This window comes from Sorex araneus, chromosome 8 (genome assembly GCF_027595985.1).
Source record: "Sorex araneus isolate mSorAra2 chromosome 8, mSorAra2.pri, whole genome shotgun sequence".
Classification (NCBI taxonomy): Eukaryota; Metazoa; Chordata; class Mammalia; order Eulipotyphla; family Soricidae; genus Sorex; species Sorex araneus.
The window spans coordinates 29,758,073-29,888,730 of record NC_073309.1 but is presented as its reverse complement, the minus strand read 5'-3'; the positions used below and the strand labels follow the sequence as shown (position 1 = coordinate 29,888,730).

Sequence of the window (130,658 nt, the reverse complement as noted above, 5' to 3'; positions counted from 1 at the left end):
TGCAGAGCCAGGAGTGACCCCTGTGCATCGCTGGGTGTGACCCAAAAAGAGAAAAAAAAAAGAAATTGTGTTTTGGGGCTGGAGCGATAGCACAGCGGGTAGGGTGTTTGCCTTGCACGCGGCCAACCCAGGTTCGAATCCCAGCATCCCATATGGTCCCCTGAGCACCGCCAGGAGTAATTCCTGAATGCAGAGCCAGGAGTAACCCCTGTGCATTGCCAGGTGTGACCCAAAAAGCAAAAAAAAAAAAAAAAAGAAATAGTGTTTTGCCCTGTGGGGGCGGGGTGAGACCCTTCCCCGCCCCAAGGGACCCAGCCCGGGCAGCTGAAACCCTCCAGAACTCAACCGCCGCCATGCTCACAGCTGCTCTCCACACACTCGGGTCAAGCCTCACCCGCAAGTGAACCTATTCCTCGACACCTCATACCACACTCCCTACCCCTACTACCGCACCATATTTGATGGGGTTCAAAGTAGGAGGCAACCAATCTTAGAGGGAGTTTTTTTTTCTTTTCTTTCTTCTTTTTTTTTTTTTTACAGATCTAAATATAAAAGCACCCAAGGCTCAACTTCCAACAACAAGTTAGTGATCTCTTATAGAAGAGCTTTAGTGGACCTTGGGTGAAATACAACAATCTTCACTCAAAATATAGGATAGTATATTTTGTAGCATCTTCAGCGGTTTTTCATAACAAACAGTACTGTCACTGTCACTGTCATCTCGTTGCTCAAGTGGGCACCAGTAACATCGCTCATTGTGAGACTTACTGTTACTGTTTTTGGCATATCCAATATGCCACGGGTAGCTTGCCAGGCTCTGCCGTGCGGGCGGGATACTCTCGGTAGCTTGCTGGGCTCTCCAAGAGGGGCGGAGGAATCGAACACAGGTTGGCCTCGTGAAAGGCGAACGCCCTACCACTGTGCTATCGCTCCAGCCCAACAAACAGTACGAAATATATTATTTCAGTTCTGCTTTGGGGCGAGGATTGGGGTTTGGGATGGAAACGTCCGAAATATGGTGATGGGAAGGTGTCATGGTGGTGGGATTGGTGTTTGAATATTAAATGTAATGAAATATTGTGAACTACTTTATAAAATTAAAAAATTATTTTTAAAAATTGTGTTTCAGGGGGCTGGAGAGATAGTACAGCAGGTAGGGCGTTTGCCTTGCACACGGCCGACCCGGGTTTGAATCCCAGCATGCCATATGGTCCCCTGAGCACTGCCAGGGGTGGTTCCTGAGTGCACAGCCAGGAGTAATCCCTGTGCATCGCCAGGTGTGAACCAAAAAGCAAAAATAAATAAATAAATAAAAATAAAAATTGTGTTTTATACACACACATACAATTACTAGTTAAGAAACTGGACAGGGGCTGGAGTTGTAGTATAGTGGCTAGGGTGCTGACCACGTCTCCGGCCAACCCGAGTCCAACATCCTATATACGGTCCCCCAAGCACCGTGAGGAGGGATTCCTGAGCATAGAGCCAGGAGTAATCCCTGAGCATTGCTTGGCATGCGCCCCCCACCCCCCCAAAAAAAAAACTAAAAAAAGCAGCAGCTAGACAGGGATAACGTGACTCACTAGTTTTCAGCTATCCAACTCACAGACACTGTTTAATCATTGAACTTTTATTACGGTTGTGTTTTCAGGTCCAGTTTCAGAACTTTGTCCGAGGTCAATAATCTTGTGTTGCTGTGGTCACAGTCCTCCGTCACTGATCAGCAAGAATGAGAATTTTTGTCTCAAATGTTCTCTGGATCCTGGTGAATTAGCTCTCAGCATTTCTTTCTCTGTTGGCTGGCCGTGGAGGGTAGGGAGAGGGCTTGTGTCTCACCAGTGATTGTGTCTCACTCAGGGACTATTTCTGGCTCTGTGCTCCGGGACCATCTCTACTGGTGCTCAGGCGGTCTTAGTGGTACTGGGGATTGAACCAGGGTTGGCCGTAAACCAGGGTTGGCAAGCAAACCCCTTACCTCTGTACTACCTCTCTTGCCCCTCAGTGCTTCTTCTTCTTCTGGTTTTTTTTTTTTTTTTTTTTTTTTGGTCTTGGGGCCGCAGCCAGCATGCTCAGGGATTACTCCTGGCTCTACACTCAGGAATCACTCCTGGCAGTGCTCAGGGGACCCTGTGAGATGCCGGGGATCGAGTTCGTGTTGGCCCTCCCCGCTGTGCTATCACTCTGGCCCCTTGGTGCTTCTTGAATCTCATATATACTAGTTCCAAATCAGATCAGGGGCTACAAGCTTGAAGCTGTCCCATTAGCATGTTGCCACAGGCTTTACCCAAAAGTCCACTTGGCCACGCATGTGTGGTCTATATGAACTCTATGCAGCTCTCTCTGACTCAATTTTCCTGGCTGTATCATGGGACTTGGCCCTTTCCTCTCATCTAATAATTTAAAAAAAATTAGTTTGGGGCTGGAGCGATAGGACAGCAGGTAGGGCATGTGCCTTGTACATAACCAACCCGGGTTCGATCCCCGGCATCCCATATGGTCCCCCAAGCACCACCAGGAGTCATTCCTGAGTGCAGAACCAGGAGTAACCCCTGAGCATCGCTGGGTGTGACCCAAAAAGAAAAAAAAAAAGAGTGACATGTCAATCTGCAGTTTCCTAAGTTTGCTCTGGATGCTGGGAAGATAGGGTGGTGGGATTCGAGGGAGGCACCCCAGGACTGACCATAGGAGGATGCAGGGGTCGAAAGCAGGAGGGGACCACGGGCAGCTCAGCACCTGGGGCTGGAGCAGAGGGAGGCGAGCGGTAAAAGATGACCCTGAAAGTGACACCGGGAAAGCCTGGGGGTACTCCCAGTCCAGGAGGGAGAGTTTTGTTGGGGACGGGGAGATCACACTTGACTGATCTTGTGAAGCAGAAGGTGACTGAAAACCCAAGCGGACAGAGTGCGGGCTGGCGTCCCCGCGGGGCTGGGGAAACTGCTCAGTGGGAGCTGCGGGAACAGATGCTCGGAGCACGGCCCAGATGGGTGAGCAGCGCCAGGCAGGGCTGTTTTTTGTTTTTAATTAAATCACCGTGAGAGACATAGCTACAAAGTTACATGATTTGGTTTCAGTCATACAACTTTCCAACACCTGTCCCATCACCAGTGCACACCACCAGGTCCCCAGTTTCCCTCCGGCCACCCCCTCCCCAAGCCTGCCTCTACGGCAGACACTTTTCTTTCTCTTTTGGGCATTATGGTTTAGCAGCACCAAACTTAGTCCCTTCTCTCCCTCTCTCCCTCTCTCCCTCTCTCTCTCTCTCTCTCTCTCTCTCTCTCTTTCTCTCTCTCTCCTTTTCTCCCTCTCTCTTTCTCTCTCTCCTCTCCCTCTCTCTTTCTCTCCTTCTCTCCTTCTTTCTCTTTCTCTCTTTTGCTCTTGTGCTCTCTCTCTCCCTTTTTCTCCCCCCTCTCTCCTTGTCTCCCTGTCTCCCTCTCTTCTCTCTTTTGCTCTCATGCTCTCTATCCCTCTCTCTCTCCCTCTCACACATGCTCTTTCCCTGTCTCTCTTCCTCTTTCTCTCCCTATCTCCCTCTCTCTCCCCTCTCTCTTTCCCTCTCTCACACTCTCTCTTTCTCTCTCCATCTCTTCCTCTCTCCCTCCCTCTCTTTCTTGCTCTCATGTTCTCTCCCTCCCTCTATCCCTCTCTTCCTCTCCCTCTCTCCTCTCTCTCTTGCTCTTGCACTCTCTCTCTTTCTCTCTCTCTCTCTCTCTCTCTCTCTCAGGGGCATGGGGGCCTCTCCTGGTGTGACTCGGCCAACTGCACCAGGCAGTCCAATGCCAGGACTTATGCTCCAGCTCAGACCCGGGGTGTCAGGCAGCTTTATTTCTTAGGGTCTTGGTGGTGGAAGTCTGGGACCAGGGTTCCAGCATGGCTGGCTCTGCTCACAACTTCTCCAGGTGACAGACTACAAGTTTCATGATAGCCTCATTAGCCTCACCTGAGAGACAGAGAGAAGCCGGTGTGCTCAGAAGTGTGTGTGTGTGTGTGTGTGTGTGTGTGTGTGTGTGTGTGTGTGTTGATGGTGCCCAGGTTACATGCATGCAGGCACGCACTTTGCCATTGAGCCACACCCCTTACTCAGGAGGACAGTCACCCCACATCGTGGGGTCCCCTGGACTTTGTGTAATCCCCATCACCTCCTCAGTTATCATTTAAGAAGGCATTGAAGGGGGCCGGAGCGATAGCACAGCGGGTAGGGCGTTTGCCTTGCACGCGGCCGACCCGGGTTCGATCCCCGGCATCCCATATGGTCCCCCAAGCACTGCCAGGAGTAATTCCTGAGTGCAAAACCAGGAGTAACCCCTGAGCATCGCTGGGTGTGACCCAAAAAGCAAAAAAAAAAAAAAAAAAAAAAAGAAGGCATTGAAGGTCCAGGAGGCGGCTCAAAGGGCGGGAGCACATGTTTTGTATGAGGAACTCTGAGTTTGATCCCTGGCATTACCTGGTCCCCCACACTGCTGGGAATGACCACCTACACCCAGCCAGGAGCTGCCGCTGAGCACCTTTGGGTGTGACTCAAAAAAACAACAACAGGGAGCTGGAATAAATAGCACAGCGGGTAGAGCATTTGCACAGTCAATAGGGCATTTGTCTTGCACACGACCGACCTGGGTTCGATTCCCAGCATCCCACACGGTCCCCTGAGCACCGCCAGGAGTAATTCCTGAGTGCAGAGCCAGGAGTAACCCCTGTGCATCGCCAGGTGTGACCCAAAAACAAAAGAAAAAAAAAGGTGGGGGAAGGGAGAGGGCGACACACTCAATCCCTAACATTCCTCCTGGCCTCCCCAAATTTATGTTCTCACACGCAAAAACCATGATTTCACCCCAAACCTCCAGGCTTAACTCATTCTGGTAGCAACTCTGAAATCCGAACTTGCATCTGTTTTCCGTTGCAGGTGTGGGTGAAGCCCCAGGAATAGGCTTAGCGAGAGGAGTGTGGAAGAATGGAGGGATGGCAGGTCCCAAGAGCCCAAACCCCAGCAAGGCAAATGCCATGAGGTTTGAAAGCAATTCCCTGGGTTTCATAGGGGGCCCGCTGGACCCACCCTCCTGGTGCTCTGGGTGGGACACTTCCTGGAGCCCTCCTGACAGGGTCCAGCCCAGGGCTCTGCCAGGTCCTGTGTTGGGGATAACCTGCGACTTCAAGGAGCCCATCCGGTCGGTTGCAAACGAGGCAATGAAACTTTGCTGAAACCAAGGAGGCGGTTTTGAAACAGAGGACAATTGCTTTGGGGGTCATTTTCCCCTTGCTTTGAAGAACAGCCAAGATGAGAGTCAAACAGCTCTTTGGTCCCATTCTGTAAAATCCAAAGAGCCTAATGACCTCTGTTGGGTTCACTCCAGTCTCCGTCCCTTTTAGTTCAAACCAGCAGTTTCTTCCTGGGGTTGCTGATTAACTCTGTGCGTGATACTCATGCTAATTTTACTATCAATCTGTCAATTGCTCATACACTTAGTGTATTAAGTCTTTGCAATATTGAGCAATTAAGAACTGTCATAATTGGTCCTGGAGAGACGACATAGTGGGTAGAGCATTTGCCTTGCATGGGGCCAGCCTGGGTTCCCCAGCATCTCATAAGTTCCCCCAAGCACCACCAGAAGTAATTTCTGAGTACAGAGCCAGGAGTGCGCCCTGAGCATTGTTGGGTATCACCCAAAAAGAAATAAAAATTGGTTTTGTGTTTTTTTTTTGCTTTTAGGGTCACACCACACCAGTGATGCACAGGGGTTACTCCTGGCTCTGCACTCAGGAATTACTCCTGGTGGTGCTGGGGGACCATATGGGATGCTGGGAATTGAACCCTGGTTGGCTGCATGCAAGGCAAACACCCTACCTGCTGTGCTATCACTCCAGCCCTGAAATAAAAATTGTTAAGCAAAAAAGGAAGTAGAATGGAAAGATTTGGGGCAATTATTTATTTATTTGCTTATTTTTCTTTTGGGGCCACATCTGGTGATGCTCAGGGGTTAGTCCTGGCTCTGCACTCAGAAATTACTCCTGGTGGTGCTCAGGGGACCATCTGGGATGCCAGGGATTGAACCTGGGTTGGCTGTGTGCAAAGCAAATGCCCTACCCGCTGTACCATCACTTTAACCCCTGCTTAACAATTCTATCTTTAGATCATTTCTTAGGTTCATTTATTTCATCTCATGAGTTACTTTTAGCATCTGGAGGAGCCAAACTTGATCAGACCCTCAATACAAACCCCACTTTTTTTTGGGGGGGAGCAGAGAGTTGAACCCAGAACCTGAATACAAGCCAAAATATGTGCTCTTTTTTTGTTGTTGTTTTGTTTTTTCTTTTTGGGTCACACCTGGCGATGCGGCGATGCACAGAGGTTATTCCTGACTCATGTACTTAGGAATTACCCCTGGCGGTGCTCGGGGGACCATATGGGATGCTGGGAATCGAACCCGGGCCGGCTGTGTGCAAGGCAAACGCCCTACCCTCTGTGCTATTGCTCTAGCCGCAACATGTGCTCCTTTGGAGCGATAGTACAGCAGGGGGGGGGACACTTGCTTTGCACACAACCGACCTGGATTTGATCCCCAGCACCCCATATATATGGTCCTTGAGCACCAGCAGGAGTGACCCTTAAGTCCAGAGCCAAAAATGGAAACAAAGAAACCAAAAAGCACGTGCTCGACTTCTGTGAGCGGTTTCCCTGAGCCTTTCGGCAATGCCAGGGCCTGTCCCTCTCTATCTGGCGTGCTCAGAAGGCCATACGGTGCTAGGGCCAAGCCTCAGACCCTGTCCATGCCAGGCTTCTCCCAGACTTTGGAATTTTTATTTTGTTTTGGGGCCACACCTGACAGTGCTCAGGCCTTCTTCCGGCTCTGTGCTCAGGGCTCACTGCTGGCGCTGCTGGGAGAACCCTATGTGGTGCTCGAGGATCAAACCAGAATCTGCCACAGGCAAGGCCAGGGCCTTTAACCTGTGTATTATCTCTCCGGTTCCCTCTCCTGGGCTTTTGAAAGAAACCAGGTCAGTGTAATGTCCAGTTTTAGGCTGCAGAGGTGGTTCAAAGGACCATTGTACATGTTTTACCTGAGGAAAATCTGGGTTTAATCCCTGGCACCTCATGGTCCCCTGAGCACTGCTGGGAGCACACCCTGAACCCCAAACTGAGGGTCGTCTCTGAGCACTGCTGGCTGTGCTTGTCCCCCACCCTGTAATTAAATGTCTGGTTTTGTTGCTTGGGATTTCTGCCACAAAACAAGAATATAACTCAGGGCCTGAGCAATAGCACAGTGGGTAGGGCATTTGCTTTGCATTCGCCCGACCTGGGTTCTATCCCTGGCATCCTGTGTGGTCCCCTGAGCATCACCAGGAATGATTCCTGAGTGCTGAGCCAGGAGTAACCCCCTGAGCATCAGTGGGTATGACCGAAAAAGCAATATACATATAATATATATATATAAAATGTATATATATATATACATTTTATCTCAGGCTGAGTGTAATAGAGACGTTACTGGTGCCCACTCAAGTAAATCGACGAACAACAGGATGACAGTGACACAGTGATATATATATTATATATATACATTATATATGTATATATATTATACATATACATATACATATATATATATGTATAATGCATTCAGCAAGTGCTTTGTCACTTTGTCACTAGGGTCACCTTTCTTCTAGTTTTTGGTAATGTGCCCCTCATTCCCACCGAGACCTCAGCAGCAGGGCTTTCATCATCTGTATTCCCCACAAGGTGTTCCTATGGGGTCTTCACTAGGAGGTGGGTCTCCCGCGCCCCCCTCTCCACCCCCACCCCCGTCTGTGCACTCTGCACTTCCCTCCCGAGGCCCATACATGGCCAAGCAGGCTTTTGCCTGCCTGTACCTCAACACCCGCTGGGCGTGGCACTGGAGAGATAGAACAGGGATGGAGTCACTTGCCTTGGGCTGAAAAGGCAGTGCTGCTGAGGGTAGAGCTGGCAGCTGACCCCGGTGACATCCCCAACACCACGTGTGATCCCCAGAGCCCTGGGCACAGAGTCAGGAGCAAGCCCTGAGCACTGTGGCCCAAAAGACTAAAAAATAAATAAATAAAGGTACTTGCCTTGCATGCAGCTGACCCTGGGTTAAGCCTATGATCCTTTTTTTTTTTCTATTCCTGGCTCTGCACTCAGGAATTACCCCTGGCAGTGCTCAGGGGACCATATGGGATGCTGGGAATCGAACCTGGATCAGCCACATGCAAAGCAAACGCCCTACCCACTGTGCTATCGCTCCAGCCCCTTAGCCTATGATCCCTTAAGCACCTGCTAGGAGTGACCCCAGAGCATAGAACCAGCGGTAAGCACTCAACCTCTCACGAAAACAAGCAAGCAAACAAGTCCAGTCTCTCTCCATCACCCAGTTCCAAGGCCTTGTCCACATTCTCAGGCACTTGTCACAGCAGCACCGGCATTTCTTAGGTAACTGCGAAGTTTATTTTTCTGGTGTTAGTATCAGGGTGTGTTCTCCTGATAAAAAGGGTCGGAGGTCATACATCTCTCTAGGTAGTCGTATATATAGGTGCGCATATTATTATCTGAGGATCGGTTATATATGCAGTCGGCACATGTGATCGTGGAGACTGTGTCCCCAATCTGCCATCTGCAAGCTGGGATCCTGGGAAAACAATTTAGTCGGAGACTCAAGAGAGTCAAAACTATAAAAATCAAACTAAGGACTAGAGGAGATTGAGATGTCATGGTTTGCTCAGAGAGGCAGGGGGGAGGGGTAAATTCCTTCTTTCTCGGCCTTTTGTTCTATTCAGGACCCAGATTGGGGAAGGCAATTGGTTTTACTGAGTCCACAGATTCAAATGCTAATCTCACCCCCCCCCCCAAACCCACCATCTCACGGACACAGAGGACCCCATGGCCAGTCAAGTTGCTCGTTCAATTAACCACCGTACCATAGCTCTCTACTCCCAGAAGGCTCTGGCTGCCTTTAAAATTATGTGGTGCCTGTCAAGATACTATTCTGGTGTGAGCCTTTGATGTTTAGCAAGAGCTTTTGTTTTTTGGGGAGACCACACTGGCATAGTACTTGGAGAAGAATGCAATGCTAGGGATCTAATAAAACTGGGGCTACTGTAAACAGAGCATGTATTTCAACCTTTTATGCTACCTTCTTGACCGCAAGACTTTGTATTTATTATTTTGGGGATTTGTTTTGGCCCACACCCAGCAGTGCTCAGGGCTTCCTACTGGTTCTGTGCTTTGAGGTCACTTCTGGCAGAGTTTGGGGACCCTATGGGGTGCCAGGGATCTAACCTAGGCTTGCCTATGCTTTATCCCCCTGTACTATCTCTCAGGCCCCTATCATTATTACTTATGTTTTTGTTGTGTTTGTTAATTTGTTTGGGGGCCACACTCAGTGATATTCAGAGGTTACTCCTGGCTCTGAGCTCAGGGATCACTCCTGGCAGTGCTTAGAGGGATGCTGGGGATTGGACGAGCTACCCACCGTACTAGTGCTTTCAGTCCCTCCCTCCTCTCTCTGCCGTCCTCCCTCTTTCTCTTTCCTTTCTCTCTCTCTCTTTCTGTTTCTTTCTCTTTTTCTTCTTTGTTTCTTCCTTTCTCTTTTTCTTCTTTCTCCCTTCCTTTCTCTCTTTCCTTTCTTTCTCTCTCTCTCTCCCTAACTCCCTCCTTCCTTCCTTCTTCCTTCCTTTCTTTCTGTCTCTCTCCTTTCCTTCTTTTTTTTTTTTTTTTGGCTTTTTGAGTCGCACCCAGCAATGCTCAGGAGTTACTCATGGCTCTGCACTCAGGAATTATTCCTGGCAGCGCTCAGGGGACCGTATGGGATGCTGCGAATCAAACCTGGGTTGGCCGTGTGCAAGCCAAATGCCGTACCCACTATACTATCACTCCAGCCCTCCTTTCCTTCCTTTTTCTTCCTTCCTTTTTTTCCTTCTTCCCTCTCCCTCCCTTCCTTCCTTCCTTCCTTCCTTCCTTCCTTCCTTCTTTCTTTCTTTCTTTCTTTCTTTCTTTCTTTCTTTCTTTCTTTCTTTCTTTCTTTCTTTCTCTTTGGGGAAGCTTTGGGGTTACACCTGGAGATGCTCAGGGGTCACTCCTGTCTCTGCACTCAGGAGACCAGATGGGATGCTGTGGATTTACCCTACTGGACTCTCTGGCAGATAGCTTTCTCGCTCTCTCTCTCTTTTCTTTTTCTTTTATTCTTTTTTCTTTTCTTCTTTCTTTCTCCACTCCTGGTGGTGCTTAGGGCTTACTCCTGGATTTTCGTTGCTAGGGATCACTCCTGGCGGTACCAGGTGACCACGTGTAGTACCAGGGACTGAACCAGGGCTGGCCTCTTGCACAGCCTTGTTTTCTGTTCTATCTCTCTGACCCTTTCACAAGCAATTTTCTGTGGGGGCTTAGTAGCTATTAAGCTGTCAACATCTATAACCTATAGATGTAATACTCAAAATGATTTACCTAGAGAACACAAATTTACCTAGAGAACAAAAACTTCTACAGAAGTTTCTAGGTTAGTAGTTGCTCAAACTGAGGTTGGAAATAGAATTCCAGAAGAGGCTTGTTAGACCCTAGAAATATATGGCAGTGGCGCTCAGGGGGGTGGGTAGGAATATTCCCAAATTAATTTGTAGTATAATTTCTGTAAATTTACTAAAAATGATTGTACCTCTTAAAATACATTTTTAACATTTATTTTAATTTATTTTTTGGTTTTCGGTCCACACTAGTAATGCTCAGGGGTTACTCCTGGCTTTGCACTCAGTAATTACTCCTGGCAGTGCTTGGGGGGCCAGGTGGGATGCCGAGGATGAAATCTAGGTCAGCCACTTGCAAGACAAATGCCCTCCCCGCTGGACCATCGCTCTGGCCCACTGGTGACTTTTCTCAGGAAAGCTCTTACACACGTGCACACACCCAGACTCTAAAGACCCCAGAACGGTGTAACACAAGCTTAAATATTTTGCGTCTAACAGAGTCGGGAAGGATGACATTTGACAGTCCGGAGCAGTAGGCAGACTTCCATATTGCCTGTCGTTCCTAAGTCTTATTGGAAAAATACCGGAATCTTTTTGTGCTCATGAAGTAGAAAATCCCCGGAACTGGACTGGGAGCATGGGTCTGGGAGCACCTAGGGTCACGACTTCACTCCGTGGCCACACCTGCTTAGGTGTGACCAAGCTGCTCCATGCCTGCGATCCCCACCCCCCACGGCAAGCCAGCATGTAAGCACCACCCCCAAAGTGGGGGAAGACCCCCTGCGAGTACCCCGACTGAAACAAAACCTCTGGTGAGCACCTGTGTGAGCACCTAGGGGGGGTGTCCCACCCCCTTGGGTCAGCACGGCCAGAACTGGAGTGTTTCGGCTGAGCAGCGCCGGCGGGGAAGACCAAGTACCAAAGATGTGCAGACCCGGGGGAGCACTGCGGCCCGGGAGCAAGCAGCACCAGCTGATGTGCATTCGCTGCTGTGTGCAATCCTGTCATCGCGATAACAATAACAGAGGGAAGGCTGGGAGGGATCCCGCCAGCAAATAAAAACAGGGCAGCTGCAGAGACGACCCTCGCGGGGCGGAGCACACGCTGTGTACGTGGCATCGCAGATTCTCCTCCCCCCTCCCCCCCCTACCTGCTCCCCGCCCCCACACCTGTCTCTGAACACCTTGCTGAGAGTAAAGGACCCCTGGAGCACCACTTGGTGCTGTCCCCCCCAACCAAAATGAAGCCCCAAATCAGCATGCTACAGGGGCTGGGGATGCGATTCAAATGATAGAGCAGAGGCACGTGCCTTGCACGGCAAGGTTCAGGAGCGCATGCCCTCTGCTCCTGGTACTGCTGGGCGCGGCCTGGTGGCCCCTGACACTGCCTGGCATGGCCCCCAAACAATAAAGAAAAATAAAGAGGTTGGAGAGAGAGTACACCAGGTAGGGCACTTGCCTAGCATGTGGATGACCCGGTTTGATTCATGGTACCCATTCTGGTCCCCTGTGTCCTGCCAGGAGAAACTCTTAAGGCAGAGCCAGGAGGAATCCCTGAGCACAACCAGGTGGGGCCACCTCTCCCTCCAAAATAAAAAAGAAAAACCAGTAGGGCTGGAGAGACAATCCAGAGGTTAGGGCGCTTGCCTTGTAAGTGGTTGTAGCCGTGACAGTGGTGTGAATGAATTCAGCAACAGTAGGTGGGGCACCTGAGCACCGAGCCAGGAGTGGTCCCTGCGCACTGCAAAGTGTGCCTCCTCAAATAAATAAAATAAAGTTTAAATTAAAAAACCATCATGGTACATGATGTGCATTGTGTGCCTCCCTGCCCTCCCCCCATCGAAAAGTTAGTCAAGGAGCCCCAAAGCCCAAGATTATTAATGCTGGGAGAAATGCTTTATAATCGAGTGAAGAAAATGGGGTAAGTATTATTCATGGTTTTTGTAAACTCTGTAGTAAAATAATCACTTACTGTAAGATTTAAGTATAATAAAAGTTGATAATACCATAAGGCAGTGTATATTTGCTACCCTCTTCTTCAAATTCAGTTTAATATTTAATATTTAAATTTAATAAATCATTAATGTGATATTTAAATTTACCTGGTTGTGGGCAAGAGAGGTAATACAGTGTGTAGGTTGCTTGCCTTGCACATGGCTGACCCAGGTTCAATCCCTGGCATCCTATGGGCCCCCAAGTCTGCAAGGAGTAACCCGAGCACTGGTGGGTATGGCCCCCGCAAAAATTACAAAGCAAAAATAAATACATCTGCCTGGTTCTTTAGCAATTTACCTTCTTAGTTCTTTGCTCTTTTTTTTTTTTTCATGCTGGGTCACACCTGGCGATGCACAGGGGCTACTCCTGGCTCTGCACTCAGGAATTATTCCTGGCCGTGCTCAGGGGACCATATGGGATGCTGGGAATCGAACCCGGGTGGACCACGTGCAAGGCAAACGCCCTACCCGCTGTGCTATCACTCAGCCCCTGCTCAATATTTTTTTTGGTTTTGTTTTTTGTCTTGTTTTGTTTGGGGGTCATACTGGCCATGCTCAGGGCCTACTCCTGGCTCTTCACTTGGGAATTACTCCTGGTAGTGGGGATCAAACCCGAGTCAGGCATGGGCACATGCAAGGCACACACCTTATCACTATCTCTCCAGCTCCTCTCTGCTCAATTTTTACTCAATAGAATTCTAGTGTTTCTTATAGCTGAGACCATCAACTCAACAACCTCCCTCTCAATTACAAGAATACTCAGATAGAGAATGATGTTATAGAGGAACATATCTGTTTGTGTGTAGGCTGTATTTTTCTGGCACATCAATTTAATGCAGATGGTTTTGTAGAATGTAATAAACGTCCTTTCTTCTAAATAGCCTAACCAAAAGAGTAATCAAAATTGATCACTGAAATCAGTGTAGTCTTTCCCTTTGGACAAAGGATACTTTGACACAAAGCATTACATTCAGGAATTACTCTTGGCGGTGCTCAGGGGACCATATGGGATGCTGGGAATCGAACCCAGTTTGGCCGCATGCAATACAAATGCCCTACCTGCTGTGCTATTGCTCCAACCCCAAAGCACTACATTTTTTTTTCACTTTTTGGGTCACACTTGGTGATGCACAGGGGTTACTCCTGGCTCTGCACTCAGGAATTGCTCCTGGAGGTGCTCAGGGGACCATATGGGATGCTGGGAATTGAACCTGGGTCAGCTGCGTACAAGGCAAACGCCCTACCTGCTGTGCTATCGCTCCAGCATCCAAAGCATTACAATTTTTGTTCAGAAGAGTATATGTAAAATTTCCTACTGTTTTAGTGTAGACGTTCGTTTGGTTGTTTGTTTGGGGGCCACACCCAGTGGGGCCCAGGTCTGGCTCCTGGCTCTGCACTCAGGGATCACTTCTGGCTGTACTCAGGGGACCATATGGGGTATCAGAGATTGAACCTGGGTTGGCTGCATGAAAGGCAAGCTCTCTACTTGCCATACTATTGCTCTAGCCCCTAGAATGAAGTGTTTTTTTTTTTTTTTTTTTGCTTTTTGGTCACACCTGGCGATGCACAGGGGTTACTCCTCGCTCTGCACTCAGGAATCACTCCTGGTGGTGCTCAGGGGACCATATGGGATGCTGGGAATCGAACCTGGGTCAGCCGCCTACAAGGCAAACGCCCTACCTGCTGTGCTATCGCTCCAGCTCCCAAAGCAAACTTCAGAAGGATTACTTTAAGATTCTAAGTCATGGTACACAATCAAACCCTCACTCATGCAGCCCGTCATCTTTCATACAGACAGAGTAAATTCCTGCCTCCGGGCCTCCGCATTTGTTATATCACTACCATAGAGGACATTCCCTGTCAGGGCTCATTCCTCACTTTTAAAGTGTCTCCTTAAATATCACCTCCTCAGTGCAGCCTTCACTGAGTAATCCCTCTAAAAATAGAACATTGCCACTATCCCTTTAGCCTGCTTTTTCTTTCTTTCTTTTTTTTTTTTTTTGTGTGTGTGTGTTTTATTCAGCAATGCTCAGGAGTCACTCCTGGATCTGCATTCCTGGCAGTGCTCAGGGTACCATATGGGATGCTGGGGATTGAACCCAGGTCTTTCGTGTGCAAAGCCTTACTTGCTGTACCATCTCTCTGGTACAGCATTGCCTGCTTTTTCTTAATGGCTCTTACTGCTTGCTTGCTGTCTGACCTTATATGCTTGTCTTACCCACTGGAATGTAAGATCCACAAAGGCAGGGCCCTCAATCATGATTATTCATTGCTCTATCACCAGATTCTGGCACATAATAATTGCTCGACAAGTTTGTTGAATTAATTGGACGGACGGCAATTTGACTTTAAATATTTGCCTCTTTTTGCCTTCCTAACCAGACAGCAAATTCGTGAAAGGCAGCCAAAGGCCCTAGTTGCTTATTTATCTTCTCTGAAGCAATTAGCTCATTCTTCACGGATGAGAAGACATTCCACCAAGATTTACTGAATGAATGCCTTGAGACATGAATGCTTTACAGGACTAACCAGTCAGCATTTCCTGCAGGTAAACAAGAGTGGTAATGTCTTGCCTCTCAGCCCACGCTTCCCAAGCTCTTCTATGTATGGTGCTCACTCATCTGATCATTCTCTCCAAAGCTTCTTAAAGTTTGCCTGGAGAAATGAGCATTCAGATCAAACAAGTGATGATTTCTGGCATGTACTCATTTGGAGCACTTTTTTGTTTTGATCTTAGATTTTTGTTGTTGTTGCTTCACCCAGGCGGTGCTGGGGTGTTGGGTGTGGGGATTGGTTACTCCAGTTCAGGGGACCAAGTCTTGCAGGTTGCAGGATCTAGGAGGCGATCCTGCAAACAGAGCCGCTCCAGCCGCAGCCTGGAAGGACCTGCCTCCCTGGCCCACGATCAGAGGCATTCACTGTGGTTTTGGACATATGAAATACAATGTCTTAATTTTGGGTTTCTGTGCTACTCCTGGCAATAATCAGGGGCTGTTTCTGCTGCTTGAGAATTGCTCCCAGTGGTGTTCCGGTATATGTATATAGTGCCAGGGATTGAACTGGGGTTGGCTACCTGCAACACAAGCACCTTCACCCTTTACGATCTCTCTGGCATAACAAAATTATTCAGAAATACCGAATAAACTGAAAAATAATAAAATAAAATTAAAAAGTCTACATAGGGACCGGGGCGATAGGATAAAGGCTAGGGTAGCTTGCCCATGAAGCTCCACCAGTCACTAATGTCACTTCGAGGGACACTTTCTCTACACCCACCCACCACGTTATTTGAGCCCCCACTCAGCGGTCCTTCCCAGCCCAGGGCTCCTCTGTGCCTTTCAAGCATAAGCTCAGCCCTTAAAGAACGTCTCTGGCCCCGAGGGGGGAAAAAAATTAATAGTGATCTGTTTGTATAGGAAAGAAATAGAATGATGTCTTTGTGCTTATGTCTTCCATATTTAAGACCATTTCCCCTCAGCAAGAACAAACAATTGTTACTTGATAACTAACAAGTGTCAGAATTTGCCCCTCCCCCCACCCTTTCCAGGATATTGAACTCCCAAATGGGGGTCAAAAGCAGGCGAGGGGGGGGTGGACTTGTTACTTCCCACCAACTTGAGGCGTGAGGCACACAGGAAATGTGCTCCTTCTTCACTTTCCTCTTGATGATTTAAAACAGTTAATAACTTGTCTTTTTTATTTTTTAAACCAGACCGCTTAAGAGTTGCCAATAACCATCTTGCAGAAAATCTCTACCGATCCCTCATGTATGGTCTTTCATATCGGCTAAAAAAGGTTCAAGTGTTCATCAAGTTAGTAATTCTGAACCCAAAGGGTTTGCCTAGGTGGCTGGAGCACCTTAGGGTAAAAGAGAGGTTTTTTTTTTTTTTTTTTTTTTTTTATTTTGGGCCACACCCGGCTCTGTGCTCGGGGATCACGCTCCCCGGCAGTCGCCGGCAGCCCAGACCCTGCTCGCACCAGCCTCCTGCGAGCGAGGCAAGAGGAGAGGCAGGCAGGGGGCTCGTCTCTCCCTCTCTCTCCCCAGCCCACCAAGGGTTCTCGAAACGCCGAGCGGCTGGGTGCGTGCGCCTTTCTCCGCGTCTGGCCAACCCGTGCACGTGTGGGTGCGACTGTCTGTGCCCAGCGTGTTCCGAGTGTGTGACGGTGCTTCCGAGCCCCAAAGGCTTCCACGCTCAAGGAAGACGCGTGTCCAGCAGGGGCTCTCCAGGGTCGGGCGGGGGTCGGGGGACAAGGCGGGGGTGGGTGAGGTGGGGTGCAGGGGGTCCTCCAGCGGAGCCCGCAGCTCTCCACCCGGGCGCGCCGGACAGAATGCGTGCAGGCGGGACCCGGCGCCCGGGCTCCGGGGGGGCGGGGTGCTGGAGCGGAGGTCTCCGAAGGGTCCGGGGACCGAAAATCCGGGCGGCGCGGGGCGGGGGAGGGAACGAGCGAGGGGCGGGGCGGCCCCTCCCACAATCCATTCCCCGCGGAGCCGCACGCCGACGCACGTCCGGCCGCGGACCCTGGCTCCGGCCGCGGGGAAACCGAGGCTGGGAGCGTGCGCGCGCGCGTCACCGGCGCCGGGGACGTCCAGGTACGTGCGGCCACCTGGCCGGCCGGCGCGGGGACGGTTGGGAAGGGCGGTTTGCGGAGCCCCCCCCGCCCAGCCCGCGCCCCGGCCTCTGTGACGCACGGTGCGGCCTCCGGGCCTGGGCGGCGCGGCGCGGCGCGGCGCGGCGGGTGGGCGGGGCGAGCCCGGGGCGGGCGGGGCGCGGCGGGTGGGCGGGGCGGACCGGGGGCGGAGCCGAGGCAGGCCCCGCCCCGGCCGAGGACCGAGCCGCTACGGAGCAGGCGCGTCCCGCCGCCGCCGCCGCCGCCGCCGCAGCCGCCGCCGCCGCTCGCCCTTCTCCGGAGCCGCTGCCGCCGCCGCCGCCATTTGCACGGGGACCCTGGTGACAGGGGCTCGGCGGAGGGGCGGAGGGAGGGGGGGAGGGCCCGCGGAACCCCCGAGGGCGGGAGCGACGTCGCCGGCGCCGGCCGGGCTCCCTGCGCGACCGCGCAGCCCGCGGCGGGCCCGGATCGCCGGCAGCAGCGGCGGGAGCAGCGGCAGCGGCAGCAGCAGCGGGCACAGCGGCAGGAGCAGCAGCAGCAGCAGCGGCGGCAGGAGCAGCAGCAGCAGCAGCGGCAGGAGCAGCAGCAGCAGCGGCGGCGGCAGCAGCAGCGGCAGCGGCAGCAGCAGCGGCAGCAGCAGCAGCAGCAGCAGCAGCAGCAGCCGCCGAGGCCGGGCGTGCGCCTGAGGCGCGGCGGCGGCGGCGGCGGCGGCCCTGCGGGCGGCCGGGAGGGGCGGGGGCAGCGGCCGCCGCCGTTTGATGGATCCGAGGATCGCCTGGTTCCAGCCAGAGCAGCTCGGACCGTCCAACAGTCTGTGGATGCAGATCTGGGAGACGACCCAGGGGCTGAGGAACCTCTACTTCAACCACCACTGTCACAGCAGCGGCGGCGCGAGCGGCGGCGGCGGCGGCGGCGGCGGGGGCAGCGGGGGCAGCGGCGGCGGCAGCGGGGGCAGCAGCGGCGGCAGCGGGGGCAGCAGCGGCGGCAGCGGGGGCAGCAGCAGTAGCAGCGGCAGCAGCGGCAGCGGCGGCGGCGGCAGCGGCTCGGCCACCGGCGGCAGCGGGAGCAGCACCGGCAGCGCCGCGCCCGCCCCGGCCCCGGCCCCGGCCCCGGGCCCGGCCGGCATGTACCGCTCCGGGGAGCGCCTGCTGGGCGGCCACGCGCAGCCGGCGGAGCAGCGGGACTTCCTGCCCCTGGAGACGACCAACAACAACAACAACCACCACCAGCCCGCGGCCTGGGCCCGCCGGGCGCCCGCGGGCCCCGCGCCCGCGTCCCCGTCCCCCTCGGCGTCCTCGTCCCCGCACCCGGCGCCCGCCGCGCCCGCCGCGGAGCCCGCGGACCCGGCCTCGGGCAGCAGCAACAAGAGGAAGCGCGACAACAAGGCCAGCACCTACGGACTCAACTACAGCCTGCTGCAGCCCGGCGTGGGGCGGGCCGCGGGGGGCGGCCGGGCCGACGGCGGCGGGGGCGTGTACAGCGGGACCCCGTGGAAGCGGAGGAATTACAACCAGGGAGTCGTGGGGTGAGTGAGTGGTGGCCCCCCCACCCCGGCCTTTGCACACGCGCAGGGGGACTGCAGGGGGAGCCCGGGCGAGGCCACCCCCCAGCCCCCCCCCAGCCACCTGCCTTCCCTTTGCTCCCACTCGGGGGCTGTCCCGAGGGTCCCCTCGTGTGCCCCATCTTCCATGAACGCGCCGCATCCTCCCCTCCGCACCCTTAGTCATCCACACCCTCCCTCCAACCGTTTAGTGTCTCCGGACCCCCGTTTCGATCTTCTCCCCCCACCCCCCAACACTTCCACCCTGCCTTCCCTCCTCCAGCCCGCCCCTCCTCTCTCCCCATCATCACACCCCAAGACATCATTCATTCCCTGAGAGCATTCCCTTGTTAGTGCCTTTCTGATGCTACAGGACCTGGAGGTGCTTTCCTTGCCAAGAATAGAAACATCCAGAAAGCTCCTCCTCCCCCCCCCCACCCCCCTTCCCTCAATCGGGAGCAGGAATCTTGTCAGCCCTGTAAGGCCTTGCCTGCCGTTGACCCTTTGGCCCGTCTTTGTAAAATTTTCACGTTAAAAAAAAAAAATACATAGAGGTATCATTTCCCCTGCGCCCTGATCAGCCAGTGAGTGCCTCCTCTGCCTGGAGAGCAGACTGAGGTGCAGGCGCGGCTAGGCAGGGGGAGACTGGTGAGAGCGCTTCTCCCGGGGGCCCCTGATGGAACTTTCTAGGAGTTCACGGCCCTTGGCCGCAGCTTCTCGCTGTACAGTTGTCATCCTGGCAGAGGCAGCCAGTGCTTTTCATTCTAGGGGGTAGCTTTATGCTAATGAGTGAATGTTGCACCACCAGTGACTTTCAGTTTAAAGTTCAGCTGTTACAAAATGGAATCTTACCTGACCCCTAGTGAATTATGTACATAAACAGGGAATGTTTCCAGTTAGATTTCCCTTCTGGAATAGGTTACTGAGTCTGTCCTTATGTAAAATAAGGCTTAAGGGGAGAGGGCCTCTGTGTGTGTGTGTGTGTGTGTGTGTGTGTGTGTGTGTGTGTGTGTGTGTGTGTGTATGTGTTGTGTACAACTTGGATATGGAGAATTTCCTGTTCCTTTAAATTTCAAAGATCCTGCTTTACATGGGTGAGGGGATGCTTTAGTGAGCAGTTGAAACCATTATTAGTGATTGCTTGTGAAACCTTTTTTTCGATTTGCCCGTTCAGAGCTGCCCTGCTTTAGCAAGCAGATACAGTAGTGTGTTCCTTTGGCAGGTCTGGGTAAAATGAGTCGGTGGGTTCCATCTCCAGTTAGTGGGTTGGGGTTTGTTATATGCTACAGCTGAAATCCCCAACTCCTGTGAAAAATGCAGGAATGTGATTCAGGATTAACACTGGGGTACATATTAAGCCTGCCCTCACTGTTTAGAGGGGGACCTTTTGGGGCTCAAACCTCTGTTGTTAACTTCAAGGGCGCTCTCCATGGTCATCTCGTTATTATAAAAGACTCACGGTTCCACCCTGTGAGCATTTCCCATACCAAGTATAAACCTTTAGTTTGGTGACAGGCAAATCGATTCTGAGTTCTGGTAGTTTCGTGTCACAGGAATACGCTCAGTGTCGTCATGTGATTTAAAACCTGGTAGGCGCTTGGTTTCGTTTTACTGAAGCTTGTTTGCCGTACTTACCTAGCAAACATCCGTCTTAAATTCAGATTTCTGCCCGCTTCTCCCCTTGGCTGGATCAGAAGCTGCCCGCTTCTCTACCTGAGATTCAATGTTGAGGATCATGTAAAAGGTTTACATTGAAACTTAGACCAAAGCAAGATGTTCTGGTTCCTGATTCAAATATTATATTGCCCTCCAAGGGATTAGGAGAGGAATTTCCATTTCCCAGAGGGATTACCGTTTAAAAACGGATTGTAAACCTGTTTGGAAACTGCCTATCACTTCATCAGACTTTCCATTTTTGGGGCTTCTTGATGTTAGCAATCAAAAAAATCTTGCTAAATTCCCAAGACTGTTTTTATTATTGATGGATTTTGTTTTGGGGTCACACCTGACAGTGCTTGGGAGGCTGCCCCCACCTCAGTTGCTTGTGGGTGGTTCCTGGTGGTGCTGGGGCGGCCTGTGCAGTGCCAAGACGGAACCTGGTACAGAGCTCAGTCTATTGGGCTGTTTCTCTGACCCCAAGGGTGATTTTATAAATAGTTTAGATGTTTCAAAAATGATCTTTGGCCCGAGCGATAGTACAGTGACTCTGGTTCAATCCCTGGTATCCTCTGATCCCCCAAGCACCTGCTAGGATTCATTCCTGAGTGCAGAACCAGGAGTAACCCCTGAACGTCGCTGGGTGTGACCCAAAGGGGGGAAAAAAATCTTTGATTTTGATTTATGGATCCCTATTGCTGGACATTTATGTGAGTTCGGCTGTTTTTCAGACAGGTATTTAAAAGTAAGAATTTAGAGAACACCTTCGTGCCATGGTTACTCTGAACTCACAGTAAAACTGTCACCTAACATTTTCTGAGTTCTTCTGGTGGTGGTCTCTGACCTCTGACCCGGCAGTTGATAGAAAGGTTTCCAAAGGCACAGGTACGTGGACTTGAGCTGTGGACACAGACGTCGACATACACTTTCTCTCTCTGTATTCTCAGTGTCAGCCAGACGGTGTGGTTTATTCCCTAGGCTCCAAAATACAGTTGAAAATCCTGGCTTCTGTCTGGCTTCTGTTGTTCAGGTTCTTGATTGTTTTGTTTCGGTTTGTTTTGTTGTTCCTGCTCTGAACTTTGAAGTATGTGCTTCATGCTCTGCTAAGTATCTCACTTAAGTTTAACTTTTTTTTTTTTTTTTTTGCTTTTTGGGTCACACCTGGCGATGCACTGGGGTTACTCCTGGCTCTGCACTCAGGAATTACCCCTGGCGGTGCTCAGGGGACCATATGGGATGCTGGGATTTGAACCCAGGTCGGCCGCGTGCAAGGCAAACGCCCTACCCGCTGTGCTATCTCACCAGCCCCAACTTTTTTCTTATGCATATGTTTTACTTACTAGGTTACTTGTTAGTTAGGATGGGAGTTTTTAAAATACAGAATAAGGTATTTGCATTTTACTCTGAAGTCTTCATAGTCCTCTTTGAAACTTGTCTGGGCCTAGCTCAGCCTTCTTTCCCATATGCCCTCAGGCCTAGGTCATTTATTTGATTTCCTTTCCTTATTTATTTTAAAACAATTTTTTTTTCTTGAAATGTACTTTCAAAACAGAAAGTCCCCAATTGCACAAGGCTGCTGTGTCCCCCTGGGTCATCCCAATGCCTGGGGGACAGTATCACCCACCCTGGGAAACCCTGACTCCAGTCGTAACAGTGAGTGGACAGAGGAGGACAGGAGCTTGATTTCCAGGTGCCAGTGAACTCTCCCCCAGTGTGGCTGGTGACCACTCCTTCGGAGGCCTGAGGCCTGCCTGAGGTCAGGGGCACTTACGGTTTCTGTCCACTTGGCAGCTCTAACTCTCCCCGCACACACGCACGCACGCATGCACGCACGCACACGGCTCCCTGCCCCTACTTCTCACTATCACCTGCCACTGGATTTCTGCCCCCCTCTGCCCATCTTTCTTTCTTTCTTTTTTCTTTTTTTGTTTTTGGGCCACACCTGGGCCGCTCAGGACTTCTGACTCTCCTGGGGGAACCCTACGGGGTGTTGGGGATTGAACCCTGGCCAGCCGGGTGCAAGGCAAGCGGTGTGCTGTCACTCCGGCCCCCTTTCCCATCTTTTTGCTTTATCACTTCCGTGACTTCATTTGGTCTCAGCTTTTCTGTGCCTTAATGTGTTTTTAAAAGTGGCTTCCTTGGGATTCCTTCCCCTCTAAGCCTGGCTGTGGTGTGGGATGCCGTCCACCTGCTCCTTCTGGTGGTTCATGAGAATGAGCCATCAGCCCTTTTCTTTTCAGAGGTTTAATTGGTGATCAACCGCAGGGAAGGGAGAAAGGACAGAAGAAAGCACAGACAACCTAGGGGAGATTCAGAGTTCCCCGTCCTGAGCCCTTGTGTCCAGAAACTTCTTTAGAAGGTGCTTGGGGCTTGTCCAAGCTCAGAAGGATTACTGGGTGATTAACTGCGCTGTCAGCTATGTACATATTTTTTCAAGACTTGAGTGACTGGTTCAGAATTACGTTCTGAACTAGAAACTTGTCTGTAGGACATTAAGAATACCCTGTCAGGGGCTGGAGTGATGATAGCACAGTGGGTAGGGCATTTGCCTTGCATGCGACCGACCTGGGTTCGATTCCTAGCATCCCATATGGTCCCCCGAGCACTGCCAGGAGTAATTCCTGAGTGCATGAGCCAGGAGTTACCCCTGTGCATCGCTGGGTGTGACCCAAAAAAAGCAAAAAAAAAAAGGACCCCATCAGTAAACTTAGGAACTTAGGTTTAAGGAATAATTTCTTGGGGGCTGGGACATGCTTTGTAACTGTGAGGTCCTGTTTTTGACCCCTGCTCTTTGCCCCTGTCCTCCGACTCCACCCCTCGACACCTTTTCCCTCCTCCCTTACTCTGATTCTGGAGCCAGGATAAAATCAGGGTGATGGAAATGTGAATGAGGATTGGGAGGAGAAAAAGGAAAAAGAATGAATGGGTGAGCTACTCTAGGTAAGGATGGAAAGAATCCTGACTCCTTTGGTGGATTTAAAAATTATACCACCGCTGGGAACTTGAATCGAGGGGGAATGTTAGTACTGAGAATAAGAGATCTGCAGGTGTGGAGCATAAGATGTGATCTTTGTGGAACTTCTTAGCAGGGAAGGGAGTTGAAAGTTGTTGTTTTTGTGTTTAGGCCACACCCAGCAGTACTCCAGGCTTACTCCTGGCCCTGTGCTCCGAGATCATTCCTGGGTGGGGCAGGGGCTTGAGAAGATGGGTGTGGGTCAGCTCACCTGCTGTACTGTCTCTCCAGCTCCAGGGCTTAGAGTGCAGGAGCTGAGATGTGGGCGTTTTCCTTCCGTCCGTCCTGTGCTCTGGCACAGTCTGCCCAAGCTGCCGACTCTCCTTCCACGCTGCCAGTCAGTCTGGCTTCTTTCTGCGTGTGTGGGATCCTTGTTCACGCAGGGCCTTCGAAGCCAGTTGAACTTGGGTTGAGTAGAAAGAGTCTAGATGCCCCGTTCCAGGTGCTCGCTGGTTTTATTTCTATGCATTTGTAAATGTAGCCCATGGTTAATTCTTTAGTGAGTGATGGGACCTTCGTGCTTCTTCGCTTTTCTTCCTTTGGGTACTGGAAAATGGTAGATTTTTCTACTGTGAAAATTGTGTGCAGTGTAATTCATATTTGACAATTCCCAGATCTAGTAGCACTGTAGCACTATCGTCCTGTTGCTCATCCATTTGCTTGAGTGGGCACCACTAACGTCTCCATTGTGAGACTTGTTACTGTTTTTGTCATATGCCATGGGTAGCTTGCCAGGCTCTGCCATGCGGGCGGGATACTCTCAGTAGCTTGCCAGGCTCTCCGAGAGGGATGGGGAATTGAACTTGGGTCGGCTGCATGCAAGGCAAACGTCCTACCCGCTGTGCTATCGCTCTAATCCGCTTCCCCAGATCTAGTATACTATTTTTTTTTTTTTTTGCAATGCTATTTATCTTCTATCCAGAAACAGTGGCCAGTGAACACCACCAGTCTAAACCATTGACTAAGTTTCTGGACTCTTTTTCAACCCTCGTTAGAGTTTCAGCTTTGGGAAGACAGAGGGGAACAGTGGGAAGAGTGTACCCTGCGTGTGGCGGGGAAGGATGAGAAGGCACGGGAGGAGGTGGGGGTAGGCTAGTTTGGGCCTTGTGTGCTTGAGGGCCTTCCATCCTCTGGGTAGGACTGGGGAAGGATTGGCGGGAAGAAAAAGCCAGGGCTTCCTTGCTGACGTTGACAGGTCAGAGAAACTTTCAAGTCACTTTCACTTCTTCTCCCAGGGAGGAGAAGCAAACTGTTGTTGATTTCACTTAGCTTTCTCGCTCCCTTCTGGCCAGCTCTACTGGGAATTCTGTGTATCAGTCACTTCAAACAAGTATAGAGTAAGTTTTGGTTATTTATTTTATTTATTTTATTTTTTTAAGATAAGGGGGACGCGGGGCTGGAGCGATAGCACAGCGGCAGGGCGTTCACCTTTCATGCAGTGGACCCGTGTTCGATTCCTCCGTCCCTCTCGGAGAGCCCGGCAAGCTACCGAGAGTATCACGCCCGCACAGCAGAGCCTGGCAAGCTACCCGTGGCATATTGGATATGCCAAAAACAGTAACAGTAAGTCTCACAATGAGAGATGTTACTGGTGCCCGCTTGAACAAATCGATGAGCAACGGGACGAGAGTGACCGTGACAGTGAAGGGGGATGTGTAGGTCGGAGCCACTCCCATCCATGTTCCCTGAGCCACAGCCGTGGTGGGGGCCTCTTGGGGCTCCGAGGTTCAGCACTGTCTCCCCAGGCTCCCTGCGGTGTCAAGGAACTGGGCGGTGCTGGAGCTGGAATCAGGGCCTCTCACATGTCACTCCGCCGCTCCTTGCCGTACCCAGCAAAGGGGGGACAGGCAGGGTCAGTTGGAGAATTGGGGTCCTGTTTGCAGTAGCCGACCTGATGCTCCTCCCAGCCTCTTCTCCGTAGAGCTGGTTGGCCGGTGTAGACCTCCAGTCGAATGTGCTTTCTCCCCCTCAGGATATTTGTTTGGTGATACCATCAAGGCTTCAGAGTCGTTCTTACTTCAAAACAAAGGACACATCATGTTTTAAAGTGACATGAAATAACTTTTTCTTTCTTAAGAATATTAAGGGGCCGGAGTGATAGTATGTGGGTCGGGCATTTGCCTTGCATGCAGCTGGCCTGGTTTTGATCCCCAGCATCGCATATAGTCCCCCCAAGCACTCCCAGAAGTGATTCCTGAGTGCAGAGCCAGGAGTAACCCCTGAGCACTGCAGAGTGTGACATCCCCCCCCCCAAAAAAAAAAAGTTGAGGACAGAGTTGAGCTGGACTTTTTTTTATTAATTTGAACACAATAGGAGGCATTATCTTTTCCATTGTATGAGTGAACTGATGGGAAGAGACTTGGTCTAAGGAATAAGGACTTTGGAATTTATCTAAGCTCAAATTAATGACTTGTTGGGGGGGGGAAATTAATGAGGAGCCACTTGTACATCTTATTCACTTGAACAGTTTTAATTCTGAAAAAAAAAAAAAAAAGAAAGAAAGTTTGATCCTATGCATGAGATTTTATTTAGTACTTGGTACCTGGCCCCAGGAATTGTGACTTGTGTTCTGTAGTCTGCTGAAGTAATTTGAATTGCGTGCAGAAACTCGTTTTCAAACTAGCTGAGCACTTCTATTGGGCTGGAGAGGTAGGGCACTTGCCTTGCGTGTGTCCGATCTGGGTTCGATTCCCGGCATTCCTTATGGTCCCTTGAGCACCACCAGAAGTAATTTCTGAGTGTCGAGCTAGAAGTAACCCCTGAGCACTGCCCTTGTGACCCCCTCAAAGAAAGCCAAAGACGAAAGTGCTCAATGAAATGAAAGCACTCCAGTAGCCTTTGTAACCGTACCCCAAATGCTATGCTAGATGCTTTCTATTTGTATTTTTAGCCTTTTCCTATGTAAGTCCTTCGTCTCATTTATTTTTTACTGATTTTGGAATATAGGTTCACAGAAAATTGTCCCAAAGAAGGTCCGGTGAGATCCATGTTCCCTTCACCTAGTTTGTCGCAGTGGCAGCGTCTTGCATAATGGTGGTTTAATATCAAAAGTAGGAAGTCGGCATTGTTCCGATCCATCGCCGCCTCAGATTTCTCCAGGGCACTTTCTCCTGTTTCGTGTGTGCGTGCGTTTCTTCTCTGTTTTATCATGTGTGATTTGTGTGACGGCTATCACAGCCAAGCGATAGACCTGTACCATTACCTTAGCCGTCCCTCACGCTGTGTCTTATTTGGGGGGGCAGGAGGCTGCACCCAGCTTTGCTCAGGGCTTAGTCCTAGCTCTGCACTCAGGGAACACTCCTGGCGGGCTCAGGGAACCCTACGGGATGTCGGGGATTGAACCTGGGTCAGGCGTATGCAAGGCTAGTGCCTTCCCCATGGTACTACTGCTCCAGCCCTTCATGCTGCATCTTTATTTTCTCTCTCTCTCTCTCTCTCTCTCTCTCTCTCTCTCTCTCACACACACACACACACACACACACACACACACACACACACACATCTGTGATCTCCAGCGAACTGCTAATCAGGTCCTATGTACGTCTGTACTTTCTGTCACTGGAGAGTGTTATATAAATGGAATCATACAGTATGTAACTTTGGCCTTTTCCCTCCTGCCATAACTCCTTTGAGATTTGTCCAGATTGTTGCACGTGCTAATACTTTATTTCTTTTTTTTTTTTTTTTTTTTGCTTTTTGGGTCACACCTGGCGATGCACAGGGGTTACTCCTGGCTCTGCACTCAGGAATTACCCCTGGCCGTGTTCAGGGGACCATATGGGATGCTGGGATTTGAACCCGGGTTGGCCGCGTGCAAGGCAAACGCCCTACCCGCTGTGCTATCTCTCCAGCCCTAATAGTTTATTTCTTATTAAATGTTGAGTAGCAGTCCATTGTGTGGCTACGTAAGAATTGGTTTAGTTTTTGGCTATATTATAAATAAAGCTTTTTATAAAGATTTGTGTACACTTTTAAAACAACACGAAGTCATGATGGAAAGCCAGCCAGCCAGTGGGTTGTGTACACATTGAAATAAAATAAATTTTTGGGAGATGGTGTACCCAGTGGTGCTCAAGGAACACAACTAGTGGGTTCAGGGGACCATATGTGGTGGCAGGGGATCATGAAAACCAAGAACCTTAGTTCCTATATTGCCTTTACTGCCCTTTACATTTTTTTTAATTAAAAACTTTTTATTATTATTATTATTTTTTTAAGCAGTGCTTGGGATTGAACCTAAGGCCTCATATATATAAAACTCTAGCACAGAGCCACACCCCCCGCCTGGTATATACATTTTTACAGGAAAAGTGAGTTTTCATTTCGGGACTGGGGGTGACAAAGATCGGAAAGTGCTGGGTTATAAGGTTCAGTACATACTTTGGTGTTCTGTGACGGTGGTGGCAACTTGATTGGTATTGGGTTGGTGCTTAGAACCAAGTCATGGGGTGCTGGGGCTCTAGCTCAGTGCCTCAGACCTGCATGCGTGTGCTCTGCTGCTCGGGAACAGCCCTGGCATGTTTATTGAGTTTTGTTTTTTTTGATTTGGGGGGGGCATCCCCAGTGATGCTCAGGGGTACCTCCTGGCTCAGAGGATGACACGGGGTGCTGGGGTCGAACCCGGGTTGGCCGTGTGCAAGGCAAGTGCCCTACTTACTGTCTGGCTGCTGTGTTTATATTTAGTTTTATTTATGTTTATTTACTTTTTTTTTTTTTTTTGGTTATGGGGGCCATAGCCAGTGTTGCTCAGGGCTTCCTCCTGACTCCGAGCTCAGGGACCACTCCTGGTGGCACTCGGGGCCATAGAGGATGCCGGGGGTCGGACCCAGCTTGGCCACACGCAGGGCAAGTTCTCTACCCACTGTTCTATCTCTCCAGCCCATCGAGAGCTTCTTTGTTTAAAATATAGTTCCTGGACACTTTCAACAATCTCTAAGTGAAGTTGTAATGTTATTTTTTGCATGGTTTTTGTTGTTGTTGTTGTTGTTCTGTTTTTTGGCCGCCCCAGGTGGTGCATCGGGCTTACCTGTGGCCCTGCAGTCAGAGAACCATCACTCCTGGCAGGTGCGGGGATCCTCATGGCGTGTTGGGGATGTGACCTGGGCTGACCGTGTGCAAGGCACTCACCCTGCCCACTGTGCTGTGGCTCTGGCCCCAGGGAAACTGTAGCAAACCTGTCTTCTTTTCTAAGTGTTTTATCAGAACCGTTTTAATGTCTTTCTTTCCTTTTATCTTCAGAGCACTTTGTAGTGTTTCCTTTGTGTTGCTCCTCTTAGAAACTAGTTGGAGAATAGTATGACATAGACCTGTGTGTTAATTTGTTGCTTTGGGAGCACACCTGGCACCTTGCTCAGGGCTCAGTGTTGGGGACAAAATGGGATGCTGGGAATCAAACCTGGGTTGGCCGCACGCAAAGCCAGCGTCTTACCCTCTGCTATGTGTATATAGCTCAGGCCCCCTTTGTTTTAATTTTCTAAAAATAACATAAAAAAAGACTATTGCAGACAAAAATGGAATGGCAAACAGTTTCTTAAGAGGATAACTGCTGTCACTGTCACTGTCATCCCCTTGTTCGTCGATTTACTCGAACAGGCATCAGTTACACTATTACACTCAGTCCTGAGATTTTAGCAGCCTCTCCTTACTCGTCTTTCCCAACGATTGGAGGCTCTTTCAGGGCCAGGGGAATGAGACCTATGTTACTGTTTTTGGCATATTGAATACACCACGGGTAGCTTGCCAGGCTCTGCTGTGCGGGTGGGATACTCTCAGTAGCTTGCCGGGCTCTCCGAGAGGTATGTATATACCTTTTACTGTATTTGGGATATGAATACGCCGTGGGGAGCTTGCAAGGCTCTCCCATGCGGGCAATAGACTCTTGGTAGCTTGTCAGGTTCTCCAAGAGGGAGAACAAGGCTGTTAAAACCGGCCGCGCGCTTCCGGGAGCGTGGTCTTATAGTCTCTGGATGTTGGCCGTTGGTGGGAACACATGGCGCCGGGGGCAGTTTGTGGGTGTGACTGCCAGGCTACTGAAAACTGGGGGGTCTGGGTGGAGGAGGCCCAGTCTCAATCCGAGCAGGCTTGGAGATCTCAGCCCCAGGTCCCGCACACCTGGGTTCCTCTGCCCGTCCCTTCATGCGTGCAGCTCGTCCGAACGTGTGGAGAGTGGGCTTGATGAGAAAAGACTACTGCAGACAAAAATGGAATGGCAGACAGTTTCTTAAGAGGATAACTGCAAAGTTGATGAAATGGAGAATTTTGAGTAATTTTTTTTTTTTTTTTTTTTTTTGCTTTTTGGGTCACACCCGGCAATGCACAGGTGTCATTCCTGGCTCATGCACTCAGGAATTACCCCTGGTGGTACTCAGGGGACCATATGGGATGCTGGGATTTGAACCTGGGTCGGCCGTGTGCAAGGCAAACGCCCTACCTGCTGTGCTATCTCTCCAGCCCTGAGTAAATTTTTGAGTAAATATTTTGAGTAAATTTTATTATTTTATTATTATTATTGACTTTTGGGCCACACCCCACGGTACTCAGGGATTACTCCTGGCTCTGAACTCAGGAATCACTCCTGAAGTTTCTCAGGGTACCATAAGGGAGGTCAGGAATGGAACCCGGGTTGGCTGCATACAAGGGAATGCCTCATCCACTGTACGATCTCTCCCAGTAAGTTTTATTTTCTGTTGGCTGTATTTTGTGAAGTAAATTGTGGTTCATGGTGTTAGTTTCTGGGTGGTCATATACCAAGTGGTAGTTTTTTTTGTGTTGTTTTTTTTTTCAGTATTTGTTTTTGGGCCACAGCCGGGGATATTTAGGGCTAACTCCTGGACCAGTGCCTGGGAGTCATTCCTCATGAGGCTTGGGGTGGGGGATGGACCCTAGCAGTGCTGGGGATCTAACTGGGTTGACGGCATTCGAGGCAAGCGCCTTAAGCCCTGTGCTCTTTCTTTAGCCCCTGAGGTCATCGTCCCCTGACAGTGAGTGACACACACATGACAATGCTCAGGGCTTACTCCTGGCTCTGCACTCAGGAGTCACCCCTGGCAGTGCTTGGGGGACCATAAGGCATCCCGGGGATCCCGCTTCTGGCTGGGTTGGTGGCTTGCAAGGCAGGTGCCTTCCCTGCCGTTCTCAGGTCCCTGGCATATTTTTTTTAAACAGTAAATAAAAATTAGGAATACATTTCAGGCTGTGTAGAATCAGCACTTTGCCTTTAAATCTTCCTTAGAATAAATTGTGTTTCATTTACCAGGCTGAGAATTGGAACCTTGTGTCTCACCCCCCCACCCCCCCCCCCATTGGCCCTCTGTTCTGATTCTGTCATCATAATATACTCTTAGCACATTTGGGTATTAAAAGTTCCTGCCAGGGCAGGAGTGAAAAATCCATGCTTTGCATATGGCTGAGCTAGATGTGATCACCAGCACCCCATACTGACCCCTTAATATGTGGGTCCCCGAGTACTCCGGGCACAAAGCCAGGAATAAACCTCGAGCACTACTGAGTGTGGTCCCCCCCAAAACAACAGCAATTTATTGGGGCTGGAGTGATAGCCCAGCGGGTAGGGCGTTTGCTTTGCACGCGGCTGACCCGAGTTCGATTCCCAGCATCCCATATGGTCCCCTGAGCACCGCCAGGAGTGATTCCTGAGTGCAGAGCCAGGAGTGACCCCTGTGCATTGCCGGGTGTGACCCAAAAAGGAAAAAAGCCAAAAAAAAAAAAAACCCAAAAAAATACCCAACTGCAATTTATTTTTTTCTGCCAAAGCAAGATTGATTCCTTAAGAATTCTTGTGGTTAATCTTCACTACTTTGAATTTAGGTGTTAGGTCTGACATTTAAATACCTGTATTCCTTGAAGTTAATTTTTCACCATTTATTTATTTTTGGGGGCCACACCTGGTGTGGTGCTCAGGAGCTACTTCAGCTTAGTGCTCAGAGGTCACTCCCCGAAGTGCTCCAGGGAACACGTGGTGGTGGGAGGGGCTGGACCCCCCCAGCCTCCTGCATTCAGAGCATGTGCTCTGGCCCTTTGGACTATTTCTTTTGGTTTTGGGATCACGCCCAGAAGGTTTAGTCCTGGCTCTGTTTGGGGTCACTCCCGGGGGTTCTGAGGGGATCATAAATGGTGCTGGGTATCGAGTCTGGTGAATGCCTGCGGTACTGTCTGCAGCCCCCTGGGTTCCATTTTTGTGTATGATGTGCAGTGGTGGTCTGACTTCATTATTTTGTCTGTGGATATCATCATATGTTACGCTATTCTTTTTTGTTTTGTTTTGTTTTGATTAACTTAACATTTTTTCTTTCTTTTTTGTTCTTTTTTGGGTCACACCAGGCGATGCTCAGGAATTACTCCTAGCTCCGCTCAGGAACCACTCCTGGCGGTGTTTGGGGACCCTGTGAGATGCCGGTGATCAAACATGGGTTGGCCATATAAGGCGAACGCCCTACCTGCTGTACTATCACTCGGCCCCACATTTAAACATTTTATTAAAAACTTTTTAAGACTCATTTGACTTACAATACCATTAATGTATGGTTTCTCATGAGCATAATCCTAACACCATGCCCAGTGTGCCTGTCTCCCTCCCCCCAGGAACTCACCATCGCCCTCATGCCCCAACTCAACTGTGCCGCTTCCCCTGATTGCCCTTGGCCCTCTGTTGCTGCCTCGCTGTGTATCTTTAAGTCCCACATACGAGAGAGATCGTTCTGTCGTCTGCCCCTTTCCTGCTGACTGCCTCCACTCGCGTGCTAGCCCCCGATTCTATGCACAGTGCTGCTCTTTGCATGGTTTTATTTTTTTTCTTAGAGCTGCATAGCCTTCCACCGTGTCTCTCTACCACTCTTCCTCATCCATTCATCCGTAGTTGGCATTTGGGCTGTTTCCATATCTTGGCTATTGGACTGAGTGCAGTGTGGAACAAGGCACATATCCTTGGAATTATTCATGTTTTTTGTGTTTTGGGGATAGGTGCCAAGAAGTGGTATTCTTTCAGGATCAGAGAAGTGGCTTCCTTTCCTTCTGGGTTAGATCCCTGGCACACATAGAGATAAAAAGGAAAAAAGCAAAGTCTTCTTTCTTATTTTATTTGGGATTGTCCTGGTACATTATTATTATTATTATTATTATTATTATTATTATTATTATTATTATTATTAATTATTATTGGTTTTGTATTGGGACTGTACTCGGTGGTGCTCAGGGATTACTCACGGGGGCTCAGGAGATCATATGGATGCTGGAACTCAGAGCCAGGCCAGCCGCGTGCAAGGCAAGCGCCCTACACTGCCTGAAGGATGGTGATGAAGATGAGGATGAGGATGATAAAGATGAGGAGGAGGATGGTTTTGATTTGGGGGCCACACCCGGCAATGTTCAGTGGCTACTCCTGGCTCTGCACTCAGGGATCACTCCTCGAAGTTCTTTGGGGCCCATATGGGGTGCTGGGAATCGAATTTGGGTTCGACCATGGGCAAGGTCAGAGCTTTGCCTGCTCTGCTATCTCTCTGACCCCCACGTGATTATATTTTTGAGGATAAAGTTTAAGGCGGAGGGACTGGAGAGAGAGCTCAGTGGATGGGTTACTTGCTTTCCCTGTGGGCTCGGGGCTCAGTTACTGCTAGTGATAACTGGGTAACTATGCTGGACTTTCTGTCCTAGGGCCTGAGATACGGTGCGCCTTGGGCCCCACGGTGCCGGGGACCACCCAGGCTACTGCAATGATGCTTGGAGGGTCTCCAAAGACTATACATAGTAGGGTGCTGGGGATTGAACTGGGGGCAGCTGCTATTACCTAAAACCTGTGTTCTCTCTCTTTCTCTCTCTCTTCCCCCCTCCTCTCTCTGTCCTCTCCTTCTTCTCCTCTCTCTCCTTCCCTCCCTCTCTCCCTCCTCTTCTTCTCTTCCTCTCTCCTCCTCTCTTTCTCTCTCCCCCATTCTTGTTTTTTTTTTTTGTTGTTGTTGTTTGCTTTTGTTTTCTGAATCTCACCAGGCAGTGCTCAAGGCCTCTTACTCTATGCTCAGGGATCATTTCTGGTGAGGCTTGTGGTGCTGGGGATTGGGTCACGTGCAAGAAAAGCACTTGAACTGTGCTTTTCTGACTCTGTGTGTGTGTTAGGTTTTTTTTTTAGTGCTGGGGGTGATAGTCCCAAAGCCTCATAGTTGTGTAGGTGTTTTGTTTGTCTGTCTGCTTGGGGGCCACTCTTACTCCAGGCAGGACTCAGGGGACCATATGTGGTGCCAGGGATTGAACCCACCTTGGCTACATGCAGGTAAGCGTCTTACTTGCCCTGCCGGTTATTTTAAAATGCCGAATAGTTTTTCTTTGTTATGGATACCCTTATGTTTGTCTATTCTTCTTCAGTGTTTGGATTGCTATTTTTTTTGGGGGGGGGGTCGTACCCAGCAGTGCTTGGGGTCCCCCCTGACCCAAACCTAGTTATGCTTAGTGGGCCCAGTTGTGCCAGAGATCAAACCCAGGACCTTGCATGTGCAAGTCCTGTTCTCTGCCACTTGAGCCACATTCCTGGCTGTTTATTCATTCTTCACATTCCTGTATATAAATTCTTGTGCATTCACTTATTGACATGTATATAAAGTGTTGTTAATACAGTTCTTGTATGTTTTGAACCTATCTTCTGCTTTTAGTATTACTTTTGTGTTAGTGTATCGCCACCTTTTTTGTTTCTGTTTTTGTTTTTGTCATTTGGGCAGTACCTGGAGGTGGTCAGGGGTTACTCCTGGCTCTGTGCTCAGGGATTTCTCCTGGCAGTGCTTGAGGGGACCATATGGAATGCTGGGGATCAAACCTGGGGTGGCAGACTGCAAGGCGAGTACCCTGGCTGCAGTACTGTATCTCTGGCACTCCTAGGTAGTGTTTATCGTTTTGGGGCCACACCTGGCAGTGCTCAGGGGTTACTCCTGGCTGTGCACTCAGAAATTGTGCCTGGTGGGTTCAGGGGACCATCTGGGATGCCAGGGATTGAACCTGGGTCAGCTTCACGCAAAGGCAACCACCTTCCCTGATGTACTTTTGCTCCGGCCCCAACTAATTGGCTTTTTCCTTCGTCTCTGAGCAGGCCAGGACAGTTCCAGGTGGTTCGGGTGGGCTGACTTACTGCGAGGTGTAAAATCTCTGTGTTGGGCTTTCCGTGAGAAAGAAAGACAGAAGAACATATATTTTGCTTTCTAGGAAATTATGTTCTGGTTTTATAACTGTGCATAAGATAGAGTGGTTGCTTTTGGCCAGTGAATTGAGGGAAAACTTTGAGAAGAGGAAGTTTTTGCTCTATAAAAAGGTTTTTCATCTCTGGAGCGTTGGAATATATGAAGAACTGAAGGGACAGGTTGAATAGATCATACTTCGCATAATTTAGATAATTTCGAATAAGCTTTCTATGTCAGAAGATCTTTCGCAAAGGGATTTGAACAATTTCTTGTTACCTTTCATTGAAAATTATAACCGTGGAAATGGCGTAGAACGGTGAATGCTTCTATTTTGCACCTCGGAATATTTTGAAGTGACTGCCAGATGTCACATTATTTTGTGTAAATATTTCCATCCGTTTCTCTGAATAAAGACCTGGAAAGAGACCATAATCACAATGCCATTGTTATATCTAAGCAAATGAAGAATATATTTTATTTGCGTTAAATACTCAACTTGCACATTTTCCCAGGTGTCCCTTAGCTGTGTTTTTGACAATCTGTTCAAATCAGAATCCATTTGAGGTTCTGGCATTGCAGTCTTTGAGGAGCCTTTTACGCTTTGAAACTCTGTATGTGTGTCTCTCTGTGTTCCCTTCTCCCATCATTTGTTGAAGGAGCCAGATTGTTTCTCCTGTATACTTTGTGTTCTGAGATTCCTGCCGATCATATTCCTGTAGTGTCCATAAATTTAATATATTCCTTCTTTCTTTGTTTTGCTTGGTTTTGAAGTCACACTGGCAGTTCTCAGGGCTTATTTCTGGCTCTGTGCTTAGGGGGTCACTCCTGCCAGCGCTCAGGGGTCCACACATGGGGTGCCAGGGATTGAACCTGGGATGGCCACGTGCAAGGTACGCGCCCTTCCTGTTGTATTCTCCCTCTGGCCCTTGAATGTATTTCTTGATCCCTCCATGCTCCAGCTTTGTGTGTGTGTGTCTGATGCTCAGGATTGAATTCACATAGAAATCATGGATTGTATCCCCAAGTCACGTCTCCCTCCTCCCTTCCTTCTCCTTCCCTCCCCCTCTTCCTTCTCCCTCAGCTCAGCTGTGTGCAAGGCAAGCGACCTACCCACTGTACTGTCTCTCCAGCCCCTCCCTCCATATGTGTGTGTGTGCACATATATGTGTGTGTGTGTATATATATATATATATATATATATATTTGGGTGCGGGGTGGGCGTGTGTATGGGAGTCTCCCAGGCAGGGCACAGGAGACCCGGGGCCTCTCCTGGAGATTCTCAGCCAACCAGGCCAATGGTTCAGTGCAGGGGCCCGAGGATGTGGGTGCTGCTTGGGCCCTGCGCACCCGAGGGTGCTCTGGCACCCCCAGGGCTGCACCAGATACTGCCTCGTGAACCACAGGGAGCTGGAAATCACGTTAGGGGTGATCTCCGGAACCCCTCTGTGCTTAACCTCCTCCTCGCCCTTCTTCCTTCGTCTCTTCCTCCTTTCTTCTTGTGCCACACACAGCTGTTCCTGGGGCTTCCTCCTGGCTCAGAGCTCAGGGATCACCCCTGGCTGGCTCAGGGGACCGTGAATATGGGATGATGAGGATTAAACTTGGGTCTGCTGCCTGCAAGGCAAACACCCCTACCTGCTCTACTCTCTCCATCCTTCTACCCCACTGTACTTTCCCTTTTTTTTTTTTTTTTTTGCTTTTTGGGTCACACCTGGTGAATGCAGAGGGGTTACTCCTGGCTTTGCACTCAGGAATTACTCCTGGCGGTGCTCAGGGGACCATATGGGATGCTGGGAATCGAACCCAGGTCGCCGCGTGCAAAGCAAACACCCTACCCGCTGTGCTCTTGCTCCAGCCCCACCCACTGTACTTTCTTTCTGTGAGAGTAACTTGTAATTGGATTTAGAGCATTATTTGGATTTTTTTACCATTGGTTTTTATTTTTCTTCCCCTAAATATTTAAAAAAAATTTAAAAAATTGGTCTTTGGGTCACACCTGGCGATGCTCAGGGGTTGCTCCTGGCTCTGTGCTCAGGGATGACTCCTGGTGATGCTCAGGAGACCATATGTGATGCTGGGCATCAAATCTGGGCCGGCCACACGTAAGGCAAGTACCCTACCCTCTGTACTATATCTCCAGTCCCTCCCCAAAGTACTCTTTTTTTTTGTTTTTAATTTTAATGAATCACCGTGAGATACAGTTACAGATTTACAAACTTTCGTGATTGTGTTTCAGTCAATGTTCGATACCCATTCTTCCACCAGTGCCTGTTCTCCACCACCAGTGTTCCCAGTATCCCTCCCTCCCACCCCCACCCCTACCCCTTCACACCCCCTGCTTCCATGGCAGGCACATTCCCTCTTACTCTCTCTCTCCTTGGGTGTTATGGTTTGCTTTTTTGGAGGGAGGGGGTTGCTTTTTGGGTCATACCTGGCAATGGACAGGGGTTACTCCTGGCTCTGCACTCAGGAATTACTCCTGGCGGTGCCCGGGAGACCAAATGGGATGCAGGGAATTGAACCCCGGCCAGTCGTGTGCAAGGCAAACACCCTGCCCGCTGTGCTATTGCTCCAGCCCCTGTGGTTTGCAGTACAGGTACTAAGCAGCCATCATGTTTGGCCCCAAATACTTTTAAGGTGGTGGTGGTATGTACTTTTCCCAGGAGAGACATAATGTTGGAGTGGTTCTCGTTTTGTGGCATTAGTAGCTATTAATGATCATTGCTTGTATTTGCGGAATTAATTTTAGGGTTGTACATTTGTAACATTCTCACTCTAGTTTAAGAGAGTATTCCTTTACCAGTTATTAGCCAACACTCCTACGGGAGAAATTTTCCCTTCCTGGCTCCTGAGTCATCTTAGCGTTTTGCTTGTTAACTCGGGTTTAGGGCCATACCTGGTGGTACTTGGCACCTCGTGACTGGGTGCTGGGGGGCTGCTCCTGGCTGTGCTCTGGGGGTCCACCACGTGGCACTGGGGTCCTGGACTTCCTGGATGCAAATCATGCACTCCAGGCTTTTGAATTATCTATTCCTAGCCCTGAAGGTTTTCATAGGGGAAGATTTGGAAATGAGGGTAAGAGAGCAACGGCCTGGGGAGACAGCACTGCGGAGGAGGTGCCTGCTTTGCATGCTGCTGACCCCGGTTCAATCCCCAGCAGCCCGTAGGGTCCCCCGAGCACTGACAGGCGTGATTTCTGAGCACAGAGCCAGGAGTGAGCCCTGTGCACTGTTAGGTGAACCCCCCAAGCAACATAACAGAAACTAAGAATGCGGAAGGAAGGCAGCATGCCTCTGAATTGGTCCCGCTGCTGTCACCCTTGGCGGAGAGAAATGGTGACACCGATGGCCCTGGGACAGCTTGAGGGTGTGCTGAAAGGACCTTCATTCTGCAGCGACTGTGTTGATGGTGGGTCTGTGACGGGGCGGCTGCACCCGGAGGGAAGCCCTGACCGGTCGGTGAGCCTGTTGAGCGGACAGAGCTCACACGGGCCGGGAACAGCACATTTTTGCTGCCTTGGAATTAGGTTTGGATCCTGTTTTTTTCATCCCGTATGTTTTAACTGAGGTGCGAATCGTTCCTGCCTTCAGGCTAATGTAGTCCCGAGGGTGTTACTGGCAGGACTTTCACCAGGAGCAAAGCAGACAAGTGATTCTCTCTTTTCTTTCCCAGGCAGGTACGCTTTATATTTTTTAATTTTAGGGTCGTCTCAGAGGTGCTTGGAGGCTCTGCTGACAGTGCCCAGGGGATGGTGCCGTGTTGGGAATCCAACCCAGCTCTGCTTGCGAGAGCGTTAGCTGACTCTGTGAGCTATCTCTCTGGCTCCAAATATTTATTTTAAAAGCCACTATTTACATATAAAAAGCCAGGTAGCCAGCGAGGTAGCAGCTGTGCAAAGAAATGGCAGTAAGGCCTCTCTCTCTCTCTCTCTCTCTCTCTCTCTCCCCCTCTCCCTCTCTTTCCCTCCCTCCCTCCCTCTCCTGTCTGTCTCTCTCCCCCCCTCTCTCTCCCCCTCCCTCCCTCTCTCCCCTCTCTCTTCTCTCTCTCAGTATTTTCTCTCTCTAAGAAAGAGAGTTCAAGATGACTCAACTGAACATTTATTTATTTGATTTCCCCAACCCCCTGCTCCCTGCACCATTATTATTACTTTGGCTCTTAGGTCACACTTGGCGGGCTCAGGACTTGCACCTGATTCTGCACTCAGTACTTACTCCTGGTGGTGCTCAGGACACCATATGGGGTGCTAGGGATTGAATCCTGGTCAGCCACTATCTCTCCGACCCTGAACCTTAAATTTTTTTATTGATATATTTGGGGAGTTATACCCAGAGGTGCTCAGGGGTCTATCCTGGTGGGACTTGGGGAACCATATGTGTGTGTTGTCGGGGACCCAACCTGGACCTCTTCTACCATCTCTCCAGCCGCTCACCTTGAAGTTTTGTTTGGAACCAGCTTTCCTGCACCAAGTCCGGATGTGTAAGCCCGACTCTGAGACCTTGGACTTTTCTATCCTGCAGTGGCTAATTTCTTGGCCCCACCCCAAGACAGCTATATATATATATATATATATATATATATATATATATATATATATATTGGTTTTTGGGTCACACCTGGCGATGCACAGGGGTCACTCCTGGCTCTGCACTCAGGAATTACTCCTGGCGGTGCTCAGGGGACCATATGGGATGCTGGGATTTGAACCCGGGTCAGCCGCGTGCAAGGCAAATGCCCTACCCGCTGTGCTATCACTCCAGCCCCACAAGACAGCTATATTTTAATACAATTTTCTATTTGTTTCGTTTTTGGGCCACTCCTGGCCGTGCCCGGGGCTTCCTCCACCCTGTGTGCTCTGGGATCACTTCAGGAATGGCTCCAGAGATCCTTTGTGGTCCCAGGGATTGACCCTGGGTCAGCCATATACAAGGCCAACACCTTCTCTTGCTCTCCCAATCTCCTCTGGACCTAGGATTTTTTTTTTCTTTTTAGGCCACACCCGGCGATGCTCAGGGGTTACCTCTGGTTCTGCACTCAGGAATTACCTCTCGCGGTGCTTGGGAGATGGGGTGTCAGGGATCGAACCCGGGTTGGCCGTGTGCAAGGCAAACGCCCTACACTCTGTACCTCTCCCGCCCCAGAATTTCTTTTTTTGAGCAGTTTAAGCTCTTAAGGAAATTTGAGCAGAGGGTTCAGGACTCTCTTCTCCCCCTACCCCCCTCCACCTCTGACTCAGTTTCTATTTTTGATAACTTCTTGCATTGGTTACAATTGTGGAACCAAATCCGATACATTGCACTCTTGGTGTTGTAGCTGCTGTATGGGTTTTGGTACATGTATCCTTGGTTCTGGCAGCATGCAGAATCAGTTTCTCTGCTCCGAGATTGTTCCATCTACTCCATCCCTGGAGCTTGGCAGTTTCCGGCCTGTAGACCATCTCCGTAGTTCGGCCGTTTTCAGAATGTTGTGTGGCTGTGATTAAACGCTCAGTTGCCATTCCAGAGTGGCTGCTTGCGCTCAGGGATGGACCCCCACCACACTCAGGGCTCCTCTGGATCGTTTCCTGGGTTCGTGCCTGAATTTTCTTTCTGGACCACACCTTGGGGGGAGCTCAGGGCTTTACTCCTGGTTCTGTGCCTAAGCAGTGCTCGGCTGAATGTAAGGTGCCTTACTACTGCCCTGCCCTCTGCCTTTGTGGTTTTTTGTTGTTGTTGTTGAATTGCTGAAGAGTACTCTGTCCTGGATTCGGCCCAGCTTGTTGATTCACTCACCTAGGGGTGGGCATCTTGTTGGTTCCGAGTTTTGGCGTGAATAAAAAACAAGCTGCTGGGACGTCTGCGCACTCGGTTTTTGGATGGAGAGAAGCTCCGGCTCCCTCGGGCATCTGCCGAGGAGCAGAGCTGGATCAATGGGGAGGGTATGTGTAGTTACGTAAGCCTCCAAGCTGTCTTCCACGGTCGCTGTGCTATTTTGCGTTCTTACCGGCAGTGAAGGAGATATTTCTGTTGTTCCACATTCTCACCAGCATTTGGTGTTTTTGTATTTTTTAAAAGTGTTTCGGATGTTGGCCATTGTCATAGGTGTGTGGTGGTTGTCTCGCTGTTATTGTCTGCAGCCCTTCACTGTCTATGATGCCAGCCACCTTTCTTGGCGGGGCGGGGGCTGTGGAGTGGGGTGAGTCACACTCAGCTAGACCCAGCTGTGCTCAGGGCTTACTCCTGACTGTGCTCCTGGGGGATCACTCCTGGGGGATCACTCCTGGGGGATCTTGAGGGACCATATGTGATGTCGAGGATTGAGCAACCTGGGTGAGCTGTGTGCACCCAAATGCCTTAACCTCTGTCTTCTCTCTCCTGCCGCCAAGCCAAGTGTCCTTTCATATGTCCTTTTGCCATCAGTGATTCTTTCCTTTTCATTCCTTTTCTGCTTTCTCTCTCTCTCTTTCTCTCTCATTTCTTTTTGGGGCACACCTGGAGATGTTTGGGGTTATTCCTGGCTCGGTACTCAGGAATTACTCCTGGCAGAGCTCAGGGACCATATGGGATGCTGGGGATGGAACCCGGGTCTGCTGTGTGCAAGGCAGATACCCTACATGCTGTACTAATCACAGGTTCTTTCTTCCTCCTCTCTTCCCCTCCCTTCTTGATTCTGGGTGGGTATCAAGCCCAGGATTCCAGCATGCGAGGCTTTTACTTTCCCCCTAGCTATATCCCTGCCCTGGCCACCTATATTTTCTTTGGTGAGGTATGGATGTTTTGCTCTTGAAAAAAAGGTTGGTGGGGCTGGAGCAATAGCACAGCGGGTAGGGTGTTTGCCTTGCACGCGGCCAACCCAGGTTCGATTCCCGGCATCCCATATGGTCCCCCGAGCACTGCCAGGAGTAATTCCTGAGTGCATGAGCCAGGAGTAACTCCTGAGCATCGCCAGGTGTGACCCAAAAATAAAATAAAATAAAATAAATAAATAAATAAATAAATAAAGGTTGGTGGTGCTGGACGTGGTCTCACCCAGAGTGGTCCCACACACGTTAGGCAAGTTTTCTTTCTTTGGTGTTTTTGGGCCACACCTGGTAGTGCTCAGGGGTTTATTCCTGGCTGTACTCAGGGGTCACTCCAGACAGTGCTCAGGGGACCTTATAGGGTACCGGGGATTGAACCCGGGTCGGCCTTGTGCAAGGAGAACTTCCTGTGTGCGGTGCGCTCTCTCCCGTCCCTCTTTGGAGAACTTCTGTACATGTGTATGCATGTGTGTTTGTGTTTGTCTGGGACTCGAACTCAGGCCCTCCCACAGGAGGCAGGCACTCTGCCACTGAGCTGTTGCCGGCCCTTTTTGCCTGTGTTCAAATTGGGTTTTCTCACTGTTAAGTTTCAAAAGTTGTTTTTGTGGTTCGGATACCAGTTCTTTATCAGGTATATGTTTTGTGAAAGTTTTCTCAAGTTTATGACTTGTCTTTTAATTCTCATAATAGGGTCTTTGCAGAACAGAAATTAATTTTGTGTGTGTGGGGGGGTGGGATGTGGCGGAGGCTTTTGGGTTCACACCCAGCTGTGTTCAGGGGTTACTCCTGGCAGTACTTGGGGGTCATGGCAGTGCCCAAGGGGTTGAACTGTGGTCTGCGGCATGCCTTGACGCTCATACTATCTTTCTGGCCACAGGAATTTTTACTTTTAGTGAAAAACCCACTATGAATTCTTTCTTACAAGGACTGTGCTTTTGGTATTTTGTCTGGAAAGTCATTGGTATACTGAAGGTCACCTAGATTTTTCTCTTTGTAATTTTTCTAGGGACTTCATAGTTTTGTAGTTTATATTTAGCTCTATGATTCATTTTGAGTTAGCTTTTATGGAAGTTGTAAGATTTTTGCCTAGGGTTTCTTTCCTTTTCTTGCATTAGTGTATCTGTTTGGTCAGTAACATTTGCTATCATTTCTCTATTTAGTTGTCTTTGTTCGTTTGTTAGAGATTAATCCCCTCTCTTCAGTGTAGGTCGGGGTCTTCTGCTCCGCTCCGTTAATCTGTGTGTGCGTTCTCTGCTGGCACCACACTCAGTCTTGAAATGGGATCGTGTCAGCCCTCTGGCTTTGTTCTCTTTCTGTGACTGTGTCTTTTGCCTTTTTGTAGAAAGCTTGAAATCCGTTTATTGATAGACACAAAATATCTTGCTGGAGTTTCAATGGGGATTTTGTTGGGAAGGAATGATGTTGGCTAATTAAACATTCATGTTTTTAGGTGCCTGAAATAGCTCTGTTTAGATCTTTGGTTTCTTTTATTAAAGTTGTATAATTTACCTAAGACAGATTTTTGTGTATATATATATATAACTAGCTTATACCTCTTGTAGGATTTTTTTTTTTTTGCAGTGGGGGTTTCACCACCCAGCAGTGCTCAGGGCTTATTCCTGGCTCTGCACTTAGGGATCACTCCTGACAGTGCTCAGGGCACCATATGGCGTGTCGGAGAGTGACCCCAGGTCAGCCAGGGGCAAGACAAGTGCTCAAACCACTATAGTAGCTCTCTGGCCCAATGGTGCAGTTTAAACTTCAAATTTCAGTGTTTTTTCCTGGTGTGTAAGAAAGCTGTTGACTTTTTTATTAACCTTCTTCCTTGTTACCTTGCATACTTAGGTTTTAGGAATTTTACTTTTATTGTTATGTGACCAGTAAAAAAATGGTCCCAATGTAAAATGCTTAATCTCAGTAGTATGTTTAAAATCCATGTATTGTATTTCGGATCCTCAATTTTGTTATTGATATCTAGTTCACTTTCATTTTGCTCTAAAAGCCAGAGAGATAGGACAGCGGGTAGGGCATTTGCCTTGCACGCTGCCAACTCAGGTTCTAGTCCCGGCATCCCACACGGTTCCCCGAGCCTGCCAGCAGTGACTTCTGAGTGCACAGCCAAGAGTAAGCCCTGAGCAGTGCCAGGTGTGGCCCAAATACAAACAAATAAACAAAAGACTGACTTGGTCTTGTTCCCAGAGCACACATTGTATGGTTTCTACTGTTTTTAATCTGTGAAGTTGTTTTGTGGCTCAGAATGCGTTCTGCTTTGTTTCATTGATTTCATTTTTTTTTTCTTTTTTGGAGAGCCAGTGGTTGAACCCAGGGCCTCATATATACGAGGCCCCAGCTGAGCCACATACCTGCTCCCCTTTTTTTTTTTTTTTAAACGCTCTTTTGGTTTTGTTCTGTGCTGGGGCCTCGGATGCCGGGTGCCGTGAGAGGATTCACACCCTGCACCTTGTACGCGCCATCCTTGTGTACTGTGAGCTGTCTCCTGGGCCCTAAAGACATGTGGAACGGGGACCTGAGTGACAGCACAGTGGGCAGGGCACTTACCCTGCGTCCAGCCTCTCTAGGTCGAGCGCCTGGCACCACGTGCAGTCCCCTGACTCCCACCAAATCCCACCAAGAGTGATCCTTGAGCACAGAGCCAGGAGTAAGCCCTGAGTTAATGCCAGACGTGGCCCCAGAACTAGAAAAAAAAAAAAAAACAGGAAGAAAGAAATTCGGAACAGGGGTTAGAGAGAGCCCAGGGGACTGAGCTTAGACTTTGCATGCAGGATGCTGGGGTTGGATCCCTGGCACTGCTGGTCCCCTGAGCAGCCCCCGGAACAGCTGCCAGGCACTGTGCCCACAGTGGCCATTGGGCACCTTTGAGTGTGATCCCTGCACCCAAGCCAATCAGACAAGAAGTGCTGATGGGGCGGGGCCATGGGACAGGGTAGAGCTCAGGCTTGACCCCACTCTGTGGTCTCCTGAGTGCTGTGGGTGTGACCTGGGGGGGTCCCCCAAGAGATGCTGCGTGTGACCCTGCTGGTCCCTGGCACCACAAGCTCCACACAACACTGCACCCTCAGGCCCTAGCACTGAATTGTCTTGACCACCAGGACTGGCTCTCGGGCCTCTTGATTACTTTTTGGAAGCCCCCCCGCCCCGCCACCCCAAGCCCTGTATAGAAAGGAAATGCTGATGACATGAGGTTCTCTCCTCTTTGTCCTGTATGACTTCAGAATAACATGGCTACAAGAATCAGAGTGAAGTAGCCCACGGGGTCGTTGACAAATGAATAGATCGACAGTGGTATGATCGTACCGTGGAGTAGTAATGAGCTGTAAAGAGGCAGGAAGTTCTCAGGGCCAGAGCCACAGTCCAGTGAGTAGGGTGCTTACCCTGCACGTGGCGGACCTGGGTTTGATCCTGTAGGGTCCCTTGAGCATCCCACATGGTCCCCTGAGCACTGCCAAGAGTGATCCCTGAGTTCAGAGCAGGAGTAACCTCTGAGCATCTCTGGGTGTGACCCAAAACCCAAACAGGAAATCAGAAAATCTAATTCATAAATGAACCTTGAGACATCCTAAGCCAAAAAAAAAAAAAAGGAAGTGGAAGAAAAGAAAGCCAAGCTAATCATAATGGACAGATTTTTTTTTTTCCATTTTGTGGGGGTGGGGCCACCCGGTATGACTCAGGGCTTACGCCTGTCCTGCGCTCAAGGATCAACTCTGACCATGTGGCGTGCCTTGGATCTCACCCACGTGGGCTGCGTGCAAGGCGGGAGCCCCACCTGCTGCACCCCACAATGGCTAGACCTCGAATGATTCATTTTACCTATAGGAGGTGCCTAGAGACTTAACACATTCACTGGGACAGGAAGTGGGCTGGTGACAGCCGGGGACTGTGAGAAGGGGTCGGTGGGGAATTCCTGCTTAACAGGTACAGCGTGTGTCTGATGATCAGAATTCCCTGAGGCCCAGAGGAGTAGGGAGCTGTGGACTTCCTAAACTTTTCCCACTTGTTGACCCTTTTTGCTAAGAGTGCAGCTTGGGCGAGCATGCCAGAAACATCTCGGTTGCATTACATGCTTGATTTGTAATTAATTTTTGGTTGTTGTGCATTCAGAAACCTTTTACTGTGGCCTTTTTTCCTTTTTTTTTTTTTAACCTTCTCCAACATCTACATTTAGTTTTCTGAGCCCATCTGGGGCTTAGAATAGAGGGATTTCCAGCTGCGGAGGAAGATGAGATTGCTGGAAGCTCTCCAAGGTGATGCTGAAGAGGGAAGGGTTTTGCCTCCCTATTAAATTTTCTGTATTGATTTAAAACAGACCAGGAAAGCAAAACAACTTCAGAATGGTTATGTGGGCAGTAAACATCATTGCAACAAAGTAAAGTTTGATTCAGACCATGTACCACATTTCACTGCATTATTTTCCCAGGTTTTGTGCCCCCAATTTTTTTTTTCTTTTTGAGTCACACCTGGCAATGCCCAGGGCTTACTCCTGGCTTTGCACTCAGGAATTACTCCTGGCGATGCTCAGGCGGCCAAATGGGATGCTGGGAATTGAACCTGGGTTGACTGCGTGCAAGGCAAATGCCCTACTCACTGTGCTATTGCTCCAGCCCCTGTGCCCCAGATTTTTTTGTGATCAAAAATTACATGAAGTCTTGGCTGGTGAAATAGTATAGAGGGCAGGGTGCCTGCCTTGCATGACCTGGATTGGGCCCCTAGCATCGCATTTGGCCCCCAGAGTACGGCCAGGAGTAATTCCTAAGTGCAGAGCTAGGAGTAACCCCTGAACATTGCTGGATATGGGACTGACCCCTCCCTTTACCCCCCCCCAAATTATATGAACGTTGGGGGGAAAATGTTATGCCAGTGTTAAGTACTTATATAAATAGCAGGGTGAGGCGATTATGTAGTGGCGACCTTAGTTGGTGAAATATGGTAACGCTTGTGTTTTGGATTAAAAGTAAGAAATGCTGATTGCGAATTCAAGATGGTGTGTAAGGAATTGGTCTTTCTTTAGACATACTGTTTCTTTTTGTTTTGTTAATATTGTTGCAGAGGCACAGGAGAGGGAGGTGCCCTCCCTAGCCCTCGGGCAGTTAAGCGCCAACCACCTGCTAGCTCCTGTGGGTTTGAATGCCCTTAGCAGAGAGAAGCAGCAATGTATGATGCGCAGGCGTTTCTTCAGAGGCGTTGCACGACTGAGGCATGAATTGGTTCTCCTTGTTAAAAGATGAAATGTGGGGCTGGAGCAGTAGCACAGCGGGGAGGGCGTTTGCCTTGCACGCGGCCGACCCAGGTTCGATTCCCAGCATCCCATAGGGTCCCCCGAGCACCGTCAGGAGTAATTCCTGAGTGCATGAGCCAGGAGTGACCCCTGTGCATCGCCGGGTGTGACCCCCACAAAAAAAAAAGATGGAAACGTGACAGAGAGGACCTGTGACCACTGTCCAGCCCAGTGTCTGTCTGTCTTCCTCAGTGGGCACCATCGGCGTCTGATGTGATGCCCCAGTGCCCTCCGGACCTTTGCCCACCCAGGGCAGACTAGCTGAGGAGTATACGGGTTAGTTTGTAATGTTTGCTTTCAGTGCAGAGAGGAGGGGTTTTACCTTGTCATGTTTTTACAGTGCTGTGCAGAATTCATTGGTGTAGCCCATGCTCTGCTTGTCAAAGCTGTTCCCGCCCCCCCCCCCCACTCCCCCTGTCCGAGCGTCGCCTCTGAGTGCCCGCGTGTTGCGGTTCCTGCCACAAGGGGGCTGAGCCCTGTGCTGAGTAGTCCCCTCCGAATCAGTGCTGCCAAAGGGAAGGGCTGGAGGCTGGGTCTCATGGCACTCCTGGGACTCACTGAATATGGATCTAGTGGAGTAAAGACCCAAAGTCTGAATTTGCCAAAGCAGGAATCAGGGCTGGTTTTTTTGTTTTGTTTTTTTCCTAGCTTCCATAAATATAGAATGTTTTTGATTTGCCAAGAGATCCCAAATATTTACATGACCAGTTTCAGAGGGCTGGGTCTTGATTTGAAAACATTTTTCTTCCTGCTCTGACACATATTCATATTTGGTGTCCGGGGTTGGTGGGGGGGCTGCTGATTTAGAGGCAGGAGAGATAGTACGGAGGGTAAGGTGCTTGCCTTGCTTGAGGCTGACCCAGGTTCTATCCCTGGTAAAACCGTGTGTTATCCTGAGCCTGGCCAGCTGTGATCCCCCGAGTGCAGAGCCAGAAGTAACGCTGAGCATCACTGGGTTCGGCCCAAAACCTTAAAAAAAAAAAAAAGCTGGCCTTGGTGAGGGACGTGGAATTGATGAACTGTGTTATGAGGTCCTGCATCGAGTTCCGTCACTGCACGCACACACCCAGGAGAGGCAGTGCAAGCAGATGAAGAGAGACTGGGCGTTTGTAGATTTTGAGGAAGATGCTCTCGGAAACCATGCAGATGTGCTGGCATATAAGTCTCAGACCCCTTCCCAATTCTGAGACAAATGAATACGCAGTTTGTATTTATTTATTTATTTTTGTAAAGCAAAATAGTTTTTACTGAAAGAAATTTACTTAGAAAGTTGTGTGGGGACAGAGAAGGATATGTGTTCAAGAGAGAACGCAGAAAATGACTGTGTGTTGTATAAGCCACTCAGCGTATTTTATTTACTTTATTTACTTATTTTTAAATTTTTTGGGGGAGCGCTCTTTGGGTCACATCCAGCGATGCACAGGGGTTACTCCTGGCTCTGCAACTCAGGAATTTCCCTGGTGGTACTCAGGGGACCATATGGGATGCTGGGAATCAAACCCAGGTCAGCCATGTGCAAGGCAAATGCCCTACCTGCCTACTATTGCTCCAGCCTATTTTATTTTTGTTATAGTAGCCCCTAAACAGAATAAGGTACTTGCTTTGTAAAAAAAAAAAAAAAAAATCCCATGGGCTAGCAGACCCAGGTTCCATTCCCAGCATCCCACATGGTCCCCCGAGCACCGCCAGGAGTAATTCCTGAGTGCATGAGCCAGGAGTGACCCCTGTGCATCGCTTTGTGTGACCCAAAAAACAAACCAAAAAAAATTCCTGCATCTTTGTCAGTGCCTCTCCTGGTAGTGTTAGAAACGACATTAGAATTTTGTATTGAATGATTTCTTTCTCCTATATGTCGTCAATTCGACTGAAGTATAACACCAAGTTTCTCATTTCAAAGACGCTTTTCCTTATTAAGCATCAGCTGTTCGTTTCCATAGCCCCTTCTTTGTAAAAGATTGAAGAGCGATCAGCAGCGCATTGAAAGGCTTCTGCTTCCTGCCGTGCACGTGGGCCGTGCTCCTCTCTGTGCACGTGCTCTTCAGCCTCGCCTTGTTGCTGGCGTAGCATGTGGCCAGAGTGTGGTCGACACTCCGGTGTATTGAGGATGCCCCAAGTCTTGGCTGTCTTAGGTTAACCGTCATGATTTTCCTTGTCATTTCTTTCCTGTTTGGGGGGCGTCCCTAGCAGTGCTCGGCCCTGCGGGCCACTCCTGGCCGGAGACGCAGTGCTCGGGCCCAGGATGCTGCGGGGAGTCCTGGCACATGCAGAGCTGGCCCCTGACGGCCGAGCTCTCTGCCCTGCCCCGCTTTATTTTTCTCTTTTCTGTTGTGACTAAAACACCAGAGTCACCCTTACCCAAGGTAATGGTAACTTTCCAGCCACTTGCTTCATCCGTTGCTCAGAATGGAAGAGCTCGATTTCCCATTCTGTGTTGTCCGGAAGATGTAAGGATTAGCAGCGAATGAGGGGGACTGTGGTGATGTTCTTTTTGTGGGGAGGGGAGGAGTCACCCAGCTGTGCTCTAGGCTTACTCCTCGGAGGGGCTTGGGGGACCTTTCAGGTACCCGGGATGGCCCCCAGGGCAGCTGCACGCAGGGCAAGTGCCTGAGCGCACTAGCCCGTCTCTCCCGCCTCCCTACAGCTCCCCGGGCTTCGTCTCCGTGGCTCCTTTCTGACTCGGGGGAAGTGGGAACTGTGGCCGTCATGGGTCCTGTCCCTGACCCCAGCTGCTGCTCTCCGTGTTCTGGCACAGTTGCACCCACGGCCAGTTCAGTGGCACGGTCGGAGCCGAGAAGGGAGGCTTGGTGTCCAAGAGCGCCCGTGTCCGTTTCCCAGGAGTGAGGTCCCGCCTACGCCCAGTGGGGTGATGCTGGTGTTGCCTGTGCCGTGGACACTACGGACACTGGTGTCTTCACTGCCACTCACCCCTGCCCCTCCCGCCGGTACCACCCTGTCTGGGACGGGGGGCGGCAACCCCCTCAAGGTTGTTAGCCGTGTCCCCCAGCTTCGAGATCCCCCTGGCCAAGGTCAACCATGACAACTTTGGCATTGGGGAGGGTCCGTGCCATCACTTGCCACCCAGAAGACCTGTCTGGACAGCCGTGGTCTGAGGGCCAGGGGAGCCCCAGGCCATCCTCCCTGCTGCCGCTGGCACTGCCAAGGCTGTGAACAAGGTGATCCTGGAGCGGAACAGGCAGCTGGCCGGCATGGCCTCTGTGTGTCCACTCCCCGTGTGTCCGTCCGCATCTGACCTGGGGCCTGGAGAAAGCTACCAAATGTGATGACATCTCGCAGGTGGTGAAACAGGTCTCGCGGGGCCCTCCGGGGCACCACGGGCAGCACTGGGCACCGGGCTGTCACCTGCGGCTCTAACAGTGACACCCACTCCTCCCCATCAGTCGCCGGGGCTGGCCGGACTCTCAGCCATCAATTTGTCGAGCTCATTTTGTCCATGGCAGCAGGGCGGTGGGCCTGAGGGTCTGTGTGGCCAGCAGGAGCAGGGGCCCCGAGACTCTCCGCCGTTGGGGAATCTCCCTCCCCCCACACCCCCCCCCACACACACACATGCTGAGACACTCCTGATCTCGGCAGTTTCCATCCCAGACTCCCCCCAGAAGTGCAGGGCTCAGGGAGCCAGACCCTTGACATAGCAGCATAAAGTACTTAGTACCCTGCTACGACAAAGCAAAAATTAAAGACTCCCTAGGCTCTCTCCTTCCCTCGAGCCTGTTAGATATTTTCGTTTTTGCTCTGTGTGTTGGTTTTTCAGGGGTTACCCCTGGCTCTGCACTCAGGAATTCCTCCTGGCTGACTCAATTCAGGGGACCATATGGGGTGCCAGGGATTGAACTTGGATTGGCTGCATGCAAGGCAAATACTGGACGCACTGTACTAGGTTCTGGCTCCTATTTTTTTCTTTTTTCTTTTAGGCCACACCCAGCATTGCTCAGGAATTGCTCCTAGCTTTGTGCTCAGGGGTCTCTCCTGGCAGGGCTCAGGGGGACAAGGGGATGGAACCCAGGTTGGCTGTGTGCAAGGCAAGCGCTTTACCTGCTATATTATGTCTCTGGCTCCATTTTTATTTCTCTCTTGGCTTAATGGTCGTGACATTTCCACCTCATAAGCTGATTGGTGCCTGTATTTTGTGTGTTTGTGTGTGTGTGTGTGTGTGTGTGTGTTGTATTGTCATTCTACTTTGAAATTTCTTTCACTAGTGCCTTAGTGCTTATTTTTTTCCATCCTTATCACCTTCTTATCTGAAAGTGAGGTCACAGTGGACTTGGCCCTGTTGAATTCGAACATTGGCCGTTTGTCCTGGACTGAAGGGTCACATGCCCGGAGCTAGGCAAAGTGGGGGTCAGCACTTCCAGCAGGGGCTGTTCGTGCCTTCTGGAATCAGCGTCTGCCAGAGAATTCTGCAGATCCCCGCTCCTTCCGGTGCAATGAGGAGGGCCTGCCATGCAGCGGGTCCACGGCAGGTCACGGATTTGGTTCACGGCAGAAAGGGGGATTCTGTTTGTTTAGCTCTGCGCTGCTGGCGACTGAACCCATTTCTCAGGCATGCAAGACGTGCCCTTTACTCTTGAGTCTCATCCTGGAATCTTTGTTATTTTTTTTTGCGCTTCTGGGAGCGTGTGAAGTTTTCCCTTGGAGTCCAGCAAGGCCAGCGAGGAGCTCAGGTGTAGATCCTTGGATCCGGGCCCACAGGTCTGAGGGGGAGTTTCATCCACTTTCAAAGCTCTGATGGGCCTGCGACCCCCAGATCCTAGTGCACTGTACGATCGTGGCACCCCCGGGACTTCTCAGCGTTCCAGAGGGCCACTGTTTGCCCGTCGCCTGGCCCCCCGGCTAGCTGAAATGCAGAGCTGTTGACTTTCCTGCTTGTGTAATCACGCGCGCAGATGTGCAAGTCATCTCTTCCTGATTGAGAGTCTCCTGTTCCTTTCTCTCTCTTCGTTGGTGGCATACAAGTTTAAGTGCAGCTTTCCAGTGGCTGGAATGGCAGCCCCCAGCGCCACCCCTCACGGACTCCAGCTGCACCTCACCCATTGTCTAATTCACCCACTTACTGATTTAAAACGTTTACAAATCATTTTATACTTTTTTTCTCCCCCCTTGATTATTTCCAGGAAGTCTTGTTTCTTTTACTTGCAGTTTCGAAGGGGAGCGCAAGGTTCAGGCTGGTCTGTGGTTTCAGGGTTGTGGGAGCTGATTGACAGCTGCTGTCCACTGTCCTGGGGAGCCAGGGGGGCTGGGCAGGCCACGGTGCCTTGGTGGTGAATCGCCCGTTTCGGGGTGCGGGTCAGCTATGGTGTGAAACGGCTTTTGTGTCAACTTCAGACTTCCAGTCAGTTCAGATCTTTCTCACTGTTTCAGACATGTGGGGGGATACGGAGGGGGTTAATGGACAGCCCCCTAGTTTGAACACACTTGGTTTTCCTCTTTTTATTCCCTCCTTCTGTCCCTTCTCTGTTTTGGAGTTAAAGATGACAGCTCTTTTGATAGATGTGAATTCCTCTTGGCACCCTCCCCTTGACTTTGCTTTTTTCCCAGATAGCCGTTGAAGACAGATACGTGTCCTTTCCGCTCATGTTTTTATGCTTCTGTTTACGTTTACAGCCCAGGCAATACATACCGGTGTCTGTGTTTTGCCGTTTGTCTTTTTGTTTTGTTTCGGGGTCACAGCGGTGGTACTCGGGGGTTACTCCTAACTCCGCACTCAGGAATTACTCCTGGCAATGCTCGGGGGACCATATGGGATGTTGGGAATCGAACCCAGTCGGCCGCGTGCAAACACCCTCTCCTCTGGGCCATCATTCTGGCTCTGCCCCTGGTGTTTTTGATTTCTTGTTTGGGCCCACACCTGGCAGTGCTGGGGGTGGGGTACTGCTCCTGGTGGTGCTCAGACCGTTGGGAATCAAACCCTGGGCTTTTTTTTTGGGGGGGTGGTCACAACTGGCAATGCACAGGGGTTACTCCTGGCTCTACACTCAGGAATCACTCCTGGCGGTGCTCAGGGGACCATATGGGATGCTGGGAATCAAACCTGGGTCGACCGCGTGCAAGGCAAACGCCCTACCTGCTATCGCTCCAGCCCCAAACCCTGGGCTTTTTACTGTGCAAAACACAAGCTCCAGATATTTGAACCATCTCCCTCACCCTGCGGTATCTGTATTTTTTCAAGTCTTAGCTAAAGGCTTATATATATTGGGGTCTTGGGGCCACAGCCAGTGATGCACAGTGCTTACTCCTGGTCTGTGCTCAGGAATTACTCCTGGCAGGCTCGTGGGACCCTGTGGGTGCCAGGGATCTAACTTGGGTCAGCCATGTGCAAAGCTGACTCAGAGATCTCTCCTGGTGGGGCTTGGAGGACCGTGTGGATGCCAGGGATCAGAGCCAGGGATCCAACCCAGGCCGGCCGGGTGTAAGGCAAGCGCCCTGCCTGTTCTCCTCTCTCCCCAGCCCAAACTGCTTTCTACTACAGCAAAACTGTTTGCATTCCCACCAGCAGTGCATGAGGAATCTTATTTTTCCACAACCTCGTTAACACTTGCTGTTTTTTGTAATGAGTTGACATAGGATCTCCTGTCTTGATTTGCTTATCTCTAATGACTGATGATGGTTAAGTATCTTTTCAAGTAGTAGTGATTTTCTGCCGCTTGTGTCTGGAAAGAAATGCCTTCAGGTAGTGTTTTGGTTTGTATTTGTCGGTAAATGTGGGAGTTTTGCCTTTTCTTTATTTGGGGACGGGGTTTGGGTTGGATCTCTGGGTGCTCAGGGACTGTCCCTGGCTCTGTGGACACCAGGAGTGGCCCCGGTCGTGCACAGGGGGCCGTGCGCGGTGCTGGGGACGGAACCAGAGTGCCCGCACGCACGCTAGGCAAGTGTCTCCCTCCTGTGTTGTCTCTTCTTTCCTGAACGTGGGACTTTAAAAGATTTATATGTGTTTCGGATGTTAGTCCCGTACCAGATACATGCTCCGAAGATATTCTCTCCCTTTTTCCTGGTGCCTTTTTTGGCTTTGATAGTGTCCTTTGATGCACGAAAGGTTTCAGTTTTTATGTAGTGTGGTTTCTTGTTTCTTCTCTGTTTTGCCCTGAGTTCTGGCGTCATGTCTAAGAAATCATTTCCAAGTTCAGTCACGACTCCCCATGACTTCTGAGAACTTCATTTTATTATTTTTGGGAGAGCCTGGGGGCTCTCATTAGCAGTGCTCATTGGCGATTCCTCTCTGTGCGCAGGGGTCACTCCTGGCAGGGCTTGCAAGACCATACGCAGTGCCGGGATCACACCGGCGTCTAAGCAGGGGTCAGTGGGCAGGGCAGCGCCTGCGCCTCTGTGCCGTCTCTCCGGCCCTTCTCCTGAAAATTGTATAATTTACCTCTTAGGCCTTTGATCCATTATGAATTAATTTTAATATAAGTTATAATGTGGTGTAAGATATGGGTTCAGCTTGATTCTTTTTTTCCTGTGGATATCTGATTTAATTATGAATTCATTTTTATATATCTTATAATGTGGGACAAGAGTCCAGCTTGATTTTTTTTTTTAACCCTGCAGATGCCTGAGTTAATTATGATTTTTTTTTTTTTTTTTTTTGCTTTTTGGGTCACACCCAGCCATGCACAGGGGTTACTCCTGGCTCATGCACTCAGGAACTACTCCTGGCGGTGCCTGGGGGACCACATGGGATGCTGGGATTTGAACTCGGGTCGGCCGTGTGCAAGGCAAACGCCCCACCTGCTGTGCTATTGCTCCAGCCCCAATTATGATTAATTTTTATGTATGTTATAATGTGGTAGAAGATAAGGGTTTGGCTTGCCTGAGTTCCCCGGTGCCGTTGTTGAAAAGACCACAGTATGACTGGATAGAGAGACTGTGGTACATGCACACAATGGAACACGCCTTGCCTATGAGAGAAAGATGAAGTCATGTAATTTGCTGCTACATGAATAGATGGGGAGAGTCTCATGCTGAGCGAAGCCAGTCAGGAGGAGAGGGACAGGCGTGAATGAGCGCCCTCAGACAGCCGACACAAAGAAACATAGTGGAGGAAGAACAAGTGTCTAAAGGCAAGAGAAGGGTCTCGGTAGGAAGCAGGGTGAGGGGGGATGGAGGGTTAGCCGGGGACACTGGTGGAGGGTGTGATGTTGGAATGATACGCAAGAAACCCTGTCACCAGCAGTGTTGTGAACATGTGTCTAAATGCAGTGAGGAGACAGACAGACAGAGGGATAAACAAGGAGAGAATGAGAGAGAGAGAGAGAGACAGAGGGATAGACAGAGACAGAGATAGAGAGAGACAGAGGAATAGACAGAGACAGAGAGATAGTTAGAGACAGAGGGATAGACAGAGAGAGACCGAGAGATAGTTAGAGAGAGAGAGAGGGATAGACAGAGACAGAGAGATAGTTAGAGACAGAGGGATAGACAGAGACAGAGAGATAGAGACAGAGGGATAGACAGACAGAGAGATAGTTAGAGACAGAGGGATAGACAGAGACAGAGAGATAGAGACAGAGGGATAGACAGAGACAGAGATAGTTAGAGACAGAGGGATAGACAGACAGAGAGATAGAGACAGAGGGATAGACAGAGACAGATAGTTAGAGACAGAGGGATAGACAGAGACAGAGATAGTTAGAGACAGAGGGATAGACAGACAGAGAGATAGAGACAGAGGGATAGACAGAGACAGAGAGATAGAGACAGAGGGATAGACAGAGACAGAGAGATAGAGACAGAGGGATAGACAGAGACAGAGAGATAGTTAGAGACAGGGATAGACAGAGACCGAGAGATAGAGAGAGACAGAGGGATAGACAGAGACAGAGAGGTAGTTAGAGACAGAGGGATAGACAGAGAGAAGAAGGAGAGATAGTTAGAGCGAGACAGAGGGATAGACAGAGACAGAGAGGTAGTTAGAGACAGAGGGATAGACAGAGAGAAGGAGAGATAGTTAGAGAGAGACAGAGGGATAGAGAGAGAAGGAGAGAAAGAGAAGAACCCTTTACTCCTTGACTCCTCTGGGCACTCTAGCTTGCTTTTTAAATTATGATGTAAAAAATGAACACAAGTGTGTCAATTTCTTATGCTTAAAAAATTCTCAGGGGCTGGAGAGATACAGTCCAGTGGCAAGGATGTTTGCCTTGTAGCCGACTCAGGTTCGATTCCTGTCACCCCACCTGGTCCGCCGAGCCCCACCAGGAGTGATCTCTGAGTGCAGAGCCAGGAGGAAGCCCCGAGCACAGCTGGGTGTGGACCCCCTTGCTCCTCCCCCCCTCAAAGAAACCAAAAACCAAACCCAACCAGAGCCCATGAGACTGGGGCTGTGATACAGGGGTAGAACTGAGCACGTTCAAGGGCCCAGAGTACAATCCCCTGCGTCACATTCCTGCCCACCGGTGGCATTGCTCGGTGTTAAGTTGAAAAAAGCCACCAAAAAAAAAAAAAAACTGAACACAACAGATTTGCAAATCAAATACAGATGAGAAGATTGAAATTAATTTTATTTTTGGTTTTTGAGCCACATGGCAGTGCTCAGAACTACTACTATTACTACTTCTTTTTTTTTTTTTGGCAGGGAGTCTGATTTGTTTGTTTCTGGGCCACACCCGGTGGTGCTCAGGGGTTTCTCCTGCCTCTGTGCTCAGAGATCACACCTGGCAGGCTCAGGGGACCATATGGGATGCTGGGGATCGAGCCTGGGTGGGCCATGGGCAAGGCTAGTGCCCTCCCCACTGTCCTGTTGCTCCTTCCCAGTTCTTACGGAACCAGTGTGGGTTTGGAGACCCAGGCTCTTGGTGTTTGGGACATTGCTTCCCCTGCCCCCCACCCCGCCCCCCACCGCCTCCCAGGGCCCCAGTGCCCCCACCTCTATACCTAGGATCAAACGCAGTTCTCTTGCTGGCCAGGTGTACCTTTACCTGAGCCACACCCCCAGCCCAAGGTGCTTTATTTTCTGTGCTGCTGTAAGCTACGAAAGCTTCATTTCTTGCCTCAGTTGAAACCGTTACGAGAGAGCTGCTGACAGGCCCGCTTGGTCGGAGGAGCCTGTTTTGCCCCCCTCTCTCCTGTTTCCTTTTCTAGAGTGTTCCCTGTGTCTCACTTCCATCTGCTTTCTGCAGTGCCTCTGTTCTTGCAGACCATGACAGATAGGAGGCTGCACCTTCAGCTGGTGGCCCATCTCTTTTTCTCTTGCTTACATTGCAGTTTCGGTTTTCCTTAGTGCTTCTGTCTTAGTGCTTTCCCCCCTGAGTACAAGGATGATAAAAGACATCATTACTGTTTCCTGCCGGGGATTGTACACGTGGCCCCGTTCACCTGAGCTGGACCTTCACCCACTGAGCTACCCGCCCCCCCCAGCCTAAAGCCTGTATCTTGGTTCTTAGATCATGATGTATGTGTTCAAACATAACTTTACTGCCAAAGATCTGTCAGGTGGCTACATTAGCTGCTACAGTAGTCGTTTCACATGGTTTTCCTGACACAGATGCCGCGCCCACCCTCTCTGATGTATATTCTCCACTGAGCTGTCCTTGTTTCAAGTACGAGACTGCCCTTAGGATGGTGAAATGCTGGAATTTGGGGCGGGGTGGGGACGACACTGGGGAGGCAGGGGCCTGCATGTTCCTTTGATTTTCACTGCCCTTGGTATTTGTTTTCACTGGGAGATGGCTTTTCCTCCTGCTGTTTTGAGGAGTTCTTTATCTGGGCCTAAGACTGGAGCCATGATCTGCCTCCTCCGGGAAGCCCTCCTGGAACCCTATGCTGTTCTTAGTGGAACTCCTGTTTACATAGGTCCTATATTCAGTCTTTCCCCTTCAGTGTGCCTCTGCTTCCAGGACGTAAGGAAATAGTTTCCCTCAAAATACCATGGTTTCTGCGGCCAGAGAGACAATACAGGGGCTTAGGCACTCCCCCTGCGTGCTCGGGTTCAATCCCCAGCACCAAATACGATCTGAGCACGGCCAGAAGTGTTACTGCTGGGCACAGAGCTAGGATTAAGTGCCCCCAGCACTGCTAGATGTAGCCCCCAAACCCAAAGGAAAAAACAACAGCAAACCATTAAAAATACAAATGGTTTCTAAAATTTATGTCAAGAGAATTATATTTGTGTTTTATTTTGGGGGTGGGGGCAGGGGTGGGTGCGGTCAGGGCTTACTCCAGGCTCTGTGCTCAGAGGTCAGTCCTAGCAAAATTTGGGGGACCATAGAGAGTGCTGGGGGCCCAGGTTGGCTGTATTCACAGCAGTTGCTCTACCTGCTACGCTATGGCTCCAGCCCAGGAGAAGGACACTTGTTAGGGAAATGCCTTTCTGGGCCTTTCTGGGCCTCGAATGTAGCTCAGCCGTAGAGCGCTTGCCTCACACATGTGAATCCCTGAGAAGTCTGCTATTCCTGTTCACTAAGTAGTAGTAATTAGTGTGAAATTAATTGCTTTGATTAACAGTACTAGTAGTATTCTTGTGGGGCAATGCCTGCTGACTAGCTGCCTGGTAGTGAGTGGGACAGAGACGCAGGATAACAGGTGTGGCACTTGCAAATGGGGGCCACCCATGTTAGGACATGTGCTTTGTATGTCTGTGGCCCTGGTTGGATCCCCAGGGTTTTAAGAAAGAGTTAAAATGGTAAATGTTATTTTTCATGTATTTCACCGTCCCCCTGCCCCACCCAGGACTAGAGATGAATCCAAGTTCTCGTGCACACAAGACTTGCACCCTCACAGCGAGTCACAGTCCTAGCCCCTTCCCACAATTTGTTTTGCTTTTGTTTCTTTTTGTTTGTTTGGGGGCCACACCTGGTGGTGTTCAGAGGTCACTCCTGGCTCTGCACTCAAGAATCGCTCCTCCTGGCGGGTCCAGGGGATCCCTTGGGATGCCGGGAATGGAACCCGGGTCTGCCCTGTGCAAGGCCGGTTCCCCAGCCCGCTGTACTGTCGCTCCGGTTCCCACACCACGGTGCGTTTTTTGTTTTTTTTTTTCCCACGGTGCGTTTTAAGAACGTTTTGTCCCAACCTCTTGCTCACTGAGGCCTCCCATTTCCTCGTCCCTCGGTTCCAGGCGGCCAGTCTGGGGTTTCTGTCTCTGGATTCCTCTCTCCTGTATGGCTTAGGCGATGCTTTCATTCAGTATGTGATGCACTATGACTGACTTTTTGGGTTTTTATTATTTTATTTTAAAACTTTTTTTTTCTTTTTGGGTCACACCCAGCAATGCTCCGGGGTTACTCCTGGCTCTGCACAGGAATCACTTCTGGCCGTGTTCAGGACACCCTATGGGATGCCGGGGACTGAACCCGGGTCAGCTGCATACAAGGCAAATGCCGTCCCTGTTGTACTGTCATTCTGGGCTCTGACTTTTTTTTTTAAAAAAGGAAGAGAGTGCTATATTTTGTTTCATGAGTTGGGGGGGGAATGAGGACATGGTGCTCCAAGCAGTGCTCAACCAGTGGGGTTGGCGGTTGAGTACAAGGGCTCAGGGACGCTGCGTGCTGGGCCCCTGCAGTGTGGGGACACCCAGGCCATCCCCAGCAGTGCTCAGGAGCCCGGGTGCTGCTGGGATCAAACCCGGGCCCGGCCGGGGCTAAGCGAGGGCCCGGCCTGGGACTCTGCCCTGTGTCCCAGCCCCCGGAACGGCTTCATAGTTGTATGTTTTCGAGTCTCATCCACAGTGGAGCATGAACCTGTATTGGTTTTCGTTTATATTTATCATATAGATTTTACTCATGACATGGTTTGTTTTTTGGGGGGGAGGGGTTGGTTTAATTCCTAACAATTGTAAATGGCAAGGAATCAAGCTCTTTTAACCGCTTTCAAGGGTGCCGTGAAGTGCGTTCCCGTTGTTAAGTCATCTGCACTGCTCCTGTTGACCTCCAGAACGGTTCCGTCTTCCCCCGTGAGATTCGGAACTCAGGGAATGTCACTCCCCACTCTCGGCCCCGCCCCGCCGTGCGTGCGTGCCCGCCTCGCTGCCCCCTGCCCCCTCTGCCCTCCCCAGCCCTCCCTCCTGCCTCTCTTCTCAGCATTCTGAGGGAGTTCCTGGGACTCAGCCTCACACCTGTCTCTGTGTTTGTAATTCCTGCTTTCCCCAGGCAGATTTTCACGGTTATCTTTCAACCACAGAACTCCTCAGCTCCGCCACCCCTGCAGACCACCATGGTTTTAATAAGCATCTAGAAGTTAGTCTCATTCCCCCTTCCCCCACCCCCGCTCTGTTTCTTTGCTTTGGTTCTTTGTATCTGACAGATGAATGGGTCCAATCAGTGTGGTGATAATTGTCATTTACTTCCTTACTTCATTCAGCCTCCTCCTCCTTGCCAGACCCGCCCTTTTGCCCGGGCCCACGGCGCTGCTGGGATCAGCGGGGCTCCCGGAGGGTTCCACGTCCTTGAGCTGTGCTCAATCCCGTCCTGGCCGGGCTCCCTTGGGTGATGTTCACCAGAGCGCCCTACACGAGCTCACACACCTGCTGCTTGGCAGTGCTCACTCGGGGGCCACCCTCATCAGCGCGGTGCAGGCCTGCGGCTCTCTGTGGGGGGCACTCTCAGCAGCGCGTGGGGCCCCTTCCTGCTCCGTGTTCTGGGGGCCACGTGGTGCCGGTGCTTGATCCCGTGTTCACAAGTGCAGAGTCCGGGATGGCCTCAAGCATCTCTCTGCCCTCACTGAGCTTTTTTTTTTTTTTTTATTGTTGTTGCTGTGCTTTGTGGCTCAACAATCATTGCTCTTTTGTTGGGAGGGCCACCCAGGTGGTGCTCAGGGGCTACTCCTGGCTCTGCACTCGGGGATCACTCCTGGAGAACTCGGGGAACCATATGGGGTGCCGGGATTGAACTCCCATTGGCTATGTGCACGGCGAGTGCCTCCCTGCCGTGGCCCTCTCTTGCACCCTTCGGTTGCAGTGCGTCCACACACCTGGGCGTGGGGAGCCGGAAACGTTTGTGGCGGTTGGGCTCACGGACATGGGGACTCCCAGGACCCGATGGCACGTGGGCGGTGGCCCTGGAGCCTTGGACGCCTCTGACACTGCCCCCCGGGGGCTGCCGTGTGACTGATGCTGTCCCTCTCCGGTCTCCATTCCCTCCCGAGAAAAGCCTTGGTGTGAAGTGCCCTGTGGCATGTGGAGCTTCTCTCTCTCTCTCTCTCTCTCTCTCTCTCTCTCTCTCTCTCTCTCTCTCTTTCTTTCTTTCTTTCTTTCTTTCTTTCTTTCTTTCTTTCTTTCTTTCTTTCTTTCTTTTTCTTTCTTTTTTTTGCTTTTCGGGACACACCCAGTGATGCACAGGGATTACTCCTGGCTCATGCATTTAGGAATTACTCCTGGCGGTGCTCAGGGGACCATATGGGATGCTGGGAATCGAACCCAGGTCGACCGCATGCAAGGCAAACGCCCTACCCGCTGTGCTGTGGCTCCAGCCCCATTTTCTTTCTTTCTTTTTTTTAAATTATTTTTATAAAGTAGTTCACAATATTGGATTACGTTTAATATTCGAACACCAATCCCCCCACCATTACACCTTCCCACCACTGACTGTATTTCCGATGTTTCCATCCCGAACTCCAACCCCTGCCCCAAAGCAGAACCAAAATAATATATTTTGTATTGTTACGAGAAACCGCTGAAAATGCTACAAAAAAATATCCTTAGAGAAAAGAGTGTGAAGATTGTTGTATTTTACCCAAGGGCCATCCATTAAGCCCTCTCAGAGATCACTAACATGTTGTTAAAGGTTGAGCCTTCTGTGCTTATATATATACATGTACGTGTGTGTGTGTGTGTGTGTGTGTGTGTGTGTGTATGCATCTGTAAAAATACATTTCCCTCTAAGATGGGTTGCCGTCTACTTTAGACCCCATCAGATGTGGTGTTCTACTCTTGAGTATGGATGCTGTGAGGTCTGAGATGTTGCGGCTGCGCGGTCCAGGAATAGGTCCACTCGTGGTTGAGGCCTGGTCCGAGCATGTGGAGAGCAGCCTGTGTGGAGAGTGGCTGTGAGCGTGGCGGCAGTTGAGTTCTGGAGGCTTTTGGCTGCTGAGGCCTCCCCCACCCCCCCCCACCCCCCTGCCCGGGGCACCCTGAGTGAAACAGCCTGGTGCGGGGTCAGGCGGCATGGCTATGGCGAGTCGTTTTATGCGCTCTCAACTTTTACTTTCATTCAGAAAGATTATCTGGGGGAGGCGGGATGGTCACACCTGTGCGTGGGGCGTGGGGCGTGGGGTCTGTTCCCTGCCCAGGGATTGGGCGCCACTTGCAGCTGTGCTCTGGGGTGTCCACACGCCACACACGTACCCCTGCCCTTCCAGCTCTCCTGGCCGGCCCTTTTATTTTCCTGTTATTATTGTTTAGCTTTTGGGGCCACTCCTGGCGATGCTCAGGGGTCACTCCTGGCTCTGCACTCAGGACTCACTCCTGGCAATGCTCAGGGGACCAGAAGGGATGCCCGGGATCAAACCCAGGTCTGCCGCCTGCCAGGCAAATGCCCTACCCGCTGTGCTATCGCTCCGGCCCCTCAGCCAGTTCTTACTTTATTTTTAAAATTACAGGGGCCAGTGCAATTTTCCAGTGGATAAGGTGTTTTCTTTGCATGCAGCTGACCTGGGTTCAATGCTCGGTATCTCACATGGTCCCCTGATCACTGCCAGGCGTGATTTCTGGATGCAGAACCAGGAGTAACCCCGGAGCCTCACCAGGTGTGGCCCCAGAACAAAACAAAAGTACCAGTAACAAGTTTTATGCTAATTGACCTTTTGCTGTGGACCTGGGTTAACGCATGGGAGAGACGTGGAGGAGTCGGTGGTCGGTGGTCAGTGGTCACTGTGATGCTCAGGGCTGTCAGGCTCATGTTCTTCCGCTGATCGCCTCCCTGTCCCCGGCAGGCAACTCTCGGGGACCTTACGGAACGCACCTCTGGAGCAGGGTCGGCGCACCTTTCCCGCGAAGAGAGCAGATGCTTTAAGCTTGGCTAATTATAAGATCTCCGTCTCGTGTGTGCAGCTGCTGCTCCACTGCACACGGGCGTGGGTGCGCACGCGGAGAAGTGAGATGAGCCGGGGAGGGTCTAGCGAAGCTCTGTAGGGTATGGAGAGACAGGCTGGGAGTAACATAAGGACCTCGGTGGGGAGGGCAAGTGACCACCACAGCGATGAATGGGTTACTCTTAATCCCTCTACCATAGCTAGATGTTTTTTTGTTTTGTTTTGTTTTGCTTTTAGGGTCACACCCAGCGATGCTCAGCGGTTACTCCTGGCTCTGCACTCAGGAATTACTCCTGGCGGTGCTGGGGGACCCTATGGGATGCTGGGAATCGAACCTGGGTCGGCCTCGTGCAAGGCAAACGCTCTACTCACTGTGCTATCACTCCAGCCCCCATAACTAGATGTTAACACTGTTGTAAACATGTTGCTTAAACTAGAATGAAAAAAGGAAAAGAAATTAAATGTAGAAACATTTTTTACCTTGTAGACTGTAAAAAATGGAAGTTGGCCCCGTGGCTGTGGCAGGGGGTGTGGAATCTGTTCAGACTGGGGTGATTTGTTGAAATGGCTTGGAGCTAACCTTTTGGTTGACCTTTGGTTCGCGGATAGGGGCAGGGAGAGACGCAGGGGCAGTTCGGTAACTTCTGGAAGTTCAGTCAGTTCACCTCTGAGCCAGGATTTTGAAATTGCTTTTTTACCTTTGGGATCCTGACGGTTGTCCTGTTCAGGTGAGATCAGGTTTTCGGGTCCGGGTCTGCTGTTGATTTTGAGGAGACGGGTCTAGCCCCAGAAGCAGGAACTGATTCTCTAGAGAACCCCCAGTTAGGCTCCCGGATAGAGGTTCCTTTGCTTTGATGTCAGTCTTAGGACCACTAGAGGTCCGAGAGAGGTCTCGGGGCTGCTCTGCCTGTTTGCTGGGTGGGTCCCCTGGTTGGATTCCTGGCACGGCACGGTCCCCTCAACACTGCCAGGAGTGACCGCTGAGTCAAAACAACTTGGAGTATACTAGGGGAATTTGGGGGAAACGATTTATCAGGACTGTGATTTTTTGGTTTTTTTTTTTTTTTTTTTTTTTTTGGCCACATCTAGCAGTGCTTAGGGCTTACTCCTGGCTCTGTGGTCAGGGATCACTCCTGGCAGTGCTCAGGGGACCGAATGGGGTACTGGGGGTTGGGCCTGGGTCAGCCTTGTGCAAAGCAAGCACCCCCCCTTACCTGCTGTACTTCTCACCAGCCCCTAGGACTGTGACTTTTCTGTATGACTTTGTTTGGGGGGTGGGGGTCCCACCCAGCTGTGTTTTTGGTTTATTCCCGGCTCTGTGCTCAGGGATTACCCCTGGTGGATTCAGGGGGCCGTATGTGGTGCCAGGGATGGAACCTGGGTCTGCTATGTGCAAGGCAGAAGTTACTGTTACAAACTCTCTGGCCCTGTGACACTATTGACTTATTTTGAGTTTGGGGTCACAACCATTTTTTTTTTTTTTTTTTTTTTTTTGCTTTTTGGGTTACACCCAGAAATGCTCAGGGGTTACTCCTGGCTTTGCACTCAGGAATTGCTCCTGGCAGTGCTTGGGGGACCATATGGGATGCTGGGGATCGAACCCGGGTTGGCCGCGTGCAAGGCAAACGCCCTACCCGCTGGGCTATCGCTCCGGCCCCACAACCATTGTTTTCTTTTTCCAGGTGTGACCAAAAAAAAAAACAACAACAACAACCCCAGAACACACACACACACACACACACACACACACACAAATAAAACCAGAAGTACTGAAAAAATAAACCAACTAATGAATGTTACAGATGGTGACATGCAAGGCTTGGCGATGCCCAATCAGCTGACTGGTTAACTAGTGTGATAAAATAAGGATCCAGTGCATTTCTTTTGAGGGGGAGGGTGACTTGTTAAAATGAATCTGAAAAGCATCTAGGGGAATAAACAGACAAAAATAACCAAGAACATTTTGAAAACGAAAGATGTTTGGGGGAGGATTGGTTTTGTACTATCATCTATTTATAGAGTTATACAAGAATTTAAAAGGGTAATCTGAACCCTCGAATAGGCAGAAAATATCAGTAGATCTGAAAAGAAAGCCTAACCCTCACTCCACTGTGCGAACGAATTCTGCTTTGCAGGCAGGACGCCCGGGGGTCCGTCCCTCACACTGGCCAGCCCTGTGCTCCGGGTGTCTCCCGAGCATTGCAGTGTGTGACCCCGGCCCCACATGGAACACTCACCAAAAAAGAATCTGACATATCATCGAAGACTCTGTGTGTAAATCAGGATTTTTTTTCCCCCCCAAAGAACAAGGCAATGACAATCCGTCGTCTGAGTGTATAAGCGTGGCTTACAATTAATGCCAGACAAAGGCACTCACTTTGTCAGTTTAGCCGCGGGCTACCCTCGGCCTAATTCTTGCTCTAGTGACGCCAGAAGCAGCTGCAGTGGCTGGTCAGCCACCCCGACTTTGCTCTTGGCTTGGTTCTGGTGCCGTGAGCTTGAGGAAGAGGAGGTGTTGTGGGTGTTGATACTCCGGCCCTCGCTCCTGTCCAGCTGGAGGCCAGCGGGGAAAGTGACCGAGTGAGTGACAGAATGGAAAGTCCCCAGGAGGGATACCCACCTTGGGGCTGGGCTTTCGGCGGGCCGCCACCCCCTGCGCTCAGAGTGGTATCATTGCCCCCGTAAATCTGTGCTCTGCCGGCATTGCTCCAGCCCCTGGTGATTACTTTTCCTTCGACTGTTTTCATAGTTTCGTCTGTCCCCAGTCATTAGAATTACACGGGACGTGATCTTTCCAGGTAGTCTGATTCTCATGTACTTCTCCGCGCTGACTTGACTCTCTGTTTCTCCCTTTCATTTTCTTTGCGTTGGGTAATATTCATTGGCTGGAGCAGAAATGCAGTTACCTGCTGGAGAAGGGTTTCTTGGCTCCTTCCAAAGTGACAGTTTCGAAGAAGGCTGCTGTGAAGTTTTGTGTGCAGGTTGTGTGTGTGTTTGTGTGTGTGTGTGCGCAAGTTTCTAAAGTCAGTTTTGAAAAATAAAGTTCTTTAGCTTGTACTGCTGGCCGGAGCACTCTGTGGCAGAGTCCCTTTGTGAAGGACCTGCAGACTGTCTTTCTGGCTTCCAGGCTGGACCGTCGTGCATTCATCCACCCAACCGCGAGAGTCCCTTTTGCTCCACATCCTCGTCGGCGTTAGGTGTTGTCACTGTTTGGGACTGTGGCCATTCCAGTAGGTGTGTCCTGACACGGGGCTGTTGTTTCCGTCTGCCGTTCCCTGATGACGCAATGGCAGGCCTGTTTTCCCGAGCTCACTTTCCGTCTGTGTGTGTTTCATTTGGTGTGTTGTCAGTGTTGCGCTTGCGCCAATTTTTCAAAAATTAGGTTTGTTGTTTTCTTACAGTCGAATCTTAAGAGTCTCCTGTTACATCTTGGACACCAGTTTATCAGATCATGTGTTTACCAGATAGGACAGATACGTTTCTCCCATTCTGTAATTTGTCTTTCCATAAGATGTTTTATTAAAAAAATGGTGGGAGGGGCCAGAGTGACAGCACAGTGGGGAGGGCGTTTGCCTTGCAAGTGGCCGACCCACGTTTGATCCCTGGCATCCCATATGGTTCCCCGAGCCCCACCAGGAGTGACCCCTGAGCACCACTGGGTATGACCCAAAAAAAGGAAAAAAATAATGTGGGAGAGGTTGGGGGTTTAGGCCATACTCAGCAATGCTTAGGGACTGCTCCTGGCTCTGTGCTCAAGGGTGGTGCTTTGGGGGACCGTGAGGTTCCGGGGATGGAACCTGTGAGTGTCCTAACTCTTCAGTGCCTCTCTGGCCCCCTCATTGTTACTGTAGTCAGACGTTTTTCTAATCTCCAGGTAAATGTGCCGTTAGCAACATAGGAAGGGGAGCTGGGGCCAGGGGTGTGGATCAGTGTAGAGCACAGTGCCTGGCATGTGTGAGGCGTGTGGGCCTGATTCAGTCACTAGCAACATATGTGCGCACATGCACGTGTGTATGTGCGTGTACACACACACACACACACACACACACATGAGATTGTAGGCTGGTGGCCCCCTGACTGGGTTCTGGTGATCTGCCTGCACTGCTGGTTTTGAGGTTTGCCCCGGCAGTGCCCCGGGGTCTGGCAGTGCCAGAGTTAAAATCCAGATCCCTGAACACAGAGCCAGGAGGAAGCCCTGAGCACAAAACACAACAAAACCCCAGCCAGAAATCCAGGGCCCTTGCATGCATAATAGCATTTGCTCCAGCTCAAAAGCTGTCTCCCCAGCCTGCCTGCTCTGTTTCATCCACCTTTGGAAAACTGTGTCTGATTTTAAGATAAAAATCTTACTCGCGAGTTGGGATTTCTGGCCGACCTAGGAAGATGCGGGGTGCTGTCCAGACTGGGCTCACATTCCGGGGTGGGCTGCTCCCGGCCGGTGCTCGGGAGCTGGTAGTATCTGTAGGGGGGGCACGGGCTTGCCAGGCACTGCCTCTGCCCTCCCCTCTCCGTCCCCCGTAAGCCCCCAGTGCTGTGGATCAGCGGGAGCAGCCTTGTCACTGGTTACAGTTACATTTTCACCTTAGCTGTTTCTTCCAGGCAAAGGGTCCTCGCTGAAATCAGAGTAAACTATGCACACCGAGGAAATGTAGTGGGTGGGGTGGAGAGATCAGGTGGCGGGTAGGGCTCTTGTCTTGCACTCATCCCACCCAGGTTCTGTTCCCAGTACTCCATACGGTCCCCCAAGCCCCACCAGGATGGATTCCTGAGCCCAGAGCCAGGAGTAACACCTGAGCATCGCTGGGCGCGGCCCCCAGACTGTAAGGGAAAACAAATGAGCAAACAACAAAACCAGAATGGAAAGATTTAATGGGAAGGGTATTTGCTGTCTGGCTAAAGGTTAATGGCCTTTCAGAGTGCTCACGATGAATAAGGAAATAAGGAAAACTACAGAAAGTGATCATTTGAAGGTGATCCCATTGACTCTGAGTTGTCGCAGTGGCCCGGCCCTCGCGTCTCTCATCTCTCGTGCAGTGTGGGTCTTAGTGCCCTGTGTGGACACTTTGTGTTTAGTGAGTGTATCGGTCAGTAATAACACGGCTGACATTTATTTGAGATTTTACTACCTGCTAAGTAAACAGCAAAGCCCATGCAAACTCTCCCCGTCCTCTTATTTAATCCTTCGTGCAGGCTCCCATGGTAGTGACTGTAGCCGCCCCTCCCCACAGGGAACGGGCTGGCAAGTGAAGCCCGGCTCGGACAGACCCCCTGCAGGCCCAGAGGTGGGCTTGGAGTGACGGCCTCTGTGCCAGCCGGTCACCTTCTCCAAGAGCCAAGCAGAAAGAGTGAAAGTGCCCAGTGCATGGGGCCTGGAGAGGGGACAGGGGTTAAGGCACTGGCCCTGCATCTGTCTGGCCCTGGTTTGGTTCCTGGCACCCCGTGGTCCCCTGAGCACAGAGCCAGGAGTTAGCCCTGAGCACTGCCGGTGTGGCTCAGAAGCAAGAAGCAAAGAAAAAGGAGAAAGAGAACGTGGGTCTGGAGAGAGAGTACGGCAGGTAGGGGGCTTTCCCTGCATGTGGCCACCCTGTTGTTTCCCCGAGCCCTGCCAGGACTGATCCCTGAGCGCAGGGCCAGGAGTTAACCCTGGGCACTGCTACTGCTGGGTGTGGCTAAGAAAACCAAAAATTAAGATGAAGAGAGAAGAGAAAGAGAGAATGCCTGGGTCTGGAGCCAGGGCACAGCGGGTGGGGTGCTTGCCTTTGCACATGGCCAACCCGGGTTTGGGCGCCAGCACCCGAGGTGGTCCCCTGAGCCCCACCAGGAGTGATCCCCGAGCATGCCCAGGTGTGTCCCAGAAACAGAAAGGGAGAAGGAGACAGAGAGAGACAGGACAGAGAGGTTGGCGGAGGGAGGGAGGAGATAAATGTGGATCTGGAGAGGTAGTGCAGTGGGTAATGCACTGGCCTTATGTGCCCCGACTCAGGGGCACCCCATGTGGCCCCCACGCCCTGCCAGGAGTGACCCCTGAGTGCGGAGCCAGGAGTAAGCCCTGAGCACCGCTGGAAAGACACGCTTTCTTTGTCTGCCCTTGAAGAAGGGCGATTTCCGGGTGGGGGAGGGGGGAAGGAAAGCATAAGGGAAGAACCCTTCCCTTCCTTGGGGTCAAGGAAGAAAGTAAACTGCTCTCTGCCGGCCTGCAGGCTTCTGGGACCGGACGTCCACACCCGTTTTGGTGGGGGACGGTTTGGGAATACTCTTCAGGGATATTGACTTGTGCGTGCATCCTCACCCAAGAACCCCACTCACAAGCACTCGGTCTGAGAGAAACATCAGAGCCCACGTTGGGGTCACGTCAGGTGTTGGTGTCGCCCGTAGCAGGGACACACCGGAGCCACTGACTCGGCCGCCGTGTGCTACAGCCGCCTGCAGCCGGGACACACGCGTGCTTGAGATTCCGAGATGCAGGGTGGCCGGGCTATAGCCCAAGGGTGCCCAGACTCAGTCGCCGCCTCCTCCTCAGGGTAAAGATCACTCAGCAGCCCCCGCCGACCCCCCCAGAAATCTCCCTTCTTCAAGGGCAGACACAGGAAGTGTCCCCCACTGCACCTGCGGCTGCTGCTGCCCCCCGTACTCCACCCAGCCTACATCTCCTCCTGGGGAGCACGGTGGAGCCTGCTGTCCCCCCGACTCTGGCCGTGGTCCTGCTGTCCCCCCCCCCCGAATCTGGCCGTGGTCCTGCTGTCCCCACCCCCCCCCGACTCTGGCCGTGGTCCTGCTGTCCCCCCCAACTCTGGCCGTGGTCTCTGCTGTCCCTCCGACTCTGGCCATGGTCTCGTCTGTTTCCCCAACTTTGGCCGTGGTCTTGCTGTCCCTGCCCCCCCGACTCTGGCCGTGGTCTCTGCTGTCCCTCCGACTCTGGCCGTGGTCTCGGCTGTTTCCCCAACTTTGGCCGTGGTGCCTGCTGTTGCCCCGACTGATGCCATTTGTTGCTGGGCTCTGCTGTGTGTGGGGGGGCACAGGGTCACCTTTGAATTAGCTGCTGTCGTGGCTGTACAGACATAGGTCATTTTCATGCTTTTATTTTTTTCCCTCATGTGCTTTTTCCAAGCAGCTTTAAGTTTGCATTATTTCCTTCAGGGTTAATTGCGTTAATTGCGTTTGTTTTGTGGTGTAAGGGATCAGACCCAAGAACTCACAAACGAAATGCCAAGTGCTCTACCGTGAGCCTCATCCTGCGCCGTGGGGTTTGGGACTTGAACCAGTGGTGGTCCCGGGGCTCTTCCTGGTGTTGGTTTTCAGGAGGTGTAGGCTCGGGCTGGAGAGATGGTACGGCAGGAAGGTGCTTGCCTTGCCGGTGGCTGAGCCCAGTTCTCCTCGGGGCACTGCAGAAGGTCCCCTGAGCGTGGCCAGGGTCACGCCTGAGCACAGAGGCAGGAATAGCCGCTGGACCACCACTGGGTAGAGCCCCAAACCCCAAAAGCAAAAGCAAAACAATGATAAGGCCTCACAAGCACAACTTGTATTTATGTGTATATATTTCTTTTTTTTTTTTTTTTTTTTTTTGCTTTTTGGGTCACACCCGGTAATGCACAGGGGCTACTCCTGGCTCTGCACTCAGGAATCACTCCTGGCGGTGCTCAGGGGACCATATGGAATGCTGGGAATCGAACCCGGGTCGGCCGCGTGCAAGGCAAACGCCCTACCCGCTGTGCTATCTCTCCAGCCCCATATGTGTATATATTTCTTGGGGTAGGTGTAGACAAATCATTTTATTCATCAGGATGTTGTGTTTTCCCACTTAAGCTTAAAAAAATTTCCCTAAGCAAGGGCCAGGAATATGGCTCAAAGTAGCGGAGCATTTGTGTGGCATATGCAAGGCCCTGTGTGTATCCTGGTGCTGCGTGTTGTAGCATGTGTGAGGCCCTGTGTGTATCCTGGTGCAGCGTGTTGTAGCATGTGCAAGGCCCTGCGTTTAGCCTGGTGCTGTGTGTTATAGCATGTGTGAGGCCCTGTGTGTATCCTGGCGCTGCATGTTGTAGCATGTGTGAGGCCCTATGTGTATCCTGGTGCCATGTTGTAGCATATGCGAGGCCCTGTGTGTATCCTGGCGCTGCATGTTGTAGCATGTGTGAGGCCCTGTGTGTATCCTGGCACTGCATATTGTAGCATGTGAGGCCCTTGTGTTTAGCCTGGCGTTGCGTGTTGTAGCATATGAGGCCCTGGGTATACTGGCACTGTATGTTATAGGATGTGTGAGTCCTATGTGTAGCCTGGCATTGCATGTTATAGCATGTGTGAGGCCCTGTGTGTATTCTGGCACTGTGTGTTGTAGCATGTGAAGCCCTGTGTATCCTGGTGCTGCACTGTAGCATATGCGAGGCCCTGTGTGTATCCTGGTGCTGCGTGTTATAGAATGTGTGAGGCCCTGTGTGTATCCTGGCGCTGCATATTGTAGCATGTGAGGCCCTGTGTTTAGCCTGGCGTTGCGTGTTGTAGCATATGAGGCCCCCTGGGTATACTGGCACTGTATGTTATAGGATGTGTGAATCCTATGTGTAGCCTGGCATTGCATGTTATAGCATGTGCGAGGCCCTGTGTGTATTCTGGCACTGTGTGTTGTAGCATGTGAAGCCCTATGTATCCTGGTGCTATATTGTAGCATGTGTGATGCCCTGTGTGTATCCTGGCGCTGCGTGTTATCGCATCTGTGAGGCCCTGCATTTAGCCTGGCGCTGCATGTTGTCCCTGGAGATCCCCAGCACTGCAGGGTGATCCGGACGTCCCCAGAGCTGCAGGACCCTCACAGCATCGTGTCTTCAGCGTTGAATCAATGACGGGGTTGGCTGAGGGTTGCCAGCGGGGCCCCCAGACCTTCTGCCCTAGTAACGGCCTGATTTGTTCCTTCATTGTTGGTTTTTAGCAAATACTTGAAGACTTCTCATTTGGGGCGTACGTTTATTTTAATCACCCCCCCGCCCCGTTTTAGTTGCGATGTCTGGGACTGCGCACACACTTGGTGGCGGGGAGTCACTTCTGATTGCGTGTCCTGCCCCTTGGCGGTGCTGCTCACAGCAGGCACACTCCTGCATGCAGGGGGCACGCTCGGTGCTCACGGTGCTCAGACTACACGCCCCACGCTGACCTGGGGGCGCACGCACGGGTGCGGCCTCTGGGGTCCGACTCGCGGCCTCGCGCTTTCGGGGCTGGCGCTGTGCGCCTGAGCCGTCCCTCTGCCCCTCTGGAGCATGTTGGAACTGGGTCCGTGCCCAGAGAGTTGGTCTTTGTCGAGGAATGCCATCAACTATTCTTTGGGCTTCCTCGAGTTACCCAAATTTGGTCAGGTTGACTCGGAGCCGTGGAGGGACGGGTTCACAACTCTTACTGGAAAGGAAAAGAACTAATGACTCAAGTTAGATTAAAGCAAGTCTCCACCAGCGGGATAACCATTTCTTTCCTCTTCCACCTCCCCCCCTTTTTTTCTTCTTTCTGTTGAAAATGTACAAGTATTGGCAAAGTTGGGATAGGAGAGGGCAAAGATAGCCGCTCAGGAGAGGAAGCCAGATGGATTTATTGTTTCTTCGTAATAGGCGAAATGGGGGGAGGGAAGAAAGGAAGATGAACAGCGCAGTTTCTGAAGCAGTGGCCTAATAAAGCTGTGCTCCTGGCACGGCAGAGAGTGGTGCTTAACGGGAGTGCTCCAGGGGCTGCCCACAGCAGCCCGGGGCTGGGACCTGGCCTGGGGCCCGCACTGCGTGGTCTCCTCAGCACCGCTGACAGCGGCCCCCTCTCCCCCCACATCCCACCGTACCAGGGATGCTCTCACCTCTAGGAACGCAGGTTTAGAACAGAAACGAACGCTGGAGAGTCCCGGCACACTGGCAGGTACACTTTCTCTGCACCCACGGGTCCTGGCCGCAGAGGGGCTGACATGGCACCTAGGACGTTCCTTCACTGTAAGTGACAAGGGTAAAACTTGCGAGGTCCTGGGGCCGGAGAGATAGTGCAGCGGGTAGGGTGTTTGCCTTGCACTCGGCCGGCCTCGGTTCAATCCCCAGCATCCCATATGGTTCCCCTGAGCACCACCAGGAGTCATTCCTGAGTGCAGAGCCAGGAGTAACCCCTGAGCATCGCAGGGTGTGGCCCCCAAACTAAAAACCAAACCGAACACCTGGAGAGATCCCGTGGCGGGGAGGCTCTGCGTGTGGCAGCCCCTCGCTCCATCCCTAGTACCGTGTGATCCCTGGAGCCGCTTCCTGTGATTGGTCTCGGACTGTGCTTCCTCTACTGTTGTGTTACTACATTTGAGTAAAATCACACAGGACAAAGGGTAGAAAGCCTCACCCCACCCCCCTCCCCGGGAGGGGCCACGCCGGCATTTTCATGCCTTCTTGCAGAGCTTTGCCATGTGTGTGTGGACGCACATCTCCGAGGGCTAGTCCCTTGAAAGGGTGCGTGGGACACCGACAGAAGCTGGCCGCAGTGGCACTGTCCACGCTCCGTGCTGTGTGTCCTGCATGTCTGAATTTGGGACGCTTCTCTGTTCCCGGGGGTCAGTGCTACCCATAGACCGAGTCCCTCCTGTGCTTGCTCCGATGAATCACTTTAGATGACTGTGACCTTTCGGTCTGCAAAGTTGGAGTTTAGACTACTGGAGTGACTTGTGTTGATCTCCTTGAAGTGTTAGTTCTTTGTGTGTGTGTGTGTGTGTGTGTGTGTGTGTGTGTAGGGCTTTGGCTTACATCCAGTGGTTCTGTGGTTCTTGGGGCTAGTCCTGGCTGTCCCTGCACTGCAGAGGACCCTGAGGTAATGGGGACCCAGCCTCCCCCTGGCAAAGGCCTGTGCTCAGCCTGATGAGGGTCTTTCAGGCCTTTAAATGAATATTTCAAAAAATTAAGCTCTTACAGGGCCAGAAAGGTAGTACAGCGGATACCGCCTTGCATGTGGCCAGCCATTGCCTGCCAGGGGCCCCTGACCTCACCAGCAGTGACCGCTGGGTGCAGAGCCCACCAGGAGTGAGCCGGGAGGGGTCCTCCTCCCCACACGAAAGCAAGAATCCCTGATCTCGTTACAAGAGGATATGGCGGTGATAGCAAATGTACATTTTAATTAATTTGTTGGGCGTTGGGCCATCTCTGGTCGTGCTCCGGGCTCACTTTGTCAGCGGGACCATGCGGTGCTGGGGACTGAACTTGGCCCTTCCTTATACAAAGTGTGAAATCCAGCCCTCTGAGCTATCTCCCCCTGCCCACATAATTTTACTTTTCATTTCAAAAAAAATTTTTTTTTTCGAATCGCTGGAATCTGACCCAGGTCTCACACTTGCAAGGCAGGTGTCATACCTCCGAGTCACACCTCCAGCCCTGTGGCATTTTTTAAAAGGTAGAATGCATAGGGGCTGAAGAGGCACGCTGGTACACAGTGTGGCACTTGCCAACCCTGGTGTGATCCCTGTACTGCATACGGTCATCTGGGCCCTGCAGGGTGTGGCCCAGAATTCCCCTCACCCCCCAAAAAAAGGATACCACATAGATGTACATATTTGTATGAAGAAGTGAATCCCTCCACTTTATGCCCCAGATATATATATATATATATATATATGGTTTTTTTTTTTTTTTTGCTTTTTGGATCACACCCAGGGATGCTCAGGGATTACTCCTGGCTTTGCACTCAGGAATTGCTCCTGGCAGTGCTTGGGGGACCATATGGGATGCCGGGGATCGAACCCGGGTCGGCCGCGTGCAAGGCGAACGCCCTACCCGCTATGCTATCGCTCCGGCCCCTGCCCCAGATTTAATCACTGTGAACAGCATGGTATATAGACCCGGTCCCTGTGGGTTGCAAGTGGGGACACACACACACACACACACACACACACACACACACACACACACGTGTTTTTTGTTTTCTTTTTTCTTTTTGGGTCACACCCAGTGATGCTCAGGGGTTACTCCTGGCTCTGCACTCAGGAATTACTCCTGGCGGTGCTCAGGGGACCATATGGGATGCTGGGATTTGAACCCGGGTTGGCCATGTGCAAGGCAAACGCCCTACCCGCTGTGCCAAGACTCCAGCCCCCTTCCCCCCACACACACACTTTTCACGTGGAAATATAAGGAAGGTGACGAGTGCCTTAAAACCTTCCTGAAAAGAGTGCTTCCCGCTCTCTTGAACACGGGTCTCTCTTACTCTTCTGTTTCTTAGTTGCCCATCTCCTCTCCAGGTCGTCTTTCCCCTTTCTCTTCCTTCACACTTTTCTAAGTAAGCTTCAGTGAAAACTATGTTACTTCACTAAAATGAAGAGAGTACTTCCTGTTAGATAGCAGACAGATACGCATGGAGGATTTAACATGTAGGAGGTCTGGGTTTGGCCCCCAGCACCTACCCCCAGAGCCAGAGTCCCCATTGCCGTAGCAGAGAATGTGAATTAGACCAGCCTTCTCCCCCCTTTGCCCTGCGGGGGCGCCTCTCCCCACACAGTCACTGTGAGTAGTTTTTTCAAATAGAAAAACTTTGTTGTGGGCCGGTCTTCTTAATGCACAGGACATAGATCCTGCTTAGTGCACTTTCTTCCTCTTACGTTGGACACATCCTAGATCATTCTCAACTCATAGCTCTGCCTCAGGTGCGCTTCCCACTGAGCTATTTTATTTTTTCTTTCTTTTTGGGTCACACCTGGCAATGCACAGGGGTTACTCCTGGCTCTGCACTCAGGAATTCCTCCTGGCGGTACTCGGGGGACCCTATGGGATGCTGGGAATCGGGAATTGAACCCAGGTCGGCTGCATGCAAGGCAAATGTCCTACCCGCTGTGCTATCGCTCAGCCCCTACTTTATTCTTCTTATTGACTGGATTATTGGCTATACTATAGGGAAGATCAATAATGCTATGATTGTTTAATCGGATTGCATTGATGAACACTGAGAATGTTTCTCAATTTATTTTTGGACGTTTGGGCCATGCCCAGCGATGTTTAAGGTTTACTCCTGGCTCTGCACGCAGGAATTCCTCTTGGCGGTGCTCGGTGGATGCTCGGCGGACCATGTGGGGTGCTGGGGGCAGACCCTGGGTTGACTGCATGCCCGGCAAGCAACCTGCCTGCTGTACTACCACTCTAGCCTGTTTCTAAGGTGTTTTTTGCCATCCAAGTAATGCTGTTACAAATATCATTTTTTTTTCCCATCATGGAATTATTTCTAGGGGATGCAAGGAAGGGGGCCTGGTTTTATGTTATTTGACTTGATTTTGTAGATTTGGGGGCCAACCTGGTGGTGTTCGGCGGGCATCTGGGCTCTGTACTAGGGGGAAGCAGGTGCCTGACTCCCTGTCCTCACTCACCAGCTCCTGCAGTGGTCAGTGGTCATCTGGCAGTGGTCGGTAACCCTCTGCGGTGGTGGGGATGAAACCAGGGTTGGCCACACGCAAGGCAGGTACCTCACTCTCTGCCGTCTCTGCCTGCACCCCCGCTCCCCTGCCCGTGTTGCTTTCAAACAAAATTTTTCCTGTTCTACTTTTTTTTTTCCTTTTTGGGTCACACCCAGCGATGCACAGGGGTCACTCCTGCTCTGCACTCAGGAATCACCCCTGGCGGTGCTCAGGGGACCCTGTGGGATGCTGGGAATCGAACCCAGGTCGGCTGCGTGCAAGGCAAATGCCCTACCCGCTGCGCTGTCGCTCCATCCCCCGTTTTCCTGTTCTAAACACACAGTTGCCTTGCTCATTTCTCTTTTATGAGAGAGAACACCGGGGCCGGGGAGATAGCTCGGCAGATGAAGGGTGGGCTTTTGCACGCGGGAGGCCCCGGTCTCATCCCCATACTGCCCCTCTGAGCACAGAACCAGGAGTAGTAGCCCTGAACACCACCAGTTGTGCTCCCCTTCCCCCCCACCCCCCAGTTAGAAACAAGGTAAATGAAAACACTGGTACCAACCGGAGGAACTGTCACTCGATTTTGCTCACTTCTGAGTTCAGATCAGGGGAGGGTTGTGGTTTCCAGCTTCAGGCTTAGAACTCGTTAGGGGCATTGGTGCCGGGAAGTGGACACCGGTGAAGGGGTTGGTGTTGGAACATTGTACTCCTGAAACTCGGTCACGAAAACCTTTGGAATTCACAGCGACTCAATTAAAAAGTTTATTTTAAGTAGGACCTATCAGAGCTGGGGCGACAGGACAGACGGTGGGCGCTTGTGTAGCACACGGCTGCCCTGGGGTCAGCGCCCCCCATCCCCTAAGCTCTCCCTGTTGCCCCAAAACCAAAGGAATGGTTCCACCTGGGCGTCTGGCCTTTAGCCGTGTGTGCTTACTCGTTTGAGACTCGATTTAGAAGCAGGAGATTCTGGCTTTTCCTCTATTCTTGTTTGTTTTGTTTTGGGGTGGCCACCACACTCGGTGATGCTCAGGGGTCACTCCTGGCCCTGCGCTCAGGATTCCTATCGCTCCTGGTGGTGCTGGGGGGAACCCTGTGGGATCGAACGTAGGTTGGCAAGTACCTTACCTGCCGTGTTATTGCCCCGGCCCTGGCTTTTTCTCGGTGTGGATTCAGACACAGCAAGTGCCGCTAACAGGTGACGACCAGCTCAGGGCCTGTGGGTTTGCAGCCTCGATTAGAGGGTTGCGTCACTCAGGGGTCCCTCCAGAATCAGGACTCTGGGTCTCCCGGGTTGCCACAGCACTGGCATGGCGCCAGTGAGAATTATGCTGTCCCCCAGAGCAGCGCCCCTGAAAATGGTGGTTAAATCCGCCCCAGGTGTTTGTTCCCTCACCGCGACAAGATGCCTTAGTTCTTTAAGTGTCTTTTTCCACGGACGCTAGTCAGACACAGCCAAGGTGACGGGTGGCGGTTGTGTGTGGTGGTCTTGCGAGGGGCAACGTCTGTGTGTCTGTGTGTCTGTGCGTGTGTGCCTGCATCTGGCATGATTTTTTCCGTGAAGAAGTATGTCATTTGTTTGCGTTCTTATGGGGCGTGCAGGCACTGCAAAACAAATTAAAACCCCACTCATGAGTCACTGTGTCTATCTCTAATGTGGGTTCTTTATTTTTGCTGTTCCAGCTGGTTTTTGTTCTGAGAATTCTCCTTTCCTCCCTCCTTCTCCCCCGTCCCCCCTCCTGATGTGGCCAGTCGAGAAGGGAAATAGGATGCCCCGTGCAGCCATTTTTTTTTTTCTAAATACGATGGAAGGCTGATTCCGTGGAAGACTTTGCAGCATTTCAGCTAATTGGCGTGTATTTGGTTTTGGGGAGGGCAGAAACCCAAACCTCAGTGCTGGTGGCATGGAGCACTGGCTTGGGAGTCTCCCCCACCCCCCACTCGGCCACCCTGGTCACAGTGCTCTCCAGCCAGCTGCCGTCAGCTGATGGGCCTGGGGTGGCTTTTCCTTCGTCTCATCCGTCTCGCCTGCCCTCGGTCTTGAACGCTTCTGCACTGCTGTGAGGGGGGACAGAGACGGCGGGATGGGGAGGGGGGTGGGGAAGAGGGACCCATGGCTCTGAGTGTCGTTTCTGTCCCGCCACCGTTCTCAGGGCCTCTGTGGCCATCGGCGAACTGCCCTGTCTGCGGCCAGTCTTGGCCCGGCTGCCGTGGGCAGCGTTGCCCAGAGAACATCTTGAAAGGCTGCATTTTGGAGACCAGCTCCTAGACCCTCTCAGCAAAGCGTGTCGATGGTCCCTCTCGCCTCAGGGGAAAACCCCAGCCTCCCCATCCTCCTTGCCCTCCTCCCTCCTGGCTTCAGCCACCCCCACCCCCGCCCCCACCCTCCCCAGGCTGCAGCCTGTCGGCCTACTTGGAGCTCCTGGGGGCTCTGGTGTGGCTCCATCCCCGATGACCCCTTCCGGAAACTTCTCCTGCCCAGACGTGCTTTTGCTGATGTCGTCTGGCCGCCTTGCTCACCTGACTCTTAATTCACCTAGAAAACTGGGCGAGAAGCGTGCTGTCTGGGGCCTCTGAGAAATGGATAGCAGGGAGCAGGCTGTGCCCCCTCTCCGCCCCCTCCCCCCCCCGCCCGGGGAAGCCAGCCTGTGTCACCTGCATCCAGGCTCATCTCGTTCCCCTCTGTGGGGGGGGACAGGCCTTCCACTCAAAGCGTCCTGCAATTCGCCAGCACCTGGCACACGTCCTGGCAGACAGTGAGAGCCGCCGAGAGCTGCCAGCGGGGTTTCTTCTGTATCCCACACCGGGATTAAACTCTGGGCCTCGAGCACAGGCCAGGCCAGTGCTCCGCCCCCGCGAGCTGTCTCAGAGCCCCTGCTAGTATGCTTTTATCAAGACTGCTGGAATGTTTTATTTTTTTAATTCTATTTTCATAAGATTATTCACATTAATTGATTACATATAGTATTTCAACACCAGTCTCACCACCTTACACCTTCCCACCACCATTATAACAAGCTTTCCCTCCACCATTCGAGCCTGCCTGCCAGGGGCGGATGCTGCATAATTTAATTTCCGTTGCTTATTATGAATTTCATGAGGGGTTGTGCGGCCACAAAAGCTGCCGTGCGCTTCTGGAACTCTTCAGTTGCAAATGGTTGGGGTCCTGAACCATCTCTGTGTAGGGAGCTGATCCATTTTGAGATTCATTTGGGAGTCTCTGAATATTGCCGGAACTTCTTACATGGCGAATTTGGCCTGTTTTCCCATCAAATTCTGGAATGTTCCCACGTTAGTTGTGATATTTAGAATTACGGTATACCTCTGAATAAATACAAAGTCAACTGAGTTACAAGGCTTCCTTCTGGAAGGTTAAAGATCGTGGACCTCGGGGCTGGAGAGAGCACAGCGGGTAGGGCGTTTGCCTTGCATGCGACCAACCCAGGTTCGATTCCCGACATCCCATAGGGTCCCCTGAACACCGCCAGGAGTCATTCCTGAGTGCAGAGCCAGGAGTGACCCCTGAGCATCGCCGGGTTGTGACCCAAAACGCGAAAAAAAAAATAGATAAATAAAATCATGGGCCTCTCATTTGGTTGGCACTGCAAATAATCTTTATGCTTTCCCCTCTGCCCTCTAGTCTACACGAAGAAATCAGTGATTTTTATGAATATATGTCTCCAAGACCCGAGGAGGAGAAGATGCGGATGGAGGTGGTGAACAGGATCGAGAGTGTCATCAAGGAGCTCTGGCCCAGTGCTGACGTGAGTGCCCGTGGGGTCAAGGGTGCCCAGCAGGGGTGGGGGGGGCCTGCCCCTTCGGGCTTCGCATGTGCGGGCTGAGAGTTCGGGCCAAATTGTGTGTATTTAAGAATTTGGGCCTTCCTAATTATTAGCATTGAATCCGATGCCGTAAGACTGGGTTTTGTCCATGGGTTTGCAGGGCTGGGTAGCAGCTTAGAGGGTGAAGGAGACTTTGGAATCGTCAGCGTGAAGAGGAGGAGGATAAAAACTGCCCCCACGGTGTTAATCTTAGGCCCTTGAGTGTGATCCGAGCCTCACTGTGATTTCACTTCAACCTGCCAGTATAAATATTATATGATTCTTCTTCCTAGCTGTCTGGAAGTGTCCGGGAGGAATTTCTGATGTCATCTGAAGTTCATTTACTTCAGTAAAGCCGTCTGTGTATTATACTCCTTTCCTGAAACGTTTTTCTTCTCTGACTTCTGGTGAACCAAAGCCTTTAGTCAGACTTGCCTCTCTGTTGCTCCATTTTGGACCCCATTATTTTTTTATTTTATTTTTTTATTATTATTAAATTTATCTATTGAATCACCGTGAGAGCAGTTACAAAACTTTCGGGTTTAAGTCTTGGTCATACGATGATGAAACACCCGTCCCTTCACCAGTGCACACTTTCCACCACCGCCAAACCCAGTCTGCCCCCCCCCCCCACACCCTGCCCCTGCCTGTGTGGCAGATGATGTCCACATCACTCTCTCTCTACTTGGATTGCATTCAGTATTTCAACACCGGGCCCACCATTATTATTTGGGATTTACCCCCAACACTCAGACCTGCCGAAAAGGCAACATTAGACAATTTGTTTTCTATTGCTGATTATGAATAGCACGTGATGTCGCACAGCCGCTATTGCGGCCACGCGGTTTTGGAATTCTGAAATTTTAATAATTAAATCTGGAGGGATTTCTGCCCAGAGCCGCTGGGTTCTGAGATTCGTTCGTGTGTCTCTGGGATCATGACCGTTAAGCAGCTTAATCAGTAGCCAGAGGGGCCGTTCGTGGGCAGCGACTCCGGGTCTCGCTGGGGCAGGGGAGGACAAGGGCCGGCTCCACCCCCGCCCTGTGAGGCCCCACGTGTCTCGTCACTGCTGGCCCGTACCTGACTGTCCAGTGGCCTCTGGAAGATGGCGGCCACCAAGCTATCAGGGGGAATAGGCGGAGGGACGGCACCTTTTCCCACCTGGGGTGGCCTGGTGCATTTCTGCCAAAAGCCACTGGGTTACAAGATTCGTTTGTGTGTCTCTGGGATCATGGCCGCTAAACAGCTTACTCAGTAGCCAGAGGGGCTGTTTGTGGGCTTGGACCCCATTTTTTTTTTTTAGGGCCCCTTTGAGCATCTGTTTGTTTTGTTCTACATTCCAAAAATGTTGTCCATTAGAATTTCTTCTTCTCTTTTTTTGTTTTCTTCTAATCACACCTGGCAGTGCTCTGGGCCTACTCCTGATTCCTGTGCTCAGGGATCACTCTTGGTGGCCTTGGGGGACCATCTGCAATGCCAGGGACTGAACCCAGGTCCGCCGAATGCAAGGCCAGCATCCCGTCCACTGTCCTGTTTCTCCGACCCTCTCTCTTTGTTTGGGGCCACTCCCAGTAGTGTCCAGGGATCTCCCGTGGCAGTAGTCAGGAAACCATCTGCAGTGCTAGGCTTCAAATCAGGGTTGCGGCGACCACATGCTAGGCAAGTGCCTTCCCCATTGTACCATCTCTCTGGCACGTCTATAACTTTATTTGTTTGGTGTGTGTCTGGGCCACACACAGTGGTGTCCCGAGATCAGGCGCAGCTCAGAGGACCCTGAGGTGTGGGGGAATCCGGCTTCCCTCGTGCACAGCTTGTCTCCAGCCCTCATCTCTCGGGCCCTACCGTACTTTATAAGGCTTTTCTTCAAATTCTCAGCCTTAAAGGGGAAGTCAGGAAGGTGTTTAGTTTGAGTGTTCGTCCATTTCTCACAACAGAGATGCTTCCAATAAGGTCATGTGGGTCTCGGGCAGAGAGCACGTCGGCTGGTCTTTCCTGGAGCATCTCAGGGTCCTTTGGCATCGTGGAAAGGGGGTCGCGGGTCCCAGGAGGCATTTAGGGGAGAGTCAAGGCATTCTCAGCTGTGACTTGGGGGGCGGGAGGTGGTGTGTGTGGGGGGTGGTTCCTCCTGAACTGACTGTGAACAGTCGCCGAGGACGCTGCCAGACTGATAGGATGGTTCGTGACAGCCCCTCATAGCAAAGAATAACTCACCCCCCACGTCCCTCGTGCTGGTTACAAGACCCTGGTGAGATTGAATCTCTGCCTTGTGTGGTGGGAACATAACCCCACGTTTACAGGTGAGAAGCAGCCACTGTGGCCTGATTCCAGGCCCGGGTCACCCCAGGGGCTGCGCCTGCCCCTCTCTCCTCCCTTATTGCGGTCGCTTGCATCCACGCGCCCGCCTGAGTGTCCCCCTGTGGCCCGGGCTCGCCGTGGCTGGCCTGCCCTGCCAGGTGTCCTGTGGGAAGATGCCTGCTAAGCGCTGGAACATTAAGGACTTGTGAGGTCATCCCTGAATTACAAAGGAATATTAATACTTTGAGCCTTGCTCCAGAAAGTTTTCTGTTTCAGTGTGTTTTCTATGTCAGCCAACTAGGTTTAAACTATATTGCAAATAATCTGCTTCGGAGAGAGGGTCTCTTAATGATCAGCCTGGTCTTAGTAAAAATTACTCTTGTAGTACCAAAAGGTACCAGTAGAGGGGGGCAAAACCCAGCCTTTCTCCATGCCTTGATGCCCTGGTTAGCCCGAACAACTTTAAACCTTAATACTTTTTTTCTGTTTCAGGTCCAGATATTTGGAAGTTTTAAAACTGGCCTGTATTTGCCTACTAGGTTAGTACATTTATGAGACTTTCAAGGAACTGTTTGTGGGTTTTTTTTTCTCTCTAGAGAGTATTCATTTTGCTTGTTGAATTTATTAAGAGTGGAAGCCCAGATTCTGTTAGCTGTACTTAAATCACCTGGAGATAATATACAGCACTTTAGATTATCTGTTCAATCTGAGATGATCTTAAAGGAGGAATCCCCTTTTTTTGTTTGTTTGTTTGTTTGTTTTGGATTGGTTTATTTGTTTTTCTATCTTTATTTATTTATTTATTTATTTTGGGTCACACCCGGCGATGCACAGGGGTTACTCCTGGCTCTGCACTCAGGATACACTCCTGGCGGTGTTAGGGGACCATATGGGATGCTGGGAATCGAACCCGGGTCGGCTGCATGCAAGGCAAACGCCCTACCCACTGTGCTGTCGCTCCAGCCTTTGGTTTATTTATTTATTTAACTTTTTTATTGAGTCACTGTGAGATAGACCATTACAAAGCTGTTCATGATTGGGTTTCAGCCATACCGTGTTCCAACACCCATCTCTCCACCAGTGTACATTTCCCAGCACCAGCGTCCCCAGGTTCCCGCCCATCAACCCCCAACCCCACCCTGCCTCTATGGCAGGCGCTTTTCTTTCTCTCTCTCTCACTCTCTCTCTCTCCCTCCCTCCCTCCCTCCCTCTCTCTCCCTCTTTCTCTCCTTCTCTCTCCCTCTCTCTCCCTCTCTCCGTTTTCTTCTCTCTCTCTCCCTCCCTCCCTCTCTCCCTCCCTCCCTCTCTCCCTCTTTCCCTCTCTCTCCCTCTCCCTCTCCTTCTCTCTTCCTCTCTCTACCTCTCCGTTTTCTTCTCTCTCTCTCTCTCTCTCTCTCTCTCTCCCTCTCTCCCTCTCCTTCTCTCTCTCTCTCCCCCCTCCCCCTTGGGCACTGTGGTTTGCGCTGCAAGTACTGAAAGGTTATTAAGAATATCCCTTTACCTGCTTTAACACTCAGCTCCCTTCCAGTGTGATCACTCCCAGCTACTTCTGTCATACCGTTACCTTCTTTATCTTACCTACCCTCTGCCCCACACATACTTGGGGTCAATTCCAGCCATCGGTGAGGGGTCCCCTTTGGAGGGGATCTGGAAAGGCTTTCCCGAGGGCCCATACCCTGCATCTAAGAGTGGAAATGTTGAGTTCTTTTGGGGAGGCACAGGGCATGGTGCTGGGGATCAAGTAACCCCCCCGCTCCCCCCCACACACAAACATCCAACTCTGTGGTGGGACCACACAGTGACAGGGATCAAACGTGGGGCTGGAGCGATAGCACAGTGGGTAGGGCATTTGCCCTGCACGCAGCCAACCTGGGTTCAGTTCCCAGCATCCCATATGGTCCCCTGAGCACCGCCAGGGGTAATTCCTGAGTGCAGAGCCAGGAGTGACCCCTGTGCATAGCCAGGTGTGACTCAATTAAAGTTGATGACTCCATAGTCAGAGGTTCAGATTTAGTGAAGGTGTGAAAAATCACCCCAGTGAGAAGCCCCCCCTCCCCGCCAGAGTGCCACAGCCCTGCTCCCCGGAGCTGCAGGGACAGTTCTCGTTTTTCCTTCCTGGGCTGTCTCTGCCTAGCAGGTGCTGGTAGCTGCTGGCGGGCCAGCCTGTCCCGGGCATCTTGCTCGGGGCAGTGACTGAGTTCATCGTTAATCTCATTTGCATGGGAAGGTCTCAGGTCCTGGGGGAGCAGAAACCAGTAAGGCTGAGACCCCGGCCCCAGGGTGGGGGAAGGACCCAAGCCCATTTCCCCACCGCCCCCAGGGGCACTCCCTGTACTGTCGTTCACTGCACAGGCGGAGAAAGAGGTTTTTTGTTTTGGTTGGGGGGGCGGAGGGGGGCCGGGGGCTCACTCTGCAGTGCTCAGGCTTTACTCCTGGCTCTGCACTTGGGACCATATGGGATGCTGGGGATCGAACCTGGGTCAGATTGAACCTGGGTCAGCTGTGTGCCAGGCACACGCCTGACCTGCTGTGCTGTCTCTCTGCCCCCCTGAGAAAGAGGTTTCAGTGCACTGATGGGATATGAGCTCACACAAGTAGTACCTGGCGGCTTCACTCAGCCTTTCGGTCTCTGCCCTCCGTGTGCGCAGTGACATCGATCTGGTGGTGTTCGGGAAGTGGGAGAACCTGCCCCTCTGGACCCTGGAAGAAGCTCTCCGGAAGCATAAAGTCGCAGACGAGGATTCGGTGAAAGTCCTGGACAAAGCGACCGTGAGTGCTTCAGGCATCTCCCTGTTTGTTTGTGCCTTTGTCTGTTTTTGAGCCCACCTAGCAGTGCTCAGGGGTCACTCCTGGCTCTCCTGGGCAGGGCGTTCAGTGGACGATATGGGGAGCCGGGGATCGGACCTGGGCCCGCCTCGTGCAAGGCCTTAACTGCTGTTCTTTCTCTCCGGCCTCTCAGCATTTCATCTCACAGTCTCTAGTTACTTGGGCACACTTGGGTTGTGAAGGAATGATTTGTTTTTGTTTGGGGAACAGGTGAACTTGTTGTGCTTCTACTTTATTTGGGGTTGGGGGCACGCCTTGGGGTGCTCAGGCCAAATTTGGGGCTCCTGCAGACAGAGCTTGTGCTCCGGCCTTGGGAACCGTCTCCCTGGTCTGTGCGTTATTCATATATAAAGAATAACACTCATTATTCTCATACCTAATACTACAGAGATATTTTTTTTTCTTTTTGGGTCACACCCAGCAATGCTCAGGGGTTACTCCTGGCTTTGCACTCAGGAATTACTCCTGGCAGTGCTTGGGGGACCATATGGGATGCCGGAGATCGAACCCGGGTCAGCCTCGTGCAAGGCAAACGCCCTACCCGCTGTGCTATTGCTCCGGCCCCTACTACAGAGATATTTTAATCTATTCATGTTCTTATTTATTTTTGGCCACACCCAGTGGTGCTCAAGGCTTATTCCTGGCTCTCTGCACTCCCATCGGGGTCCGGGGTACCATATAGGATGCTGGGGGATCAAACCCAGATCGCCTAAGTGCCAGGCAAGCACCCTCCCTGCTGTACTTACAGCTCCCTAGCATCCTTTTTTTTTTCTTTTTGGGTCACACCCAGCAATGCACAGGGGTCACTCCTGGCTCATGCACTCAGGAATCACACTTGGCGGTGCTCAGGGGACCATATGGGATGCTGGGATTTGAACCCGGGTCATCCGCGTGCCCTATCCGCTGTGCTATCACTCCAGCCCCTATCATCCATATTTTGACTTCTCCTTCCTTTAATCTCCTGAGTAGTGTACAGTTACACTGAAGTTACTACTCAGTCTCATGTTGTATCCTTGATAAAGTGCAGAGCACTGAAAAATTTGCAAATTCGGTTATAGTTTAACTAGATGTGGTTTGCCTATGAAAATCTTGAGTGAGCGGCAGGGAAGGCAGCTCAGCTGACTGGGGGGCACAGGGCTCCTATGACCCACCTCCAAGAACCATCCTATGAATACCGCAGCCTGAGCGCCATGGCCCCCACCCCCACCCCAAGGGGGAAAGACAGAAATGCAACTTTCTAGCAAGTGTTGTGGAAGTATATGTATCTCTCTGAAGTTTAGATTGTTGCACGTTAGGGCAGAACAGCTTTACATTTTACTTTCGAGAAGGGGTTAATTTGAAAATCCAGTTCTTCGGACAGTTTGCTGGCGTGAACTTTTTTATTGTTTTGATTTGCTTTGGGGCCACGCTTGGTTGGGCTCGGGGCTTACTCCCGTCTGTGCACAGGGCTCACTCCTGGAGCAGCTTCAGGGGTCATGGAGAGTGTCAGGAATTGAGGCGGGTGCCTTACCCACCGTTCTAGTTTTCTGTCCTCAGGACATGTCCTCTAATACGTAGTGCAAATAGTCTTTTATTTATTTATTATTTTTTAATGAATCATCCTGAGGTACAGTTACAGACTTATAAACTTTGGTGCTCACATCTCAGTCATACAGTGATCGAGTACCCATCCCTCCACCAGTGCCCGTTCTCCACCCCAGTGTTCCCAGTCTCCGTCCCCCTCACCTCCCAGGCAGGCACATTCCCTTCTTTTTTTTTTTTTTTTTTTTTTTGCTTTTTGGGTCACACCTGTCGATGCACAGGTGTTACTCCTGGCTCTGCACTCAGGAATTACCCCTGGCCGTGCTCAGGGGACCATATGGGATGCTGGGATTTGAACCCGGGTCAGCCGCGTGCAAGGCAAACGCCCTACCCGCTGTGCTGTCTCTCCAGCCCCAGGCACATTCCCTTCTACTCTCTCTCTCCTTTAGGGTGTTGTGGTCTGCAATGCAGGTATCGAGTGGCCATCGTGTTCGGTCTATAATCTACTTTCAGCCCGCCTCTCCCATCCTGAGCGGGCCCTCCAAGCATCCTTTACTTGGTGGTCCCTTCTCTATCTGAACTGCCTTTTCCCCCAGTATGTGAGCCAGCTTCCAAGCCCTGGAGCAATCCTCCTGGTCCTTATCTCTACTATCCTTGGGTGTTAGTTTTCCATTCCGTTCCTCTATATTCCACAAATGAGTGCATTCCTTCTATGTCTGTCCCTCTCTTTCTGACTTATTTCACTTAGCACGATACTCTCCATGTTGATCCACTTATATGCAAGTTTCATGACTTCATCTTCCTAACAGCTGCATAGTATATTCCATTGTGTAGATGTACCAACGTTTCTTTAACCAATCATCTGTTCTCGAGCACTTGGGTTTTTTCCATATTCTGGCTATTGCAAGCAGTAGTGCAAAGAGTCTTCCTTTAAAAAAAAGAAAGATCTGTAATATCTTATAAAAATTCTTCTTTTTTTTTACTTGTTTTGTTTTTGTTTTTGGGCCACATCCAGCAGCAATGCTCAGGGCTTACTCCTGACTCTTTGCTCAGAAATTATTCCTGTTTTTGGTGCATGGAGGACCCTTTGGGATGCCAGGGATCGAACCCAGGTTGGCCACATGCAAGGCAAACGCCCTACCTGCTGTACTGTCACTCCAGCATTTATTTATTTATTTATCTATTTATTTATTTATTCATTCATTCATTCAGGGGTTACTCCTGGCTCTGCACTCAGGAATTACTCCTGGCGGTGCTTGGGGGACCACTGGGGATGTCAAGGACTGAACCCGGGTTGTCTACGTGCAAGGCAAACTCCCTACCTGCTATACTATCTTTCCAGCCTCCAGCCCCCCAATTTTTTTTATTTGAGGGTAATTCACATTTATCTTGTCAGTGTTTTGGTACCATCTGAAAACTGGTGAATAGTACTGCAGTTCACTTTACATGCGACTTAAGCTAACATTTTTGTACTAGGTGCACTTTGGTCTCGTACCTGCTATTCCTTTTGTTTTATCGCGTGTTGAGTTGGAAATGGCTCACCGAAGTACAGAACATTGCGGGAACTTTGTTACCCGACTTCAAAATTCTCATCTGATTGAGATACGGCCATTACCTCGTGGGGTTCAGGCTGCATAGATGCCCCGGCTGCCCCCGATTTTGTCAGTTCATTTGGTTGCAGTGTTTTAATTTTACGTCTCTTCTCTTCGCAGGTACCCATTATTAAATTAACAGATTCTTTTACTGAAGTGAAAGTCGATATCAGCTTTAATGTACAGAACGGCGTGAGAGCGGCTGACCTCATCAAAGATTTTACCAAGGTCAGAGGCTCCAACGGTTGACCCAGTGCTGTATTAGCTACGAGGCGCCTGGTTGGTTGGTTGGTTGGTTGGTTTGGGGAGGGGGACTCCCCAGTAGTGCTCGGCTCCGGGCAGTGAGGCGCTGGGTACGTCCAGGGCTGCCCTGGCTGTGCTCAGAGGGCCGGGCAGTTCCAGAGATGGAACTGGGGGCCCCTCGGTGCTCTGCTGCCCAGGCCTGGCGGGGCGGGTGCTGCCCCTTGATTGACAGATCCTGCCTCCCTGGGCCCTGGTTTTGCCTCCCGGGAATCTGCTTCTAACAACCAGTAGTGAATTTGTGATGTGCTTCTGAGAAAGGAAGGCTGAGCGTGCCTTTGGGTAGTTCCCTGCCACAGGCCCCTCTGCTCCAGGGGGGGAGGGCTGCGGGGCTCACCCCGGCCGGCCGCAGCCTCCAGGGTGGGCACCCAGACCCCGCTGCGGGCCAGGGAAGGAGCCAGGGCCTCTGCCGAGAAGACCCCGTCTCTCTGCTCTTGGAAGTCGAGAGCCAGAGGCTGAGTGGGTGTGCGGGAAGCATTGCCTGTGGGAGTGAGAGTGTGTGAGAGTGAGTGTGTGAGTGTGTGAGGAATTGAGTATGTCCACAGGAGAGCGTCTTGGAGACTGAATATGTGCATGTGTGTGAGTGTACGGGAGTGTGAGACTGAGTGTGTGCTCGAGTACGTGTGTGTGAGAGTACGTGTGTGCACACGTATGTGTGTGCGAGTATATGTGTGTATGTGCCAGAGTATGTGTGTGTGAGCGCACGCAAGTATGTGTGTGCATGTGAGTGTGTGTATGCGAGTATTTGTGTATACACACGAGTGTGCGTGTGGGTATGTGTGTGCACATGAGTATATGTGTGATTGTGTGTATTCGAGTGTGTGTGTGTACACACGAGTGTGTGTGTGTGTGTGGGGGGGTGACCTCCCAAGCAGTGTTCAGGGGGGCAGGGGCCGGTCCCTGTGCTCTTGGCCTTGGCGGTGCCTGCCGCTCTGACCCATCGGGGGTCCCGCCCCAGGGATAAGCCTTGTGCGTGTAAGGCTCGTGTGCCCGAACTGTCTGCCAGGCCCTCCCGTGAATTTCTGTTCTGTTTGGGGGCCACACCAGGCGGTGCTCAGGATCCACACCTAGAGGTGCTGGGGGACCATATGTGATGCCGGCGTTTGAACCCAGTGCCTTTGTACTGTCCCTTGGTCCCTTGGCCCTTGACATTGATTTTTTTTATTGAGGGGGAAAAAAAAATTGGGGGTCTCACTAGGTAGTGCTCAGGATTACTCCTGGCTTTGTGCTCAGGTCACTTCTGATGGGACTCAGGACTCTATGCAGTACCAGGGATCAAACCAGGGTCAGCTTTAACCCCTGTGCCAGCTCTCTGGCCCGAGAGGGAAAAATGAGTTACCGTGTGATGATGACCCACACGGTGACTCCCTCTTCCCCCAGGCAAGGAGCTCAGGGGGGGTCCAGGCCACTCTAGCACCGGGCGGGTGGTGGGGTTGGGCTTGGAGCCTCCCACACACCAGCTCTCTGGTGCTTTTGCACCGCTCCTGGTAGTGCTTGGGAGACCAGACGGTGCTGGGGACCCAGGGAGGTGCCAGGCGGGTCGCTGCTGCTTCTGGGCCCTGCCCGACTTGGACCCCTGGGGGTGATGCTTAGAACCCCCACTGCTGAGTACTTGGAGACTTGAGGGTGTGTCTGTGCTCTCTCTCCCTTCCCTCTCTCTCTCTCTCTCTCTCTCTCTCTCTCTCTCTCTCTCTCTCTCTCTCTTTCTCTCTCTCCTCTCCCTCCCTCCCTCCCTCCCTCCCTCCCTCCCTCCCTCCCTCCCTTCTTCCTTCCTTCCTTCCTTCCTTCCTTCCTTCCTTCCTTCCTTCCTTCCTTCCTTCCTTCCTTCCTTCCTTCCTTCCTTCCTTCCTTCCTCCCGTCTTTCCCTTTCTTTCCTCTTCTCTTTTCTCTCTTCTCTTCTCTTCTCTTCTCTTCTCTTCTCTTCTCTTCTCTTCTCTTCTCTTCTCTTCTCTTCTCTTCTCTTCTCTTCTCTTCTCTTCTCTTCTCTTCTCTTCTCTTCTCTTCTCTTCTCTTCTCTTCTCTTCTCTTCTCTTCTCTTCTCTTTCTTTCCCATTTCCTGGCTCTGCACTCAGGAATCACTCCAGGCAGTGCTCAGGCAACCATTTGGGATGCCAGAGAGCCAGAGATCCAACCTGGGTCAGCCACATGCACGGCAAGTACCCTACCTGCTGTGCTATAGCTCCGGCCCCTATTTTAAATTTTAGATGTGAAGAGAGAAGTCTCAATCTTATACAGTTTACTTTTTTTTTTTAAGCATCTCTTAAAATAGAAAAACTAAGTGTCTTGCCTCTCTCCACCTCTGAGGGCCAATTTATGCTTCTGTGAGTGCTTCGAGCACTGGTTGGTATATAGTAATTCAATGGAAATCAATGTGAATTTTTTTTTCCAGAAATACCCTGTATTACCATATTTGGTTTTAGTATTGAAACAATTCCTGCTGCAGAGGGACCTCAATGAAGTATTCACAGGTGGAATTGGCTCTTATAGTCTCTTTTTAATGGCAGTCAGTTTCCTTCAGGTAAGTCACAGTGCACTCGTGTTTACTGATTCGTCGGTGTCTTTCTGGGCCACACCTGGCAGCTCTCTGGGGTCACTCCTGGTGGGGTGCGGGGACCATACAAGGTACCTGAGATTGAACCCAGGTCGGTTGCGCGCAAGGCAGGCTCTGCGTCCCGCTGTAATCTCTCTGCCCCGAAGTGCACTACCAGGTTTTAAAAAATTAATTAGGAAAACCAACTCTGGAAGAAATACTGAATCGGGTTCTGATGAGAATGTTCCCCTGGATTCCATGTGGCCCTTTCAGTAGCTTGCCTTTTGGTAAATCAGTAAATTAGTATCTTTATTTTATTTTATTTTATTTTTTTAGCTTTTTGGGTCACACCCGGTGATGCACAGGGGTTACTCCTGGCTCATGCACACTCAGGAACTACTCCTGGCGGTGCTGGGGAGACCATATGGGATGCCGGGGATCGAACCCAGGTCGGCCGCGTGCAAGGCAGACGCTCTACCCTCTGTGCTATCTCTCCGGCCCCCAGTAAATTAGTATCTTTAAAGTCTTACACTTTGGTGTTTCTGAGGCGGAGGCGCATTGCCGTGGCTGTGGGGGGAACAGTACCGCGGGCGCCCACACTCAGAGCGCCTTCGAGGCAGCTCCCCGCCGAGTTGGAGACGGGGGCAGGGCCAGCTGGACGAGGCCCGAGTGTTGGACTTGCCTTATGGGGTCAGAGGGGCCTCTGACAGGGAGGGGAGGTCAGCCCTGCCAGCTGCCTCCCGGGGCAGCTGGATAGCTCAGCCCCACACCCCGACTTGGGTGGTGTTTAGGGTAGCAGCGTGCCGCTGGCCCCTTACCCGATGACTGTCATAAGCCAGAACAGTAACAGGATTGTTTGCAGACGTCAGGATGTTATTTGTTGTCTTTTCCCTGATAATTTGGAAAAAATCCAATATAAATTCTTCTTCTTTTTTTTTTTTTTGTCTTTTCCGTTCCTAGTTACATCCTAGGGAAGATGCTTGCATCCCCAATACAAACTATGGTGTTCTCTTAATAGAATTTTTTGAATTATACGGACGACACTTCAATTATTTAAAGACTGGCATCCGGATAAAGGATGGTGGTTCATATGTGGCCAAAGATGAAGTACAGAAAAATATGCTCGATGGCTACCGGCCATCCATGCTTTATATTGAAGATCCTTTACAACCAGGTATTGCAATTAGGTAAATTTGTGGGCATTCAAAGGAAGGACATTGTCGATCACCGTTTGTATACTGCAGACTCTCTTTAAATGAAAAAATTCCTTTCAGTTGTCGCCGTTCCTTTCTCACCAGAATATTTCATAAGCAAACATCCTGGTAAAACCAGTCACGTCAGAAAACCCACTTTGCAAAGTTCCAAGGCAGAGGAGCATAAATCTTAGCTAACAGGATAGTTGTGTCTTCAGTGTAGTGGCCAGTTTTCTTGTGTCCTCATTGCCCAGGCGTCCACCCAGTGGTCAGGCAGGACTTTTAATAACGATGACCTTTAAGTCTCCACAGACAGGGAGCAGAGTAAAGTGCTCTGGATTCAAGGGCAGAAGACTCCACAGCAGGCAGTTTATTTTCTTGTTAGGTCTTTCTTTTCTCTTTGATCTTGCATAGTCCCCTACTGCTTTTCTCAGTTGTTGTTTTTAATTTTTTTAATTTTTTTTTTTTTTGCTTTTCCGGTCACACCCGGCGATGCACAGGGGTTACTCCTGGCTCTGCACTCAGAAATTACTCCTGGCCGTGCTCGGGGGACCATATGGAATGCTGGGAATCAAACCCGGGTTGACCTCGTGCAAGGCAAATGCCCTACCCGCTGTGCTATCACTCCAGCACCTAATTTTTTTTTTTTAAGTGAGCAGAAAATTTATTTTGGGTTTTCATGAAGTGATATTTGCTTGCTTGTATCCTCATTTCTCTGGGCAGTACATTTTTTTTTTTTGCATGCAAATATCAGTTTTATTAACATTTCCCATGGATTTGAAAACCATTAACAATTCTTTTTTAATTTTTATTTTTTATTATTTAAAAAAATTTTATTGAATCACCGTGAGATAGTTAAAAGCTTTCATGTTTGGGTTACAATCACACAATGATCAAACACCCATCCCTCCACCAGCGCACATTCCCCGTTGGCAATACACTTCTATAATTGTAAAATATTTGGATTACGCATGATCACTTTTCAGTGGAAGTGCTTTTCGTCCTGTGTTAGTTGTGAAAATGCGTAAAGGAACAGGGGAATTCAAAATTGAAAGTGGTTGCCAGGAGCCCTTTTCCGGTCCGCCGAGCCCTCTTGCAGATGGAGAGTCTGGTGTGTTTATCCGCCGAGGGGCTGTGCTTGGAGCTTACTCTGTGTAAAGGACCACAAAGATTTTTTTTTCAGTCAGATAATCAATCCAAGCTTGTGTTCTACCGTTGAGTTATGCTGTGGCACCAAAATACTCCATTTTAGGATCATGTAATTCGGTGTGGGAAATATTTTCATAGGTAATAGAAAAACCAGATAGTTTTATGGATTTTTTTTTTTTAATAGGGGTAGGGGATACACAGCAATGTTGCTTGGCGCTTGGGGCCACTTCTGATGGCACCAGGGTTTGAACCCAGGCCCCCAGCATGCAAAGCCTGAAATCCACCTGCTGAGCTCTCTGTCTCACCCCCCAGATAGGTGCATCTAATTTAGCTAAGTCTCACCTCTGCGGAGAGAAGGCAGTTGCCTCCTTGGTTTGTGTGACCACATGAGAGAGTCCGTACTGGGCAGCTTATCGGCTGTCATCACCCCCGCCTCCCTGTGCTGCCCAGGAGTGCAGAGTCGGGCTGGCTGTAGGGGGTGGCCGACAGCCCAGACCCCAGGAGCGGGGAGGAGTCGGGGGGCAGCGGCTCCTGGAGGGACACCGCTTGCCCTGGCTCCTCCCGAAGGACATGCGCCTGTTCGAGTTTGCACAAAGCCCCCGTTGCGCTGCCCGTTTCAATGCTGGGTTTCTTTTCCCAGGTAACGACGTGGGAAGGAGTTCCTACGGGGCCATGCAGGTGAAGCAGGCCTTCGATTATGCCTACGTTGTCCTCAGCCACGCGGTCTCGCCCATAGCAAAGTACTACCCCAACAACGAGACAGAGAGGTAAAAGTTGAGCTTGGAATCAGCCCTGTTGCACCGCCTGCGGTTGTGACTTCTTCAAAGCAATGTGCCTTTTATTATTATTTATTTATTTATTTGCTTGTTTGTTTTTGAACCGGCACAGCATATTGGGTAGAATAATCCGAGTCACGGACGAAGTTGCCACGTACCGGGATTGGATATCCAAGCAGTGGGGCCTGAAGAACAGGCCCGAGCCCTCGTGCAACGGTAAGTGTGGGTCGCCGACCCCCCGGAGCGGGCGTTCGAGGCTTTTCTGTTGTTGTGTTGTGTGTTTAATGGGGAAGAAACGTTTTTTTTCCAATCTTCTGCCACTCTTTCAGGAAATGGTGTTACCTTGATAGTAGATACTCAGCAGTTAGATAAATGTAATAATAATATATCTGAAGAAAATGAAGCCCCTGGAAAATGTAGAAGTAAAACCTCGGAGTCCCTTAGTAAACACTCTTCAAACTCTTCATCAGGTCCAGTGTCTTCCTCCTCTGCCACACAGTCCAGCTCTAGCGATGTCGTAAGTATGGGGCCGAGGCGCTCCTCGGCCCGCGGCGGGGGCGGGGGCGGGGCGGGGCGGGGCGGCTCGCACATCCCCACCCAGCTCTGCTGTGTGTTCAGCGCCGGCAGCTCATTCTGTCGCGGAACTGCTGGTCTGGTCGGAGCCCAGCCCTGCCTTCGGGGCCCGTGCCACTGTGTCTCCATGCGCGCGCACATCCGGGGTCTTGGGATGTTTCAGTTGAGGGTATCATTTCCATCACATAATTCACCTCTTCATTTACTTATTTTTTTCTTTTTGGGCGGGGCGGGGTGGGGGTGTGTTTGGGGCCACCCCTGGCTGTGCTCAGGGCTTACTCCTTGCTCTGTGCTCAGGGATCACTCCTGGCGAGGCTCGGGGGACCATGTTGGGTGCTGGGGATCAAACCTGGATCGCCCATGTACAAGGCAAGCGCCCTTACCTGCTGTACTGTTGTTCTGGCTCCTAAGTTGCCTTTTTTAAAAAATGTGTACAGTTTAACATGTGTCCAGTGGTTTATTTTTCTGTTCTGCTTTGTTGGGGGCCACACCCGGCGATGCTCAGGGCTGACTCCTGGCTGCCCTCGGGAATCACTCCTGGCAGCGCCTGGAGGGACCACAGGGGCTGCTGGCAGTGGAACCTGGGTCGGCCTCATTCACGGCACAGGCCCTGCCTGCTGGCCTGTCTCTCCAGCCCCACTCCAGAGGTTTTTGAATTTACGGTACCACACAGCCACTATCACTGATTGCAGAACCTTTCAGTTGCCCTGAAAAGAAACCCATTTGCAGTCCCTAGCAGCTTCTCCTTCCCCTGACCCACTTTCCGCTCCCGTCTTGATCGAATCCTTACTGTCAGTTATACCAGTGCTCACTTTACTTCTCCAAAATCCTTTCTGGGTTTATTTCATTGAGTTCTAACACGGGCATCCAAAAATTAAAAAAAAAAAAAGAAAAAGCTTGCCCGTGATTTGAACTTAGAAACTTTATTAAATATGTGGCATTTTTAGTGTAACCCAAGCATGGCCAAGACTCCACGTTGTTGGGGTAACGTCCGTACAGGGTAGCCCCCGCGCCTTCCGGCTTCCTGAACGGGCTGCCGGGACGAGAGGCAGCCTTGGGGAAGGGCAGCTGGGCGGAGTGTGAGGCCCGCGGGAGGCCGAGCAGGAGCCAAGAGCCGGTCCCTGGCCCGGGAACAGCAGGGGCCGGGCCCGCTGTCCCCAGACATCTGCAGCCTCCCGGTGTGTGTGTGTCTGCAGGATTCAGAGATGGACCCTCTGCCTATTTCTTTATTTCTTTCTTTTTTTCTGTGTTTTGGTTTTTGGGTCACACCCGGCGATGCTCAGGGCTCACTCCTGGCTCTGCACTCAGGAATTACTCCTGGTGGTGTCGGGGGACCATATGGGATGCTGGGAATCGAACCTGGGTTGGCTGAGTGCAAGGCAAACGCCCTACCCGCTGTGCTATCGCTCCAGCCCCTCTTTTTTTTCTTTTTTGTTGTTGGGGGTTGGTTGGAGGGGGCACACCTGGCAGTGCTCAGGGCTCACTCCTGATGGACTGTATATGTGCTGGGGAATCGAACCCCCGTCAGCCGCAGGCCCTCTGAAGGAGGAGCCTCTGAAACTACCCCCCTCCCCCCCTTTTTGTTTTGTATTTAGTGGAAGCCCTAAAGTTGGGCTTGAAGTCTCAGCTCCTTGCCCTCCGCCATGCTCCTCCCACTGTGCCCGGGCTCCTTTCCTGTGAGTTCAAGTGCAGGGAAACTTGGTCCTCTGTGAGCCCCTCAAGGTGGCCTGGTCGTATCAGGCGTTGAGCCCAGGCTAGCGGCCAGCGGAGCCCACTGATGAAACTGGCCACTTTATTTATTTGTTTTTTGCATCACCCAGTGATGCTCAGGGGTTGCTCCTGGCTCATACACTCAGGAATTAGCCCTGGCGGTGCTCGGGCGACCCTATGGGATGCTGGGAATCGAACCCGGGTTGGCCGTGTGCAAGGCAAACGCCCTCCCCGCTGTGCTATCGCTCCAGCCCCAAACAGGCCACTTTAGTCGGGACCAAACCTCAGCCAGTTCCACAAATTCTTCAGCGGGTTTCCTGTATCTCTCACGAGCTTAGCGTGAGTCCAGGTCCTTAGGAGAGCTTGTCTGTCATGTTGAATACCTGAATTCTGAACATGTCACATTGTGCGATATGTGACTTGTGTTAGGACTCCGATGCCACGCCATGCAAAACCCCGAAGCAGCTGCTCTGCCGGCCAGCCGCCGGAAACCGAGTGGGAGCGCAGGACGTGCCCTTGGAGTGCACCCAGGCCGTGGGGAAAATACAGAGCACCCAGACCACCAATGCGGCGAACAGCACCAACAAGTCCCAGGTGTGTGTGTGGGGGGGAGGGGACGCGTGCGCTAGTATTAATTTCAGACTGGTTTCCTAGGCGCAGGTGATAGGGACGCATGTACATACGCCTGCATACACATCCCCAGATACATCAAGGGTGGGTGTGAAGAAAGCTCTGTTAACTAAGTGACAGCCTGTTCTGTTCTGAGAACTACCAGGGCCTGTTCGCGACAGGATGTCCTAAGGACCTTTGTCAGACACCTTTGTAATGTAAACCTCTGTCGGCATTAGTGATCAGTCCGTAGAAAATGTCTCCGTCGACCTACAAGACTCCGCTTGAAAAGAAAAATCATATCAGGTTATAAAAAGGTTACAGGTGTCATTGACGTTAAGCTCACCTAAGGTTTTTGCATACTGAGCTGGGAATGACCCGTCCTTTATAGTTTAATGTTTGATACCCAGTGGCAGCCTGGCTCGATAGCACAGCAGGTAGGGCATTTGCCTTGCATGCGGCTGACCCAGGTTCGATTCCCAGCATCCCATAGGGTCCCCTGAGCACTGCCAGGAGTAATTCCTGAGTGCAGAGCCAGGAATAACCCCTGTGCATCGCTGGATGTGACCCAAAAAGCAAAAAAACAAACAAACAAACAAAAAAACCCAATGGCTTGACATTGCCATTACTGGGCAAGGGTCAGCCATGGTCAGTCAGTCAGTGGCATCTTCGCCTTTAAAAATGGCCAGAGAGATGCTCTCATGTAAGTTTTCTGGCTACTTAAAAATGTATTTATTGGGGGCTGGAGCAATAGCACAGCGGGTTCAATTCCCAGCATCCCATATGGTCCCCTGAGCACCGCCAGGGGTAATTCCTGACTGCAGGGCCAGGAGTAACCCCTGTGCATCGACAGGTGTGACCCAAAAAGAAAAAAAAAGGTATTAATCATGCATAATGAATCAAAGTGAGAAGAAGTCGTTTTATATGAGACTCCAGCCCCAGGCTCTTTCGCCCTGAGTCGTAACAGGGCCCCCCTCCCCGGGGAAGGCGTTCTCCGCTGCCCTCGCCATTACTTCCGTCCCCTGTGTCCAACGGGGCTTGCGGAATCCCCTCGATTCCCGAGCCAGGATGATGCCTGCGTCGGTCGCGCTGAGACTCGTTTCAACACAGCACTTAGAGTGGCAGCGGCCGGCCAGGACGCGCCCCCTCCTGGCACGGCCGGTTAGCTTCGTAGCCCCTCGGTTGCTCGGGCCCTCGGGATCGCCCATCCCAAAGGTAGCGTCTCCTGCCCGGGAGCTGTAAGTCAGCCTGTCCCCACCCCGGGCCCCCCTTAGCGAGTGCTCCTGTTGCATGCGCGGCACTGACGACTTTGTGACTGCTTTCCTTTTCTGCAGCACGGATCAGCAAGGCTCTTCCGTTCTTCCAGCAAAGGCTTCCAAGGTACCACTCAGACAAGCCATGGTTCCTTGATGGCAAACAAACAGCATCAAGGCAAATCCAATAATCAGTATTACCATGGCAAAAAGAGGAAACACAAGAGGGACGCGCCCCTCTCAGACCTCTGTAGATAGTCGGCGTCGTTGCGATGGACTGTCAGCTGTGTGCAGTGACCTCATGCTCAGGACAGTTCGGGATAGGGACTCCTGGGACACATGCAGGAGCCTGACACTGTTCAGACGTTGATTTAGCAACTGCGTTTTTTCCCAGCTCGCCACGGAATGGATCATGAAGACTGACAACTGCAAAAAATAAAAACAAAAAAACAAAAAACAAAAAAGACAAAAAAACACACAAAAAGCAAGCAAAAAAGGGGGGGGGAAGGCTGCTCATTTGATAAGTCATATGCTACAACAGGGTCATTTTAAGATTTAAAGCTTGAATGTAAAATAAATATATTTCTCATTGGCTTTATGCAGAGTTATAGGGAAATAGTATTCAGTGTGGGTAGGGCGCTAGGAACAGAGCAATTTCAGAGGATGGGTGGGGAAGGAACACAAAGGTATCTTATAGGAAGTTCAGATTTCCAAAGGGTAAAGTGATCGGTGCATGTTTGTTTGTTTGTTTTTTTTAAATATTTTTGCATATATTTACCATTTTATTGTGTGTATATATAGACGAACCATATAGGAAATTGATATTTGTAATAGTGGATTTGTTAATACTTTTTACATAACATTACTGTTTAAATTGTAAACAGATTTTTCTCAGGATTAGTTTAAAGAAACCGTAATCTGAATTGTCATCTTAACATCCACCTATAGGGAAGTGATTAGTTCTATGACTCAATTTGTTTTTTCCTCAGCCTTGAAATGACTTAATAGAACCCTTGTGACCTGCTGCAAAATTTTTCCTCTCTACAGAAAAAAAAAAAGGTTTAATGGTGGCAAATGACCGTTTTTATTTTCTTTTGTAACGAAGAAAATGTACTATGTACTTTTGTGTAAACACTGAACAACCTCTAGTCATCTCTAAGAATTAACTTGCAACTGTTTCTATAGTGATGTCTGTCTTGGGCCACGGGCAATTACACGACTTCGTTTGTTTCCTTTGCAGTCTTTTACCCTCCCTCCTTCCCACCAGGGAAAGAGGCCCCCGGGTGTGGCCCCCCGCCCCGTCACAGTGAGACCTTGATCCCACAGACTGCATGCTCACTCCTCTCGCCGCCCCGCTCTTGCCCTGTGCTCTTCGTGTACTCCTTTTTTCTCATCTCTTCTTTTCTAAAATTCATGCTTAACTACTGTGGGAGAGAATAACTGTAAACAGCTTTAATTAAATCATACTTATAAAAAAAAAACAAACCTATTTTCTTATACTCCACTTTATGCTTTTGGTATTGTTGATCTTTAAAAATTAAATGGTCTTTGATAATGGATCCATTTTGTATTGCCTTATTAAGACCAAATACTTCTTGTCATCCCATTCTTTATCCTCTCCTTTCACGGAATTATCTTTAATTAAAACTTTTTAAACATTGGCTTGTTTCAATCATACTGTAAATTTTGGTTGTGGTCAGCTCTGAGTGCAAATGAGATGTATAATTCTGTTATTCATGACATGTTGAGTTTGAAACTCGTTGGGAATATTTAATATGCTAGAATGTAAGTGATGTTTCTAAAAATGCTTTCTTTCGAGGTGAAAGCTCTTTTGTTTAGCATCAGTGTGTGTGTGGCTCTTAAATATAGCCATTTCTGAGATGAGATTCATATATCTATATCTATATATATATACATATATATAGTACTATTGGCTTTTAGAAATTTCTTTTATATACATTTATGAAATACTGAAGACCAATCAGACCATTAATGGACACTTAGTGCAACTTTTTATAAAGAAAATAATGCTAAAGTAAGACCAAAACTGAAGTCATCACTGAAATCAACAATTTTCAATATGTTCGTATTTTAATTCACAGCAATGGCAACAGAAATGTGTTCCAAAACTGGAAACTCATAATACTTGTGTAAACCGTGGGAGATTTTAAATGTGATGTTATTTTGACAATGTTTTAAATTTTAGAGTCACATTTTATTCTGATCAGAATTTTTATCAAGAATGTTGAGCTTTTGTGTTTTTGGTTTTTTTTTTTTTGAAACTAGTTTGTCATAACATATTGTGCAAAAATCACAGTATTTATTTTCTAGGACTATTGTGAATGTGTAGACTTATGTTTACTGCTAAGGGAACAATTATTTATAAAATAATATTAAATCCAGTATTAGCTGCCTATTTCAGACACTTAATACTCGCAGAGATCCATGTTACATTTACCACACTGAAGTTTTTTGTTTCGTTTTGTTTTTTTAAAGAATCACCCTCATTGTTGAAAGTAAATGTACTCTTAGGGTGCGGATATTAGTGTTACAATAAGCATGTGATTATATTAAGGTGGTGGTAGCGGGAAGATAATCTTGATTCCATTGGGAATCTTAGGTTTTCGTAAATTTATTGGGAAAATAGTTTTTCCTGTACTGCTGAAGTTTCTTTTTGGTAAACAGTATCTTTCTAAAAGAAAAAAGCATGAAGGAGAAAACCGAGGTGTGTACATTTCCTCAAATGACCAGCATTGTATTCGTGAATACTGTGTATCTTGCAATGGGCAGTGTGGAAGCTGTTCATTTTTCAACCTGAAGTAAAAGACTTTCAAGAACTTTTAGTTTGCCTGCTCATTTGTTCTATCCATCTCATCTCTGTATTTGACTCCGGTCTCTTTTCCCGTTTGTTGAGTTTTAAAACTTTGCTGTACAGATTTTGTGAATAGTTTCAGGACTGCGTCCTTCAGCTGTTAGAGTCCACCCCTGCCCATGAATGAATCATGACGACCTTGTGTGCTCCATCACGGGGTCTTACAAACTCAGCCCCGCACCGAGATGACCTTTCCCGGGTGGTCGTGTAGCTGGACTTGGTTGGTGTCGAAGCTCCGTCCAGAGCCATAATAGATGCTCGAAGAGTGTCTCTTAGCGGGACTGCTGGCCTGCGGTCTCAGCGCAAAGCCCGGAAGCGTCTGCTTTGACTCTGAAGATGAACGCAGCCCCTCCCTCCCTGTTGAGGGTGGCCGTGAGGCGCCCGGCTTTCCATGTCTCTGTTTTGTTTAGAGAAAGGTGTTCGTGGTCTGCACCTCTGGGTTTGGTCTCTGGAGCTACTGGTTTTTCCCTGGAGTGGGCCTCCACGCTTCCACAATTGATTGTAATTCATTTTTGTCCTAGTGTGAGTGTCTTTTACCTAGACTCGCAACTTGAGCCTCTCACTGTCATTTGGGCTATTTGCTGTGGCTCTGGATAGTCTTTGGGGGAAAAAAAAAAAGTCTTCAGAGAGCAGACCCCAGGCGGTAGGGAGAGCGTGCTTGAGCCTTGCTGCTGCAGGCTCTCGTTCCCTGTGATTTCTTCCCTCTCCCACAGCTCGTGGTAAGTGTGAGTTGTTAACCTCTGAGTACTGTTGGGGCCTTTCCGAATTCCAGGCGGGTCAGAAGCAAGGCTGACACTGCCAGGGTCTCGGGGCCCTGTGGAAGTGGCACATTAATTGCAGGCGCCTCCCCAGTGAGGAGGTAGACAGGGTTGCTGCGTCTCGAGACCCCTAAGTGCCACAGAACGGGTGTTGTTAATAAGCTTTGCTGCTATTGTTATTGTTCGTGACTCCATCTCTTCAGATTTTTAATTTAACATTGATCTGTGGTTTGAAGTGGAGATGAATTCCTTCTTTTCTGATGATGCCGCTGATTTCCTAGTCTTTCACTCAGCCAGCCAGGAATATGGGGAGAACATTTGTTGACTGCCACTGGATTGTTTGGTTAAATGGTCAGCTAGGAAGAAGACATGGTCCCTTTTGTGGTGATACATCACAAAAGGTGCAATCTGTTGATTAGAACAAGATTCTTCTTCATCAATTCTTGCTCTTCTGGCTCATTAAATTGTTTCAAGTAGTGTAAACACAGTGTTTTTCTGAAGCATTTTATGAGCAACGCATCCTAAAAATGACTCAATTCAACTGAGTTATGTAGAAAAGCCCCAGCTAGTAGGTCCTTTTTTTGTGTTTTTTGCTTTTTAGGTCACACCCAGCGATGCACAGGGGTTACTCCTGGCTCTGCACTCAGGAATTACCCCTGGCGCTTCTCAGGGGACCATATGGGATGCTGGGAATCGAACCCGGGTCGGCCTCGTTCAAGGCAGACACCCTACCCGCTTTGCTATCACTCCAGCCCCCTAGTTGGTCCTCTTTATGCACAGTCACGAGCGAAGTATTGGGAAAATGATTGAGCACTGAAGTGGGAACAAAACTAGGTCTACGCGGTTCCTTGGAACTGGTTGTCTTCACTTGGTCTCGACCTCCCAGTCTTGATCAAGGCTCTTGGTCCTCACCATTTTCTCCAAGTGCTCAGGGGCCAAATGAATGTCTTAAGAAGAGATGTTTACTCCGCTGCTGAGCATTTAACAGCCTTTAGAGAAAAGCCAAATTTTACCACGGAAGTTGTGTGTAACAACTCGGGAGCCCCTTTCCCGGCATCCTCTTGTGAGCTAGCTTGACTTCACACCCTCAGCACCTTCTTGCCCGCCACCACCCCCCATCAGTGCTAGTGAGTTAAGTATATATAGGAATTGAGTGTTGACACAGTTATTAAACAGAAGCATCGTTCATAGGCGCTGCCCATCTGTTTGATACCCAGAGTAAAGGAACAGCTCATGTGTGTTTCAACTATTGGGTCCAGCTCCCCTCCCCCGCCCCCACCAGTGTTTGACCTTCATGCTTGCTGCTTTAAGTATGTACCTTAGAAAGTTGAATCCAGCCAGGAGAATACCAGCGAGCACACTAGGGAACGGGAGCTGTGCTAACAGTGCATCAGGCCCTGGGAGCATTAGCCAGATCAGCAGGGACTAGCGGCAGTGGGGAACGGAGGTGTTCCTTGGCCAGTGTTCACTGGTATCTCTACAGCTTTAGTTTCCCATTGGAACTTCAGTTCTGGTGGTTCCCTCCAGCCTCCTGGCTACTTTTCCCACTGCAGCAGTTTCTTCGTGGCCTGTTACAGGAAAGGTCTCCACTCAGGAAACAGCCTGGATGGAAAGTTCGGGAGTGTTGTTTTAGCTGAAAGATGCTGTCGTGACAAGTGAGAGAGAATGCAATAAAGCCGGCAGATGTTTCCTAGCGGTGGGCGGGAGGAGAAAGTCCCCTCTCCCTCCCGTCCTGGGGTGGCTTATAGCTCTAGGTCTCCTAGGAATTGACCAGCAATATCCGAGAGAGTAAAATTACTGTGGGGGCAGCCCCATTCTTTGAGCTTAAGTACTTCTTCACCTGTCAGTTAGGGTCTGTGCATTCGCAATTGCTCCCTAAGTCATTAGTACCCGAGTTGGTGGCGGTAAGTTATCATACTTTGCTTTGTCTCTAGACTTCACCTTTGAATTTGAAGATTCCCTACTCTGAGTCTTAAATGTTGGATTTCCAGGAGTGATTTTTTTTTTTTTTTTTTTTTTTTTTTTTGCTTTTTGGGTCACACCCAGCAATGCTCAGGGCTCACTCCTGGCTCTGCACTCAGGAATTACCCCTGGCCATGCTCAGGGGACCATATGGGATGCTGGGAATTGAACCCGGGTCATCTGTGGGTAGGGCGTTTGCCTTGCACGGGTCATCTGCGTGCAAGGCAAACGCCCTACCCGCTGTGCTATCGCTCCAGCCCCAAGGAGTGATTTTTGTTGGTGGGGTGGGGTGGGAGGGGTGTGTGTGTGTGTGTGTGTGTGTGTGTGTGTGTGTGTGTGTGTGTGGTGGGGGGTCTTGTCTTTGGGAAGCCCTTGAATCAACCCTAAAATAATCCAAAGATTTTTTTTTCAAATACCAGTTTTTACATACCTCACTACTGAAAAGCACCATCGATTCCACGATGTTAAGAGTGAAAAGTTAGGGGCCAGAGGATAGTAGAGCAGGTAGGGCTCTTGCCTTGCATACAGCCAAGCCAGGTTCGATCCCCGGCACCCCATATTGTCCCCAGAGCCTACCAGGAGTAAATTCCTGAGTGCAGAAAGAGAAGTTGGCAGCCAGCGTAGTTTCTGGATAAAAACTGAAGGTCTATTGAGTTAAACACTTCGGTTAGTGGGTTACACATAAGATAGCATATGTTAGAGAGTTCGATGAATCCAGTGTTTGTTTTTAATAACCTTTTTTTTAATTTATTTCCTTCTTTGATTAGCTTTGCCTTCTGTGTTAAGAAATGTGGAGTCCTGTGAGGTGCTGGAGGTCTGAATCACCTTGAAAGCGTTCCAATCTTGTCTAGTTACTGCCGCAGAGTCACTAAGGAATTGAGCAGAAAAAGAGATTTGATACAAATGATTTATGAAATCTCAACATTTCCTGAGGTCCTATCACTGGACGCCAGTTATGAAGCTTTTTTTTCTCTTTTTTTTAAGCTAACGAATTCTTCAAAGATGTCAATTGTTTGAAAATTTTATAAATTGCATTTCTACACACATGTGCCCCTGTGCTTACCATTGGGGTGCTTATTCATCACCCGCAAATCAATAAAGGCTTTGTGCTCTCATTCTTTATGTAAACCTTGAGTAGCTACTTTTGTAAATATATGCTTAGCTGGTAATTCTCAAGAAAACCCTAGTTAGAGCTGGAGAGAGAGTGCAGAGGGTTAGGTGCTTGCCTTGAATGCTACCAGCTCTAGTTTAATCCCTGGCACTGCCTATGGTCCCCTGAGCATTGTCAGGTGTGGACTCCCCCCAACCCCCCCCCCCACACAAAAGAAAATCCTGGGGGCTGGAGCAATAGCACAGCGGGTAGGGCGTTTGCCTTGCATGTGGCCGACCCGGGTTCGATTCCCAGCATCCCATATGGTCTCCTGAGCACCACCAGGAGTAATTCCTGAGTGCAGAGCCAGGAGTAACCCCTGTGCATCGCCAGGTGTGACTCCCCCAAAAAACAGCCAAAAAAAAATCCTGTGTTTCAGTGGGTTTTCGTCTGTTTGATGCCTGAGTTGGAAAGATGTTTTGTTTGTTCTTCTCCTGCTCAGAGTTTTAGCCCGATACACGTTCATAACCTCCCTCCAGTCCTTGGAGACCACGCCTGTGACTCCCGAGAATGGTTACTGGCAGATACCAGCCCAGCTTTGTCCTTTGCCTTCAAGGCTCTTGCTCGCTGGACTGAGAAGGTGTCCTATGTCACCGTGGGACAGCCACGGCAACTTTTGCAGAGCACGGGTTAATGGAAATGTTGGCTCCTCCAAAGAATAGCGGAGCAGGGCTCAGTGCAAAGCAACTGAGACATGTTTTCAGAAATCAGGTTCCCTGGTGGGGGTTACCGGGCAAAATTAGTTGTCCTTTCCCCGAAGCCCTACTAAGTTAGAGGTGATAAAAATCCTGGATAGTTTCTTTCAAGATAACCACAGACTGTTTTCAAGTGGCAAATGGCTTGACGTTCAGCCAACGGGTGGACTCCGACTGCCCACGCCAGCCTGCCTGCTGCTGCCCGCTGCACGGGATAGGTATTCTCTGAAAAAGTGAGCAAGCTCAGTGAACTTGGTACGTGGTTCGCATGCGGGACGCCCCAAGTTCGACCCCCGGCACTGCAGGGTCCTGTGGGCACTTCTGGGTGTGGTCAGGAAACACAAAACAGGTTCCCCAAAGCATAGTCCTTTCTAATGGCACCCCAGAAATTTCTGAAATGGCCAAAGTGAGCTGAGTGGACAGGACAGCGTTGTCCCCCTACCTTTAAATAGTAAAATAAGGGCTGGAGCGATAGTACAGTGGAGCAACAGTAGAGCAGGTAGGGCATTTGCCTTGCATGTGGCCGACCTGGGTTCGATCCCAACACCCCATATGGTTGCCCGAGCACTACCCGGAGTAATCCCTGAGTATTGCTGAGTGTAACCCAAAAACCACCACCACCAACAACAACAACAAATCAAAGGATCTAGTTTCCTGGGCTGGAGAGAGCATAGCCCGTGAGGTGCCTGCTTTGTATACACCTGACCCAGGTTCGGTCAGGTGAACCCCAAGCCACTGTTGGTTGTGGCCACCCTCAAAAAAAACAAAAAAACAAAAATCTAGTTTCCCTTCCCTCTCTAGCCCAGAGGTTCCAGACTTATTTGGACCACTGCCTCCTTCTCAAAAAATAATTGCTCAGGGGCTGGAGCTGTGGTACAGCAAGCAGGTGTTTGCCTTGGATTGATCCTGTATCACTCCCTGTATCACTGTATCCTGTATCACTCCCACCGGGAGTGGTTCTGAGTGCAGAGCTAAGAGTTAACTCTGAGCATTGGTAGGTGTGGCCCGAAAACCAACAACTGCACAGCACCCCCTGGAAATGATCTTTAAGCACACGTAAAATGGCACTCAAGGTTCCTGCGGTCCTCTGCGTCATTCCAGCACCGCCCTGGAGGGGGCAGTATTGCCCTTTCGGGGACTCCTTGCTCCATGCCAGGCTCCTAGTAAGTGGCTGCTTTAAGACTTCGGGATGTCTCTAGATTTCTAAAACGCACATCCAGATTTAGGATTATATACTTTCCGCAGGGTGGGGGGCAGTGTGCTTCCTTTACTACGACAGCATCATGCAGCGTTTTCTCAACCCCCGCCACCCTTTCCTCCCAGTGTGCACAGGCAGGAATGTCTCCTTTTTCCAGAGCTGACTTTTGATCAATATTGACAGGAGCCCCAAGGCCCTTTGTAAACTAAGAATTATGAAATGTCCAAGATTTCTCAGCTTATCTTGAGTCGGGATTGTTCTAAGTGCTGTTTAATGGCACTTGTCTTCAGAGCTGAGTTTGGGCCGGGGGGAGGGCGCAGAAATTGCCCCAGATTTAGTCACACCCCTCTGTGGAGGCAGGAGCTCGAGCCGGAAGCCAGGCTGGTGTATTTGAAGAATGTCCTCTACTGCTGAACGGCATCCCCACCCCAGTTTTATCTCCATTTTTCATGTGTTTTCCAGAGTTGCCTTGAGAAGTGCTTCATCTCAGGATTTTTGCTAGATTTAAAAGTTAAAAGTTAACATGGTCATTTGGACCTGCATTCCACAGCCCTATATTTTCATTTAAAAATGGTTTTGGGGGGCTGGAGCGATAGCACAATGGGTAGGGCGTCTGCCTTGCACGCGGCCGACTCGGGTTCGATTCCCAACATCCCATATGGTCCCCTGAGCACCGCCAGGGTGATTCCTGAGTGCAGAACCAGGAGTAACCCTTGTGCATCGCCAGGTGTGACCCCAAAAAAGCAATACATAAATAAAATTTTAAAAATAAAATAAAAATGGTTTTGTGGGGCTGTAGCGATAGCAGAGCAGGTAGGGCGTTTGCCTTACACGTAGCCAACCCGGGTTCGATTCCCAGCATCCTATATGGTCCCCTGAGTACCGCCAGGAGTGATTCCTGAGTGCAGAGCCAGGAGTGACCCCTGTGCATAGCCAGGTGTGACCCAAAGAGCAAACATAGAATAAAATAAAATAAAAAATAAAGAGGTTTTGGCAGAGCTGGAGCAATAGTATAGCAGGTAGGACGCCTGCCTTGCATAGGGCAGACCAGGGTTCAGACCCCAGCATCCCCCAAGCCCTCTGGGAGTGATTCCTGGGGTGTAGCGCCAGAGGTAAGCCCTGGGCATTGCTGGGTGTGGCCCCCCAAATAAAAAAAGATAATGGTTTGGGATTGGGGTGAATAGTATGTGCACCCTACTCAGGCTCAGTCGCTGGTCCCACGTGGATCCTTGAGCTGGACATAGCCTTGGAGGCTCCTGGGTACCGTGTCCTCGGGTACTTTACATGTGGGAGCCCTGGTCCCAGTACAAGAACCAGGAGGGCCGCACCCAGCAGGGCTCAGCTTCCAGGGCTGCACGGGGGGCCCTCAGGGAACTGAGTGGTACCAGGAATCAACCTGGGGTGGGAGCCTGTGACGCATGCGCCCTTGGTCGCTGTATTGTCTCCCAGTGCTTGACGACGGCAGCTTTCATTCAATGGTTGAGAATTTCCACTATGATTTCCAGCCCATCAGTGATAAGTCTGTTAAAGTTCTGTGTTTACCAGGTTGATTTAGAAATGCCATAACTTTGGGTTTGTTTTTTTTTTGCTTTTTGGGTTCATACGTGGCTATGCACAAGAGTCACTCCTGGCTCTACACTCAGGAATGACCCCTGGCAGTGCTCAGGGGACCATATAGGATGCTGGGAATCGAACCCGGGTTGGCCGAGTGCAAGGCAAACGCCCTACCCGCTGTGCTATCGTTCCAGCCCCCAACTTTGGTTTTTTTCAATTGGGAAGATTTAGAAAAAGGGATCATTTTAAATCTTTCTTTGGGAAGGGCCCACACCCAGTGGTGCTCAGGGTTTGCTCCTGGTGGGGCTCAGGGGGCCATCTGGGGTGCCAGGGGTGGGACCCAGATTGGCTGTGTGCAAGGCAGGCACCTTCCCCAATGTACTATCTCTCGCAGTGTACTAGCCCTCTGCTTTTTTTTTTTTTTTTTTTTTTTTTTTTTGCTTTTTGGGTCACACCCGGCAATGCTCAGGGCTGACTCCTGGCTCTGCACTCAGGAATCACTCCTGGCGGTGCTCGGGGGACCATATGGGGTGCTGGGAATCAAACCCGGGTCGGCCGCGTGCAAGGTAAATGCCCTACCCCCTGTACTATCGCTCCAGCCCCTAGCCCTCTGCTTTTCATCTTTTTTTATTTTGTTGTAGGGTCACACCCAGCCATGCTCAGGGGTTACTCCTGGCTCTGCTCTTGGGAATTGACAGTGTCGGGGGACCATATGGGGTGCTGGGGATCAAACCCAGGTTGGCTGCATGCAAGGCCAGTGGCCTTCCTGCCGTGCTATCACACTGGCTCCCATTTTTCATCCTCTTAAGTGACATGCTTTGTATACTTCTTGCTTGCCTAAAAGAGCCATTTAAAAAAAAAAAACTCAAACGAAGCTGAAATAATGCACCTGGGAAATAGCATGTGTGTGAGTATCTCTAAAGCAAGTACTCTTATTATCAAAACATTCAAATGTTGAAGAGGAACTCATTAGAGATAAAAATGCCAGTGTTTAATGCCAACATTAAGATGAAAGGAGAGGGTTGTTAAAAGTATCAAGTGGCCTATTAAACTATCAATTTTCAAGAGAGTTACTGTGCAGTGTGAGTTGGGAGCCATTGCACTCTTAAATTGCTCATCAGGAATAGGGCTTTGTAGGGCACTCAGAATACTTGTAAGGTGGATTCTATTATGCTACTCTTTGTTTTAAAAAGTAATTTTGTTTTGTTTTGGGTTGGGGGCCATACCGGGTGTGCTAGGGCGTACTCCTGGCTCTGTGCTCAGGGTTCACTCCTGGCAGTGCTGGGGAGGCAGTGCCAGGGATTGAACCAGGATTGCCGTATGCAAGGGAAGCAGCTAATCGTGGTCCCATCTCTCTGGGCCTCTCCTCTCTGTTAACTAGGGGGCTGGAGAGATAGTGCAGCGAGTAAGATGCTTGCCTTGCACCCAGCCAACCCCAGTTCTATCCCAGTGCCTTACATGATCCCCAGAGCACTGCTGCCAGGAGTGATCCCTTGGTGCTGAGCCAGGGGTAAGTCCTGAGCACTGCTGGATGTGGTCCCTAAACAACACCCCGCCCCCCCCAATCCATTTTGACGTTTCAGGCACAGACATCTCACAGGAGATCTGCAAGGGGCAGGAGGCACGGGTCAGCCCGAGATGGAGTTTCAGAGGCGGCCCAGGGTGTGAGGAATGGGGCTCAGTGTGGCCTAGAGAGAGGTGGACAGGACCAGCGGTCAGGCAAGGCCCAGATCTCCCCCCGACCCCCTGCCCCAGTCTCTCTACCGGGGGGAGGCAGCTGCTCGTGCTGTTTTGAGAGTGTTTTCACCTCTCTCAATAACGTACAATCCGGGAGCTCTAAGTTCTTTTTCTTTTGGGGGGAGTTTGATTTGGTTTGGGGGACACACTCGGCGGGTCTCAGGGTTTAGTTCTGGCTCTGTGCTCAGGAATGACTCCTGGGGGTGCGGGGGGCCCTATGGGGTGCTGAGGACAGAACCCAAGTCGGCCACGTGCCAGGCAAGCACCCTGCCCGCTGAATGACGCTCCGACCCCCGGGAGCTCTACGGCCTAAGGTCACTTCCATTCGTTTGTCCTGCGGTCTGCTCCCTGCCTTTGGCCCCCGCAGGTGCTGACCTGTCCAGCTGTATACGATGTTCTTTTTCTTCTGGTTTTGCAGTTTGTTTTTGGGGGTTGTATCTGTTTTCTATGTACCCTAACTGCTGTCAAGTTTCACAGCCTCTCTCCCAGTGCCCGGCTCTCTTGGGTGGCTTCTCACTGTCTCCCAGAGAAGGGGCTCTTGGAGCTTCTGACCAGCAGTGCAGGGTGCCTGTCCCCCTGTCCCCCCTTCCCTGAAGCCTCTGTCACTTGGCCAGGGCTCACTTGACAAGCTCTGTCCTGCCAAGGGTGTCACACAGTCGCCTCTGAAACAAGATTGCCTGTGTACGTTCGATGAATAGTGTAGCTCCGGGCAGAATTTTGCAGTGGAAAACAGTTTTCCTCTGGGATGTGTGACCGTAACTCATCACCCCAGCATTGTGAGAAAAGGGAGTTGGGAGCCCTTCTCTTGAAGCTTTTATTTATTTATACTGCTTTGAGGGCCGCACTTGGCAATGCTCAGGGATTACCCCTGACTCTGTGCTCAGGGCTCACTCCTGGTGGTGGGTGCTCGGGGGACCATATGGGATCCAACCTTGGTCACCTATCACTCTAGCCCTTACTCTGGAAACTTTTGGGATCTTCTTTATGTTCCTAAATTAGGTGTCTGTGGTCTGTTACAGTGATCTGCAGCCAGCTTGCAAGTGTGGAAAGGTTTGCTACCACGGATAAAACTGCCAGCCCTTGGACCCTTTTTTGCTGGGAATCTGCAGCTGTAAGAAGGCTGGGAGGGGGCCGGAGCGGATAGCACAGTGGGTAGGGCATTTGCCTTGCACGCGGCTGACCCGGGTTCAATCCCCGGCATCCCATATGGTCCCCCAAGCACTGCCAGGAGTAATTCCTGAGTGCAAGGCCAGGAGTAACCCCTGAGCATCGCTGGGTGTGACCCAAAAAGCAAAAAAAAAAAAAAAAAAAGAAGGCTGGGAGCCAGAGATATAGTACAGAGGGTCAGATGCTTCTCTCGGGTGGGACCAACTCAGATTTTATTCCCAGTGCCATCTCTAGTTCCTGGGCACTGCTGGGAGTGACCCATAAGCACAGAACCACAGAGCCGAGAATATGTCCTGAGCACTGCTAGGTTTGGCCCCAAACAAAAAACAGAAGGAGAAGAAAGGAGGAGGAGGAAAGAAGAAGAGGAGGAGGTGGAGAAGAGGAGGAAGAAGAAGAACTCACAACTCTGTGCTTGCCAGACAAAAGTCTTAGAGTATTAAGACATATTCTGGGTCCTCATCTCTGACTTTTTTTTTTTTTGGTAGAGCAGAGGCTCCTTCCAGAGTGCTCAGGGGACCATGCAATGCAGGGGATTGAACAAACTAGGCCAGCCCCCCCGTATGTGCAGAGCACACATTCAGCCCTTTGGACCATCTCCTTGGACAAGCTTTGACCTTTTATTTATTTATTTTGTCCTTTTGGGACCACACCCAGTGATGCTCAGGGCTGAATCCTGGCTCTGCACTCAAGCATCACTCCTGGCGGTGCTCGGGAACCCATATGCAATGCCCAGGATCGAACCCTGCCTGGCCGCCTGCCAGGCAAACGCCCTCCTCACTGTGCTGTTGCTCCGGCCCCAGCTCTGACCTTTTATTCAATTGCATCTGCTGACACTTCTCTTGGTTTTCCATTTCTGCTATCATGTTTTTCAAAGCTGGCTGATTTTTTTTTTTTTTTGTCCTCAGCTGCTCCTTGTTAAAAAAGTAATATCCTTTTCGGTTTCCTGGTTACACTCTGTTTTGAGTCTCCGAGGAGAAGCATGATATGGTCAAGTTACTGTCTGCTGCAATGTCTGTGAACTTTTTTTTTTTTTCCACGTGGCTGTCTGGGCTTCTCCTGGGTGGCTGGAAGCTTCTCTTCTGAGTCCAGGCACTTCCTGCCTGGCTGCTTGTGCGGGAGCACTGGTGCCAGGAGCCCACGGTGACCCAGCTGGATGTCATGTCTTGGCAAGTGGAGGGTAAGTCGACTTAAGGATGCCTAGAGACTCTCTAGAATGTAGCTTGGGTTCCCCAGGGAGTCCCTCCAGCCTGGCTGTAAGGCGCTACCCTGCCGGCAGACATCCGGGGAGCTGAGTGAGGAAGCAGCCGTTGGGGGGTGGGGGGTGGGGGGTAGGGAGGAGGAGAAAGAATGTCGCAGCTTCCCACATCAATTTAACTTTTCCACGTTTCTCTTCCCACAGCTGTCCTCGAGGACACTGGGGCTGGTGTAACCCCGAGCTGCAGCTTTTCCCAAGCCAGCCCCTCTCAGACTCTCAGACTGCCGCCGTGCGCTGCTGCTCATTCCTCCCTGCTGCTTAGGCTGTTGTTGGCCTTGGGGGGCCCTCCATGCCGGGAGATGCGACCCAGGCTTTCTGCAAACAAAGCCTGCCCTCAGCCTGTGAGTCATCACCCTACCTTCCCTCACTCACTGGCCCCCACTCCCAGCCCTTCTGTTTCTGAGTTTCTGCACTTAACCAGAGTAATTGCCCTTGAGCCTTCACGTCCCCAGCTTTAATTGAGATTCAGCTATTCGTGTGCCCCTGGGCAGTCCCACTGACCCACCGACTCACCTCTTAAGGACCGGTGGGGCTAGAGGCAGGAGCCAGAGGATGACAAGCTGCTCGAACCCTGCCTGAGATGGCCCCCAGATTGGGGTATGCGAGGCATGCACCGTCGCCATCGTGCCATTGCCTGCCTAGAGATGGGTTTCATTTTGGTGCAGATGTCACTGCAAAATGCCCGGAACACTTCCCTGGTTCTCCTTTCTTTGAGTGAGGAGGCCTCTGGGTCTTTCCTCAGGCACGGCAGGGGGTTCACCCCACACCTGGGACCGAGGAAGCCGGCCCACACCCGAGCGGAAGTACTTTTCTTGTCATCCACTAAGCTTCCCCCGGCTTGTGTTTATTTATTTATTTATTTTTGGCTTGTAGACACACCTGGCCGTGTCCGGGGCTTACTCCTGCCTCTGCACTCGGGGAATCGCTCAGGGAACTACAGGAGGCCGGGATCAAAGCCCCATCAAGCTGCGACCACCATGTGCAAGACAGGTGCCGTACCTGCTGTCCAGGCTCCCGCCCCTCACCTGTGCTTTCGGACTCCCTCACAGCCTCAGTGCAGGGCCAGAATCAGGGCCAGAGTGTGCATACACTCCCTCCGTGTTTGGAAAGCAGGGCCCACCCACAGCATTGCCACCCAGGCTGGCGCGGACCAGCGGGTCTGCCATCCTCCGGGTGAGCAGAAGGAAGAAAACATTGTTGGGTTTTTTTTTTTTTCCCCTTTGCTTTTAGGGGGCCACACCCGGCAGTGCTCAGGGCTTACTGCTGGCAGGCTCAGACAACCATATGTGGGGCCGGGGAATCTAACCCTGGTTAGACATGTGCAGAACAAGTGCCCGGCCGGCTGGATTCTCGCTGAGGCCCAGGGAACTTCTAACACAAGAGCGGCCTGAGGTGGGCGGGTGTGTGGAGACAGCCCCGGGGCCTCTGGGCGGGGCTGGGCGCGGGGCCGGAGAGGCGGTGGGTGGCTGAGCGTGATGCCCGCGTTGTGCCCGGCGCCCTCTGCCCGGCGCAGCCTTCCTGTCTCTTGGCGTCAAGACCCGAGGTACAGGGGCGGGAGCGATGGTACAGCGGGAGCTGGGCGGGGGGACGTTTGCCTTGCACGGGGTCCCCAGGCTCCATCCTCGGCCTCCCCGACGGTCCCCTCCCTGTGCCCGCCAAGAGTGATCCCAGAGCGCAGAGTCGGGAGTCAGCCCGGACCGTTGCCAGGTGTGGCCCCGAACAGGGCAAGGAACAAACAGGAGAGAGTGCGCGCAAGCACGTGCGGCCCGGGCTGGACGCGGGCGCCGGGGCCCGGGCAGCGGTCCGGCCAGGCGCGCGCCCGCACCTCGGGGGTCCCGGCCTGCTGGGGGTCCGGGCCGACCCCGCCACCCCCCCCGCCCCCACGCCTCGCGAGCTGGACCGCCGCCGCCGCGCGGGCTGGGCCGGGCGGCCAGCGGGGGGCGCCGGCGGCCACCTCGGCCGCGGCCTCGGCCCGCCCCGCCCGTCCCGCCCGCCGCGGCGCAGCGCGGACACCCGGACGGCGGCGGGAGCGGGAGCGGGGCCGGCGGGAGCGGGGCCGGCGGCGGCAGGTGAGCGGGCCCGGGGCGCGCCGCGGGGGGACCCGGGATGGGCAGCGCCGGCTGCCGCGGTGTGTGTGTGAGTGTCTGTGTGTGTGAGTGTGTGTCTGTGTGTGTCTGTGTGTATGAGTATCTGTGTGTGTGTCTGTGTGTGTCTGTGTGTATGAGTATCTGTGTGTGTGTCTGTCTGTGTGTGTCTGTGTGTATGAGTATCTGTGTGTGTGTCTGTCTGTGTGTGTCTGTGTGTTTGTGTGTGAATGTGTGTATGTGTGTGTGTTTGTGTGTGAGTGTGTGTATGTGTGTGTGTGTCTGTGTGTGAGTGTGTGTGAGTGTGTGTCCGTGGGCCCAGGAGGCGAGGGTGCAAGGAGAGGCCCCGAGCGCCCCGGCACTTGGGCAAGGGTTGGGACTCCTTAGACCTTTGCTCCCCGGTTCAAAGCCGTCCCGTTCTCCGGGCGTGAAGACTGAGACTTGGCCAGGGGACAGGGAGGGGACCCGGACTGGATGCGGACAGGACAGGGAACAACGGACAGGGACGGGTTGGGGACAGGGACCAGGAAGGGACAGGGACGGGCACGGGGATAATATGGAGGCGCTCCTGGCCCTGGGCTGTGGGAGGGGGGCTGGTTTGGCTGGTTTCTTCCACAGGGCAGAGGAGGGGTGTGTGTGTGTGTGTGCGCGCGAGCGCTGGAGAGTGTGTGCATGTGTGTGTGTGTGTGCCCTAGACTGGATTGTGTGTTTGTATGTACCCCCTAGACTGGGTTGTGTGTGTGTGCGTGTGCCCTAGATTGGATCATATGTGTGTGTGTGTTTACACTAGACTGATAATGTGTGTGTGTATACCCTAGACTCATAGTATGTGTTTGTGTGTGTATGTACCCTAGACTGATAGTGTGTGTGTATGTGTGTGTGTGCACACCTAGACTGGATTATGTGCGTGCATGCGCACACCCTAGACTGGATTGTGTGTGCATGCATGCCCTAGACTGGATCACATGTGTGCATGTGTGTATACGCATGCCCTAGACCGGATCGTGTGTGCGCGTGTGCGCGCGTGCATGCGTGAAGGGTGTGTGCGCTGCCAGGGCCACAGTGGATCTCCCCGTCCAGAGAGGGCAGAGGGAGCAAGTGAGGAGCTGGCCCCGGCCAGCCCCCTTGCGGATCCCGGCGCCTCACCTTTCACCTGAAGGCAGGGAGCAGGGGCAGCCCCGCAGTTGGGGTGGGGTGGGGTGGGTGGCGTGGGCCGCCCCTGGGCATCCGTGGAGCCATCCCCGGGAGGAGCACAGGTGCCCGGTGAGGGGGCTGCCGCCAGTCAGAATCGCTTGTCTTGCCGAAGCCCCCAACACCTGGGCCAGAGTGAGAGGAGCACCACAATGAGAGGAGCGAGCACTGGCCAAGGTGGGCTCAGGGGCCCTGGGAGGCGGGGTCTGCAGGGCTCTGAGAGTGGGGGGCACGTTCTCCGTGGGCCTGGGCCTGCGCCTGCCTCCGACCTGAGGGGGGTGAGGAGGCCCTGAGTCTCAGGGCGGAGGCACGTGGCTCTCACCCGGGGGCTGCGTTCTAGGCTGCCCTGGGCCAGCCCCTCCCTTTGCTGAGCCCTGGGGCGCTGTCTCCTCAGCACCCGCGCGGGCCTTCTCCGTGCCCTCGTCCTGTCCAGAGTCCAGGGTGCTTGTCTGCGGCCGCTGATGGAGGCAGAGGTGGGGCCTGTGGGCCCTCCCGGGGCAGCCCTCTGCCCTCCGAGGCCAGGGTCATGGCCCTTGACCGTTGGACCCTTTGATGGAGCGCACTGCAGGCCAGGCGGGCCTCCACAGACCTTTGAAGACAGGCCTGGAGCTGGGAGGCGGGGGGTGGCTGTGGCCGGTGGCTCCCCGGGCGGGAGGCCCTGGCAGGTTCTCTGCCCTCCAAAGTCCACTGGTCGATGGGGAAGGCCACGGGAGTCCAGACCCGTCTGTGGAGAGATGGCCCCACAGCACACGGCAATGTGTGGTGGGCAGAGGGGGGTGATGGGCGGAGAGGGGTCTCCCTTGGCATGACTTGGGGAAACTTGTGGAGAAAACATGTTCTTGGTTTTTTGATTTTTTTTTTTCGCTTTTAGGGTCACACCTGGCAATGCACAGGGGTTACTCCTGGCTCTGCACTCAGGAATTACACCTGGCGGCACTCAGGGGACCATATGGGATGCTGGGATTTGAACCGGGGTTGGCCACGAGCAAGGCAAATGCCCTACCCACTGTGCTATCACTCCAGCCCCGGTTTTTTTTAATTTTTGTTTTTGTTTTGTCTCTCTCGCTCTCTCTTTTTTTTATTTTTAAGTTTTTTTGGGGCCTCACCAGGGGTTACTCCTGGCTTTGCACTCTGGAATCCCTCCTAGCAGTGCTCAAGGGACCATATGGGATGCCAGGGATAGAACCTGGGTCAGCCGCATGCAAGGCAAGTGGCCTCTCCGCTGTGCTACTGCTCCAGCCCCTGTTCTTCATTTTTTTATGCTGTCTCGACTCTAAGAGGGAAGGAAAGCAAACTTTGTCAGGTTTGGGGATGTGGCTCAGTGGGAAGTGGGGCAGCCCCGGCCTTGCCTGTGTGAGGCTCTGGGCTCCATCCCTACCACTGTGTGTGTGTGTCAGGGCGGGGGGGGGGGGCGGTTAGGGAGGGGGAGAAGCAACACTTGATTCTTCCTCTGTTTGTTGTGGAAAATTTTAAGATCTTCTATTGCTCCTGAGCTGTGCAATTGGGTTTGCAGGTGTGGGCTGGACACTGATGCAGTTTATTAATGGTTATTGTTGCATTTGGGATTTTGGGCCACCCCAGCTGTGCTCAGGGCTTACTTACTCCTGGCTCTCCAACACAGGACTCACTCTTCACGGGCTCAGGGAACCGCACAGGGATCTGGAGACTAAACCTGGATTGGCAAGTGCAAAGCAAGCACCCTCCCCTCCCCCTCTGGCCTCTTCTCCAGCCCCCGACGCAGAGTAAGAGGGCACTCAGGTGCAGAGTGCCAGGCCCGTGAGGTGTCTCAGCCCACTTTCTCCTTGGGGTGTCTCAGCCCACGTTCTCCTTGGACCCTAGCCAAGCCGCCCCCAACCCCGTGCAGGTGGGAGACCCCATCACTGGTCAGCGGCAGAGGCGTGTGGCGGGCAGTGCCACCTGCCCTGAGCGTCTGCTCCTCGCTCTCCCGTGGAGAGCTGATGGGGGTGGCCTGGCAGACACCCGGGAGTGACGGTTGGGGGGCCCCAGCTGGCAGGGGCACTGGACTGGGGTGTAAGTTCTTCCCCTCTGGGACCCAAAGTGGTTTTTCAGGCTGCTGTGGCCGGTCCTAGGTAGGATTTGGGGGTCAGGGCCCCAGGGCCCCTAAGGACTGGGTGATCCCACCTCTTCCCACCGGGGTGGCTCTCCCCTCAGTTCCCTCTTCTGCACATCCCCGACGGGGCGGGCCCCTCAGGCGCCCCGTGCTCCACCTCTCCCTCCCCGCCCGCACGCCTGCGACCCTTCCTGCCAGCCTTTCCTCCCAAGCGCCTGCCTCTCCGCGCTCTACTCGGAGGCCTTCCTGCGGGGCTCGCCAGGAAGGCGTGCACCCGGCATGCATGAGGCCCCAGGTCCGCACCAGAAATAAAAAGCTGGGCTTGGTGGGTGCGGAGAGAGAGCACCAGAGACCGAGCACAGGCTTTGCAGGCATAAGGCCCAGGGTTCGTCTGCAGCACCCCCTCTGGGGGCAACCTTCGAGCACTGAGTAATTGCCCCTGAGCATCTCTGAGAGTGCTCCAAGCCCCAACCCCCAACAGGAGGAAAGAAAGGAAGAAAGAAAGAAAGAAAGAAAGAAAGAAAGAAAGAAAGAAAGAAAGAAAGAAAGAGAGAGAGAGAGAGAGAGAGAGAAGAAAGAAAGAAAAGAAAGAAAGAAAGAAAGAAAGAAAGAAAGAAAGAAAGAAAGAAAGAAAGAAAGAAGGGAGGAAGGGAGGGAGGGAGGGAGGGAGGGAGGGAAGGGAAGGAAGGAAGGGAGGAAGGAAGGAGGGAAGGAGGGAAGGAGGGAAGGAAGAAAGGAAGGTAGGAAGGAAGGAAGGAAGGGAAGGAAGGAAGGAAGGAAGGAAGGAAGGAAGGAAGGAAGGAAGGAAGGAAGGAAGGAAGGAGGGAAGGAAGGGAGGGAAGGAAGGAAGGAAGGAGGGAAGGGAGGGAGGGAAGGAAGGAAGGAAGGAAGGGTGAGCTTGGTCCCGTGGTGGGTGGCAGACCCCGGGGGTCCTTCCTCCTTGGTGCTGGTGGTCTGTGCCAGCCTCAGGCCTGTGGACCTTGGCATCCACCAGCCTGCTTTCTGGACAGTGTAGGGGCCAGAGGGAAAGACAGGCCTCACTCACCTCCTCCCCAGCTCGCCTGCCCCTTGGCTCATATATGGGGGCCGGGGGCCCTCCCAGAAGGGGTGGCAAACAGGTCCCAGGGCCAGTTCCAGCAGCGTGTGCCCATGGGCTGCTCCTTCTGGACAGGAGCTGCCGCGGCCACAGTGTGCGTGGAGGAAGCGTGTTCAGCCCCGCAGCCAAGGCTGTGCCACACGGGCCCTTAGGCCAGCCGGCAGGGACACGGGCTCTGCAGGGGGCGGGGGGCCAGGCTGGGGGCCTGGCCCGGCATTCCCCACCCGCTCCGGGCTCCGTGTCTCCCCTGGTCTCTGAGGCCAGGGGGCAGGTACCGCTACAGAGGGGCCAGACCCGTGAGGGTCACGGCCACGTGTGAGCAGCCCAGGCGGGGAGAAGCGGAGCCAGGGCGCTCCCGGTGGGGGCAGCTGCTGCTGGGGTGGCCGGGATCTGCCCCCGACTGCTTCCTTGTTAAATGACAGGGAGGCCCTTTATGTGCGGGTGGAGAGTTTGGGGGGGGTGGGGCACAGTGTGAGCACCCCTCTCTCGAATATTAAAGAAAAACAGGGACTGGAATGATAGGTAGGGTAGCACAGTGGGTAGTGCGCTTGCCATGCACACGGCCGGCCTGGGGTCAATCCCGGTGGCCAATATTGTTCCCAAGGGCCTCCAGGACTGATCCCTGGGCATCCCCAGGTGTGGCCCAGAAACTAGAAATCTAACATAAAACAAACAGATAGGCATACTTTAAAAGATGAGGATATTTGGTAAAAAAAAGAAAAGAAAAGAAAAGTATAGGAGGGGCTGGAGTGATAGCACAGCGGGTAGGGCGTTTGCCTTGCACACGGCCGACCCGGGTTCGAATCCCAGCATCCCATATGGTCCCCTGAGCACCGCCAGGGGTGATTCCTGAGTGCATGAGCCAGGAGTGACCCCTGTGCATCGCCGGGTGTGACCCAAAATGCAAAAAAAAAAAGAAAAGTATAGGAGGAGTTCTTTCCACTTTTTGGTAACTCTTTTGAATTTTTTTTCCAGAAAAATCAGGGCTTTTTGGTGGTCCACACGGGTGACTTATGTGAAGCGGGGAGGAGAAAGACAGTCACTTCCTCCCCATCCGCCTCTGCCACCCGGGACCCAGGGTTACTGAGTTCTTGTCTCACCTCGCAGAAAGGAATTTCAGGAGTAGACAAGCAGGGAAGTAAACAGATTATTTGGAAGGTTTTTGAAGGTGTGGAGGGAGAGAGGGAGAGAGAGAGAGAGAGGAGTAATGTGCTTGAGAGAACGCAGGCTTCTCCAAGGGCGGAGAAAGAGCCCCTAGATACATCCCAGCATTGATTGGACATGAAAGTATAAAAATACACATCTATCTCAAGAGGGGAATGCAGGCGACACATGTGCTCGGCCACCTGGACACAAGCAACACATGGGCTTGGGCAGCATATGTGCCACTCTTTTGAACTTTTGTTTTTGTTTTTTGGCTTTTTGGGTCACACCCAGCAATGCACAGGGGTATTACTCCTGGCTTTGCACTCCGTAATTACTCCTGACAGTGCTCAGAGGACCATATGGAGATGCTGGGAATCGAACCCGGGCCGGCCGCGTGCAAGGCAAACGCCCTACCCGCTGTGCTATCGCTCCAGCCCCTCTTTTGAATTTTTTGAAGTTATTTTAAAATAGTTACTTTTCAAAAAATCATGTCTAGCTAATGTTTTCACTCCCGGACAACAGTAGCTGGCACCGGGCGCAGATTAGCTCTTACTGTTGCTCTTGTTATCGGTGGGAGGGCGCAGTGTGCGTTATCTCCTTGTCCCAGAAGCCCTGGGCTGTTGCTCCTCTCTGCAGACGCCACTGTCGCAGCCCAGAGAGCTTGCTCAGGGCGGCCCAGCCGCGGGTCCGGGGCCCTGGAGCGAGCGAGAGGCCTGCTTAGCATTGACGCTGGGCTCGGTCCAAACATCTGAGAAGCAGGAGCTTTTTCATAAACGCGATTTCTAGCTTCCTCTGCTGACTCAGAGGCCTGCAGCCCTGGCCGCATTCCTGTGTGGGGGCAGCGTCTCTGCTCGCTCCTGCCCGCTGCCAGCCTCGCCGGTGGACGCTGGTGTGGTTTCCCGCGTCCCGTCTGGCCTCCGTCTGGAGGCTTCCGGTTTACTGTCCTGCCCAGGGTCCCCCACGTGCCTTTTTTATGCAGTGGCACCACCTTTGTACCTCCCCGACTCAGCCTAAACAAGAGCCCTGATAAGGCTGGAGAGAGAAGCGGGAGGGGGGAGGGGGTGTGCAGGGGGGAGGGGAGGGCTGGGGGCTGGAGGGGGGAGGAGGAGCCTTCACCTGGGGGCTCCGGGCAGCTCTCCAGTCCTGCTGAATATCTGGGGCCCCCTTCAGTCCCATCTGACCCTGAACTGTTCCCCCGGCTCTTCCGATGGGCTTCTCAGTGGCTTGTCAACCTTCCCTTCGAGGGGGGTGTGGGAGGCGTTCCGGAAGGGGCTCCAGTGCTCAGGGACCCCCTTGGTGCCCAGCTCCCCGCCGGCTGGTGGCTGTGCTGGCTCCAGGAGGTGCAGGGGTGAGCAGGTGCGGGACACGGGCCTGCCTGTGGGGGAGGACGCGGGGGCGGGGGTCGAGGCTGGGCCGGTGCAGCCTTTGGAGGTGTGTCAGGTCCCCGTCTGCAAATGGGGAGACGGACTCCATGAAGAAGGGCTCAGGAGCTCAGCCTGGGAGCGGCCGTGCCTGGCAGCAGGGGAAACTGAGGCTCAGGGTAGCCACAGTTTCTGTGGTTCACCTGCCAGGGGCTCCGAGCCGCCAGGCGGGGGAGGGGCGGGAGGAGCAGCGAGTCAGCCTCCGTCGGAGGCCCAGGAAACCTCCTGCGTCTGTGTCTAGTGAAAGGCAGAAGCGTGAGCAGTGGAGTGGGGGCCGGAAGCCGAGCTCTCACGTGGGCTCGGGTCTCGGACACGTGGCAGGAAACACACTGGGCCGCCCAGCGCCCCTCTGTGTCCTCCCCGGGAAGCTCTGCGGGTTCAGGGTCTCCCCCGGGCTCTGCGCGGGGCCCGGCGGAGGCTCCCGGGAGTCGGGCCTGCCTGTCTCGCTCCCTCGAGGTGGTGTCTCGGGGGCAGGCCACGGCACGCCCTCGCTCCGCTGTGGTGCCCGCAGACTGGACGCGCGACTGGGGGTGCCCAGAGCTGCCCGCCACCCCGGGGAGCTGTGGTTAGAGGTGAGATGGGAGGGCCCCCAGGAGAGGTTGGCAGACGCAGGGGGGTGGAGGAGAGAGCGTGGGTGGGGCCTGGGGGTCACTGTGCTGGGGGTGAGGCTGGGTGCTGCTGGGGGGAGCCTGGGGGTGTGTCCCAGCTCTGTCACTGTCCCCTCCCTGCCCCACCCCTGCACATTCCTCATCAGTGGGGAGGGTTGAAACCGGCCCTTTGCTGAGAGACCGAAGGAGCAGATGGCAGAGCCCTCCCGGGACAGTGCCCCGGCTCAGGCCGCATTAGCAGGAGGCCCCAGAGCGAGCCCGCCCTCCCCGCTCAGCCGCCCTGAGTGGCCGGAGTCCAGGCCCCGGTGACCTCGCACCAGCCGCCCCCACGTGGCCCTGCCGCCCCTGTCACTTCATCTGGCAAGCTCAAGGCTGCCTCCCAGATACGGGCTGGAAGGAAGGGAGGGCAGACGGCATTCGCCGCCCCTCCCAGGACTCAGTGTGCCTCTCGGGGCGGCACCAGCCTGTCCACACTGCCCAAACCAGCCCTTTCCGCCTGGAGTCAGCATCGGAGGGAGGGTCGCGTCATGGCTGGCCGTTTGTCCCTCCCACTCTCCCTCCTTCCCCTCCCTCCTTTCCCTCCTTCCTTCCTCCCTCCCTCCTTTCCCTCCTTCCTCCCTCCTTCCTTTCCCCTCCTTCCTCCCTCCCTCCTTTCCCTCTTTCCTTCCTCCCTCCCTCCCTCCTTCCCCTCCCTCCTCCCTCCCTCCCTTCCTCCTCCCTCCCTTCCTCCTCCCTCCCTTCCTCCTCCCTCCCTCCTCCCTCCCTCCTTTCCCTCCCTCCTCCCTCCCTCCCTCCTCTCCTTTCTTCCTCCCTCCTTTCCCTCCTTTCTTCCTCCTTCCTCCCTCCTTTCTTCCTCCCTCCTTCCTCCCTTCCTCTTTCCTTCCTCCCTCCTTCCTTCCTCCCTCCTTTCCCTCCTTCCTTCCTTCTTCCGCCCTCCTTCCTTCCTCCCTCCTTTCTTCCTCCCTCCTTCCTCCCTTCCTCTTCCTTCCTCCCTCCTTCCTTTCTACCTCCTTTCCCTCCTTTCTTCCTTCTTCCTCCCTCCTTCCTTCCTCCCTCCTTTCTTCCTCCCTCCTTCCTCCCTCCCTCTTTCCTTCCTCCCTCCTTCCTTCCTCCTTCCTTCCTTCCTCCCCCCTCGCTCCCTACCTCCCTCCTCTCTTTCCTCCCTCCCTCCCTTCCTTCCTTCCTCACCCAGCAGTGCTCATGCATTACTTCCGGCTGTGCTGGGCGTTGAACTGGGATCAGCAGTATGCAAGGCAAACACTTAACTAGCCCTGAACTATCTCTCTGGCCCCTGGGGGTTTGTTTTTAGTCTATAACCCAGTGATGGTTTGGGCAGGGGGCTATTCCTGACTCAGTACTGGGGTGTCTTTTACAGCGGTGCTTTGGGGGGGTCCATGCAGTGCCTGATGTGCTGTCTCCTCAGCCCAGGAAGCTTGATATAAGTCATTTTGGGGGGGGGGGCGGATGGGTGTGGAGGGGGAAGACCACACCCAGCAATGCCCAGGGCTTATTTCTGGCTCTGTACTGAAGAATCTCTCCTGGCAGTGCTTGGGGGACCATACGGGATGCCGGGGGGTGGAACCTGGGTCAGCTGCATGCAAGGCAAGTGCCCTACCTGCTGTTTTATTGCTCCGGCCCTGATCTAAGTGAGTTTTTATGTTTTCCCAGGTAGGAGCACTTTGCGGGGTCTGCAAAGCTCTCCTGGGGGGGGGGGCTGGAGCCTTGTTGCTTATTGCTGGCTGTGGGGTGAAGCACCCCCCCACGCCATCCGCTGGGGCGAGCTGCTCGGAGCCTGCCGGGCCGTTTCCCCTTCTCGCTGCCGGCTTTCGTCCCAGCAGTGTCCGTGAGAACTGCGGACAGACAGCACGGGGAAGACAAATATGAAACGAAAGCCGCCAAAATTCCATCCCCGAGCCACCCAGCGCAAGGCGTGGGACGGCATCCGTCCAGATTTTCTTGCCCGTGAAAAACAAGGGACGTCCCTCTGTGGCCGTGGGTGGCAGTGGGTCCCCTCCCACACCCCGAGAGCGCCCGTGGGCTGCTGTTTATGCCCCGTGGCATCTGTAGGGAGGGGCGGGCACTTCCTCTCTGCTGCCCCTGACCAGTTCACACCGGCTGGGCTGGGTGTGGGTCGGGCGGGCCCGCCTGCCAAGGTTTGCAAAGGAAGTCAGGACTCGGGGCTGGCAGGACAGCTGCTTCCACATCTGTTCCGCGAGGCTCCGGCGCTGTTGCTCAATGCACCGTGACCCGGGCTGTCCCTTCCCTTCCCCAGCGCCGGGTGGTGGCAGAGACCTGAGCTCCCGCCGCCGCCGGGCCTTGGCGCCTGCACCAGCTGCCATGGTTCTTTCCGCTCCTGCCTTGGGCAGAGCGCAGGGGAGGCCAGTGCCCCAGGGACGAGGGTCTGGGGGAGAGGCTTGTTGGCTCCCCCCCCCAGTCACCCTGAACCCACCGCGAGGGGCGTCTGACCACCCACCCCCCCCCCCAGCCCAGACCCTTTGTGCTCTGACTGCGGCCCACAGTTGCCTGACCTCAGGCCGCCCCTTCCCTGGAAGCCTGATTCTTGCAGGGGTGACAGAGGAGCCTCATCTGCTCCCCGGGAGGGGGGTGGGGGGGGACTTGGCGCTGGCGGCTGGGAAGAGAGGAGGGGGAGAAGGAGGGGGGCTGGGGGGAGGGGATGCATGATGCATGGGAATGTCTCCCCCAGTATGAAAATCCGCGGGGCGGTGGGGGGAGGGGCAGTGACCACGCCCCCAGGCCCCGGGCCTGCGTCATCGCGGCTCTCTCCGTGGGAATCGGAGCGCTGAAGCGGGCCAGGAGTGGGGGATGGGGGAGTGGGGAGGAGGGGGGCGGTGCATCTGGGGTCAGTCCTGAGCCCGTGGGGTGTGCGCGCCCCCGGGGGGGGGGGTGGGACTCATGTCACCAGCTGCCCTGAGTGGGCGCGGGGTTTCCGCCTGAGTTTTCGCGGGGGAATCGGGGTGCGGATCCCCGGCGGAAGGGCCTTGCCACTGAGGTGGGTCTCCCTGGGCCGGTGGTGGGCTGGGATGCTGGAGGGAGGCTGCTGGCGGCTGGGCCGGTAGGGGCAGGAGGCCTCAGTCAGTCCCCTGCTGCGGTGGGTGCCTGCTGGGCCCGGGGGCTGGGAGCCAGGCCGCTGCGGGGCCGTCGCGTGAGATGTCTGCAGTGTTCGCTGGATCCGGGTGCGAGAGGGACGGTCTTGGAGGCTGACCACCAGGAGGCAGAGGGGTCCCTGCAGCCCCCCACTCCGAGCAGCCAGCTTTCCCTCCTCCAGAGCCTCCTGGAGAGATGCTCCGGAAGTGAATTTCACTGGATTGCTCCGTGCGTGTGTGTGTGCACGCACGCACACACATGTGCGCTTTGAGTCACACCTGGCAGTGCTCAGGGGTTCCTCCTGGCTCTGCACTCTGGAATCACTCCTGGCAGTGCTCAGGGCTTCCTCCTGGCTCTGCACTCTGGAATCACTCCTGGCAGTGCTCTGGGGACCATATGGGGGCGCCAAGGGTTGAACCCAGGTCGGCCATGTGCACGGCAAATGCCGGACGGGCTGGACTATAGCTCCAGCCCTTGCTGGACTACTTTGAGTCAGCCCTAGGCTGGCTCCTTAATCACCGCCAGGCCCTGGGGAGAGGGAGGGAGGGGGCTGGGGAGAGGAGAGGGGAGGGGGGGCTGGTTCCCCGCAGGAATGAGGAGCAGATCCAGGAGTGGAAACAGTGTTGCAGCATGCTCTTCCTGGGGAGGCCTGTGGCTTGGTGGCTCAAAGCTTGTCATGATGAGGCATCAGAGAGGGCTTCCTGGAGGAGGGAGCGTTGGTCCTTGACCTGAGCCAAGGCATGCAAGCTGGTTGTGGGAGATGAGAACGGGAAGGGAGTTGGTTCAAGAGTGGGGGGTCCAGAGGAGATGCCAGGCCCTGAGCCCGGAATCCCAGCTCGACCGTGGCAGGTCAGGCCCGCTGTGGCCGCCAGCTGGCGTGGTGTCCCGCCCTGGGTGCCCGCTGGGGGAGGCCAAGGCTCTGACTTGAGCGCGGGCCGGCCGGGCTCCCTCTGGGTCCTGACTGCGGACTCTCGAGTAGCCTGCCTGATTGCTCGGGTCCCACTCAGGCTCCTCCGGGGAGCCCCTGGCTCTGGGGGGCAGGAGATGAGGTGACTGCTGGACTCCCCGTTCCCCTCCTCCCGGGACCCGAGGTGCCGGTGGCCGTGGGCTCTCCGGGTGGGAGGGCCTGACACCAGGGGTTTGGGGCCACACTCAGGCGTTGCTCGTGGCTGCCCCTTCACAGCGCTGCCCACTGGCTTTCCCGGCCTGTCCAGTGGCTCATGGCCTTGCCTGGGGGGAGGGCCTCTGTCCCCGCAGTGGATGCTCGTCTTGGTTCTCTGTGCCACGGGAACACCCTCAGCAATGACTCCAAGTCCCATTTGTGGGTTTAGAGTCCAGAGAGGTCCTGCTGGCGGGGGAGGAGATTGGGGCGAGGGGCCTGGGGTGGGGGTCACCTGGCTGGGCTCAAACTCCTGGAAGCCAGAAACTGGGCCTCAGTGGGCGGGGAAGGGTGGGGAGGAGGGGGCGGGAAGGGGGAGGAGTGGCTGTTGAGGAGGGCGAATGTGCTTAGTCCCCAGGGGCTCCTGGTCCCCACTCTGTCATCCCCTACCGCCAAACTGTCCCTGTTGGGATGAAAGGTAGAGCCAGGCCCCAGGCTTGGCACCCCGGGGTCCTCCCCGCTCTGTCGTCTGCACTTCTGATTCCTGCTTCCCAGCACTTCCTAGCCGGCTGCCTCGTACTGAGCACTCTGCCCTTCCAACAGGTAAACTGAGGCCCGGCCTGGGATCTGGTGGGTGGGTGGGGGGCCCTGCCCCATGGCAAGGGAGAGGCTGGTCTGGGCCCAGATTTTGGAATTGGAGCCGCCGCACGGGCAGCTGGGATGGAGACCTGGGAAGGTCTTGGGCTCTCAGACTGTCCCAGAGGGTGGCTAACAAGCCTCCCCCCCACACACTGCCCAGAGGGGAAACCGAGGCTCAGGGCCTGTGCTCGAGGGGCTCCGTGCCAGGCTCTGTGCCAGCCCCTGACTGCTCATTAAGGACGCACGTGCTCCTGGGCGCTCCCGGGCAGGCTTCTAAGGGGCCCGCTCTGGTGCTTGCTTTATTTTCACTTAAAAGAAAAATGTGTTCCGCTGAAGGCATCCAATTTCCATGAAGTCACCAGGGCCTGGCGCGGCACCTCCTTGCTGTTGAGGAGAGGGGTCCCGGTGGGAGGGGCCAGGGCCCTGTTTGCTGGCTGCACGCGGCCTCCCGGGCAGGAAGTGGTGGCGCCTGCTGTGAGCTCAGCAGGTAGCCCCGAGGGGCCCCCCCCTGGCACTTGTGGGAGCCGCCGGGAGGGGGCCCAGGAGGGCTGGCTGAGGACCCAGCGGCCGAGGGCCCTGGAGGAGAGCCAGGTAAGGAGGGAGTGGACCGCGCCACGGGGCCTGGGGCCTGGCCTGTGGGTTGGGGCTAGGCGAGGCAGCCCCCTTGGCCTGGCCTGGCCTGGGCAGTGGCTGCTGGGCTGGGGGCAGGGAAGCTCGAGGCCCCCTGGGGGACAGCTGGCAGGTGGGGCGGCTTCTGGACCCAGGACCAGGCTGGCGGGAAGGTGCAGTTGAGGCTGACTGGCCCGGCTGCCTCTCTCGCCAAGGCTGTAATTTCATTGACAGCCCCACTGCGCGGCTCCGAGCTGATGGGAAGGAGAGATTAGCCAGGGCAGAGCGGTGGAGCTCGCTCTGTGAGACTGAGAGATAAACGGGTGCAGAGGTAGCGCCAGGCTAGACGCGGCACTGAGGGGTTCCTGGGGAACCCACCGAGCAGCAGGAAATCTGTCCCACTGGGTGAGCAGCTTGGCTGGCAGAGGGTCACGGGGAGGCTCCCCCCATCACTCCGTCTCCCCCAGACAAACCCACTCACATGATCTGTGCCCAAGGGCGGAACCAGTAAGCCTCGGGGAAAGGACCTCGTCCCTCCCTCCCTCCCTGGGGCCCAGGGACCATCTCAGAGGGATCTTCCGGATCTTTCCATGAGTCCAAACATTTATGCCCTGAGACAGGTAGAGATGGGGATGCCCTGCTTCCCTCCAGCCTGCGGGGCAGGGACCGGAGTGGACCAGGCTGGGGCTCTGGGACAGGACCTCGGCCCCCTGGGTGAAGGGCGGGCTGAGGAGGGCTGCTTCTCTCACTCTGGGGCCGCCCCCGACGGCCAGCCCCGTCCGTGTGGGGATGATGCGCCAAGACTGTGCGAAGGCCTTGTCTTCATTGCCTTAGACCGTGGGGAATAGTTAGTTGGTGTGAACGAGCAAGTAATGCGACTGGATTTTTATTTTTTTATTTTTTTATCTTCCTGTATTATCACTCCATCTCCCCTGTACTCTCGGCCTCCAGGAAGACTCTGAAGCGAGAGCTGACAGGAGGAAGTGCAGCCGTGCGGGGTGGGGCCGGGCTGGGTGTGAGTCCTTCCTCTCCACGCTCCGGGCTCCACCTCCGGGGGCGGGCCCCCACCCGGGCTCCCCGGACTGGGCCTGTGGCTCTCAGGTGTGAACCGTGAAAGTCTCGGTGGTGGCATCTGAGTGACACGAATCGACTCAGATTCGTGAGTGAGGGTGGGGTGGGGGAGACGGGGCTGCTGTGCGCGCAGTGAGTGTGGACGGTGAGTTTCCCTTGCAGCCCCGAGGTTGCATGTCACCCCCCACACCCAGTGAGCCATGGGGTGGGTGGGGGCACCGGGCAGGCCCAGGGTGCTTCTCACGGGGAGACTGAGACCCACTCAGGCGTATGCACCCCTTCATAGTTTGTCGCTGTTGGCCTCACCCCTTCACGGCCTGCAGGGCTGCAGGCTCCGGGAGCAGAGCCTGGGGTGCTAGGGGCAGTCCTGCTGTGTCCTGGGGGAGAGGAGACATCTGAGTGCACAGGATGGGTGGGGGAGGGGTCAGGCTGGCAGGGGCTCTGGGTGGGGCCTCATGGCAGAGCTGAGGAATCCAGCTCCCCTCATGCGAGCCCGCAACCATGGCTGGACCTGTCTGCAGACACGGTGAGGTGGCAGGGCCTTGACCCAGCCGGGAGGCAGATACCTGGGGCCTAAGAATTCTCTCTGTCTCTCTGTATGTCTCTGTGTCTCTGTGTCTCTGTCTCTTGTCTCTGTCTCTCTGTCTCTGTCTCTCTGTCTCTGTATCTCTCTGACTCGATGTCTCTGTCTCTGTCTCTATCTCTCTCTGTCTCTCTATCTCTGTCTCTGTCTCTATCTCTCTGACTCGCTGTCTCTGTCTCTCTATCTCTCTGACTTGCTGTCTTTGTCTCTGTCTCTATCTCTCTGTCTCTCTATCTCTATATCTCTCTGTCTCTGTCTGTCTCTGTCTATCTCTATCTCTGTCTTTCTCTCTGCCTCTCTATCTCTGTGCCTCTCTATGTCTCTCTCTGTCTCTCTGCCTCTCTCTCTGTCTCTCTCTGTCTGTTTTTATCTGTCTCTCCCCCACCCTTCCCCCTCTACTGGGCTGTACTCAGGGCCGACCCCTGCTCTGAACTCGGGGATCACTCCGGGAAGGGTCGGGGGTCACCTGGGGTGCTGGGGGTTGGCGAGCACCTTCACCCTGTCCTGTCTCTCTCTGATGGTCGGTTTCCATGACGTTGCCGCCCACCTTCGGCAGGGACCAGGCAGAGGTGGCGCTCAGCTGTCTCTCCCTCACCTGTCCTGGAGGCCCAGGCCCTGCCCGACTTCTGGGAAAGCCCCCCGCCCCGGGGAGCTGGCAGGGGGTGGCGCAGGGAGGCGGGTGCTCTGTTGGTGCTGCCCGGGGCCCCGGGCCACCTCTGAAAAGCCTGGGGTGCCAAGAGCTGGGGGATGGCTGGGCCGGGAGTGAGACCACCGGGTCTGGGCAGTGGCCCCCGGTGCGGTCTTCTGAGTGGAGGTCAGTGGGCTGGAGGGGGCGCAGCTGGTGCCAGCCCACGTGGCGCCTGCCTGCATGGTGAGGGGGACAGGGTGAAATGGGTGCTCAGGGTCCCAGTGTGGAGGTGCCCACGCAGAGCCCCGGGCCCTGCAGACCCTCTACAGCGGGACATTTGCCTGTCGAGTCGCCTGTTCGGGGAGCTTCTCCGCCCAGGGTGGGAGGTGGCCATTCTGGGGGTCCTGCAGCCCTGAGGCCCATCACACTCCATTCCTCAGTTTCCCCACCTGTCCCGTGGCCGAGCCAGGTGGATTCTGGGAGAGGGAAATGGAGGAAGGTTGTGGCCTGGTGCTTCCCAGCAGCTCCCCTGCAGCCGGGGGTGAGGGCCTGCCCCCCCGCCCCCCGAACTCGCCCGCCTGTGGAGGGGGGGCATGGTGCCCTACCCCCAGCGGCCATGGGCATCTGGCTGGACCTGCTGCAGCCCGTGAGCTCCCCAGCGCCCACGTCCTGGCTGGGGTTGCCCAACGTCTGGCGAGACCTGCTGGGCCGGACCACCCCACACCCCCTGCTCTCTGTGGGAGGGATGAGGGGCTGGGCGGGCTGGGGGCCCTGAGCCCCGCTGGGGAGTGTCCAGGTCCCTCTGCCTCCGTCTCTGGGCTCCGGGACAGGTCTGTGCTCAGGGCTCCTGAGAACCGGCTCTGAGCTGTGCAGGGCCACAGGCCTGCGGGGCCCTGGCACACAGGGGGGATGGGGTGGGCGGGGGGTAGCTGAGGCTTGAGGGGTCCCCCAGCTCCTCGCGC

The 130,658-nt window shown here is 52.4% G+C and overlaps 1 protein-coding gene across 4 annotated transcripts; it reads left to right on the top strand.

Moving 5' to 3' along the window:
* Positions 1 to 17,724: 17,724 nt before the first annotated feature.
* TENT4B (terminal nucleotidyltransferase 4B) lies at positions 17,725 to 100,840 on the top strand. Of its 4 annotated transcripts, none has more exons than XM_055145508.1 (13): positions 17,725 to 18,590; positions 79,490 to 79,613; positions 82,458 to 82,504; positions 84,614 to 84,734; positions 88,025 to 88,132; positions 90,594 to 90,722; positions 91,695 to 91,908; positions 93,717 to 93,843; positions 93,965 to 94,068; positions 94,323 to 94,369; positions 94,723 to 94,794; positions 96,565 to 96,729; positions 98,079 to 100,840. In XM_055145508.1, exons 1-13 carry the CDS (start codon positions 17,824 to 17,826, stop codon positions 98,253 to 98,255), a joined length of 2,202 nt encoding a protein of 733 aa, XP_055001483.1. In that variant the 5' UTR covers positions 17,725 to 17,823; the 3' UTR covers positions 98,256 to 100,840. The 4 variants fall into 4 exon arrangements, with proteins under 4 accessions (XP_055001483.1, XP_055001484.1, XP_055001481.1 ...); XM_055145506.1 differs by having other exon boundaries at positions 17,727 to 18,590; positions 94,182 to 94,369; XM_055145509.1 differs by lacking the exon at positions 94,723 to 94,794 and having other exon boundaries at positions 17,726 to 18,590.
* Positions 100,841 to 130,658: the final 29,818 nt, after the last annotated feature.

Bases quoted from the DNA above. Each gene is read 5' to 3' on its own strand.
- TENT4B (XM_055145506.1), top strand. From the start codon at position 17,824: ATGGATCCGAGGATCGCCTGGTTCCAGCCAGAGCAGCTCGGACCGTCC. The intron at 91,909-93,716 runs GTATTGCAATTA...TTCTTTTCCCAG, and splicing joins TGAAGATCCTTTACAACCAG to GTAACGACGTGGGAAGGAGT. The intron at 94,069-94,181 runs GTAAGTGTGGGT...CCACTCTTTCAG, and splicing joins GCCCGAGCCCTCGTGCAACG to GAAATGGTGTTACCTTGATA.